Below are 144,179 nucleotides of genomic sequence, written 5' to 3' on the forward strand. Positions count from 1 at the left end.
TAGTTCCAGAACAGAACATCCAAACTAGTTCCAGAACAGAACATCCAAACTAGCCCCAGAACAGAACAGAACATCAAAACTAGCCACAGAACAAAACATCAAAATTAGCCATAGAACAGAAAATCAAAACTACCCCCAGAACAGAAAATCAAAACTACCCCCAGAACAGAAAATCAAAACTACCCCCAGAACAGAAAATCAAAACTATCCCCAGAACAGAACATCAAAGCTAGCCCCAGAACAGAACATCAAAGCTAGCCCCAGAACAGAACATCAAAACTAGCCCCAGAACAGAACATCAAAACTAGTTCCAGAACAGAACATCTAAACTAGTTCCAGAACAGAACATCCAAACTAGTTCCAGAACAGAACATCCAAACTAGTTCCAGAACAGAACATCCAAACTAGCCCCAGAACAGAACAGAACATCAAAACTAGCCACAGAACAAAACATCAAAATTAGCCATAGAACAGAAAATCAAAACTACCCCCAGAACAGAAATTCAAAACTACCCCCAGAACAGAAAATCAAAACTATCCCCAGAACAGAACATCAAAGCTAGCCCCAGAACAGAACATCAAAACTAGCCCCAGAACAGAACATCAAAACTAGCCCCTGAACAGAACATCAAAACTAACAACGGAACAGAACATCAAAACTAACAACGGAACAGAACATCAAAACTAACAACGGAACAGAACATCAAAACTAGCCCCTGAACAGAACATCAAAACTAACAACGGAACAGAACATCAAAACTAACAACGGAACAGAAAATCAAAACTAGTTCCAGAACAGAACATCAAAACTAATCCCAGAACAGAACATCAAAACTAGTTCCAGAACAGAACATCAAAACTAGCCACAGAACAAAACATCAAAACTAGCCACAGAACAAAACATCAAAACTAGCCACAGAACAAAACATCAAAACTAGCCACAGAACAAAACATCAAAATTAGCCATAGAACAGAAAATCAAAACTACCCCCAGAACAGAAAATCAAAATTACCCCCAGAAGAGAAAATCAAAGCCATCCCTACAACAGAACATCAAAACTAGTCACAGAACAAAACATCAAAATTAGCCATAGAACAGAAAATCAAAACTACCCCCAGAACAGAAAATCAAAATTACCCCCAGAAGAGAAAATCAAAGCCATCCCTACAACAGAACATCAAAACTAGTCACAGAACAAAACATCAAAATTAGCCATAGAACAGAAAATCAAAACTACCCCCAGAACAGAAAATCAAAACTACCCCCAGAACAGAACATCAAAACTAGCAACAGCACAGAACATCAAAACTAGCAACAGAACAGAACATTAAAACCACCCCAAGAACAAAACATCAAAACTAACCCCCAGAACAGAACAGCAAAACTATCGCCAGAACAGAACATCAAAACTATCGCCAGAACAGAACATCAAAACTAGCAACAGAACAGAACATCAAAACTAGCCCCAGAAAAGAAAATCAAAACTAGCCCCAGAACAGAAAATTAAAACTAACAACGGAACAGAACATCAAAACTAACAAAGGAACAGAACATCAAAACTAGCCCCAGAAAGAAAATCAAAACTATCCCCGGAACAGAACAACAAAACTAATCCCAGAACAGAACATCAAAACTATTTCCAGAACATAACATCCAAACTAGCCCCAGAACAGAACAGAACATCAAAACTAGCCACAGAACAAAACATCAAAATTAGCCAAAGAACAGAAAATCAAAACTACCCCCAGAACAGAAAATCAAAACTACCCCCAGAACAGAAAATCAAAACTACCCATACAACAGAACATCAAAACTAGCCACAGAACAAAACATCAAAATAAGCCATAGAACAGAAAATCAAAACCACCCCCAGAACAGAAAATCAATACTACCACAAGAACAGAACATCAAAACTAGCAACAGAACAGAACATCAAAACTAGCCCCAGAACAGAACATAAAACTAGCCCCAGAACAGAACATCAAAACTATCCCCAGAACAAAACATCAAAACTATCGCCAGAACAGAACATCAAAACTATCGCCAGAACAAAACATCAAAACTATCGCCAGAACAGAACATCAAAACTATCGCCAGAACAGAACATCAAAACTATCGCCAGAACAGAACATCAAAACTAGCCCCAGAACAGAACATCAAAACTAGCCCCAGAAAAGAACATCAAAACTAGCCCCAGAACAGAAAATCAAAACTAGCCCCAGAACAGAAAATCAAAACTAGTCCCAGAACAGACCGCAAAACTATCCCCAGAACAGAACATCAAAGCTAGACCCAGAACAGAACATCAAAACTAGCCCCAGAACAGAACATCAAAACTAACAACGGAACAGAACATCAAAACTAGCCCCAGAACAGAAAATCAAAACTATCCCCGGAACAGAACAACAAAACTAATCCCAGAACAGAACATCAAAACTAGTTCCAGAACAGAACATCCAAACTAGCCCCAGAACAGAACAGAACATCAAAACTAGCCACAGAAAAAAACATCAAAATTAGCCATAGAACAGAAAATCAAAACTACCCCCAGAACAGAAAATCAAAACTATCCCCAGAACAGAACATCAAAGCTAGCCCCAGAACAGAACATCAAAACTAACCCCAGAACAGAACATCAAAACTAGTTCCAGAACAGAACATCCAAACTAGCCCCAGAACAGAACAGAACATCAAAACTAGCCACAGAACAAAACATCAAAATTAGCCATAGAAAAGAAAGTCAAAACTACCCCCAGAACAGAAAATCAAAACTACCCCAGAACAGAACATCAAAACTAGCAACAGAATAGAACATCAAAACTAGCAACAGAACAGAACATTAAAACCAGCCCAAGAACAGAACATCAAAACTAACCCTCAGAACAGAACATCAAAACTATCCCCTGAACAGAACATCAAAACTAGCCCCAGAACAGAACAGCAAAACTAGCCCCAGAACAGAACATCAAAACTAGCCACAGAACAAAACATCAAAACTAGCCACAGAACAAAACATCAAAACTAGCCACAGAACAAAACATCAAAATTAGCCATAGAACAGAAAATCAAAACTACCCCCAGAACAGAAAATCAAAACTACTCCCAGACCAGAAAATCAAAACTACCCTTACAACAGAACATCAAAACTAGCCACAGAACAAAACATCAAAATTAGCCATAGGACAGAAAATCAAAACTACCCCCAGAACAGAAAATCAAAACTACCCCCAAAACAGAACATCAAAACTAGCAAAAGAACAGAACATCAAAACTAGCAACAGAACAGAACATTAAAACCACCCCAAGAACAGAACATCAAAACTAACCCTCAGAACAGAACATCAAAACTAGCCCCAGAACAGAACATCAAAACTAGCCCCAGAACAGAACATCAAAACTAACAACGGAACAGAACATCAAAACTAGCCCCAGAACAGAACAGCAAAACTAGCCCCAGAACAGAACATCAAAACTAACAACGGAACAGAACATCAAAACTAGCCCCAGAACAGAACAGCAAAACTAGCCCCAGAACAGAACATCAAAACTAACAACGGAACAGAACATCAAAACTAGCCCCAGAACAGAAAATCAAAACTATCCCCGGAACAGAACAACAAAACTAATCCCAGAACAGAACATCAAAACTAGTTCCAGAACAGAACATCCAAACTAGCCCCAGAACAGAACAGAACATCAAACCTAGCCACAGAAAAAAACATCAAAATTAGCCATAGAACAGAAAATCAAAACTACCCCCAGAACAGAAAATCAAAACTACCCTCAGAACAGAACATCAAAACTAGCCCCAGAACAGAACATCAAAACTAGCCCCAGAACAGAACATCAAAACTAACAACGGAACAGAACATCAAAACTAGCCCCAGAACAGAACAGCAAAACTAGCCCCAGAACAGAACATCAAAACTAACAACGGAACAGAACATCAAAACTAGCCCCAGAACAGAACATCAAAACTAACAACGGAACAGAACATCAAAACTAGCCCCAGAACAGAACAGCAAAACTAGCCCCAGAACAGAACATCAAAACTAACAACGGAACAGAACATCAAAACTAGCCCCAGAACAGAACAGCAAAACTAGCCCCAGAACAGAACATCAAAACTAACAACGGAACAGAACTGCAAAACTAGCCCCAGAACAGAACAGAACATCAAAACTAGCCACAGAAAAAAACATCAAAATTAGCCATAGAACAGAAAATCAAAACTACCCCCAGAACAGAAAATCAAAACTAACCCCAGAACAGAACATCAAAGCTAGCCCCAGAACAGAACATCAAAACTAGCCCCAGAACAGAACATCAAAACTAGCCCCAGAACAGAACATCAAAACTAGCCCCAGAACAGAAAATCAAAACTAGCCCCTGAACAGAACATCAAAACTAACAACGGAACAGAAAATCAAAACTAGCCCCAGAACAGAAAATCAAAGCTATCCCCGGAACAGAACAACAAAACTAATCCCAGAACAGAACATCAAAAATAGTTCCAGAACAGAACATCAAAACTAGCCACAGAACAAAACATCAAAATTAGCCATAGAACAGAAAATCAAAGCTACCCCCAGAACAGAAAATCAATACTACCCCCAGAACAGAACATCAAAACTAGCAACAGAACAGAACATCAAAACTAGCAACAGAACAGAACATTAAAACCACCCCAAGAACAAAACATCAAAACTAACCCCCAGAACAGAACATCAAAACTATTTCCAGAACATAACATCCAAACAAGCCCCTGAACAGAACAGAACATCAAAACTAGCCACAGAACAAAACATCAAAATTAGCCATAGAACAGAAAATCAAAACTACCCCCAGAACAGAAAATCAAAACTACCCCCAGAACAGAAAATCAAAACTACCCATACAACAGAACATCAAAACTAGCCACAGAACAAAACATCAAAATTAGCCATAGAACAGAAAATCAAAACCACCCCCAGAACAGAAAATCAATACTACCCCCAGAACAGAACATCAAAACTAGCAACAGAACAGAACATCAAAACTAGCAACAAAACAGAACATTAAAACCACCCCAAGACCAGAACATCAAAACTAACCCCCAGAACAGAACATCAAAACTAGCCCCAGAACAGAACATCAAAACTAGCCCCGGAACAGAACTGCAAAACTAGCCCCGGAACAGAACTGCAAAACTAGCCCCGGAACAGAACTGCAAAACTAGCCCCGGAACAGAACTGCAAAACTAGCCCCGGAACAGAACTGCAAAACTAGCCCCGGAACAGAACTGCAAAACTAGCCCCTTAACAGAACTGCAAAACTAGCCCCGGAACAGAACTGCAAAACTAGCCCCGGAACAGAACTGCAAAACTAGCCCCGGAACAGAACTGCAAAACTAGCCCCGGAACAGAACTGCAAAACTAGCCCCGGAACAGAACTGCAAAACTAGCCCCGGAACAGAACTGCAAAACTAGCCCCGCAACAGAACTGCAAAACTAGCCCCGGAACAGAACTGCAAAACTAGCCCCGGAACAGAACTGCAAAACTAGCCCCGGAACAGAACTGCAAAACTAGCCCCGGAACAGAACTGCAAAACTAGCCCCGGAACAGAACTGCAAAACTAGCCCCGGAACAGAACTGCAAAACTAGCCCCGGAACAGAACTGCAAAACTAGCCCCGGAACAGAACTGCAAAACTAGCCCCGGAACAGAACTGCAAAACTAGCCCCGGAACAGAACTGCAAAACTAGCCCCGGAACAGAACTGCAAAACTAGCCCCGGAACAGAACTGCAAAACTAGCCCCGGAACAGAACTGCAAAACTAGCCCCGGAACAGAACTGCAAAACTAGCCCCGGAACAGAACTGCAAAACTAGCCCCGGAACAGAACTGCAAAACTAGCCCCGGAACAGAACTGCAAAACTAGCCCCGGAACAGAACTGCAAAACTAGCCCCGGAACAGAACTGCAAAACTAGCCCCGGAACAGAACTGCAAAACTAGCCCCGGAACAGAACTGCAAAACTAGCCCCGGAACAGAACTGCAAAACTAGCCCCGGAACAGAACTGCAAAAATAGCCCCGGAACAGAACTGCAAAACTAGCCCCGGAACAGAACTGCAAAACTAGCCCCGGAACAGAACTGCAAAACTAGCCCCGGAACAGAACTGCAAAACTAGCCCCGGAACAGAACTGCAAAACTAGCCCCGGAACAGAACTGCAAAACTAGCCACAGAACAGAACAGAACATCAAAACTAGCCACAGAACAGAAAATCAAAACTACCCCCAGAACAGAAATTCAAAACTACCCCCAGAACAGAAAATCAAAACTATCCCCAGAACAGAACATCAAAGCTAGCCCCAGAACAGAACATCAAAACTATCCCCAGAACAGAACATCAAAACTATCCACAGAACAGAACATCAAAACTATCCCCAGAACAGAACATCAAAACTATCCCCAGAACAGAACATCCAAACTAGTTCCAGAACAGAACATCAAAACTAGTTCCAGAACAGAACATCCAAACTAGTTCCAGAACAGAACATCCAAACTAGCCCCAGAACAGAACAGAACATCAAAACTAGCCACAGAACAGAAAATCAAAACTACACCCAGAACAGAAAATCAAAACTACCCCCAGAACAGAAAATCAAAACTACCCCCAGAACAGAAAATCAAAACTATCCCCAGAACAGAACATCAAAGCTAGCCCCAGAACAGAACATCAAAGCTAGCCCCAGAACAGAACATCAAAACTAGCCCCAGAACAGAACATCAAAACTAGTTCCAGAACAGAACATCTAAACTAGTTCCAGAACAGAACATCCAAACTAGTTCCAGAACAGAACATCCAAACTAGTTCCAGAACAGAACATCCAAAGTAGCCCCAGAACAGAACAGAACATCAAAACTAGCCACAGAACAAAACATCAAAATTAGCCATAGAACAGAAAATCAAAACTACCCCCAGAACAGAAATTCAAAACTACCCCCAGAACAGAACATCAAAACTATCCCCAGAACAGAACATCAAAGCTAGCCCCAGAACAGAACATCAAAACTAGCCCCAGAACAGAACATCAAAACTAGCCCCTGAACAGAACATCAAAACTAACAACGGAACAGAACATCAAAACTAACAACGGAACAGAACATCAAAACTAACAACGGAACAGAACATCAAAACTAGCCCCTGAACAGAACATCAAAACTAACAACGGAACAGAACATCAAAACTAACAACGGAACAGAAAATCAAAACTAGTTCCAGAACAGAACATCAAAACTAATCCCAGAACAGAACATCAAAACTAGTTCCAGAACAGAACATCAAAACTAGCCACAGAACAAAACATCAAAACTAGCCACAGAACAAAACATCAAAACTAGCCACAGAACAAAATATCAAAACTAGCCACAGAACAAAACATCAAAATTAGCCATAGAACAGAAAATCAAAACTACCCCCAGAACAGAAAATCAAAATTACCCCCAGAAGAGAAAATCAAAGCTACCCCTACAACAGAACATCAAAACTAGTCACAGAACAAAACATCAAAATTAGCCATAGAACAGAAAATCAAAACTACCCCCAGAACAGAAAATCAAAACTACCCCCAGAACAGAACATCAAAACTAGCAACAGCACAGAACATCAAAACTAGCAACAGAAGAGAACATTAAAACCACCCCAAGAACAAAACATCAAAACTAACCCCCAGAACAGAACATCAAAACTAGCCCCAGAACAGAAAATCAAAACTAGCCCCTGAACAGAACATCAAAACTAACAACGGAACAGAAAATCAAAACTAGCCCCAGAACAGAAAATCAAAGCTATCCCCGGAACAGAACAACAAAACTAATCCCAGAACAGAACATCAAAAATAGTTCCAGAACAGAACATCAAAACTAGCCACAGAACAAAACATCAAAATTAGCCATAGAACAGAAAATCAAAGCTACCCCCAGAACAGAAAATCAATACTACCCCCAGAACAGAACATCAAAACTAGCAACAGAACAGAACATCAAAACTAGCAACAGAACAGAACATTAAAACCACCCCAAGAACAAAACATCAAAACTAACCCCCAGAACAGAACATCAAAACTATTTCCAGAACATAACATCCAAACAAGCCCCTGAACAGAACAGAACATCAAAACTAGCCACAGAACAAAACATCAAAATTAGCCATAGAACAGAAAATCAAAACTACCCCCAGAACAGAAAATCAAAACTACCCCCAGAACAGAAAATCAAAACTACCCATACAACAGAACATCAAAACTAGCCACAGAACAAAACATCAAAATTAGCCATAGAACAGAAAATCAAAACCACCCCCAGAACAGAAAATCAATACTACCCCCAGAACAGAACATCAAAACTAGCAACAGAACAGAACATCAAAACTAGCAACAAAACAGAACATTAAAACCACCCCAAGACCAGAACATCAAAACTAACCCCCAGAACAGAACATCAAAACTAGCCCCAGAACAGAACATCAAAACTAGCCCCGGAACAGAACTGCAAAACTAGCCCCGGAACAGAACTGCAAAACTAGCCCCGGAACAGAACTGCAAAACTAGCCCCGGAACAGAACTGCAAAACTAGCCCCGGAACAGAACTGCAAAACTAGCCCCGGAACAGAACTGCAAAACTAGCCCCTTAACAGAACTGCAAAACTAGCCCCGGAACAGAACTGCAAAACTAGCCCCGGAACAGAACTGCAAAACTAGCCCCGGAACAGAACTGCAAAACTAGCCCCGGAACAGAACTGCAAAACTAGCCCCGGAACAGAACTGCAAAACTAGCCCCGGAACAGAACTGCAAAACTAGCCCCGCAACAGAACTGCAAAACTAGCCCCGGAACAGAACTGCAAAACTAGCCCCGGAACAGAACTGCAAAACTAGCCCCGGAACAGAACTGCAAAACTAGCCCCGGAACAGAACTGCAAAACTAGCCCCGGAACAGAACTGCAAAACTAGCCCCGGAACAGAACTGCAAAACTAGCCCCGGAACAGAACTGCAAAACTAGCCCCGGAACAGAACTGCAAAACTAGCCCCGGAACAGAACTGCAAAACTAGCCCCGGAACAGAACTGCAAAACTAGCCCCGGAACAGAACTGCAAAACTAGCCCCGGAACAGAACTGCAAAACTAGCCCCGGAACAGAACTGCAAAACTAGCCCCGGAACAGAACTGCAAAACTAGCCCCGGAACAGAACTGCAAAACTAGCCCCGGAACAGAACTGCAAAACTAGCCCCGGAACAGAACTGCAAAACTAGCCCCGGAACAGAACTGCAAAACTAGCCCCGGAACAGAACTGCAAAACTAGCCCCGGAACAGAACTGCAAAACTAGCCCCGGAACAGAACTGCAAAACTAGCCCCGGAACAGAACTGCAAAACTAGCCCCGGAACAGAACTGCAAAAATAGCCCCGGAACAGAACTGCAAAACTAGCCCCGGAACAGAACTGCAAAACTAGCCCCGGAACAGAACTGCAAAACTAGCCCCGGAACAGAACTGCAAAACTAGCCCCGGAACAGAACTGCAAAACTAGCCCCGGAACAGAACTGCAAAACTAGCCACAGAACAGAACAGAACATCAAAACTAGCCACAGAACAGAAAATCAAAACTACCCCCAGAACAGAAATTCAAAACTACCCCCAGAACAGAAAATCAAAACTATCCCCAGAACAGAACATCAAAGCTAGCCCCAGAACAGAACATCAAAACTATCCCCAGAACAGAACATCAAAACTATCCACAGAACAGAACATCAAAACTATCCCCAGAACAGAACATCAAAACTATCCCCAGAACAGAACATCCAAACTAGTTCCAGAACAGAACATCAAAACTAGTTCCAGAACAGAACATCCAAACTAGTTCCAGAACAGAACATCCAAACTAGCCCCAGAACAGAACAGAACATCAAAACTAGCCACAGAACAGAAAATCAAAACTACACCCAGAACAGAAAATCAAAACTACCCCCAGAACAGAAAATCAAAACTACCCCCAGAACAGAAAATCAAAACTATCCCCAGAACAGAACATCAAAGCTAGCCCCAGAACAGAACATCAAAGCTAGCCCCAGAACAGAACATCAAAACTAGCCCCAGAACAGAACATCAAAACTAGTTCCAGAACAGAACATCTAAACTAGTTCCAGAACAGAACATCCAAACTAGTTCCAGAACAGAACATCCAAACTAGTTCCAGAACAGAACATCCAAACTAGCCCCAGAACAGAACAGAACATCAAAACTAGCCACAGAACAAAACATCAAAATTAGCCATAGAACAGAAAATCAAAACTACCCCCAGAACAGAAATTCAAAACTACCCCCAGAACAGAACATCAAAACTATCCCCAGAACAGAACATCAAAGCTAGCCCCAGAACAGAACATCAAAACTAGCCCCAGAACAGAACATCAAAACTAGCCCCTGAACAGAACATCAAAACTAACAACGGAACAGAACATCAAAACTAACAACGGAACAGAACATCAAAACTAACAACGGAACAGAACATCAAAACTAGCCCCTGAACAGAACATCAAAACTAACAACGGAACAGAACATCAAAACTAACAACGGAACAGAAAATCAAAACTAGTTCCAGAACAGAACATCAAAACTAATCCCAGAACAGAACATCAAAACTAGTTCCAGAACAGAACATCAAAACTAGCCACAGAACAAAACATCAAAACTTGCCACAGAACAAAACATCAAAACTAGCCACAGAACAAAATATCAAAACTAGCCACAGAACAAAACATCAAAATTAGCCATAGAACAGAAAATCAAAACTACCCCCAGAACAGAAAATCAAAATTACCCCCAGAAGAGAAAATCAAAGCTACCCCTACAACAGAACATCAAAACTAGTCACAGAACAAAACATCAAAATTAGCCATAGAACAGAAAATCAAAACTACCCCCAGAACAGAAAATCAAAACTACCCCCAGAACAGAACATCAAAACTAGCAACAGCACAGAACATCAAAACTAGCAACAGAAGAGAACATTAAAACCACCCCAAGAACAAAACATCAAAACTAACCCCCAGAACAGAACATCAAAACTATCGCCAGAACAGAACATCAAAACTATCGCCAGAACAGAACATCAAAACTAGCAACAGAACAGAACATCAAAACTAGCCCCAGAAAAGAAAATCAAAACTAGCCCCAGAACAGAAAATTAAAACTAACAACGGAACAGAACATCAAAACTAACAAAGGAACAGAACATCAAAACTAGCCCCAGACAGAAAATCAAAACTATCCCCGGAACAGAACAACAAAACTAATCCCAGAACAGAACATCAAAACTATTTCCAGAACATAACATCCAAACTAGCCCCAGAACAGAACAGAACATCAAAACTAGCCACAGAACAAAACATCAAAATTAGCCAAAGAACAGAAAATCAAAACTACCCCCAGAACAGAAAATCAAAACTACCCCCAGAACAGAAAATCAAAACTACCCATACAACAGAACATCAAAACTAGCCACAGAACAAAACATCAAAATAAGCCATAGAACAGAAAATCAAAACCACCCCCAGAACAGAAAATCAATACTACCACAAGAACAGAACATCAAAACTAGCAACAGAACAGAACATCAAAACTAGCCCCAGAACAGAACATAAAACTAGCCCCAGAACAGAACATCAAAACTATCCCCAGAACAAAACATCAAAACTATCGCCAGAACAGAACATCAAAACTATCGCCAGAACAAAACATCAAAACTATCGCCAGAACAGAACATCAAAACTATCGTCAGAACAGAACATCAAAACTATCGCCAGAACAGAACATCAAAACTAGCCCCAGAACAGAACATCAAAACTAGCCCCAGAAAAGAACATGAAAACTAGCCCCAGAACAGAAAATCAAAACTAGCCCCAGAACAGAAAATCAAAACTAGTCCCAGAACAGACCGCAAAACTATCCCCAGAACAGAACATCAAAGCTAGACCCAGAACAGAACATCAAAACTAGCCCCAGAACAGAACATCAAAACTAACAACGGAACAGAACATCAAAACTAGCCCCAGAACAGAAAATCAAAACTATCCCCGGAACAGAACAACAAAACTAATCCCAGAACAGAACATCAAAACTAGTTCCAGAACAGAACATCCAAACTAGCCCCAGAACAGAACAGAACATCAAAACTAGCAACAGAACAGAACATTAAAACCACCCCAAGAACAGAACATCAAAACTAACCCTCAGAACAGAACATCAAAACTAGCCCCAGAACAGAACATCAAAACTAGCCCCAGAACAGAACATCAAAACTAACAACGGAACAGAACATCAAAACTAGCCCCAGAACAGAACAGCAAAACTAGCCCCAGAACAGAACATCAAAACTAACAACGGAACAGACCATCAAAACTAGCCCCAGAACAGAACAGCAAAACTAGCCCCAGAACAGAACATCAAAACTAACAACGGAACAGAACATCAAAACTAGCCCCAGAACAGAAAATCAAAACTATCCCCGGAACAGAACAACAAAACTAATCCCAGAACAGAACATCAAAACTAGTTCCAGAACAGAACATCCAAACTAGCCCCAGAACAGAACAGAACATCAAAACTAGCCACAGAAAAAAACATCAAAATTAGCCATAGAACAGAAAATCAAATCTACCCCCAGAACAGAAAATCAAAACTATCCCCAGAACAGAACATCAAAGCTAGCCCCAGAACAGAACATCAAAACTAGCCCCAGAACAGAACATCAAAACTAGCCCCAGAACAGAACATCAAAACGAGCCCCAGAACAGAAAATCAAAACTAGCCCCTGAACAGAACATCAAAACTAACAACGGAACAGAAAATCAAAACTAGCCCCAGAACAGAAAATCAAAGCTATCCCCGGAACAGAACAACAAAACTAATCCCAGAACAGAACATCAAAAATAGTTCCAGAACAGAACATCAAAACAAGCCACAGAACAAAACATCAAAATTAGACATAGAACAGAAAATCAAAGCTACCCCCAGAACAGAAAATCAATACTACCCCCAGAACAGAACATCAAAACTAGCAACAGAACAGAACATCAAAACTAGCAACAGAACAGAACATTAAAACCACCCCAAGAACAAAACATCAAAACTAACCCCCAGAACAGAACATCAAAACTATTTGCAGAACATAACATCCAAACTAGCCCCTGAACAGAACAGAACATCAAAACTAGCCACAGAGCAAAACATCAAAATTAGCCATAGAACAGAAAATCAAAACTACCCACAGAACAGAAAATCAAAACTACCCCCAGAACAGAAAATCAAAACTACCCATACAACAGAACATCAAAACTAGCCACAGAACAAAACATCAAAATTAGCCATAGAACAGAAAATCAAAACCACCCCCAGAACAGAAAATCAATACTACCCCCAGAACAGAACATCAAAACTAGCAACAGAACAGAACATCAAAACTAGCAACAAAACAGAACATTAAAACCACCCCAAGACCAGAACATCAAAACTAACCCCCAGAACAGAACATCAAAACTAGCCCCAGAACAGAACATCAAAACTAGCCCCGGAACAGAACTGCAAAACTAGCCCCGGAACAGAACTGCAAAACTAGCCCCTTAACAGAACTGCAAAACTAGCCCCGGAACAGAACTGCAAAACTAGCCCCGGAACAGAACTGCAAAACTAGCCCCGGAACAGAACTGCAAAACTAGCCCCGGAACAGAACTGCAAAACTAGCCCCGGAACAGAACTGCAAAACTAGCCCCGGAACAGAACTGCAAAACTAGCCCCGCAACAGAACTGCAAAACTAGCCCCGGAACAGAACTGCAAAACTAGCCCCGGAACAGAACTGCAAAACTAGCCCCGGAACAGAACTGCAAAACTAGCCCCGGAACAGAACTGCAAAACTAGCCCCGGAACAGAACTGCAAAACTAGCCCCGGAACAGAACTGCAAAACTAGCCCCGGAACAGAACTGCAAAACTAGCCCCGGAACAGAACTGCAAAACTAGCCCCGGAACAGAACTGCAAAACTAGCCCCGGAACAGAACTGCAAAACTAGCCCCGGAACAGAACTGCAAAACTAGCCCCGGAACAGAACTGCAAAACTAGCCCCGGAACAGAACTGCAAAACTAGCCCCGCAACAGAACTGCAAAACTAGCCCCGGAACAGAACTGCAAAACTAGCCCCGGAACAGAACTGCAAAACTAGCCCCGGAACAGAACTGCAAAACTAGCCCCGGAACAGAACTGCAAAACTAGCCACAGAACAGAACAGAACATCAAAACTAGCCACAGAACAGAAAATCAAATCTACCCCCAGAACAGAAATTCAAAACTACCCCAGAACAGAAAATCAAAACTATCCCCAGAACAGAACATCAAAGCTAGCCCCAGAACAGAACATCAAAACTATCCCCAGAACAGAACATCAAAACTATCCCCAGAACAGAACATCAAAACTATCCCCAGAACAGAACATCAAAACTATCCCCAGAACAGAACATCAAAACTAGTTCCAGAACAGAACATCAAAACTAGTTCCAGAACAGAACATCCAAACTAGTTCCAGAACAGAACATCCAAACTAGCCCCAGAACAGAACAGAACATCAAAACTAGCCACAGAACAGAAAATCAAAACTACCCCCAGAACAGAAAATCAAAACTACCCCCAGAACAGAAAATCAAAACTACCCCCAGAACAGAAAATCAAAACTATCCCCAGAACAGAACATCAAAGCTAGCCCCAGAACAGAACATCAAAGCTAGCCCCAGAACAGAACATCAAAACTATCAGCAGAACAAAACATCAAAACTATCCCCAGAACAGAACATCAAAGCTAGCCCCAGAACAGAACATCAAAACTAGCCCCAGAACAGAACATCAAAACTAGTTCCAGAACAGAACATCTAAACTAGTTCCAGAACAGAACATCCAAACTAGTTCCAGAACAGAACATCCAAACTAGTTCCAGAACAGAACATCCAAACTAGCCCCAGAACAGAACAGAACATCAAAACTAGCCACAGAACAAAACATCAAAATTAGCCATAGAACAGAAAATCAAAACTACCCCCAGAACAGAAATTCAAAACTACCCCCAGAACAGAACATCAAAACTATCCCCAGAACAGAACATCAAAGCTAGCCCCAGAACAGAACATCAAAACTAGCCCCAGAACAGAACATCAAAACTAGCCCCTGAACAGAACATCAAAACTAACAACGGAACAGAACATCAAAACTAACAACGGAACAGAACATCAAAACTAACAACGGAACAGAACATCAAAACTAGCCCCTGAACAGAACATCAAAACTAACAACGGAACAGAACATCAAAACTAACAACGGAACAGAAAATCAAAACTAGTTCCAGAACAGAACATCAAAACTAATCCCAGAACAGAACATCAAAACTAGTTCCAGAACAGAACATCAAAACTAGCCACAGAACAAAACATCAAAACTAGCCACAGAACAAAACATCAAAACTAGCCACAGAACAAAACATCAAAACTAGCCACAGAACAAAACATCAAAATTAGCCATAGAACAGAAAATCAAAACTACCCCCAGAACAGAAAATCAAAATTACCCCCAGAAGAGAAAATCAAAGCTACCCCTACAACAGAACATCAAAACTAGTCACAGAACAAAACATCAAAATTAGCCATAGAACAGAAAATCAAAACTACCCCCAGAACAGAAAATCAAAACTAGCCCCAGACAGAAAATCAAAACTATCCCCGGAACAGAACAACAAAACTAATCCCAGAACAGAACATCAAAACTATTTCCAGAACATAACATCCAAACTAGCCCCAGAACAGAACATCAAAACTATCGCCAGAACAGAACATCAAAACTATCGCCAGAACAGAACATCAAAACTAGCAACAGAACAGAACATCAAAACTAGCCCCAGAAAAGAAAATCAAAACTAGCCCCAGAACAGAAAATTAAAACTAACAACGGAACAGAACATCAAAACTAACAAAGGAACAGAACATCAAAACTAGCCCCAGACAGAAAATCAAAACTATCCCCGGAACAGAACAACAAAACTAATCCCAGAACAGAACATCAAAACTATTTCCAGAACATAACATCCAAACTAGCCCCAGAACAGAACAGAACATCAAAACTAGCCACAGAACAAAACATCAAAATTAGCCAAAGAACAGAAAATCAAAACTACCCCCAGAACAGAAAATCAAAACTACCCCCAGAACAGAAAATCAAAACTACCCATACAACAGAACATCAAAACTAGCCACAGAACAAAACATCAAAATAAGCCATAGAACAGAAAATCAAAACCACCCCCAGAACAGAAAATCAATACTACCACAAGAACAGAACATCAAAACTAGCAACAGAACAGAACATCAAAACTAGCCCCAGAACAGAACATAAAACTAGCCCCAGAACAGAACATCAAAACTATCCCCAGAACAAAACATCAAAACTATCGCCAGAACAGAACATCAAAACTATCGCCAGAACAAAACATCAAAACTATCGCCAGAACAGAACATCAAAACTATCGCCAGAACAGAACATCAAAACTATCGCCAGAACAGAACATCAAAACTAGCCCCAGAACAGAACATCAAAACTAGCCCCAGAACAGAAAATCAAAACTACCCCCAGAACAGAAAATCAAAACTATCCCCAGAACAGAACATCAAAGCTAGCCCCAGAACAGAACATCAAAGCTAGCCCCAGAACAGAACATCAAAACTAGCCCCAGAACAGAACATCAAAACTAGTTCCAGAACAGAACATCTAAACTAGTTCCAGAACAGAACATCCAAACTAGTTCCAGAACAGAACATCCAAACTAGTTCCAGAACAGAACATCCAAACTAGCCCCAGAACAGAACAGAACATCAAAACTAGCCACAGAACAAAACATCAAAATTAGCCATAGAACAGAAAATCAAAACTACCCCCAGAACAGAAATTCAAAACTACCCCCAGAACAGAACATCAAAACTATCCCCAGAACAGAACATCAAAGCTAGCCCCAGAACAGAACATCAAAACTAGCCCCAGAACAGAACATCAAAACTAGCCCCTGAACAGAACATCAAAACTAACAACGGAACAGAACATCAAAACTAACAACGGAACAGAACATCAAAACTAACAACGGAACAGAACATCAAAACTAGCCCCTGAACAGAACATCAAAACTAACAACGGAACAGAACATCAAAACTAAAAACGGAACAGAAAATCAAAACTAGTTCCAGAACAGAACATCAAAACTAATCCCAGAACAGAACATCAAAACTAGTTCCAGAACAGAACATCAAAACTAGCCACAGAACAAAACATCAAAACTAGCCACAGAACAAAACATCAAAACTAGCCACAGAACAAAACATCAAAACTAGCCACAGAACAAAACATCAAAATTAGCCATAGAACAGAAAATCAAAACTACCCCCAGAACAGAAAATCAAAATTACCCCCAGAAGAGAAAATCAAAGCTACCCCTACAACAGAACATCAAAACTAGTCACAGAACAAAACATCAAAATTAGCCATAGAACAGAAAATCAAAACTACCCCCAGAACAGAAAATCAAAACTACCCCCAGAACAGAACATCAAAACTAGCAACAGCACAGAACATCAAAACTAGCAACAGAACAGAACATTAAAACCACCCCAAGAACAAAACATCAAAACTAACCCCCAGAACAGAACATCAAAACTATCGCCAGAACAGAACATCAAAACTATCGCCAGAACAGAACATCAAAACTAGCAACAGAACAGAACATCAAAACTAGCCCCAGAAAAGAAAATCAAAACTAGCCCCAGAACAGAAAATTAAAACTAACAACGGAACAGAACATCAAAACTAACAAAGGAACAGAACATCAAAACTAGCCCCAGACAGAAAATCAAAACTATCCCCGGAACAGAACAACAAAACTAATCCCAGAACAGAACATCAAAACTATTTCCAGAACATAACATCCAAACTAGCCCCAGAACAGAACAGAACATCAAAACTAGCCACAGAACAAAACATCAAAATTAGCCAAAGAACAGAAAATCAAAACTACCCCCAGAACAGAAAATCAAAACTACCCCCAGAACAGAAAATCAAAACTACCCATACAACAGAACATCAAAACTAGCCACAGAACAAAACATCAAAATAAGCCATAGAACAGAAAATCAAAACCACCCCCAGAACAGAAAATCAATACTACCACAAGAACAGAACATCAAAACTAGCAACAGAACAGAACATCAAAACTAGCCCCAGAACAGAACATAAAACTAGCCCCAGAACAGAACATCAAAACTATCCCCAGAACAAAACATCAAAACTATCGCCAGAACAGAACATCAAAACTATCGCCAGAACAAAACATCAAAACTATCGCCAGAACAGAACATCAAAACTATCGTCAGAACAGAACATCAAAACTATCGCCAGAACAGAACATCAAAACTAGCCCCAGAACAGAACATCAAAACTAGCCCCAGAAAAGAACATCAAAACTAGCCCCAGAACAGAAAATCAAAACTAGCCCCAGAACAGAAAATCAAAACTAGTCCCAGAACAGACCGCAAAACTATCCCCAGAACAGAACATCAAAGCTAGACCCAGAACAGAACATCAAAACTAGCCCCAGAACAGAACATCAAAACTAACAACGGAACAGAACATCAAAACTAGCCCCAGAACAGAAAATCAAAACTATCCCCGGAACAGAACAACAAAACTAATCCCAGAACAGAACATCAAAACTAGTTCCAGAACAGAACATCCAAACTAGCCCCAGAACAGAACAGAACATCAAAACTAGCCACAGAAAAAAACATCAAAATTAGCCATAGAACAGAAAATCAAAACTACCCCCAGAACAGAAAATCAAAACTATCCCCAGAACAGAACATCAAAGCTAGCCCCAGAACAGAACATCAAAACTAGCCCCAGAACAGAACATCAAAACTAGTTCCAGAACAGAACATCCAAACTAGCCCCAGAACAGAACAGAACATCAAAACTAGCCACAGAACAAAACATCAAAATTAGCCATAGAAAAGAAAATCAAAACTACCCCCAGAACAGAAAATCAAAACTACCCCAGAACAGAACATCAAAACTAGCAACAGAATAGAACATCAAAACTAGCAACAGAACAGAACATTAAAACCAGCCCAAGAACAGAACATCAAAACTAACCCTCAGAACAGAACATCAAAAATATCCCCTGAACAGAACATCAAAACTAGCCCCAGAACAGAACAGCAAAACTAGCCCCAGAACAAAACATCAAAACTAGCCACAGAACAAAACATCAAAACTAGCCACAGAACAAAACATCAAAACTAGCCACAGAACAAAACATCAAAATTAGCCATAGAACAGAAAATCAAAACTACCCCCAGAACAGAAAATCAAAACTACCCCCAGAAGAGAAAATGAAAGCTACCCCTACAACAGAACATCAAAACTAGCCACAGAACAAAACATCAAAATTAGCCCCAGAACAGAACATCAAAACTAGCCCCAGAACAGAAAATAAAAACTAACAACGGAACAGAACATCAAAACTAACAACGGAACAGAACATCAATACTAGCCCCAGACAGAAAATCAAAACTATCCCCGGAACAGAACAACAAAACTAATCCCAGAACAGAACATCAAAACTATTTCCAGAACATAACATCCAAACTAGCCCCAGAACAGAACAGAACATCAAAACTAGCCACAGAACAAAACATCAAAATTAGCCATAGAACAGAAAATCAAAACTACCCCCAGAACAGAAAATCAAAACTACCCCCAGAACAGAAAATCAAAACTACCCCCAGAACAGAAAATCAAAACTACCCATACAACAGAACATCAAAACTAGCCACAGAACAAAACATCAAAATAAGCCATAGAACAGAAAATCAAAACCACCCCCAGAACAGAAAATCAATACTACCACAAGAACAGAACATCAAAACTAGCAACAGAACAGAACATCAAAACTAGCCCCAGAACAGAACATAAAACTAGCCCCAGAACAGAACATCAAAACTATCCCCAGAACAAAACATCAAAACTATCGCCAGAACAGAACATCAAAACTATCGCCAGAACAGAACATCAAAACTATCGCCAGAACAAAACATCAAAACTATCGCCAGAACAGAACATCAAAACTATCGCCAGAACAGAACATCAAAACTATCACCAGAACAGAACATCAAAACTAGCCCCAGAACAGAACATCAAAACTAGCCCCAGAAAAGAACATCAAAACTAGCCCCAGAACAGAAAATCAAAACTAGCCCCAGAACAGAAAATCAAAACTAGTCCCAGAACAGACCGCAAAACTATCCCCAGAACAGAACATCAAAGCTAGACCCAGAACAGAACATCAAAACTAGCCCCAGAACAGAACATCAAAACTAACAACGGAACAGAACATCAAAACTAGCCCCAGAACAGAAAATCAAAACTATCCCCGGAACAGAACAACAAAACTAATCCCAGAACAGAACATCAAAACTAGTTCCAGAACAGAACATCCAAACTAGCCCCGGAACAGAACAGAACATCAAAACTAGCCACAGAAAAAAACATCAAAATTAGCCATAGAACAGAAAATCAAAACTACCCCAGAACAGAAAATCAAAACTATCCCCAGAACAGAACATCAAAGCTAGCCCCAGAACAGAACATCAAAACTAGCCCCAGAACAGAACATCAAAACTAGTTCCAGAACAGAACATCCAAACTAGCCCCAGAACAGAACAGAACATCAAAACTAGCCACAGAACAAAACATCAAAATTAGCCATAGAAAAGAAAATCAAAACTACCCCCAGAACAGAAAATCAAAACTACCCCAGAACAGAACATCAAAACTAGCAACAGAATAGAACATCAAAACTAGCAACAGAACAGAACATTAAAACCAGCCCAAGAACAGAACATCAAAACTAACCCTCAGAACAGAACATCAAAACTATCCCCTGAACAGAATATCAAAACAAGCCCCAGAACAGAAATCAAAACTACCCCCAGAACAGAAAATCAAAACTATCCCCAGAACAGAACATCAAAGCTAGCCCCAGAACAGAACATCAAAACTAGCCCCAGAACAGAACATCAAAACTAGCCCCAGAACAGAAAATCAAAACTAGCCCCTGAACAGAAAATCAAAACTAGTTCCAGAACAGAACATCAAAACTAATCCCAGAACAGAACATCAAAACTAGTTCCAGAACAGAAAATCAAAACTAGTTCCAGAACAGAACATCAAAACTAATGCCAGAACAGAACATCAAAACTAGTTCCAGAACAGAACATCAAAACTAGCCACAGAACAAAACATCAAAACTAGCCACAGAACAAAACATCAAAACTAGCCACAGAACAAAACATCAAAATTAGCCATAGAACAGAAAATCAAAACTACCCCCAGAACAGAAAATCAAAACTAGCCCCAGAAGAGAAAATCAAAACTTCCCCTACAACAGAACATGAAAACTAGCCACAGAACAAAACATCAAAATTAGCCCCAGAACAGAACATCAAAACTAGCCCCAGAAAAGAAAATCAAAACTAGCCCCAGAACAGAAAATAAAAACTAACAACGGAACAGAACATCAAAACTAACAAAGGAAGAGAACATCAAAACTAGCCCCAGACAGAAAATCAAAACTATCCCCGGAACAGAACAACAAAACTAATCCCAGAACAGAACATCAAAACTATTTCCAGAACATAACATCCAAACTAGCCCCAGAACAGAACAGAACATCAAAACTAGCCACAGAACAAAACATCAAAATTAGCCAAAGAACAGAAAATCAAAACTACCCCCAGAACAGAAAATCAAAACTACCCCCAGAACAGAAAATCAAAACTACCCATACAACAGAACATCAAAACTAGCCACAGAACAAAACATCAAAATAAGCCATAGAACAGAAAATCAAAACCACCCCCAGAACAGAAAATCAATACTACCACAAGAACAGAACATCAAAACTAGCAACAGAACAGAACATCAAAACTAGCCCCAGAACAGAACATAAAACTAGCCCCAGAACAGAACATCAAAACTATCCCCAGAACAAAACATCAAAACTATCGCCAGAACAGAACATCAAAACTATCGCCAGAACAGAATATCAAAACTATCGCCAGAACAAAACATCAAAACTATCGCCAGAACAGAACATCAAAACTATCGCCAGAACAGAACATCAAAACTATCGCCAGAACAGAACATCAAAACTAGCCCCAGAACAGAACATCAAAACTAGCCCCAGAAAAGAACATCAAAACTAGCCCCAGAACAGAAAATCAAAACTAGCCCCAGAACAGAAAATCAAAACTAGTCCCAGAACAGACCGCAAAACTATCCCCAGAACAGAACATCAAAGCTAGACCCAGAACAGAACATCAAAACTAGCCCCAGAACAGAACATCAAAACTAACAACGGAACAGAACATCAAAACTAGCCGCAGAACAGAAAATCAAAACTATCCCCGGAACAGAACAACAAAACTAATCCCAGAACAGAACATCAAAACTAGTTCCAGAACAGAACATCCAAACTAGCCCCGGAACAGAACAGAACATCAAAACTAGCCACAGAAAAAAACATCAAAATTAGCCATAGAACAGAAAATCAAAACTACCCCCAGAACAGAAAATCAAAACTATCCCCAGAACAGATCATCAAAGCTAGCCCCAGAACAGAACATCAAAACTAGCCCCAGAACAGAACATCAAAACTAGTTCCAGAACAGAACATCCAAACTAGCCCCAGAACAGAACAGAACATCAAAACTAGCCACAGAACAAAACATCAAAATTAGCCATAGAAAAGAAAATCAAAACTACCCACAGAACAGAAAATCAAAACTACCCCCAGACCAGAAAATCAAAGCTACCCTTACAACAGAACATCAAAACTAGCCACAGAACAAAACATCAAAATTAGCCATAGGACAGAAAATCAAAACTACCCCCAGAACAGAAAATCAAAACTACCCCCAGAACAGAACATCAAAACTAGCAACAGAACAGAACATCAAAACTAGCAACAGAACAGAACATTAAAACCACCCCAAGAACAGAACATCAAAACTAACCCTCAAAACAGAACATCAAAACTAGCCCCAGAACAGAACATCAAAACTAGCCCCAGAACAGAACAGCAAAACTAGCCCCAGAACAGAACATCAAAACTAACAACGGAACAGAACATCAAAACTAGCCCCAGAACAGAACAGCAAAACTAGCCCCAGAACAGAAAATCAAAACTAACAACGGAACAGAACATCAAAACTAGCCCCAGAACAGAAAATCAAAACTATCCCCGGAACAGAACAACAAAACTAATCCCAGAACAGAACATCAAAGCTAGTTCCAGAACAGAACATCCAAACTAACCCCAGAACAGAACAGAACATCAAAACTAGACACAGAAAAAAACATCAAAATTAACCATAGAACAGAAAATCAAAACTACCCCCAGAACAGAAAATCAAAACTATCCCCAGAACAGAACATCAAAGCTAGCCCCAGAACAGAACATCAAAACTAGCCCCAGAACAGAACATCAAAACGAGCCCCAGAACAGAACATCAAAACTAGCCCCAGAAGAGAACATCAAAGCTAGACCCAGAACAGATCATCAAAACTAGCCCCCGAACAGAGCATCAAAACTAGCCCCAGAACAGAAAATCAAAACTAGCCCCAGAACAGAAAATCAAAACTAGCCCCAGAACAGAAAATCAAAACTAACAATGGAACAGAACATCAAAACTAACAACGGAACAGAACATCAAAACTAGCCCCAGAACAGAAAATCAAAACTATCCCCGGAACAGAACAACAAAATTAATCCCAGAACAGAACATCAAAACTAGTTCCAGAACAGAACATCCAAACTAGCCCCAGAACAGAACAGAACATCAAAACTAGCCACAGAACAAAACATCAAAATTAGCCATAGAAAAGAAAATCAAAACTACCCCCAGAACAGAAAATCAAAACTAGCCCCAGAACAGAACATCAAAACTAGCAACAGAACAGAACATCAAAACTAGCAACAGAACAGAACATTAAAACCACCCCAAGAACAGAACATCAAAACTAACCCTCAGAACAGAACATCAAAACTAGCCCCAGAACAGAACATCAAAACTATCCCCTGAACAGAACATCAAAACTAGCCCCAGAACAGAACAGCAAAACTAGACCCAGAACAGAACAGCAAAACTAGCCCCAGAACAGAACATCAAAACTAACAACAGAACACAACATCAAAACTAGCCCCAGAACAGAACAGCAAAACTAGCCCCTGAACAGAAAATCAAAACTAACAACGGAACAGAACATCAAAACTAGCCCCAGAACAGAAAATCAAAACTATCCCCGGAACAGAACAACAAAACTAATCCCAGAACAGAACATCAAAACTAGTTCCAGAACAGAACATCCAAACTAGCCCCAGAACAGAACAGAACATCAAAACTAGCCACAGAAAAAAACATCAAGATTAGCCATAGAACAGAAAATCAAAAGTACCCCCAGAACAGAAAATCAAAACTATCCCCAGAACAGAACATCAAAGCTAGCCCCAGAACAGAACATCAAAACTAGCCCCAGAACAGAACATCAAAACTAGCCCCAGAACAGAACATCAAAACTAGCCCCAGAACAGAAAATCAAAACTAGCCCCTGAACAGAACATCAAAACTAACAACGGAACAGAACATCAAAACTAGCCCCAGAACAGAAAATCAAAGCTATCCCCGGAACAGAACAACAAAACTAATCCCAGAACAGAACATCAAAACTAGCCACAGAACAAAACATCAAAACTAGCCACAGAACAAAACATCAAAACTAGCCCCAGAACAGAACATCAAAACTAGCCCCAGAACAGAAAATCAAAACTAGCCCCAGAACAGAAAATCAAAACTAACAACGGAACAGAACATCAAAACTAACAACGGAACAGAACATTAAAATCACCCGAAGAACAGAACATCAAAACTACCCCCCAGAACAGAACATCAAAACTAGCCCCAGAAAAGGACATCAAAACTATCCCCAGAACAAAACATCAAAACTATCACCAGAACAGAACATCAAAACTATCGCCAGAACAGAACATCAAAACTATCGCCAGAACAGATATCAAAACTAGCCGCAGAACAGAACATCAAAACTAGACCCAGAAAAGAACATCAAAACCACCCCCAGAACAGAAAATCAATACTACCAACAGAACAGAACATCAAAACTAGCAACAGAACAGAACATCAAAACTAGCAACAAAACAGAACATTAAAACCACCCCAAGACCAGAACATCAAAAGTAGCCCCAGAACAGAACATCAAAACTAGCCCCAGAACAGAACATCAAAACTAGCCCCAGAACAAAACATCAAAACTATCGCCAGAACAGAACATCAAAACTATCGCCAGAACAGAACATCAAAACTATCGCCAGAACAGAACATCAAAACTAGCTCCAGAACAGAACATCAAAACTAGCCCCAGAAAAGAACATCAAAACTAGCCCCAGAACAGAAAATCAAAACTAGCCCCAGAACAGAAAATCAAAACTAGTCCTAGAACAGAACATCAAAACTATTCCCAGAGCAGAACATCAAAGCTAGACCCAGAACAGAACATCAAAACTAGCCCCAGAACAGAACATCAAAACTAGCCCCAGAACAGAACATCAAAACTAGCCCCAGAACAGAACATCAAAACTAGCCCCAGAACAGAAAATCAAAACTAGCCCCAGAACAGAAAATCAAAACTAACAATGGAACAGAACATCAAAACTAACAACGGAACAGAACATCAAAACTAGCCCCAGAACAGAAAATCAAAACTATCCCCGGAACAGAACAACAAAATTAATCCCAGAACAGAACATCAAAACTAGTTCCAGAACAGAACATCCAAACTAGCCCCAGAACAGAACAGAACATCAAAACTAGCCACAGAACAAAACATCAAAATTAGCCATAGAAAAGAAAATCAAAACTACCCACAGAACAGAAAATCAAAACTACCCCCAGACCAGAAAATCAAAACTACCCTTACAACAGAACATCAAAACTAGCCACAGAACAAAACATCAAAATTAGCCATAGGACAGAAAATCAAAACTACCCCCAGAACAGAAAATCAAAACTAGCCCCAGAACAGAACATCAAAACTAGCAACAGAACAGAACATCAAAACTAGCAACAGAACAGAACATTAAAACCACCTGAAGAACAGAACATCAAAACTAACCCTCAGAACAGAACATCAAAACTAGCCCCAGAACAGAACAGCAAAACTAGCCCCAGAACAGAACAGCAAAACTAGCCCCAGAACAGAATATCAAAACTAACAACGGAACAGAACATCAAAACTAGCCCCAGAACAGAACAGCAAAACTAGCCCCAGAACAGAACATCAAAACTAACAACGGAACAGAACATCAAAACTAGCCCCAGAACAGACAATAAAAACTATCCCCGGAACAGAACAACAAAATTAATCCCAGAACAGAACATCAAAACTAGTTCCAGAACAGAACATCCAAACTAGCCCCAGAACAGAACAGAACATCAAAACTAGCCACAGAAAAAAACATCAAAATTAGCCATAGAACAGAAAATCAAAACTACCCCCAGAACAGAAAATCAAAACTATCCCCAGAACAGAACATCAAAGCTAGCCCCAGAACAGAACATCAAAACTAGCCCCAGAACAGAACATCAAAACTAGCCCCAGAACAGAACATCAAAACTAGCCCCCGAACAGAAAATCAAAACTAGCCCCAGAACAGAACATCAAAACTAACAACGGAACAGAACATCAAAACTAGCCCCAGAACAGACAATCAAAGCTATCCCCGGAACAGAACAACAAAACTAATCCCAGAACAGAACATCAAAACTAGTTCCAGAACAGAACATCAAAACTAGCCACAGAACAAAACATCAAAACTAGCCACAGAACAAAACATCAAAATTAGCCATAGAACAGAAAATCAAAACTACCCCCAGAACAGAAAATCAAAACTACCCCCAGAACAGAAAATCAAAGCTACCCCTACAACAGAACATCAAAACTAGCCACAGAACAAAACATCAAAATTAGCCCCAGAACAGAACATCAAAACTATCCCCAGAACAGAAAATAAAAACTAACAACGGAACAGAACATCAAAACTAACAAAGGAACATAACATCAAAACTAGCCCCAGACAGAAAATCAAAACTATCCCCGGAACAGAAAAACAAAACTAATCCCAGAACAGAACATCAAAACAATTTCCAGAACATAACATCCAAACTAGCCCCAGAACAGAACAGTACATCAAAACTAGCCACAGAACAAAACATCAAAATTAGCCATAGAACAGAAAATCAGAACTACCTCCAGAACAGAAAATCAAAACTACCCCCAGAACAGAAAATCAAAACTACCCATACAACAGAACATCAAAACTAGCCACAGAACAAAACATCAAAATTAGCCATAGAACAGAAAATCAAAACCACCCCCAGAACAGAAAATCAATACTACCACAAGAACAGAACATCAAAACTAGCAACAGAACAGAACATCAAAACTAGCAACAAAACAGAACATTAAAACAACCCCAAGACCAGAACATCAAAACTAGCCCCAGAACAGAACATCAAAACTAGCCCCAGAACAGAACATCAAAACTATCCCCAGAACAAAACATCAAAACTATCGCCAGAACAGAACATCAAAACTATCGCCAGAACAGAACATCAAAACTATCGCCAGAACAGAACATCAAAACTAGCCCCAGAACAGAACATCAAAACTAGCCCCAGAAAAGAACATCAAAACTAGCCCCAGAACAGAAAATCAAAACTATCCCCAGAACAGAAAATCAAAACTAGTCCCAGAACAGACCGCAAAACGATCCCCAGAACAGAGCATCAAAGCTAGACCCAGAACAGAACATCAAAATTAGGCATAGAACAGAAAATCAAAACTAGCCCCAGAACAGAACATCAAAACTAGCCCCAGAACAGAAAATCAAAACTAGCCCCAGAACAAAACATCAAAAGTAGCCCCAGAACAGAAAATCAAAACTAGCCCCAGAACAGAAAATCAAAACTAACAATGGAACAGAACATCAAAACTAACAACGGAACAGAACATCAAAACTAGCTCCAGAACAGAAAATCAAAACTATCCCCGGAACAGAAAATCAAAACTAGCCCCAGAACAGAAAATCAAAACTAACAATGGAACAAAACATCAAAACTAACAACGGAACAGAACATCAAAACTAGCCCCAGAACAGAAAATCAAAACTATCCCCGGAACAGAAAAACAAAATTAATCCCAGAACAGAACATCAAAACTAGTTCCAGAACAGAACATCGAAACTAGCCCCAGAACAGAACAGAACATCAAAACGAGCCACAGAACAAAACATCAAAATTAGCCATAGAACAGAAAATCAAAACTACCCCCAGAACAGAAAATCAAAACTATCCCCAGAACAGAACATCAAAGCTAGCCCCAGAACAGAACATCAAAGCTAGCCCCAGAACAGAACATCAAAACTAGTTCCAGAACAGAACATCCAAACTAGCCCCGGAACAGAACAGAACATCAAAACTAGCCACAGAACAAAACATCAAAATTAGCCATAGGACAGAAAATCAAAACTACCCCCAGAACAGAAAATCAAAACTACCCCCAAAACAGAACATCAAAACTAGCAAAAGAACAGAACATCAAAACTAGCAACAGAACAGAACATTAAAACCACCCCAAGAACAGAACATCAAAACTAACCCTCAGAACAGAACATCAATACTAGCCCCAGAACAGAACATCAAAACTAGCCCCAGAACAGAACATCAAAACTAACAACGGAACAGAACATCAAAACTAGCCCCAGAACAGAACAGCAAAACTAGCCCCAGAACAGAACATCTAAACTAACAACGGAACAGAACATCAAAACTAGCCCCAGAACAGAACAGCAAAACTAGCCCCAGAACAGAACATCAAAACTAACAACGGAACAGAACATCAAAACTAGCCCCAGAACAGAAAATCAAAACTATCCCCGGAACAGAACAACAAAACTAATCCCAGAACAGAACATCAAAACCAGTTCCAGAACAGAACATCCAAACTAGCCCCAGAACAGAACAGAACATCAAAACTAGCCACAGAAAAAAACATCAAAATTAGCCATAGAACAGAAAATCAAAACTACCCCCAGAACAGAAAATCAAAACTATCCCCAGAACAGAACATCAAAGCTAGCCCCAGAACAGAACATCAAAACTAGCCACAGAACAGAACATCAAAACTAGCCCCAGAACAGAACATCAAAACTAGCCCCAGAACAGAAAATCAAAACTAGCCCCTGAACAGAACATCAAAACTAACAACGGAACAGAAAATCAAAACTTGCCCCAGAACAGAAAATCAAAGCTATCCCCGGAACAGAACAACAAAACTAATCCCAGAACAGAACATCAAAACTAGTTCCAGAACAGAACATCAAAACTAGCCACAGAACAAAACATCAAAATTAGCCATAGAACAGAAAATCAAAGCTACCCCCAGAACAGAAAATCAAAACTACCCCCAGAACAGAACATCAAAACTAGCCACAGAACAGAACATCAAAACTAGCAACAGAACAGAACATTAAAACCACCCCAAGAACAAAACATCAAAACTAACCCCCAGAACAGAACATCAAAACTATTTCCAGAACATAACATCCAAACTAGCCCCTGAACAGAACAGAACATCAAAACTAGCCACAGAACAAAACATCAAAATTAGCCATAGAACAGAAAATCAAAACTACCCCCAGAACAGAAAATCAAAACTACCCCCAGAACAGAAAATCAAAACTACCCATACAACAGAACATCAAAACTAGCCACAGAACAAAACATCAAAATTAGCCATAGAACAGAAAATCAAAACCACCCCCAGAACAGAAAATCAATACTACCCCCAGAACAGAACATCAAAACTAGCAACAGAACAGAACATCAAAACTAGCAACAAAACAGAACATTAAAACCACCCCAAGACCAGAACATCAAAACTAACAACCAGAACAGAACATCAAAACTAGCCCCAGAACAGAACATCAAAACTATCGCCAGAACAGAACATCAAAACTAGCAACAGAACAGAACATCAAAACTAGCAACAGAACAGAACATTAAAACCACCCCAAGAACAGAACATCAAAACTAACCCCCAGAACAGAACATCAAAACAAGCCCCAGAACAGAACATCAAAACTAGCCCCAGAACAGAACATCAAAACTATCAGCAGAACAAAACATCAAAACTATCGCCAGAACAGAACATCAAAACTATCGCCAGAACAGAACATCAAAACTATCCCCAGAACAGATATCAAAACTAGCCGCAGAACAGAACATCAAAACTAGCCCCAGAAAAGAACATCAAAACTAGCCCCAGAACAGAAAATGAAAACTAGCCCCAGAACAGAAAATCAAAACTAATCCCAGAACAGAACATCAAAACTAGCCACAGAACAGAAAATCAAAACTAGCCCCAGAACAGAACATCAAAACTAGCCCCAGAACAGAAAATCAAAACTAGCCCCAGAACAGAAAATCAAAACTAGCCCCAGAACAGAAAATCAAAACTAACAACGGAACAGAACATCAAAACTAACAACGGAACAGAACATTAAAATCACCCGAAGAACAGAACATCAAAACTATCCCCCAGAACAGAACATCAAAACAAGCCCCAGAACAGAACATCAAAACTAGCCCCAGAAAAGAACATCAAAACTATCCCCAGAACAATACATCAAAACTATCACCAGAACAGAACATCAAAACTATCGCCAGAACAGAACATCAAAACTAGCCCCAGAACAGATATCAAAACTAGCCGCAGAACAGAACATCAAAACTAGACCCAGAAAAGAACATCAAAACTAGCCCCAGAACAGAAAATCAAAACTAGCCCCAGAACAGAAAATCAAAACTAGTCCCAGAACAGACCACAAAACTGTCCCCAGAACAGAACATCAAAGCTAGCCCCAGAACAGAACATCAAAACTAGCCCCAGAACAGAACATCAAAACTAGCCCCAGAACAGAACATCAAAACTCGCCCCAGAACAGAACATCAAAACTAGCCCCAGAACAGAAAATCAATACTAGCCCCAGAACAGAAAATAAAAACTAACAACGGAACAGAACATCAAAACTAACAACGGAACAGAACATCAATACTAGCCCCAGACAGAAAATCAAAACTATCCCCGGAACAGAACAACAAAACTAATCCCAGAACAGAACATCAAAACTATTTCCAGAACATAACATCCAAACTAGCCCCAGAACAGAACAGAACATCAAAACTAGCCACAGAACAAAACATCAAAATTAGCCATAGAACAGAAAATCAAAACTACCCCCAGAACAGAAAATCAAAACTACCCCCAGAACAGAAAATCAAAACTACCCATACAAAAGAACATCAAAACTAGCCACAGAACAAAACATCAAAATTAGCCATAGAACAGAAAATCAAAACCACACCCAGAACAGAAAATCAATACTACCAACAGAACAGAACATCAAAACTAGCAACAGAACAGAACATCAAAACTAGCAACAAAACAGAACATTAAAACCACCCCAAGACCAGAACATCAAAACTAGCCCCAGAACAGAACATCAAAACTAGCCCCAGAACAGAACATCAAAACTAGCCCCAGAACAAAACATCAAAACTATCGCCAGAACAGAACATCAAAACTATCGCCAGAACAGAACATCAAAACTATCGCCAAAACAGAACATCAAAACTAGCCTCAGAAAAGAACATCAAAACTAGCCCCAGAAAAGAAAATCAAAACTAGCCCCAGAACAGAAAATCAAAACTAGTCCTAGAACAGAACATCAAAACTATTCCCAGAACAGAACATCAAAGCTAGACCCAGAACAGAACATCAAAACTAGCCCCAGAACAGAACATCAAAACTAGCCCCAGAACAGAACATCAAAACTAGCCCCAGAACAGAACATCAAAACTAGCCCCAGAACAGAAAATCAAAACTAACAATGGAACAGAACATCAAAACTAACAACGGAACAGAACATCAAAACTAGCCCCAGAACAGAAAATCAAAACTATCCCCGGAACAGAACAACAAAATTAATCCCAGAACAGAACAACAAAACTAGTTCCAGAACAGAACATCCAAACTAGCCCCAGAACAGAACAGAACATCAAAACTAGCCACAGAACAAAACATCAAAATTAGCCATAGAAAAGAAAATCTAAACTACCCACAGAACAGAAAATCAAAACTACCCCCAGACCAGAAAATCAAAACTACCCTTACAACAGAACATCAAAACTAGCCACAGAACAAAACATCAAAATTAGCCATAGGACAGAAAATCAAAACTACCCCCAGAACAGAAAATCAAAACTAGCCCCAGAACAGAACATCAAAACTAGCAACAGAACAGAACATCAAAACTAGCAACAGAACAGAACATTAAAACCACCCCAAGAACAGAACATCAAAACTAACCCTCAGAACAGAACATCAAAACTAGCCCCAGAACAGAACATCAAAACTAGCCCCAGAACAGAACAGCAAAACTAGCCCCAGAACAGAACAGCAAAACTAGCCCCAGAACAGAACATCAAAACTAAAGACGGAACAGAACATCAAAACTAGCCCCAGAACAGAACAGCAAAACTAGCCCCAGAACAGAACATCAAAACTAACAACGGAACAGAACATCAAAACCAGCCCCAGAACAGAAAATCAAAACTCTCCCCGGAACAGAACAACAAAACTAATCCCAGAACAGAACATCAAAACTAGTTCCAGAACAGAACATCCAAAAAGCCCCAGAACAGAACAGAACATCAAAACTAGCCACAGAAAAAAAAAATCAAAATTAGCCATAGAACAGAAAATCAAAACTACCCCCAGAACAGAACATCAAAGCTAGACCCAGAACAGAACATCAAAACTAGCCCCAGAACAGAACATCAAAACTAGCCCCAGAACAGAACATCAAAACTAGCCCCAGAACAGAACATCAAAACTAGCCCCAGAACAGAAAATCAAAACTAGCCCCAGAACAGAAAATCAAAACTAACAATGGAACAGAACATCAAAACTAACAACGGAACAGAACATCAAAACTAGCCCCAGAACAGAAAATCAAAACTATCCCCGGAACAGAACAACAAAATTAATCCCAGAACAGAACATCAAAACTAGTTCCAGAACAGAACATCCAAACTAGCCCCAGAACAGAACAGAACATCAAAACTAGCCACAGAACAAAACATCAAAATTAGCCATAGAAAAGAAAATCAAAACTACCCACAGAACAGAAAATCAAAACTACCCCCAGACCAGAAAATCAAAACTACCCTTACAACAGAACATCAAAACTAGCCACAGAACAAAACATCAAAATTAGCCATAGGACAGAAAATCAAAACTACCCCCAGAACAGAAAATCAAAACTAGCCCCAGAACAGAACATCAAAACTAGCAACAGAACAGAACATCAAAACTAGCAACAGAACAGAACATTAAAACCACCCCAAGAACAGAACATCAAAACTAACCCTCAGAACAGAACATGAAAACTAGCCCCAGAACAGAACATCAAAACTAGCCCCAGAACAGAACAGCAAAACTAGCCCCAGAACAGAACAGCAAAACTAGCCCCAGAACAGAACATCAAAACTAACAACGGAACAGAACATCAAAACTAGCCCCAGAACAGAACAGCAAAACTAGCCCCAGAACAGAACATCAAAACTAACAACGGAACAGAACATCAAAACTAGCCCCAGAACAGAAAATCAAAACTATCCCCGGAACAGAACAACAAAACTAATCCCAGAACAGAACATCAAAACTAGTTCCAGAACAGAACATCCAAACTAGCCCCAGAACAGAACAGAAAATCAAAACTAGCCACAGAAAAAAACATCAAAATTAGCCATAGAACAGAAAATCAAAACTACACCCAGAACAGAAAATCAAAACTATCCCCAGAACAGAACATCAAAGCTAGCCCCAGAACAGAACATCAAAACTAGCCCCAGAACAGAACATCAAAACTAGCCCCAGAACAGAACATCAAAACTAGCCCCCGAACAGAAAATCAAAACTAGCCCCAGAAGAGAACATCAAAACTAACAACGGAACAGAACATCAAAACTAGCCCCAGAACAGAAAATCAAAGCTATCCCAGGAACAGAACAACAAAACTAATCCCAGAACAGAACATCAAAACTAGTTCCAGAACAGAACATCAAAACTAGCCACATAACAAAACATCAAAACTAGCCACAGAACAAAACATCAAAATTAGCCATAGAACAGAAAATCAAAACTACCCCCAGAACAGAAAATCAAAACTACCCCCAGAACAGAAAATCAAAGCTACCCCTACAACAGAACATCAAAACTAGCCACAGAACAAAACATCAAAATTAGCCCCAGAACAGAACATCAAAACTATCCCCAGAACAGAAAATAAAAACTAACAACAGAACAGAACATCAAAACTAACAAAGGAACAGAACATCAAAACTAGCCCCAGACAGAAAATCAAAACTATCCCCGGAACAGAACAACAAAACTAATCCCAGAACAGAACATCAAAACTATTTCCAGAACATAACATCCAAACTAGCCCCAGAACAGAACAGAACATCAAAACTAGCCACAGAACAAAACATCAAAATTAGCCATAGAACAGAAAATCAGAACTACCCCCAGAACAGAAAATCAAAACTACCCCCAGAACAGAAAATCAAAACTACCCATACAACAGAACATCAAAACTAGCCACAGAACAAAACATCAAAATTAGCCATAGAACAGAAAATCAAAACCACCCCCAGAACAGAAAATCAATACTACCACAAGAACAGAACATCAAAACTAGCAACAGAACAGAACATCAAAACTAGCAACAAAACAGAACATTAAAACCACCCCAAGACCAGAACATCAAAACTAGCCCCAGAACAGAACATCAAAACTAGCCGCAGAACAGAACATCAAAACTAGACCCAGAAAAGAACATCAAAACTAGCCCCAGAACAGAAAATCAAAACTAGCCCCAGAACAGAAAATCAAAACTAGTCCCAGAACAGGCCGCAAAACTGTCCCCAGAACAGAACATCAAAGCTAGCCCCAGAACAGAACATCAAAACTAGCCCCAGAACAGAACATCAAAACTAGCCCCAGAACAGAACATCAAAACTAGCCCCAGAACAGAACATCAAAACTAGCCCCAGAACAGAAAATCAATACTAGCCCCAGAACAGAAAAAAAAAACTAACAACGGAACAGAACATCAAAACTAACAACGGAACAGAACATCAATACTAGCCCCAGACAGAAAATCAAAACTATCCCCGGAACAGAACAACAAAACTAATCCCAGAACAGAACATCAAAACTATTTCCAGAACATAACATCCAAACTAGCCCCAGAACAGAACAGAACATCAAAACTAGCCACAGAACAAAACATCAAAATTAGCCATAGAACAGAAAATCAAAACTACCCCCAGAACAGAAAATCAAAACTACCCCCAGAACAGAAAATCAAAACTACCCATACAAAAGAACATCAAAACTAGCCACAGAACAAAACATCAAAATTAGCCATAGAACAGAAAATCAAAACCACCCCCAGAACAGAAAATCAATACTACCAACAGAACAGAAAATCAAAACTAGCAACAGAACAGAACATCAAAACTAGCAACAAAACAGAACATTAAAACCACCCCAAGACCAGAACATCAAAACTAGCCCCAGAACAGAACATCAAAACTAGCCCCAGAACAGAATATCAAAACTAGCCACAGAACAAAACATCAAAACTATCGCCAGAACAGAACATCAAAACTATCACCAGAACAGAACATCAAAACTATCGCCAAAACAGAACATCAAAACTAGCCCCAGAAAAGAACATCAAAACTAGCCCCAGAAAAGAAAATCAAAACTAGCCCCAGAACAGAAAATCAAAACTAGTCCTAGAACAGAACATCAAAACTATTCCCAGAACAGAGCATCAAAGCTAGACCCAGAACAGAACATCAAAACTAGCCCCAGAACAGAACATCAAAACTAGCCCCAGAACAGAACATCAAAACTAGCCCCAGAACAGAACATCAAAACTAGCCCCAGAACAGAAAATCAAAACTAACAATGGAACAGAACATCAAAACTAACAACGGAACAGAACATCAAAACTAGCCCCAGAACAGAAAATCAAAACTATCCCCGGAACAGAACAACAAAATTAATCCCAGAACAGAACATCAAAACTAGTTCCAGAACAGAACATCCAAACTAGCCCCAGAACAGAACAGAACATCAAAACTAGCCACAGAACAAAACATCAAAATTAGCCATAGAAAAGAAAATCAAAACTACCCACAGAACAGAAAATCAAAACTACCCCCAGACCAGAAAATCAAAACTACCCTTACAACAGAACATCAAAACTAGCCACAGAACAAAACATCAAAATTAGCCATAGGACAGAAAATCAAAACTACCCCCAGAACAGAAAATCAAAACTAGCCCCAGAACAGAACATCAAAACTAGCAACAGAACAGAACATCAAAACTAGCAACAGAACAGAACATTAAAACCACCCCAAGAACAGAACATCAAAACTAACCCTCAGAACAGAACATCAAAACTAGCCCCAGAACAGAACATCAAAACTAGCCCCAGAACAGAACAGCAAAACTAGCCCCAGAACAGAACAGCAAAACTAGCCCCAGAACAGAACATCAAAACTAACAACGGAACAGAACATCAAAACTAGCCCCAGAACAGAACAGCAAAACTAGCTCCAGAACAGAACATCAAAACTAACAACGGAACAGAACATCAAAACTAGCCCCAGAACAGAAAATCAAAACTATCCCCGGAACAGAACAACAAAACTAATCCCAGAACAGAACATCAAAACTAGTTCCAGAACAGAACATCCAAACTAGCCCCAGAACAGAACAGAAAATCAAAACTAGCCACAGAAAAAAACATCAAAATTAGCCATAGAACAGAAAATCAAAACTACCCCCAGAACAGAAAATCAAAACTATCCCCAGAACAGAACATCAAAGCTAGCCCCAGAACAGAACATCAAAACTAGCCCCAGAACAGAACATCAAAACTAGCCCCAGAACAGAACATCAAAACTAGCCCCCGAACAGAAAATCAAAACTAGCCCCAGAACAGAACATCAAAACTAACAACGGAACAGAACATCAAAACTAGCCCCAGAACAGAAAATCAAAGCTATCCCAGGAACAGAACAACAAAACTAATCCCAGAACAGAACATCAAAACTAGTTCCAGAACAGAACATCAAAACTAGCCACATAACAAAACATCAAAACTAGCCACAGAACAAAACATCAAAATTAGACATAGAACAGAAAATCAAAACTACCCCCAGAACAGAAAATCAAAACTACCCCCAGAAGAGAAAATCAAAGCTACCCCTACAACAGAACATCAAAACTAGCCACAGAACAAAACATCAAAATTAGCCCCAGAACAGAACATCAAAACTATCCCCAGAACAGAAAATAAAAACTAACAACAGAACAGAACATCAAAACTAACAAAGGAACAGAACATCAAAACTAGCCCCAGACAGAAAATCAAAACTATCCCCGGAACAGAACAACAAAACTAATCCCAGAACAGAACATCAAAACTATTTCCAGAACATAACATCCAAACTAACCCCAGAACAGAACAGAACATCAAAACTAGCCACAGAACAAAACATCAAAATTAGCCATAGAACAGAAAATCAGAACTACCCCCAGAACAGAAAATCAAAACTACCCCCAGAACAGAAAATCAAAACTACCCATACAACAGAACATCAAAACTAGCCACAGAACAAAACATCAAAATTAGCCATAGAACAGAAAATCAAAACCACCCCCAGAACAGAAAATCAATACTACCACAAGAACAGAACATCAAAACTAGCAACAGAACAGAACATCAAAACTAGCAACAAAACAGAACATTAAAACCACCCCAAGACCAGAACATCAAAACTAGCCCCAGAACAGAACATCAAAACTAGCCCCAGAACAGAACATCAAAACTATCCCCAGAACAAAACATCAAAACTATCGCCAGAACAGAACATCAAAACTATCGCCAGAACAGAACATCAAAACTATTGCCAGAACAGAACATCAAAACTAGCCGCAGAACAGAACATCAAAACTAGCCCCAGAAAAGAACATCAAAACTAGCCCCAGAACAGAAAATCAAAACTATCCCCAGAACAGAAAATCAAAACTAGTCCCAGAACAGACCGCAAAACTATCCCCAGAACAGAACATCAAAGCTAGACCCAGAACAGAACATCAAAATTAGGCATAGAACAGAAAATCAAAACTAGCCCCAGAACAGAACATCAAAACTAGCCCCAGAACAGAAAATCAAAACTAGCCCCAGAACAAAACATCAAAACTAGCCCCAGAACAGAAAATCAAAACTAGCCCCAGAACAGAAAATCAAAACTAACAATGGAACAGAACATCAAAACTAACAACGGAACAGAACATCAAAACTAGCCCCAGAACAGAAAATCAAAACTATCCCCGGAACTGAACATCAAAGCTAGACCCAGAACAGAAAATCAAAACAAGCCCCAGAACAGAACATCAAAACTAGCCCCAGAACAGAAAATCAAAACTAGCCCCAGAACAGAAAATCAAAACTAACAATGGAACAGAACATCAAAACTAACAACAGAACAGAACATCAAAACTAGCCCCAGAACAGAAAATCAAAACTATCCCAGGAACAGAACAACAAAATTAATCCCAGAACAGAACATCAAAACTAGTTCCAGAACAGAACATCGAAACTAGCCCCAGAACAGAACAGAATATCAAAACTAGCCACAGAACAAAACATCAAAATTAGCCATAGAAAAGAAAATCAAAACTACCCACAGAACAGAAAATCAAAACTACCCCCAGACCAGAAAATCAAAACTACCCTTGCAACAGAACATCAAAACTAGCCACAGAACAAAACATCAAAATTAGCCATAGGACAGAAAATCAAAACTACCCCCAGAACAGAAAATCAAAACTACCCCCAGAACAGAACATCAAAACTAGCAACAGAACAGAACATCAAAACTAGCAACAGAACAGAACATTAAAACCACCCCAAGAACAGCACATCAAAACTAACCCTCAGAACAGAACATCAAAACTAGCCCCAGAACAGAACATCAAAAGTATCCCCTGAACAGAACATCAAAACTAGCCCCAGAACAGAACAGCAAAACTAGCCCCAGAACAGAACATCAAAACTAACAACGGAACAGAACATCAAAACTAGCCCCAGAACAGAAAATCAAAACTATCCCCGGAACAGAACAACAAAACTAATCCCAGAACAGAACATCAAAACTAGTTCCAGAACAGAACATCCAAACTAGCCCCAGAACAGAACAGAACATCAAAACTAGCCACAGAAAAAAACATCAAAATTAGCCATAGAACAGAAAATCAAAACTACCCCCAGAACAGAAAATAAAAACTATCCCCAGAACAGAACATCAAAGCTAGCCCCAGAACAGAACATCAAAACTAGCCCCAGAACAGAACATCAAAACTAGCCCCAGAAGAGAACATCAAAACTAGTTCCAGAACAGAACATCCAAACTAGCCCCGGAACAGAACAGAACATCAAAACTAGCCACAGAACAAAACATCAAAATTAGCCATAGAAAAGAAAATCAAAACTACCCACAGAACAGAAAATCAAAACTACCCCCAGACCAGAAAATCAAAACTACCCTTACAACAGAACATCAAAACTAGCCACAGAACAAAACATCAAAATTAGCCATAGGACAGAAAATCAAAACTACCCCCAGAACAGAAAATCAAAACTACCCCCAAAACAGAACATCAAAACTAGCAAAAGAACAGAACATCAAAACTAGCAACAGAACAGAACATTAAAACCACCCCAAGAACAGAACATCAAAACTAACCCTCAGAACAGAACATCAAAACTAGCCCCAGAACAGAACATCAAAACTAGACCCAGAACAGAACATCAAAACTAACAACGGAACAGAACATCAAAACTAGCCCCAGAACAGAACAGCAAAACTAGCCCCAGAACAGAACATCAAAACTAACAACGGAACAGAACATCAAAACTAGCCCCAGAACAGAACAGCAAAACTAGCCCCAGAACAGAACGTCAAAACTAACAACGGAACAGAACATCAAAACTAGCCCCAGAACAGAAAATCAAAACTATCCCCGGAACAGAACAACAAAACTAATCCCAGAACAGAACATCAAAACTAGTTCCAGAACAGAACATCCAAACTAGCCCCAGAACAGAACAGAACATCAAAACTAGCCACAGAAAAAAACATCAAAATTAGCCATAGAACAGAAAATCAAAACTACCCCCAGAACAGAAAATCAAAACTATCCCCAGAACAGAACATCATAGCTAGCCCCAGAACAGAACATCAAAACTAGCCCCAGAACAGAACATCAAAACTAGCCCCAGAACAGAACATCAAAACTAGCCCCAGAACAGAAAATCAAAACTAGCCCCTGAACAGAACATCAAAACTAACAACGGAACAGAAAATCAAAACTAGCCCCATAACAGAAAATCAAAGCTATCCCCGGAACAGAACAACAAAACTAATCCCAGAACAGAACATCAAAACTAGTTCCAGAACAGAACATCAAAACTAGCCACAGAACAAAACATCAAAATTAGCCATAGAACAGAAAATCAAAACTACCCCCAGAACAGAAAATCAAAACTACCCCCAGAACAGAACATCAAAACTAGCAACAGAACAGAACATCAAAACTAGCAACAGAACAGAACATTAAAACCACCCCAAGAACAAAACATCAAAACTAACCCCCAGAACAGAACATCTAAACTAGCCCCAGAACAGAACATCAAAACTATCGCCAGAACAGAATGTCAAAACTATCACCAGAACAGAACATCAAAACTAGCAACAGAACAGAACATCAAAACTAGCCCCAGAACAGAACATCAAAACAAGCCCCAGAACAGAACATCAAAACTAGCCCCAGAACAGAACATCAAAACTATCCCCAGAACAAAACATCAAAACTATCGCCAGAACAGAACATCAAAACTATCGCCAGAACAGAACATCAAAACTATCCCCAGAACAGATATCAAAACTAGCCGCAGAACAGAACATCAAAACTAGCCCCAGAAAAACATCAAAACTAGCCCCAGAACAGAAAATCAAAACTAGCCCCAGAACAGAAAATCAAAACTAATCCCAGAACAGAACATCAAAACTAGCCACAGAACAGAAAATCAAAACTAGCCCCAGAACAGAACATCAAAACTAGCCCCAGAACTGAACATCAAAACTAGCCCAAGAACAGAAAATCAAAACTAGCCCCAGAACAGAAAATCAAAACTAACAACGGAACAGAACATCAAAACTAACAACGGAACAGAACATTAAAATCACCCGAAGAACAGAACATCAAAACTACCCCCCAGAACAGAACATCAAAACAAGCCCCAGAACAGAACATCAAAACTAGCCCCAGAACAGAACATCAAAACTAGCCCCAGAAAAGAACATCAAAACTATCCCCAGAACAAAACATCAAAACTATCGCCAGAACAGAACATCAAAACTATCGCCAGAACAGAACATCAAAACTATCGCCAGAACAGAACATCAAAACTATCGCCAGAACAGAACATCAAAACTAGCCGCAGAACAGAACATCAAAACTAGACCCAGAAAAGAACATCAAAACTAGCCCCAGAACAGAAAATCAAAACTAGCCCCAGAACAGAAAATCAAAACTAGTCCCAGAACAGACCGCAAAACTGTCCCCAGAACAGAACATCAAAGCTAGCCCCAGAACAGAACATCAAAACTAGCCCCAGAACAGAACATTAAAACTAGCCCCAGAACAGAACATCAAAACTAGCCCCAGAACAGAACATCAAAACTAGCCCCAGAACAGAAAATCAAAACTAGCCCCAGAACAGAAAATAAAAACAAACAACGGAACAGAACATCAAAACTAACAAAAGAACAGAACATCAATACTAGCCCCAGACAGAAAATCAAAACTATCCCCGGAACAGAACAACAAAACTAATCCCAGAACAGAACATCAAAACTATTTCCAGAACATAACATCCAAACTAGCCCCAGAACAGAACAGAACATCAAAACTAGCCACAGAACAAAACATCAAAATTAGCCATAGAACAGAAAATCAAAACTACCCCCAGAACAGAAAATCAAAACTACCCCCAGAACAGAAAATCAAAACTACCAATACAACAGAACATCAAAACTAGCCACAGAACAAAACATCAAAATTAGCCATAGAACAGAAAATCAAAACCACCCCCAGAACAAAAAATCACTACCCCCAGAACAGAACATCAAAACTAGCAACATAACAGAACATCAAAACTAGCAACAAAACAGAACATTAAAACCACCCCAAGACCAGAACATCAAAACTAACCCCCAGAACAGAACATCAAAACTAGCCCCAGAACAGAACATCAAAACTAGCCCCAGAACAGAACATCAAAACTATCGCCAGAACAAAACATCAAAACTATCGCCAGAACAGAACATCAAAACTAGCCGCAGAACAGAACATCAAAACGAGACCCAGAAAGGAACATCAAAACTAGCCCCAGAACAGAAAATCAAAACTAGCCCCAGAACAGAAAATCAAAACTAGTCCCAGAACAGACCGCAAAACTGTCCCCAGAACAGAACATCAAAGCTAGCCCCAGAACAGAACATCAAAACTAGCCCCAGAACAGAACATCAAAACTAGCCCCAGAACAGAACATCAAAACTAGCCCCAGAAAGGAAAATCAAAACTAGCCCCAGAACAGAAAATAAAAACTAACAACGGAACAGAACATCAAAACTAACAAAGGAACAGAACATCAAAACTAGCCCCAGAGAGAAAATCAAAACTATCCCCGAAACAGAACAACAAAACTAATCCCAGAACAGAACATCAAAACTATTTCCAGAACATAACATCCAAACTAGCCCCAGAACAGAACAGAACATCAAAACTAGCCACAGAACAAAACATCAAAATTAGCCATAGAACAGAAAATCAAAACTACCCCCAGAACACAAAATCAAAACTACCCCCAGAACAGAAAATCAAAACTACCCATACAACAGAACATCAAAACTAGCCACAGAACAAAACATCAAAATTAGCCATAGAACAGAAAATCAAAACCACCCCCAGAACAGAAAATCAATACTACCAACAGAACAGAACATCAAAACTAGCAACAGAACAGAACATCAAAACTAGCAACAAAACAGAACATTAAAACCACCCCAAGACCAGAACATCAAAACTATCGCCAGAACAGAACATCAAAACTAGCCCCAGAACAGAACATCAAAACTAACCCCAGAACAAAACATTAAAACTATCGCCAGAACAGAACATCAAAACTATCGCCAGAACAGAACATCAAAACTATCGCCAGAACAGAACATCAAAACTAGCCCCAGAACAGAACATCAAAACTAGCCCCAGAAAAGAACATCAAAACTAGCCCCAGAACAGAAAATCAAAACTAGCCCCAGAACAGAAAATCAAAACTAGTCCTAGAACAGAACATCAAAACTATCCCCAGAACAGAACATCAAAGCTAGATCCAGAACAGAACATCAAAACTAGCCCCAGAACAGAACATCAAAACTAGACCCAGAACAGAACATCAAAACTAACAACGGAACAGAACATCAAAACTAGCCCCAGAACAGAACTGCAAAACTAACCCTCAGAACAGAACATCAAAACTAGCCCCAGAACAGAACATCAAAACTAGACCCAGAACAGAACATCAAAACTAACAACGGAACAGAACATCAAAACTAGCCCCAGAACAGAACAGCAAAACTAGCCCCAGAACAGAACATCAAAACTAACAACGGAACAGAACATCAAAACTAGCCCCAGAACAGAACGTCAAAACTAACAACGGAACAGAACATCAAAACTAGCCCCAGAACAGAACATCAAAACTATCCCCAGAACAAAACATTAAAACTATCGCCAGAACAGAACATCAAAACTATCGCCAGAACAGAACATCAAAACTATCGCCAGAACAGAACATCAAAACTAGCCCCAGAACAGAACATCAAAACTAGCCCCAGAAAAGAACATCAAAACTAGCCCCAGAACAGAAAATCAAAACTAGCCCCAGAACAGAAAATCAAAACTAGTCCTAGAACAGAACATCAAAACTATCCCCAGAACAGAACATCAAAGCTAGATCCAGAACAGAACATCAAAACTTGCCCCAGAACAGAACATCAAAACTAGCCCCAGAACAGAACATCAAAACTAGCCCCAGAACAGAACATCAAAACTAGCCCCAGAACAGAAAATCAAAACTAGCCCCAGAACAGAAAATCAAAACTAACAATGGAACAGAACATCAAAACTAACAACGGAACAGAACATCAAAAATAACCCCAGAACAGAAAATCAAAACTATCCCAGGAACAGAACAACAAAATTAATCCCAGAACAGAACATCAAAACTAGTTCCAGGACAGAACATCCAAACTAGCCCCAGAACAGAACAGAACATCAAAACTAGCCACAGAACAAAACATCAAAATTAGCCATAGAAAAGAATATCAAAACTACCCACAGAACAGAAAATCAAAACTACCCCCAGACCAGAAAATCAAAACTACCCTTACAACAGAACATCAAAACTAGCCACAGAACAAAACAGCAAAATTAGCCATAGGACAGAAAATCAAAACTACCCCCAGAACAGAAAATCAAAACTACCCCCAGAACAGAACATCAAAACTAGCAACAGAACAGAACATCAAAACTAGCAACAGAACAGAACATTAAAACCACCCCAAGAACAGAACATCAAAACTAACCCCCAGAACAGAACATCAAAACTAGCCCCAGAACAGAACATCAAAACTAGCCCCAGAACAGAACATCAAAACTATCCCCAGAACAAAACATCAAAACTATCGCCAGAACAGAACATCAAAACTATCGCCAGAACAGAACATCATAACTATCGCCAGAACAGAACATCAAAACTAGCCCCAGAACATAACATCAAAACTAGCCCCAGAACAGAACATCAAAACTAGACCCAGATCAGAACATCAAAACTAGCCCCAGAACATCAAAAATAGCCACACCACAGAACATCCAAACTAGCCCGAGAAGAGATCTTCAAAATTATCCAAAGAACAGAACATCAAAACTATGCCCAGAACAGAACATCAAAACTAGAAGGAGAACAGAACATCAAAACTAGCAACAGAGCAGAACATTAAAACCACCCCAAGAACAGAACATCAAAACTACCCCCCAGAACAGAACATCAAAACAAGCCCCAGAACACAACATCAAAACTAGCCCCAGAACAGAACATCAAAACAATCGCCAGAACAGAACATCAAAACTATCCCCAGAACAAATATCAAAACTATCCGCAGAACAGAACATCAAAACTAGCCCCAGGAAAGAACATCAAAACTAGCCCCAGAACAGAAAATAAAAACTAGCCCCAGAACAGAAAATCAAAACTAGTCCCAGAACAGACCGCAAAACTATCCCCAGAACAGAACATCAAAGCTAGCCCCAGAACAGAACATCAAAACTAGCCCCAGAACAGAACATCAAAACTAGCCACAGAACAGAACATCAAAACTATCGCCAGAACAGAACATCAAAACTAGCCCCAGAACAGAACATCAAAACTAGCCCCAGAAAAGAACATCAAAACTAGCCCCAGAACAGAAAATCAAAACTAGCCCCAGAACAGAAAATCAAAACTAGTCCTAGAACAGAACATCAAAACTATCCCCAGAACAGAACATCAAAGCTAGTTCCAGAACAGAACATCAAAACTAGCCCCAGAACAGAACATCAAAACTAGCCCCAGAACAGAACATCAAAACTAGCCCCAGAACAGAACATCAAAACTAGCCCCAGAACAGAAAATCAAAACTAGCCCCAGAACAGAAAATCAAAACTAACAATGGAACAGAACATCAAAACTAACAACGGAACAGAACATCAAAACTAACCCCAGAACAGAAAATCAAAACTATTCCAGGAACAGAACAACAAAATTAATCCCAGAACAGAACATCAAAACTAGTTCCAGGACAGAACATCCAAACTAGCCCCAGAACAGAACAGAACATCAAAACTAGCCACAGAACAAAACATCAAAATTAGCCATAGAAAAGAATATCAAAACTACCCACAGAACAGAAAATCAAAACTACCCCCAGACCAGAAAATCAAAACTACCCTTACAACAGAACATCAAAACTAGCCACAGAACAAAACATCAAAATTAGCCATAGGACAGAAAATCAAAACTATCCCCAGAACAGAAAATCAAAACTACCCCCAGAACAGAACATCAAAACTAGCAACAGAACAGAACATCAAAACTAGCAACAGAACAGAACATTAAAACCACCCCAAGAACAGAACATCAAAACTAACCCCCAGAACAGAACATCAAAACTAGCCCCAGAACAGAACATCAAAACTAGCCCCAGAACAGAACATCAAAACTATCCCCAGAACAAAACATCAAAACTATCGCCTGAACAGAACATCAAAACTATCGCCAGAACAGAACATCAAAACTATCGCCAGAACAGAACATCAAAACTAGCCCCAGAACAGAACATCAAAACTAGCCCCAGAACAGAACATCAAAACTAGCCCCAGATCAGAACATCAAAACTAGCCCCAGAACATCAAAAATAGCCACACCACAGAACATCCAAACTAGCCACACCACAGAACATCCAAACTAGCCCCAGAAGAGATCTTCAAAATTATCCAAAGAACAGAACATCAAAACTATCCCCAGAACAGAACATCCAAACTATCCCCAGAACAGATATCAAAACCAGCCCCAGAACAGATATCAAAACTAGCCCCAGAACAGAACATCAAAACTAGCCCCAGAACAGAACATCAAAACGCTCCCCAGAAAAGCACATCAAAACTATCCCCAGAACAGAACATCAAAACTAACAACGGAACAGAACATCAAAACTATCCCCGAAACTGAACAACAAAACTAATCCCAGAACAGAACATCAAAACTAGTTCCAGAACAGAACATCCAAACTAGCCCAAGAACAGAACAGAACATCAAAACTAGCCACAGAACAAAACATCAAAATTAGCCATAGAACAGAAAATCAAAACTAGCCCAAAACAGAAAATCAAAACTACACCCAGAACAGAAAATCAAAACTACCCCTAAAACAGAACATCAAAACTACCCCCAGAACAGAACATCAAAACTAGTCCCAGAACAGAACATCAAAACAAGCAACAGAACAGAACATCAAAACTACCACCAGAACAGAACAGCAAAACTACCCCAAGAACAGAACATCAAAACTATCCCCAGAGCAGAGCATGAAAACTAGCCACAGAACAGAACATCAAAACTAGCCCCAGAACAGAACATCAAAACTATCCCCAGAACAGAACATCAAAACTATCGCCAGAACAGAACATCAAAACTATCGCCAGAACAGAACATCAAAACTATCGCCAGAACAGAACATCAAAACTAGCAACAGAACAGAATATCAAAACTAGCAACAGAACAGAACAGTAAAACAACCCCAAGAACAGAACATCAAAACTACCCCCCAGAACAGAACATCAAAACAAGCCCCAGAACAGAACATCAAAACTATCCCCAGAACAAAACATCAAAACTATCGCCAGAACAGAACATCAAAACTATCGCCAGAACAGAACATCAAAACTATCCCCAGAACAGATATCAAAACTAGCCGCAGAACAGAACATCAAAACTAGCCCAAGAAAAGAACATCAAAACTAGCCCCAGAACAGAAAATCAAAACTAGCCCCAGAACAGAAAATCAAAACTTGTCCCAGAACAGACCGCAAAACTATCCCCAGAACAGAACATCAAAGCTAGCCCCAGAACAGAACATCAAAACTAGCCCCAGAACAGAACATCAAAACTAGCCCCAGAACAGAACATCAAAACTAGCCCCAGAACAGAACATCAAAACTAGCCCCAGAACAGAAAATCAAAACTAGCCCCAGAACAGAAAATCAAAACTAGCCCCAGAACAGAAAATCAAAACTAGCCCCAGAACAGAAGATCAAAACTAGCCCCAGAACAGAACATCAGAAATAGCCACACCACAGAACATCCAAACTAGCCGCAGCACAGAACATCCAAACTAGCCTCAGAAGAGATCTTCAAAATTATCCAAAGAACAGAACATCAAAACTATGCCCAGAACAGATCATCAAAACTCTCCCCAGAACAGAACATCAAAACTCTCACCAAAACAGCACATAAAAACTCTCCCCAGAACAGCACATCAAAACTCTCCCCAGAACAGAACATCAAAACTATTCCCAGAACAGAACATCAAAACTAGTCCCAGAACAGAACTTCAAAAGTAACACCAGAGCAGAACATCCAAACTAGCAACAGAACAGAACATCAAAACCAGCATCAGAAAGGAACATCATAGCTAGCAACAGAACAGAACATCAAAACTAGCAAGAGAACAAAACATCAAAACAAGTCCCAGAACAGAACACCAAAACTCTCCCCAGAACAGAACATCAAAACTCTCCCCAGAACAGAACATCAAAACTCTCAAAAGAACAGAACATCAAAACTCTCCCCAGAACAGCACATCAAAACTCTCCCCAGAACAGCACATCAAAACTCTCCCCAGAACAGCACATCAAAACAATCCCCAAAACAGAACATCAAAACTAGAAGGAGAACAGAACATCAAAAATAGCCACAGAACAGAACATCCAAACTATCCCCAGAACAGAGCATCCAAACTATCCCCAGAACAGAACATCCAAACTACCCCCGGAACAGAACATCCAAACTATCTCCAGAACAGAACCTCCAAACTATCCCCAGAAGAGTACATCAAAACTATCACCAGAACAGAACATTAAAACTGCCCCCAGAGCATAACCTCAAAACTAGACCCAGAGCAGAACATCAAAACTCGCACCCGAACAGAAAATCAAAACTAGCCCCAGAAAAGAACATCAAAACTAGCCCCAGAAAAGAACATCAAAACAAGCCCCAGAACAGAACATCAATACTAGCCCCAGAACAGAACATCAAAACCAGCCCCAGAACAGAACATCAAAACCAGCCCCAGAACAGAACATCAAAACTAGCAACAGAACAGAACATCAAAACTAGTCCCAGAACAGAACGTCAAAACTCTCACCAGAACAGCACATCAAAACTCACCCCAGAACAGCACATCAAAACTCACCCCAGAACAGCACATCAAAACTCTCCCCAGAACAGAACATCAAAACTAGAAGGAGAACAGAAGATCAAAACTAGCCACAGAACAGAACATCCAAACTATCCCCAGAACAGGGCATCCAAACTATCCCCAGAACAGAACATCCAAACTATCCCCAGAACAGATATCAAAACCAGCCCCAGAACAGATATCAAAACTAGCCCCAGAACCGAACATCAAAACTGTCCCCAGAAAAGATCATCAAAACTATCCACAGAAAAGATCATCAAAACTAGCCCCAGAACAGAACATCAAAACTAGCAACGGAACAGAACATCACAACTACCCCAGAACAGAACCACAAAACTATCCCCAGAAAAGAACAGCAAAACTATTCCCAGAACAGAACATCAAAACTAGCAACGGAACAGAACATCAAAACAAGCAAGTGAACAGAACATCAAAATTGCCCCAGAACAGAACAGCAAAACTAGCCCCAGAACAGAACAGCTAAACTAGCCCCAGAACAGAACATCAAAACTCTCCCCAGAACAGCACATCAAAACAATCCCCAGAACAGATCATCAAAACTAGCAACGGAACAGAACATCAAAACTAGTCCCAGAACAGACCGCAAAACTATCCCCAGAACAGAACATCAAAGCTAGCCCCAGAACAGAACATCAAAACTAGCCCCAGAACAGAACATCAAAACTAGCCCCAGAACAGAACATCAAAACTAGCCCCAGAACAGAACAGCAAAACTATTCCCAGAACAGAACATCAAAACTAGCAACGGAACAGAACATCAAAACAAGCAAGTGAACAGAACATCAAAATTGCCCCAGAACAGAACAGCAAAACTAGCCCCAGAACAGAACAGCTAAACTAGCCCCAGAACAGAACATCAAAACTCTCCCCAGAACAGCACATCAAAACAATCCCCAGAACAGATCATCAAAACTAGCAACGGAACAGAACATCAAAACTAGCAACGGAACAGAACATCAAAACTAGCAACGGAACAGAACATCAAAACTTGCCCCGGAAAGAACATAAAAACTATCCCCAGAAAAGATCATCAAAACTATCCCCCGAACAGATCAACAAAACTATCCCCAGAACAGAACATCAAAACTATCCCCAGAACAGAACAGCAAAACTATCCCCAGAACAGAACATCCAAACTACCCACAGAACAAAACATCAAAATTAGCCATAGAACAGAAAATCAAAACTAACCCCAGAACAGAAAATCAAAACTACCCCTACAAGAGAACATCAAAACTACCCCCAGAACAGAACATCAAAACTAGCAACAGAACAGAACATCAAAACTAGCAACAGAACAGAACATCAAAACTAGCCCCAGAACAGAACATCAAAACTAGCAACAGAACAGAACATCAAAACTAGCAACAGAACAGAACATTAAAACCACCCCAAGAACAGAACATCAAAACTAACCCCCAGAACAGAACATCAAAACTAGCCCCAGAACAGAACATCAAAACTAGCCCCAGAACAGAACATCAAAACTATCCCCAGAACAAAACATCAAAACTATCGCCAGAACAGAACATCAAAACTATCGCCAGAATAGAACATCAAAACTATCGCCAGAACAGAACATCAAAACTAGCCCCAGAACAGAATATCAAAACTAGCCCCAGAACAGAACATCAAAACTAGCCCCAGATCAGAACATCAAAACTAGCCCCAGAACATCAAAAATAGCCACACCAAAGAACATCCAAACTAGCCACACCACAGAACATCCAAACTAGCCCCAGAAGAGATCTTCAAAATTATCCAAAGAAGAGAACATCAAAGCTATGCCCAGAACAGATAATCAAAACTCTCCCCAGAACAGAACATCAAAACTATAAGGAGAACAGAACATCAAAACTAGCAACAGAACAGAACATTAAAACCACCCCAAGAACAGAACATCAAAACTACCCCCCAGAACAGAACATCAAAACAAGCCCCAGAACACAACATCAAAACTAGCCCCAGAACAGAACATCAAAACAATCGCCAGAACAGAACATCAAAACTATCCCCAGAACAAATATCAAAATTATCCGCAGAACAGAACATCAAAACTAGCCCCAGGAAAGAACATCAAAACTAGCCCCAGGACAGAAAATCAAAACTAGCCCCAGAACAGAAAATCAAAACTAGTCCCAGAACAGACCGCAAAACTATCCCCAGAACAGAACATCAAAGCTAGCCCCAGAACAGAACATCAAAACTAGCCCCAGAACAGAACATCAAAACTAGCCCCAGAACAGAACATCAAAACTAGCCCCAGAACAGAACATCAAAACTAGCCCCAGAACCGAACATCAAAACTAGCCCCAGAACAGAAAATCAAAACTAGCCCCAGAACAGAAAATCAAAACTAGCCCCAGAACAGAAAATCAAAACTAGCCCCAGAACAGAAAATCAAAACTAGCCCCAGAACAGAACATCAAAACTAGCCCCAGAACAGAACATCGAAAATAGCCACACCACAGAACATCCAAACTAGCCCCAGAAGAGATCTTCAAAATTATCCAAAGAACAGAACATCAAAACTATTCCCAGAACAGATCATCAAAACTCTCCCCAGAGCAGAACATCAAAACTCTCACCAAAACTGCACATCAAAACTCTCCCCAGAACAGCACATCAAAACTCTCCCCAGAACAGAACATCAAAACTATTCCAGAACAGAATATCAAAACTAGTCCCAGAACAGAACTTCAAAACTATCACCAGAACAGAACATCGAAACTAGCAACAGAACAGAACATCAAAACCAGCATCAGAAAGGAACATCAAAGCTAGGAACAGAACAGAACATCAAAACTAGCAACAGAACAGAACATCAAAACTAGCCCCAGAACAGAAAATAAAAACTAACAACAGAACAGGACATCAAAACTAACAACGGAACAGAACATCAAAAATAGCCCCAGACAGAAAATCAAAACTATCCCCGGAACAGAACAACAAAACTAATCCAAGAACAGAACATCAAAACTATTTCCAGAACATAACATCCAAACTAGCCCCAGAACAGAACAGAACATCAAAACTAGCCACAGAACAAAACATCAAAATTAGCCATAGAACAGAAAATCAAAACTACCCCCAGAACAGAAAATCAAAACTACCCCCAGAACAGAACATCAAAACTAGCAACAGAACAGAACATCAATTTTAGCCATAGAACAGAAAATCAAAACCACCCCCAGAACAGAAAATCAATACTACCACCAGAACAGAACATCAAAACTAGCAACAGAACAGAACATCAAAACTAGCAACAAAACAGAACATTAAAACCACCCCAAGACCAGAACATCAAAACTAACCCCCAGAACAGAACATCAAAACTAGCCCCAGAACAGAACATCAAAACTAGCCCCAGAACAGAACATCAAAACTATCCCCAGAACAAAACATCAAAACTATCGCCAGAACAGAACATCAAAAGTATCGCCAGAACAGAAAATCAAAACTAGCCACAGAACAGAAAATCAAAATTATCCCAGAACAGACCGCAAAACTATCCCCAGAAAAGAACATCAAAGCTAGCCCCAGAACAGAACATCAAAACTAGCCCCAGAACACAACATCAAAACTAGCCCCAGAACAGAACATCAAAACTAGCCCCAGAACAGAACATCAAAACTAGCCCCAGAACAGAAAATCAAAACTAGCCCCAGAACAGAAAATCAAAACTAACAATGGAACAGAACATCAAAACTAACAACGGAACAGAACATCAAAACTAGCCCCAGAACAGAAAATCAAAACTATCCCCGGAACAGAACAACAAAATTAATCCCAGAACAGAACATCAAAACTAGTTCCAGAACAGAACATCCAAACTAGCCCCAGAACAGAACAGAACATCAAAACTAGCCACAGAACAAAACATCAAAATTAGCCATAGGACAGAAAATCAAAACTACCCCCAGAACAGAAAATCAAAACTACCCCCAGAACAGAACATCAAAACTAGCAACAGAACAGAACATCAAAACTAGCAACAGAACAGAACATTAAAACCACCCCAAGAACAGAACATCAAAACTAACCCCCAGAACAGAACATCAAAACTAGCCCCAGAACAGAACATCAAAACTAGCCCCAGAACAGAACATCAAAACTATCCCCAGAACAAAACATCAAAACTATCGCCAGAACAGAACATCAAAACTATCGCCAGAACAGAACATCAAAACTATCGCCAGAACAGAACATCAAAACTAGCCCCAGAACAGAACATCAAAACTAGCCCCAGAACAGAACATCAAAACTAGCCCCAGAACATCAAAAATAGCCACACCACAGAACATCCAAACTAGCCACACCACAGAACATCCAAACTAGCCCCAGAAAAGATCTTCAAAATTATCCAAAGAACAGAACATCAAAACTATGCCCAGAACAGAACATCAAAACTAGAAGGAGAACAGAACATCAAAACTAGCAACAGAACAGAACATTAAAACCACCCCAAGAACAGAACATCAAAACTACCCCCCAGAACAGAACATCAAAACAAGCCCCAGAACACAACATCAAAACTAGCCCCAGAACAGAACATCAAAACTATCGCCAGAACAGAACATCAAAACTAGCCCCAGAACAGAACATCAAAACTATCCCAGAACAAAACATCAAAAACTATCGCCAGAACAGAACATCAAAACTATCGCCAGAATAGAACATCAAAACTATCGCCAGAACAGAACATCAAAACTAGCCCCAGAACAGAATATCAAAACTAGCCCCAGAACAGAACATCAAAACTAGCCCCAGATCAGAACATCAAAACTAGCCCCAGAACATCAAAAATAGCCACACCAAAGAACATCCAAACTAGCCACACCACAGAACATCCAAACTAGCCCCAGAAGAGATCTTCAAAATTATCCAAAGAAGAGAACATCAAAGCTATGCCCAGAACAGATAATCAAAACTCTCCCCAGAACAGAACATCAAAACTAGAAGGAGAACAGAACATCAAAACTAGCAACAGAACAGAACATTAAAACCACCCCAAGAACAGAACATCAAAACTACCCCCCAGAACAGAACATCAAAACAAGCCCCAGAACACAACATCAAAACTAGCCCCAGAACAGAACATCAAAACAATCGCCAGAACAGAACATCAAAACTATCCCCAGAACAAATATCAAAATTATCCGCAGAACAGAACATCAAAACTAGCCCCAGGAAAGAACATCAAAACTAGCCCCAGGACAGAAAATCAAAACTAGCCCCAGAACAGAAAATCAAAACTAGTCCCAGAACAGACCGCAAAACTATCCCCAGAACAGAACATCAAAGCTAGCCCCAGAACAGAACATCAAAACTAGCCCCAGAACAGAACATCAAAACTAGCCCCAGAACAGAACATCAAAACTAGCCCCAGAACAGAACATCAAAACTAGCCCCAGAACCGAACATCAAAACTAGCCCCAGAACAGAAAATCAAAACTAGCCCCAGAACAGAAAATCAAAACTAGCCCCAGAACAGAAAATCAAAACTAGCCCAGAACAGAAAATCAAAACTAGCCCCAGAACAGAACATCAAACTAGCCCCAGAACAGAACATCGAAAAATAGCCACACCACTAGAACATCCAAACTAGCCCCAGAAGAGATCTTCAAGATTATCCAAAGAACAGAACATCTAAACTAGTCCAGAACAGATCATCAAAACTCTCCCAGAGCAGAACATCAAAACTCTCACCACAAAACTGCACATCAAAACTCTTCCCCCAGAAACAGCACATCAAAACCTCTCCCCAGAACAGAACATCAAAACTATTCCAGAACAGAATATCAAAACTAGTCCCAGAACAGAACCTTCAAAACTATCACCAGAACAGAACATCGAAACTAGCAACAGAACCAGAACATCAAAACCAGCATCAGAAGGAACATCAAAGCTAGGAACAGAACAGAACATCAAAACTAGCAACAGAACAGAACATCAAAACTAGCCCCAGAACAGAAAATAAAAACTAACAACAGAACAGACATCAAAACTAACAACGAACAGAACATCAAAAATAGCCCCAGACAGAAAATCAAAACTATCCCGAACAGAACATCAAAAACTAATCCAAGAACAGAACATCAAAACTATTTCCAGAACATAACATCCAAACTAGCCCCAGAACAGAACAGAACATCAAAACTAGCGCACAGAACAAAACATCAAAATTAGCCATAGAACAGAAAATCAAAACTACCCCAGAACAGAAAATCAAAACTACCCCCAGAACAGAACATCAAAACTAGCAACAGAACAGAACATCAATTTTAGCCATAGAACAGAAAATCAAAACCACCCCCAGAACAGAAAATCAATACTACCACCAGAACAGAACATCAAAACTAGCAACAGAACAGAACATCAAAACTAGCAACAAAACAGAACATTAAAACCACCCCAAGACCAGAACATCAAAACTAACCCCCAGAACAGAACATCAAAACTAGCCCCAGAACAGAACATCAAAACTAGCCCCAGAACAGAACATCAAAACTATCCCCAGAACAAAACATCAAAACTATCGCCAGAACAGAACATCAAAAGTATCGCCAGAACAGAAATCAAAACTAGCCACAGAACAGAAAATCAAAATTATCCCAGAACAGACCGCAAAACTATCCCCAGAACAGAACATCAAAGCTAGCCCCAGAACAGAACATCAAAACTAGCCCCAGAACAGAACATCAAAACTAGCCCAGAACAGAACATCAAAACTAGCCCCAGAACAGAACATCAAAACTAGCCCCAGAACAGAAAATCAAAACTAGCCCCAGAACAGAAATCAAAACTAACAATGGAACAGAACATCAAAACTAACAACGGAACAGAACATCAAAACTAGCCCCAGAACAGAAAATCAAAACTATCCCCGGAACAGAACAACAAAATTAATCCCAGAACAGAACATCAAAACTAGTTCCAGAACAGAACATCCAAACTAGCCCCAGAACAGAACAGAACATCAAAACTAGCCACAGAACAAAACATCAAAATTAGCCATAGGACAGAAAATCAAAACTACCCCCAGAACAGAAAATCAAAACTAACCCCAGAACAGAACATCAAAACTAGCAACAGAACAGAACATCAAACTAGCAACAGAACAGAACATTAAAACCACCCCAAGAACAGAACATCAAAACTAACCCCCAGAACAGAACATCAAAACTAGCCCCAGAACAGAACATCAAAACTAGCCCCAGAACAGAACATCAAAACTATCCCCAGAACAAAACATCAAAACTATCGCCAGAACAGAACATCAAAACTATCGCCAGAACAGAACATCAAAACTATCGCCAGAACAGAACATCAAAACTAGCCCCAGAACAGAACATCAAAACTAGCCCCAGAACAGAACATCAAAACTAGCCCCAGAACATCAAAAATAGCCACACCACAGAACATCCAAACTAGCCCCAGAAAAGATCTTCAAAATTATCCAAAGAACAGAACATCAAAACTATGCCCAGAACAGAACATCAAAACTAGAAGGAGAACAGAACATCAAAACTAGCAACAGAACAGAACATTAAAACCACCCCAAGAACAGAACATCAAAACTACCCCCCAGAACAGAACATCAAAACAAGCCCCAGAACACAACATCAAAACTAGCCCCAGAACAGAACATCAAAACTATCGCCAGAACAGAACATCAAAACTATCACCAGAACAAATATCAAAACTATCCGCAGAACAGAACATCAAAACTAGCCCCAGAAAAGAACATCAAAACTAGCCCCAGAACAGAAAATCAAAACTAGCCCCAGAACAGAAAATCAAAACTAGTCCCAGAACAGACCGCAAAACTATCCCCAGAACAGAACATCAAAGCTAGCCCCAGAACAGAACATCAAAACTAGCCCCAGAACAGAACATCAAAACTAGCCCCAGAACAGAACATCAAAACTAGCCCCAGAACAGAACATCAAAACTAGCCCCAGAACAGAAAATCAAAACTAGCCCCAGAACAGAAAATCAAAACTAGCCCCAGAACAGAAAATCAAAACTAGCCCCAGAACAGAAAATCAAAACTACCCACAGAACAGAAGATCAAAACTAGCCCCAGAACAGAACATCAAAAATATCCACACCACAGAACATCCAAACTTGCCCCAGATGAGATCTTCAAAATTATCCAAAGAACAGAACATCAAAACTATGCCAACAGATCATCAAAACTCTCCCCAGAACAGAACATCAAAACTCTCACCAAAACAGCACATCAAAACTCTCCCCAGAACAGCACATCAAAACTCTCCCCAGAACAGAACATCAAAACTATTCCAGAACAGAATATCAAAACTAGTCCCAGAACAGAACTTCAAAACTATCACCAGAACAGAACATCCAAACTAGCAACAGAACAGAACATCAAAACCAGCATCAGAAAGGAACATCAAAGCAAGCAACAGAACAGAACATCAAAACTAGCAACAGAACAGAACATCAAAACTACTCCCAGAACAGAACATCAAAACTAGTCCCAGAACAGAACACCAAAACTCTCCCCAGAACAGAACATCAAAACTCTCAAAAGAACAGCACATCAAAACTCTCCCCAGAACAGCACATCAAAACTCTACCCAGAACAGCACATCAAAACTCTCCCCAGAACAGAACATCAAAACTTTCCCCAAAACAGAACATCAAAACTAGAAGGAGAACAGAACATCAAAACTAGCCACAGAACAGAACATCCAAACTATCCCCAGAACAGAGCATCCAAACTATCCCCAGAACAGAACATCCAAACTATCCCCAGAAGAGTACATCAAAACTATCACCAGAACAGAACATCAAAACTGCCCCCAGAGCAGAACCTCAAAACTAGACCCAGAGCAGAACATCAAAACTCGCACCCAAACAGAACATCAAAACTAGCAACGGAACAGAACATCAAAACTATTCCCAGAACAGAACATCAAAACTATTCCCAGAACAGAACATCAAAACTAGCCCCAGAATAGAACATCAAAACTAGCCCCAGAACAGAAAAGCAAAACTAGCCCCAGAACAGAACAGCAAAACTAGCCCCAGAACAGAACAGCAAAACTAGCCCCAGAACAGAACAGCAAAACTAGCCCCAGAACAGAACAGCAAAACTATCCCCAGAACAGAACATCAAAACTAGCCCCAGAACAGAACATCTAAACTAGCCCCAGAACAGAAAATCAAAACTAGCCCCAGAACAGAAAATCAAAACTAACAATGGAACAGAACATCAAAACTAGCAACGGAACAGAACATCAAAACTATTCCCAGAGCAGAACATCAAAACTATTCCCAGAACAGAACATCAAAACTAGCCCCAGAATAGAACATCAAAACTAGCCCCAGAACAGAAAAGCAAAACTAGCCCCAGAACAGAACAGCAAAACTAGCCCCAGAACAGAACAGCAAAACTAGCCCCAGAACAGAACAGCAAAACTAGCCCCAGAACAGAACAGCAAAACTATCCCCAGAACAGAACATCAAAACTAGCCCCAGAACAGAACATCAAAAGTAGCCCCAGAACAGAACAGCAAAACGCTCCCCAGAAAAGCACATCAAAACTATCCCCAGAACAGAACATCAAAACTAACAACGGAACAGAACATCAAAACTAGCCCCAGAACAGAACATCAAAACTATCCCCGGAACAGAACAACAAAACTAATCCCAGAACAGAACATCAAAACTAGTTCCAGAACAGAACATCCAAACTAGCCCAAGAACAGAACAGAACATCAAAACTAGCCACAGAACAAAACATCAAAATTAGCCATAGAACAGAAAATCAAAACTAGCCCAAAACAGAAAATCAAAACTACACCCAGAACAGAAAATCAAAACTACCCCTAAAACAGAACATCAAAACTACCCCCAGAACAGAACATCAAAACTAGTCCCAGAACAGAACATCAAAACAAGCAACAGAACAGAACATCAAAACTACCACCAGAACAGAACAGCAAAACTACCCCAAGAACAGAACATCAAAACTATCCCCAGAGCAGAGCATGAAAACTAGCCACAGAACAGAACATCAAAACTATCGCCAGAACAGAACATCAAAACTAGCAACAGAACAGAATATCAAAACTAGCAACAGAACAGAACATTAAAACAACCCCAAGAACAGAACATCAAAACTACCCCCCAGAACAGAACATCAAAACAAGCCCCAGAACAGAACATCAAAACTATCCCCAGAACAAAACATCAAAACTATCGCCAGAACAGAACATCAAAACTATCGCCAGAACAGAACATCAAAACTATCCCCAGAACAGATATCAAAACTAGCCGCAGAACAGAACATCAAAACTAGCCCAAGAAAAGAACATCAAAACTAGCCCCAGAACAGAAAATCAAAACTAGCCCCAGAACAGAAAATCAAAACTAGTCCCAGAACAGACCGCAAAACTATCCCCAGAACAGAACATCAAAGCTAGCCCCAGAACAGAACATCAAAACTAGCCCCAGAACAGAACATCAAAACTAGCCCCAGAACAGAACATCAAAACTAGCCCCAGAACAGAACATCAAAACTAGCCCCAGAACAGAAAATCAAAACTAGCCCCAGAACAGAAAATCAAAACTAGCCCCAGAACAGAAAATCAAAACTAGCCCCAGAACAGAAGATCAAAACTAGCCCCAGAACAGAACATCAGAAATAGCCACACCACAGAACATCCAAACTAGCCGCAGCACAGAACATCCAAACTAGCCTCAGAAGAGATCTTCAAAATTATCCAAAGAACAGAACATCAAAACTATGCCCAGAACAGATCATCAAAACTCTCCCCAGAACAGAACATCAAAACTCTCACCAAAACAGCACATAAAAACTCTCCCCAGAACAGCACATCAAAACTCTCCCCAGAACAGAACATCAAAACTATTCCCAGAACAGAACATCAAAACTAGTCCCAGAACAGAACTTCAAAACTAACACCAGAACAGAACATCCAAACTAGCAACAGAACAGAACATCAAAACCAGCATCAGAAAGGAACATCATAGCTAGCAACAGAACAGAACATCAAAACTAGCAAGAGAACAAAACATCAAAACTAGTCCCAGAACAGAACACCAAAACTCTCCCCAGAACAGAACATCAAAACTCTCCCCAGAACAGAACATCAAAACTCTCAAAAGAACAGCACATCAAAACTCTCCCCAGAACAGCACATCAAAACTCTCCCCAGAACAGCACATCAAAACAATCCCCAAAACAGAACATCAAAACTAGAAGGAGAACAGAACATCAAAAATAGCCACAGAACAGAACATCCAAACTATCCCCAGAACAGAGCATCCAAACTATCCCCAGAACAGAACATCCAAACTATCCCCAGAACAGAACATCCAAACTATCTCCAGAACAGAACCTCCAAACTATCCCCAGAAGAGTACATCAAAACTATCACCAGAACAGAACATTAAAACTGCCCCCAGAGCATAACCTCAAAACTAGACCCAGAGCAGAACATCAAAACTCGCACCCGAACAGAAAATCAAAACTAGCCCCAGAAAAGAACATCAAAACTAGCCCCAGAAAAGAACATCAAAACAAGCCCCAGAACAGAACATCAATACTAGCCCCAGAACAGAACATCAAAACCAGCCCCAGAACAGAACATCAAAACCAGCCCCAGAACAGAACATCAAAACTAGCAACAGAACAGAACATCAAAACTAGTCCCAGAACAGAACATCAAAACTCTCCCCAGAACAGAACGTCAAAACTCTCACCAGAACAGCACATCAAAACTCACCCCAGAACAGCACATCAAAACTCACCCCAGAACAGCACATCAAAACTCTCCCCAGAACAGAACATCAAAACTAGAAGGAGAACAGAAGATCAAAACTAGCCACAGAACAGAACATCCAAACTATCCCCAGAACAGGGCATCCAAACTATCCCCAGAACAGAACATCCAAACTATCCCCAGAACAGATATCAAAACCAGCCCCAGAACAGATATCAAAACTAGCCCCAGAACAGAACATCAAAACTAGCCCCAGAACAGAACATCAAAACGCTCCCCAGAAAAGCACATCAAAACTATCCCCAGAACAGAACATCAAAACTAACAACGGAACAGAACATCAAAACTATCCCCGAAACTGAACAACAAAACTAATCCCAGAACAGAACATCAAAACTAGTTCCAGAACAGAACATCCAAACTAGCCCAAGAACAGAACAGAACATCAAAACTAGCCACAGAACAAAACATCAAAATTAGCCATAGAACAGAAAATCAAAACTAGCCCAAAACAGAAAATCAAAACTACACCCAGAACAGAAAATCAAAACTACCCCTAAAACAGAACATCAAAACTACCCCCAGAACAGAACATCAAAACTAGTCCCAGAACAGAACATCAAAACAAGCAACAGAACAGAACATCAAAACTACCACCAGAACAGAACAGCAAAACTACCCCAAGAACAGAACATCAAAACTATCCCCAGAGCAGAGCATGAAAACTAGCCACAGAACAGAACATCAAAACTAGCCCCAGAACAGAACATCAAAACTATCCCCAGAACAGAACATCAAAACTATCGCCAGAACAGAACATCAAAACTATCGCCAGAACAGAACATCAAAACTATCGCCAGAACAGAACATCAAAACTAGCAACAGAACAGAATATCAAAACTAGCAACAGAACAGAACATTAAAACAACCCCAAGAACAGAACATCAAAACTACCCCCCAGAACAGAACATCAAAACAAGCCCCAGAACAGAACATCAAAACTATCCCCAGAACAAAACATCAAAACTATCGCCAGAACAGAACATCAAAACTATCACCAGAACAGAACATCAAAACTATCCCCAGAACAGATATCAAAACTAGCCGCAGAACAGAACATCAAAACTAGCCCAAGAAAAGAACATCAAAACTAGCCCCAGAACAGAAAATCAAAACTAGCCCCAGAACAGAAAATCAAAACTTGTCCCAGAACAGACCGCAAAACTATCCCCAGAACAGAACATCAAAGCTAGCCCCAGAACAGAACATCAAAACTAGCCCCAGAACAGAACATCAAAACTAGCCCCAGAACAGAACATCAAAACTAGCCCCAGAACAGAACATCAAAACTAGCCCCAGAACAGAAAATCAAAACTAGCCCCAGAACAGAAAATCAAAACTAGCCCCAGAACAGAAAATCAAAACTAGCCCCAGAACAGAAGATCAAAACTAGCCCCAGAACAGAACATCAGAAATAGCCACACCACAGAACATCCAAACTAGCCGCAGCACAGAACATCCAAACTAGCCTCAGAAGAGATCTTCAAAATTATCCAAAGAACAGAACATCAAAACTATGCCCAGAACAGATCATCAAAACTCTCCCCAGAACAGAACATCAAAACTCTCACCAAAACAGCACATAAAAACTCTCCCCAGAACAGCACATCAAAACTCTCCCCAGAACAGAACATCAAAACTATTCCCAGAACAGAACATCAAAACTAGTCCCAGAACAGAACTTCAAAAGTAACACCAGAGCAGAACATCCAAACTAGCAACAGAACAGAACATCAAAACCAGCATCAGAAAGGAACATCATAGCTAGCAACAGAACAGAACATCAAAACTAGCAAGAGAACAAAACATCAAAACAAGTCCCAGAACAGAACACCAAAACTCTCCCCAGAACAGAACATCAAAACTCTCCCCAGAACAGAACATCAAAACTCTCAAAAGAACAGAACATCAAAACTCTCCCCAGAACAGCACATCAAAACTCTCCCCAGAACAGCACATCAAAACTCTCCCCAGAACAGCACATCAAAACAATCCCCAAAACAGAACATCAAAACTAGAAGGAGAACAGAACATCAAAAATAGCCACAGAACAGAACATCCAAACTATCCCCAGAACAGAGCATCCAAACTATCCCCAGAACAGAACATCCAAACTACCCCCGGAACAGAACATCCAAACTATCTCCAGAACAGAACCTCCAAACTATCCCCAGAAGAGTACATCAAAACTATCACCAGAACAGAACATTAAAACTGCCCCCAGAGCATAACCTCAAAACTAGACCCAGAGCAGAACATCAAAACTCGCACCCGAACAGAAAATCAAAACTAGCCCCAGAAAAGAACATCAAAACTAGCCCCAGAAAAGAACATCAAAACAAGCCCCAGAACAGAACATCAATACTAGCCCCAGAACAGAACATCAAAACCAGCCCCAGAACAGAACATCAAAACCAGCCCCAGAACAGAACATCAAAACTAGCAACAGAACAGAACATCAAAACTAGTCCCAGAACAGAACGTCAAAACTCTCACCAGAACAGCACATCAAAACTCACCCCAGAACAGCACATCAAAACTCACCCCAGAACAGCACATCAAAACTCTCCCCAGAACAGAACATCAAAACTAGAAGGAGAACAGAAGATCAAAACTAGCCACAGAACAGAACATCCAAACTATCCCCAGAACAGGGCATCCAAACTATCCCCAGAACAGAACATCCAAACTATCCCCAGAACAGATATCAAAACCAGCCCCAGAACAGATATCAAAACTAGCCCCAGAACCGAACATCAAAACTATCCCCAGAAAAGATCATCAAAACTATCCACAGAAAAGATCATCAAAACTAGCCCCAGAACAGAACATCAAAACTAGCAACGGAACAGAACATCACAACTACCCCAGAACAGAACCACAAAACTATCCCCAGAAAAGAACAGCAAAACTATTCCCAGAACAGAACATCAAAACTAGCAACGGAACAGAACATCAAAACAAGCAAGTGAACAGAACATCAAAATTGCCCCAGAACAGAACAGCAAAACTAGCCCCAGAACAGAACAGCTAAACTAGCCCCAGAACAGAACATCAAAACTCTCCCCAGAACAGCACATCAAAACAATCCCCAGAACAGATCATCAAAACTAGCAACGGAACAGAACATCAAAACTAGCAACGGAACAGAACATCAAAACTAGCAACGGAACAGAACATCAAAACTTGCCCCGGAAAGAACATAAAAACTATCCCCAGAAAAGATCATCAAAACTATCCCCCGAACAGATCAACAAAACTATCCCCAGAACAGAACATCAAAACTATCCCCAGAACAGAACAGCAAAACTATCCCCAGAACAGAACATCCAAACTACCCACAGAACAAAACATCAAAATTAGCCATAGAACAGAAAATCAAAACTAACCCCAGAACAGAAAATCAAAACTACCCCTACAAGAGAACATCAAAACTACCCCCAGAACAGAACATCAAAACTAGCAACAGAACAGAACATCAAAACTAGCAACAGAACAGAACATCAAAACTAGCCCCAGAACAGAACATCAAAACTAGCAACAGAACAGAACATCAAAACTAGCAACAGAACAGAACATTAAAACCACCCCAAGAACAGAACATCAAAACTAACCCCCAGAACAGAACATCAAAACTAGCCCGAGAACAGAACATCAAAACTAGCCCCAGAACAGAACATCAAAACTATCCCCAGAACAAAACATCAAAACTATCGCCAGAACAGAACATCAAAACTATCGCCAGAACAGAACATCAAAACTATCGCCAGAACAGAACATCAAAACTAGCCCCAGAACAGAACATCAAAACTAGCCCCAGAACAGAACATCAAAACTAGCCCCAGATCAGAACATCAAAACTAGCCCCAGAACATCAAAAATAGCCACACCAAAGAACATCCAAACTAGCCACACCACAGAACATCCAAACTAGCCCCAGAAGAGATCTTCAAAATTATCCAAAGAAGAGAACATCAAAGCTATGCCCAGAACAGATAATCAAAACTCTCCCCAGAACAGAACATCAAAACTAGAAGGAGAACAGAACATCAAAACTAGCAACAGAACAGAACATTAAAACCACCCCAAGAACAGAACATCAAAACTACCCCCCAGAACAGAACATCAAAACAAGCCCCAGAACACAACATCAAAACTAGCCCCAGAACAGAACATCAAAACAATCGCCAGAACAGAACATCAAAACTATCCCCAGAACAAATATCAAAACTATCCGCAGAACAGAACATCAAAACTAGCCCCAGGAAAGAACATCAAAACTAGCCCCAGAACAGAAAATCAAAACTAGCCCCAGAACAGAAAATCAAAACTAGTCCCAGAACAGACCGCAAAACTATCCCCAGAACAGAACATCAAAGCTAGCCCCAGAACAGAACATCAAAACTAGCCCCAGAACAGAACATCAAAACTAGCCCCAGAACAGAACATCAAAACTAGCCCCAGAACCGAACATCAAAACTAGCCCCAGAACAGAAAATCAAAACTAGCCCCAGAACAGAAAATCAAAACTAGCCCCAGAACAGAAAATCAAAACTAGCCCCAGAACAGAAAATCAAAACTAGCCCCAGAACAGAACATCAAAACTAGCCCCAGAACAGAACATCGAAAATAGCCACACCACAGAACATCCAAACTAGCCCCAGAAGAGATCTTCAAAATTATCCAAAGAACAGAACATCAAAACTATTCCCAGAACAGATCATCAAAACTCTCCCCAGAGCAGAACATCAAAACTCTCACCAAAACTGCACATCAAAACTCTCCCCAGAACAGCACATCAAAACTCTCCCCAGAACAGAACATCAAAACTATTCCAGAACAGAATATCAAAACTAGTCCCAGAACAGAACTTCAAAACTATCACCAGAACAGAACATCGAAACTAGCAACAGAACAGAACATCAAAACCAGCATCAGAAAGGAACATCAAAGCTAGGAACAGAACAGAACATCAAAACTAGCAACAGAACAGAACATCAAAACTAGCCCCAGAACAGAAAATAAAAACTAACAACAGAACAGGACATCAAAACTAACAACGGAACAGAACATCAAAAATAGCCCCAGACAGAAAATCAAAACTATCCCCGGAACAGAACAACAAAACTAATCCCAGAACAGAACATCAAAACTATTTCCAGAACATAACATCCAAACTAGCCCCAGAACAGAACAGAACATCAAAACTAGCCACAGAACAAAACATCAAAATTAGCCATAGAACAGAAAATCAAAACTACCCCCAGAACAGAAAATCAAAACTACCCCCAGAACAGAAAATCAAAACTACCCCCAGAACAGAACATCAAAACTAGCAACAGAACAGAACATCAATTTTAGCCATAGAACAGAAAATCAAAACCACCCCCAGAACAGAAAATCAATACTACCACCAGAACAGAACATCAAAACTAGCAACAGAACAGAACATCAAAACTAGCAACAAAACAGAACATTAAAACCACCCCAAGACCAGAACATCAAAACTAACCCCCAGAACAGAACATCAAAACTAGCCCCAGAACAGAACATCAAAACTAGCCCCAGAACAGAACATCAAAACTATCCCCAGAACAAAACATCAAAACTATCGCCAGAACAGAACATCAAAAGTATCGCCAGAACAGAAAATCAAAACTAGCCACAGAACAGAAAATCAAAATTATCCCAGAACAGACCGCAAAACTATCCCCAGAAAAGAACATCAAAGCTAGCCCCAGAACAGAACATCAAAACTAGCCCCAGAACAGAACATCAAAACTAGCCCCAGAACAGAACATCAAAACTAGCCCCAGAACAGATCATCAAAACTAGCCCCAGAACAGAAAATCAAAACTAGCCCCAGAACAGAAAATCAAAACTAACAATGGAACAGAACATCAAAACTAACAACGGAACAGAACATCAAAACTAGCCCCAGAACAGAAAATCAAAACTATCCCCGGAACAGAACAACAAAATTAATCCCAGAACAGAACATCAAAACTAGTTCCAGAACAGAACATCCAAACTAGCCCCAGAACAGAACAGAACATCAAAACTAGCCACAGAACAAAACATCAAAATTAGCCATAGGACAGAAAATCAAAACTACCCCCAGAACAGAAAATCAAAACTACCCCCAGAACAGAACATCAAAACTAGCAACAGAACAGAACATCAAAACTAGCAACAGAACAGAACATTAAAACCACCCCAAGAACAGAACATCAAAACTAACCCCCAGAACAGAACATCAAAACTAGCCCCAGAACAGAACATCAAAACTAGCCCCAGAACAGAACATCAAAACTATCCCCAGAACAAAACATCAAAACTATCGCCAGAACAGAACATCAAAACTATCGCCAGAACAGAACATCAAAACTATCGCCAGAACAGAACATCAAAACTAGCCCCAGAACAGAACATCAAAACTAGCCCCAGAACAGAACATCAAAACTAGCCCCAGAACATCAAAAATAGCCACACCACAGAACATCCAAACTAGCCACACCACAGAACATCCAAACTAGCCCCAGAAAAGATCTTCAAAATTATCCAAAGAACAGAACATCAAAACTATGCCCAGAACAGAACATCAAAACTAGAAGGAGAACAGAACATCAAAACTAGCAACAGAACAGAACATTAAAACCACCCCAAGAACAGAACATCAAAACTACCCCCCAGAACAGAACATCAAAACAAGCCCCAGAACACAACATCAAAACTAGCCCCAGAACAGAACATCAAAACTATCGCCAGAACAGAACATCAAAACTATCACCAGAACAAATATCAAAACTATCCGCAGAACAGAACATCAAAACTAGCCCCAGAAAAGAACATCAAAACTATCCCCCGAACAGATCAACAAAACTATCCCCAGAACAGAACATCAAAACTATCCCCAGAACAGAACAGCAAAACTATCCCCAGAACAGAACATCCAAACTACCCACAGAACAAAACATCAAAATTAGCCATAGAACAGAAAATCAAAACTAACCCCAGAACAGAAAATCGAAACTACCCCTACAAGAGAACATCAAAACTACCCCCAGAACAGAACATCAAAACTAACAACAGAACAGAACATCAAAACTAGCAACAGAACAGAACATCAAAACTAGCCCCAGAACAGAACATCAAAACTAGCAACAGAACAGAACATCAAAACTAGCAACAGAACAGAACATTAAAACCACCCCAAGAACAGAACATCAAAACTAACCCCCAGAACAGAACATCAAAACTAGCCCCAGAACAGAACATCAAAACTAGCCCCAGAACAGAACATCAAAACTATCCCCAGAACAAAACATCAAAACTATCGCCAGAACAGAACATCAAAACTATCGCCAGAACAGAACATCAAAACTATCGCCAGAACAGAACATCAAAACTAGCCCCAGAACAGAACATCAAAACTAGCCCCAGAACAGAACATCAAAACTAGCCCCAGAACAGAACATCAAAACTAGCCCCAGATCAGAACATCAAAACTAGCCCCAGAACATCAAAAATAGCCACACCAAAGAACATCCAAACTAGCCACACCACAGAACATCCAAACTAGCCTCAGAAGAGATCTTCAAAATTATCCAAAGAACAGAACATCAAAGCTATGCCCAGAACAGATCATCAAAACTCTCCCCAGAACAGAACATCAAAACTAGAAGGAGAACAGAACATCAAAACTAGCAACAGAACAGAACATTAAAACCACCCCAAGAACAGGACATCAAAACTACCCCCCAGAACAGAACATCAAAACAAGCCCCAGAACACAACATCAAAACTAGCCCCAGAACAGAACATCAAAACAATCGCCAGAACAGAACATCAAAACTATCCCCAGAACAAATATCAAAACTATCCGCAGAACAGAACATCAAAACTAGCCCCAGGAAAGAACATCAAAACTAGCCCCAGAACAGAAAATCAAAACTAGCCCCAGAACAGAAAATCAAAACTAGTCCCAGAACAGACCGCAAAACTATCCCCAGAACAGAACATCAAAGCTAGCCCCAGAACAGAACATCAAAACTAGCCCCAGAACAGAACATCAAAACTAGCCCCAGAACAGAACATCAAAACTAGCCCCAGAACAGAACATCAAAACTAGCCCCAGAACAGAAAATCAAAACTAGCCCCAGAACAGAAAATCAAAACTAGCCCCAGAACAGAAAATCAAAACTAGCCCCAGAACAGAAAATCAAAACTAGCCCCAGAACAGAACATCAAAACTAGCCCCAGAACAGAACATCGAAAATAGCCACACCACAGAACATCCAAACTAGCCCCAGAAGAGATCTTCAAAATTATCCAAAGAACAGAACATCAAAACTATTCCCAGAACAGATCATCAAAACTCTCCCCAGAGCAGAACATCAAAACTCTCACCAAAACAGCACATCAAAACTCTCCCCAGAACAGCACATCAAAACTCTCCCCAGAACAGAACATCAAAACTATTCCAGAACAGAATATCAAAACTAGTCCCAGAACAGAACTTCAAAACTATCACCAGAACAGAACATCCAAACTAGCAACAGAACAGAACATCAAAACCAGCATCAGAAAGGAACATCAAAGCTAGGAACAGAACAGAACATCAAAACTAGCAACAGAACAGAACATCAAAACTAGCCCCAGAACAGAAAATAAAAACTAACAACAGAACAGGACATCAAAACTAACAACGGAACAGAACATCAAAAATAGCCCCAGACAGAAAATCAAAACTATCCCCGGAACAGAACAACAAAACTAATCCCAGAACAGAACATCAAAACTATTTCCAGAACATAACATCCAAACTAGCCCCAGAACAGAACAGAACATCAAAACTAGCCACAGAACAAAACATCAAAATTAGCCATAGAACAGAAAATCAAAACTACCCCCAGAACAGAAAATCAAAACTACCCCCAGAACAGAAAATCAAAACTACCCCCAGAACAGAACATCAAAACTAGCAACAGAACAGAACATCAAAATTAGCCATAGAACAGAAAATCAAAACCACCCCCAGAACAGAAAATCAATACTACCACCAGAACAGAACATCAAAACTAGCAACAGAACAGAACATCAAAACTAGCAACAAAACAGAACATTAAAACCACCCCAAGACCAGAACATCAAAACTAACCCCCAGAACAGAACATCAAAACTAGCCCCAGAACAGAACATCAAAACTAGCCCCAGAACAGAACATCAAAACTATCCCCAGAACAAAACATCAAAACTATCCCCAGAACAGAACATCAAAACTATCGCCAGAACAGAAAATCAAAACTAGCCCCAGAACAGAAAATCAAAATTATCCCAGAACAGACCGCAAAACTATCCCCAGAAAAGAACATCAAAGCTAGCCCCAGAACAGAACATCAAAACTAGCCCCAGAACAGAACATCAAAACTAGCCCCAGAACAGAACATCAAAACTAGCCCCAGAACAGATCATCAAAACTAGCCCCAGAACAGAAAATCAAAACTAGCCCCAGAACAGAAAATCAAAACTAACAATGGAACAGAACATCAAAACTAACAACGGAACAGAACATCAAAACAAGCCCCAGAACAGAAAATCAAAACTATCCCCGGAACAGAACAACAAAATTAATCCCAGAACAGAACATCAAAACTAGTTCCAGAACAGAACATCCAAAATAGCCCCAGAACAGAACAGAACATCAAAACTAGCCACAGAACAAAACATCAAAATTAGCCATAGGACAGAAAATCAAAACTACCCCCAGAACAGAAAATCAAAACTACCCCCAGAACAGAACATCAAAACTAGCAACAGAACAGAACATCAAAACTAGCAACAGAACAGAACATTAAAACCACCCCAAGAACAGAACATCAAAACTAACCCCAGAACAGAACATCAAAACTAGCCCCAGAACAGAACATCAAATCTAGCCCCAGAACAGAACATCAAAACTATCCCCAGAACAAAACATCAAAACTATCGCCAGAACAGAACATCAAAACTATCGCCAGAACAGAACATCAAAACTATCGCCAGAACAGAACATCAAAACTAGCCCCAGAACAGAACATCAAAACTAGCCCCAGAACAGAACATCAAAACTAGCCCCAGAACATCAAAAATAGCCACACCACAGAACATCCAAACTAGCCACACCACAGAACATCCAAACTAGCCCCAGAAAAGATCTTCAAAATTATCCAAAGAACAGAACATCAAAACTATGCCCAGAACAGAACATCAAAACTAGAAGGAGAACAGAACATCAAAACTAGCAACAGAACAGAACATTAAAACCACCCCAAGAACAGAACAACAAAACTAACCCCAGAACAGAACATCAAAACAAGCCCCAGAACACAACATCAAAACTAGCCCCAGAACAGAACATCAAAACTATCGCCAGAACAGAACATCAAAACTATCACCAGAACAAATATCAAAACTATCCGCAGAACAGAACATCAAAACTAGCCCCAGAAAAGAACATCAAAACTAGCCCCAGAACAGAAAATCAAAACTAGCCCCAGAACAGAAAATCAAAACTAGTCCCAGAACAGACCGCAAAACTATCCCCAGAACAGAACATCAAAGCTAGCCCCAGAACAGAACATCAAAACTAGCCCCAGAACAGAACATCAAAACTAGCCCCAGAACAGAACATCAAAACTAGCCCCAGAACAGAAAATCAAAACTAGCCCCAGAACAGAAAATCAAAACTAGCCCCAGAACAGAAAATCAAAACTAGCCCCAGAACAGAAAATCAAAACTACCCACAGAACAGAAGATCAAAACTAGCCCCAGAACAGAACATCAAAAATATCCACACCACAGAACATCCAAACTTGCCCCAGAAGAGATCTTCAAAATTATCCAAAGAACAGAACATCAAAACTATGCCAACAGATCATCAAAACTCTCCCCAGAACAGAACATCAAAACTCTCACCAAAACAGCACATCAAAACTCTCCCCAGAACAGCACATCAAAACTCTCCCCAGAACAGAACATCAAAACTATTCCAGAACAGAATATCAAAACTAGTCCCAGAACAGAACTTCAAAACTATCACCAGAACAGAACATCCAAACTAGCAACAGAACAGAACATCAAAACCAGCATCAGAAAGGAACATCAAAGCAAGCAACAGAACAGAACATCAAAACTAGCAACAGAACAGAACATCAAAACTACTCCCAGAACAGAACATCAAAACTAGTCCCAGAACAGAACACCAAAACTCTCCCCAGAACAGAACATCAAAACTCTCAAAAGAACAGCACATCAAAACTCTCCCCAGAACAGCACATCAAAACTCTCCCCAGAACAGAACATCAAAACTTTCCCCAAAACAGAACATCAAAACTAGAAGGAGAACAGAACATCAAAACTAGCCACAGAACAGAACATCCAAACTATCCCCAGAACAGAGCATCCAAACTATCCCCAGAACAGAACATCCAAACCATCTCCAGAACAGAACATCCAAACTATCTCCAGAACAGAACCTCCAAACTATCCCCAGAAGAGTACATCAAAACTATCACCAGAACAGAACATCAAAACTGCCCCCAGAGCAGAACCTCAAAACTAGACCCAGAGCAGAACATCAAAACTCGCACCCAAACAGAACATCAAAACTAGCAACGGAACAGAACATCAAAACTATTCCCAGAACAGAACATCAAAACTATTCCCAGAACAGAACATCAAAACTAGCCCCAGAATAGAACATCAAAACTAGCCCCAGAACAGAAAAGCAAAACTAGACCCAGAACAGAACAGCAAAACTAGCCCCAGAACAGAACAGCAAAACTAGCCCCAGAACAGAACAGCAAAACTATCCCCAGAACAGAACATCAAAACTAGCCCCAGAACAGAACATCTAAACTAGCCCCAGAACAGAAAATCAAAACTAGCCCCAGAACAGAAAATCAAAACTAACAATGGAACAGAACATCAAAACTAGCAACGGAACAGAACATCAAAACTATTCCCAGAACAGAACATCAAAACTAATCCCAGAACAGAACATCAAAACTAGCCCCAGAATAGAACATCAAAACTAGCCCCAGAACAGAAAAGCAAAACTAGCCCCAGAACAGAACAGCAAAACTAGCCCCAGAACAGAACAGCAAAACTAGCCCCAGAACAGAACAGCAAAACTAGCCCCAGAACAGAACAGCAAAACTATCCCCAGAACAGAACATCAAAACTAGCCCCAGAACAGAACATCAAAAGTAGCCCCAGAACAGAACAGCAAAACGCTCCCCAGAAAAGCACATCAAAACTATCCCCAGAACAGAACATCAAAACTAACAACGGAACAGAACATCAAAACTAGCCCCAGAACAGAACATCAAAACTATCCCCGGAACAGAACAACAAAACTAATCCCAGAACAGAACATCAAAACTAGTTCCAGAACAGAACATCCAAACTAGCCCCTGAACAGAACAGAACATCAAAACTAGCCACAGAACAAAACATCAAAATTAGCCTTAGAACAGAAAATCAAAACTACCCCCAGAACAGAAAATCAAAACTACCCCCAGAACAGAAAATCAAAACTACCCCTAAAACAAAACATCAAAACTACCCCCAGAACAGAACATCAAAACTAGTCCCAGAACAGAACATCAAAACAAGCAACAGAACAGAACATCAAAACTACCACCAGAACAGAACAGCAAAACTACCCCAAGAACAGAACATCAAAACTATCCCCAGAGCAGAGCATGAAAACTAGCCACAGAACAGAACATCAAAACTAGCCCCAGAACAGAACATCAAAACTATCCACAGAACAGAACATCAAAACTATCGCCAGAACAGAACATCAAAACTATCGCCAGAACAGAACATCAAAACTATCGCCAGAACAGAACATCAAAACTAGCAACAGAACAGAACATCAAAACTAGCAACAGAACAGAACATTAAAACCACCCCAAGAACAGAACATCAAAACTACCCCCCAGAACAGAACATCAAAACAAGCCCCAGAACAGAACATCAAAAACTATCCCCAGAACAGAACATCAAAACTATCGCCAGAACAGAACATCAAAACTATCGCCAGAACAGAACATCAAAACTATCCCCAGAACAGATATCAAAACTAGCCGCAGAACAGAACATCAAAACTAGCCCAAGAAAAGAACATCAAAACTAGCCCCAGAACAGAAAATCAAAACTAGCCCCAGAACAGAAAATCAAAACTAGTCCCAGAACAGACCGCAAAACTATCCCCAGAACAGAACATCAAAGCTAGCCCCAGAACAGAACATCAAAACTAGCCCCAGAACAGAACATCAAAACTAGCCCCAGAACAGAACATCAAAACTAGCCCCAGAACAGAACATCAAAACTAGCCCCAGAACAGAAAATCAAAACTAGCCCCAGAACAGAAAATCAAAACTAGCCCCAGAACAGAAAATCAAAACTAGCCCCAGAACAGAAGATCAAAACTAGCCCCAGAACAGAACATCAGAAATAGCCACACCACAGAACATCCAAACTAGCCACAGCACAGAACATCCAAACTAGCCTCAGAAGAGATCTTCAAAATTATCCAAAGAACAGAACATCAAAACTATGCCCAGAACAGATCATCAAAACTCTCCCCAGAACAGAACATCAAAACTCTCACCAAAACAGCACATAAAAACTCTCCCCAGAACAGCACATCAAAACTCTCCCCAGAACAGAACATCAAAACTATTCCCAGAACAGAACATCAAAACTAGTCCCAGAACAGAACTTCAAAACTAACACCAGAACAGAACATCCAAACTAGCAACAGAACAGAACATCAAAACCAGCATCAGAAAGGAACATCATAGCTAGCAACAGAACAGAACATCAAAACTAGCAAGAGAACAAAACATCAAAACTAGTCCCAGAACAGAACACCAAAACTCTCCCCAGAACAGAACATCAAAACTCTCCCCAGAACAGAACATCAAAACTCTCAAAAGAACAGCACATCAAAACTCTCCCCAGAACAGCACATCAAAACTCTCCCCAGAACAGCACATCAAAACAATCCCCAAAACAGAACATCAAAACTAGAAGGAGAACAGAACATCAAAAATAGCCACAGAACAGAACATCCAAACTATCCCCAGAACAGAGCATCCAAACTATCCCCAGAACAGAACATCCAAACTATCCCCAGAACAGAACATCCAAACTATCTCCAGAACAGAACCTCCAAACTATCCCCAGAAGAGTACATCAAAACTATCACCAGAACAGAACATTAAAACTGCCCCCAGAGCATAACCTCAAAACTAGACCCAGAGCAGAACATCAAAACTCGCACCCGAACAGAAAATCAAAACTAGCCCCAGAAAAGAACATCAAAACTAGCCCCAGAAAAGAACATCAAAACAAGCCCCAGAACAGAACATCAAAACCAGCCCCAGAACAGAACATCAAAACCAGCCCCAGAACAGAACATCAAAACTAGCAACAGAACAGAACATCAAAACTAGTCCCAGAACAGAACATCAAAACTCTCCCAAGAACAGAACGTCAAAACTCTCACCAGAACAGCACATCAAAACTCACCCCAGAACAGCACATCAAAACTCACCCCAGAACAGCACATCAAAACTCTCCCCAGAACAGAACATCAAAACTAGAAGGAGAACAGAAGATCAAAACTAGCCACAGAACAGAACATCCAAACTATCCCCAGAACAGGGCATCCAAACTATCCCCAGAACAGAACATCCAAACTATCCCCAGAACAGATATCAAAACCAGCCCCAGAACAGATATCAAAACTAGCCCCAGAACAGAACATCAAAACTATCGCCAGAACAGAACATCAAAACTATCGCCAGAACAGAACATCAAAACTATCCCCAGATCAGATATCAAAACTAGCCGCAGAACAGAACATCAAAACTAGCCCAAGAAAAGAACATCAAAACTAGCCCCAGAACAGAAAATCAAAACTAGCCCCAGAACAGAAAATCAAAACTAGTCCCAGAACAGACCGCAAAACTATCCCCAGAACAGAACATCAAAGCTAGCCCCAGAACAGAACATCAAAACTAGCCCCAGAACAGAACATCAAAACTAGCCCCAGAACAGAAAATCAAAACTAGCCCCAGAACAGAAAATCAAAACTAGCCCCAGAACAGAAAATCAAAACTAGCCCCAGAACAGAAGATCAAAACTAGCCCCAGAACAGAACATCAGAAATAGCCACACCACAGAACATCCAAACTAGCCGCAGCACAGAACATCCAAACTAGCCTCAGAAGAGATCTTCAAAATTATCCAAAGAACAGAACATCAAAACTATGCCCAGAACAGATCATCAAAACTCTCCCCAGAACAGAACATCAAAACTCTCACCAAAACAGCACATAAAAACTCTCCCCAGAACAGCACATCAAAACTCTCCCCAGAACAGAACATCAAAACTATTCCCAGAACAGAACATCAAAACTAGTCCCAGAACAGAACTTCAAAACTAACACCAGAACAGAACATCCAAACTAGCAACAGAACAGAACATCAAAACCAGCATCAGAAAGGAACATCATAGCTAGCAACAGAACAGAACATCAAAACTAGCAAGAGAACAAAACATCAAAACTAGTCCCAGAACAGAACACCAAAACTCTCCCCAGAACAGAACATCAAAACTCTCCCCAGAACAGAACATCAAAACTCTCAAAAGAACAGCACATCAAAACTCTCCCCAGAACAGCACATCAAAACTCTCCCCAGAACAGCACATCAAAACAATCCCCAAAACAGAACATCAAAACTAGAAGGAGAACAGAACATCAAAAATAGCCACAGAACAGAACATCCAAACTATCCCCAGAACAGAGCATCCAAACTATCCCCAGAACAGAACATCCAAACTACCCCCGGAACAGAACATCCAAACTATCTCCAGAACAGAACCTCCAAACTACCCCCAGAAGAGTACATCAAAACTATCACCAGAACAGAACATTAAAACTGCCCCCAGAGCATAACCTCAAAACTAGACCCAGAGCAGAACATCAAAACTCGCACCCGAAAAGAAAATCAAAACTAGCACCAGAAAAAAACATCAAAACAAGCCCCAGAACAGAAAATCAATACTAGCCCCAGAACAGAACATCAAAACCAGCCCCAGAACAGAACAGAACATCAAAACTAGCCACAGAACAAAACATCAAAATTAGCCATAGAACAGAAAATCAAAACTACCCCCAGAACAGAAAATCAAAACTACGCCCAGAACAGAAAATCAAAACTACCCCTACAACAGAACATCAAAACTACCCCCAGAACAGAACATCAAAACTAGCAACAGAACAGAACATCAAAACAAGCAACAGAACAGAACATCAAAACTACCCCCAGAACAGAACAGCAAAACTACCCCAAGAACAGAACATCAAAACTATCCCCAGAGCAGAGCATGAAAACTAGCCACAAAACAGAATATCAAAACTAGCCCCAGAACAGAACTTTAAAAAACTATCCCCAGAACAGAACATCAAAACTATCGCCAGAACAGAACATCAAAACTACCACAGAACAGAAAATTAAAACCACCCCAAGAACAGAACATCAAAACTACCCCCCAGAACAGAACATCAAAACAAGCCCCAGAACAGAACATCAAAACTAGCCCCAGAACAGAACATCAAAACTATCCCCAGAACAAAACATCAAAACTATCCCCAGAACAGAACATCAAAACAAGCCCCAGAACAGAACATCAAAACTAGCCCCAGAACAGAACATCAAAACTATCCCCGAACAAAACATCAAAACTATCGCCAGAACAGAACATCAAAACTATCCCCAGAACAAAACATCAAAACTATCGCCAGAACAGAACATCAAAACTATCCCCAGAACAGATATCAAAACTAGCCGCAGAACAGAACATCAAAACTAGCCCCAGAAAAGAACATCAAAACTAGCCCCAGAACAGAAAATCAAAACTAGCCCCAGAACAGAAAATCAAAACTAGTCCCAGAACAGACCGCAAAACTATCCCCAGAACAGAACATCAAAGCTAGCCCCAGAACAGAACATCAAAACTAGCCCCAGAACAGAACATCAAAACTAGCCCCAGAACAGAACATCAAAACTCGCCCGGGAACAGAACATCAAAACTAGCCACAGAACAGAAAATCAAAACTAGCCCCAGAACAGAAGATCAAAACTAGCCCCAGAACAGAACATCAGAAATAGCCACACCACAGAACATCCAAACTAGCCGCAGCACAGAACATCCAAACTAGCCTCAGAAGAGATCTTCAAAATTATCCAAAGAACAGAACATCAAAACTATGCCCAGAACAGATCATCAAAACTCTCCCCAGAACAGAACATCAAAACTCTCACCAAAACAGCACATAAAAACTCTCCCCAGAACAGCAGATCAAAACTATTCCCAGAACAGAACATCAAAACAAGCAAGTGAACAGAACATCAAAATTGCCCCAGAACAGAACAGCAAAACTAGCCCCAGAACAGAACAGCAAAACTAGCCCCAGAACAGAACATCAAAACTCTCCCAAGAACAGCACTTCAAAACTATCCCCAGAACAGATCATCAAAACTAGCAACGGAACAAAACATCAAAAGTAGCAACGGAACAGAACATCAAAACTAGCAATGGAACAGAACATCAAAACTTGCCCTGGAAAGAACATAAAAACTATCCCCAGAAAAGATCATCAAAACTATCCCCCGAACAGATCAACAAAACTATCCCCAGAACAGAACATCAAAACTATCCCCAGAACAGAACAGCAAAACTATCCCCAGAACAGAACATCCAAACTACCCACAGAACAAAACATCAAAATTAGCCATAGAACAGAAAATCAAAACTAACCCCAGAACAAAAATCAAAACTACCCCTACAAGAGAACATTACTACTACCCCCAGAACAGAACATCAAAACTAGCAACAGAACAGAACATCAAAACTAGCAACAGAACAGAACATCAAAACTACCCCCAGAACAGAACATCAAAACAAGCCCCAGAACAGAACATCAAAACTAGCCCCAGAACAGAACATCAAAACTAGCCCCAGAAAAGAACATCAAAACTATCCCCAGAACAGAACATCAAAACTAGCCCCAGAACAGAACATCAAAACTAGCCGCAGAACAGAACATCAAAACGCTCCCCAGAAAAGCTCATCAAAACTATCCCCAGAACAGAACATCAAAACTAACAACGGAACAGAATATCAAAGCTAGCTCCAGAACAGAACATCAAAACTATCCCCGGAACAGAACAACAAAACTAATCCCAGAACAGAACATCAAAACTAGTTCCAGAACAGAACATCCAAACTAGCCCCTGAACAGAACAGAACATCAAAACTAGCCACAGAACAAAACATCAAAACTAGCAACGGAACAGAACATCAAAACAAGCAAGTGAACAGAACATCAAAATTGCCCCAGAACAGAACAGCAAAACTAGCCCCAGAACAGAACAGCAAAACTAGCCCCAGAACAGAACATCAAAACTCTCCCCAGAACAGCACATCAAAACTATCCCCAGAACAGATCATCAAAACTAGCAACGGAACAGAACATCAAAACTAGCAACGGAACAGAACATCAAAACTAGCAACGGAACAGAACATCAAAACTTGCCCCGGAAAGAACATAAAAACTATCCCCAGAAAAGATCATCAAAACTATCCCCCGAACAGATCAACAAAACTATCCCCAGAACAGAACATCAAAACTATCCCCAGAACAGAACAGCAAAACTATCCCCAGAACAGAACATCCAAACTACCCACAGAACAAAACATCAAAATTAGCAATAGAACAGAAAATCAAAACTAACCCCAGAACAGAAAATCAAAACTACCCCTAGAAGAGAACATCAAAACTACCCCCAGAACAGAACATCAAAACTAGCAACAGAACAGAACATCAAAACTAGCAACAGAACAGAACATCAAAAATAGCCCCAGAACAGAACATCAAAACTAGCCCCAGAACAGAACATCAAAACTGTCCCCAGAACAGAACATCAAAACTATCCCCAGAACAGAACAACAAAACTAATCCCAGAACAGAACATCAAAACTAGTTCCAGAACAAAACATCCAAACTAGCCCCTGAACAGAACAGAACATCAAAACTAGCCACAGAACAAAACATCAAAATTAGCCATAGAACAGAAAATCAAAACTACCCCCAGAACAGAAAATCAAAACTACGCCCAGAACAGAAAATCAAAACTACCCCTACAACAGAACATCAAAACTACCCCCAGAACAGAACATCAAAACTAGCAACAGAACAGAACATCAAAACAAGCAACAGAACAGAACATCAAAACTACCCCCAGAACAGAACAGCAAAACTACCCCAAGAACAGAACATCAAAACTATCCCCAGAGCAGAGCATGAAAACTAGCCACAAAACAGAATATCAAAACTAGCCCCAGAACAGAACTTTAAAAAACTATCCCCAGAACAGAACATCAAAACTATCGCCAGAACAGAACATCAAAACTACCACAGAACAGAAAATTAAAACCACCCCAAGAACAGAACATCAAAACTACCCCCCAGAACAGAACATCAAAACAAGCCCCAGAACAGAACATCAAAACTAGCCCCAGAACAGAACATCAAAACTATCCCCAGAACAAAACATCAAAACTATCCCCAGAACAGAACATCAAAACAAGCCCCAGAACAGAACATCAAAACTAGCCCCAGAACAGAACATCAAAACTATCCCCGAACAAAACATCAAAACTATCGCCAGAACAGAACATCAAAACTATCCCCAGAACAAAACATCAAAACTATCGCCAGAACAGAACATCAAAACTATCCCCAGAACAGATATCAAAACTAGCCGCAGAACAGAACATCAAAACTAGCCCCAGAAAAGAACATCAAAACTAGCCCCAGAACAGAAAATCAAAACTAGCCCCAGAACAGAAAATCAAAACTAGTCCCAGAACAGACCGCAAAACTATCCCCAGAACAGAACATCAAAACTCGCCCGGGAACAGAACATCAAAACTAGCCCCAGAACAGAAAATCAAAACTAGCCCCAGAACAGAAGATCAAAACTAGCCCCAGAACAGAACATCAGAAATAGCCACACCACAGAACATCCAAACTAGCCGCAGCACAGAACATCCAAACTAGCCTCAGAAGAGATCTTCAAAATTATCCAAAGAACAGAACATCAAAACTATGCCCAGAACAGATCATCAAAACTCTCCCCAGAACAGAACATCAAAACTCTCACCAAAACAGCACATAAAAACTCTCCCCAGAACAGCAGATCAAAACTATTCCCAGAACAGAACATCAAAACAAGCAAGTGAACAGAACATCAAAATTGCCCCAGAACAGAACAGCAAAACTAGCCCCAGAACAGAACAGCAAAACTAGCCCCAGAACAGAACATCAAAACTCTCCCAAGAACAGCACTTCAAAACTATCCCCAGAACAGATCATCAAAACTAGCAACGGAACAAAACATCAAAAGTAGCAACGGAACAGAACATCAAAACTAGCAATGGAACAGAACATCAAAACTTGCCCTGGAAAGAACATAAAAACTATCCCCAGAAAAGATCATCAAAACTATCCCCCGAACAGATCAACAAAACTATCCCCAGAACAGAACATCAAAACTATCCCCAGAACAGAACAGCAAAACTATCCCCAGAACAGAACATCCAAACTACCCACAGAACAAAACATCAAAATTAGCCATAGAACAGAAAATCAAAACTAACCCCAGAACAAAAATCAAAACTACCCCTACAAGAGAACATTACTACTACCCCCAGAACAGAACATCAAAACTAGCAACAGAACAGAACATCAAAACTAGCAACAGAACAGAACATCAAAACTACCCCCAGAACAGAACATCAAAACAAGCCCCAGAACAGAACATCAAAACTAGCCCCAGAACAGAACATCAAAACTAGCCCCAGAAAAGAACATCAAAACTATCCCCAGAACAGAACATCAAAACTAGCCCCAGAACAGAACATCAAAACTAGCCGCAGAACAGAACATCAAAACGCTCCCCAGAAAAGCTCATCAAAACTATCCCCAGAACAGAACATCAAAACTAACAACGGAACAGAATATCAAAGCTAGCTCCAGAACAGAACATCAAAACTATCCCCGGAACAGAACAACAAAACTAATCCCAGAACAGAACATCAAAACTAGTTCCAGAACAGAACATCCAAACTAGCCCCTGAACAGAACAGAACATCAAAACTAGCCACAGAACAAAACATCAAAATTAGCCATAGAACAGAAAATCAAAAGTACCCCCAGAACAGAAAATCAAAGCTACCCCCAGAACAGAAAATCAAAACTACCCCTACAACAGAACATCAAAACTACCCCCAGAACAGAACATCAAAACTAGCAACAGAACAGAACATCAAAACAAGCAACAGAACAGAACATCAAAACTACCCCCAGAACAGAACAGCAAAACTACCCCAAGAACAGAACATCAAAACTATCCCCAGAGCAGAGCATGAAAACTAGCCACAGAACAGAATATCAAAACTAGCCCCAGAACAGAACATCAAAACTATCCCCAGAAGAGAACAACAAAACTATCGCCAGAACAGAACATCAAAACTATCGCCAGAACAGAACATCAAAACTAGCAACAGAACAGAACATCAAAACTAGCAACAGAACAGAACATTAAAACCACCCCAGGAACAGAACATCAAAACTACCCCCCAGAACAGAACATCAAAACAAGCCCCAGAACAGAACATCAAAACTAGCCCCAGAACAGAACATCAAAACTATCCCCAGAACAAAACATCAAAACTATCGCCAGAACAGAACATCAAAACTATCGCCAGAACAGAACATCAAAAATATCCGCAGAACAGATATCAAAACTAGCCGCAGAACAGAACATCAAAACTAGCCCCAGGAAAGAACATCAAAACTAGCCCCAGAACAGAAAATCAAAACTAGCCCCAGAACAGAAAATCATAACTAGTCCCAGAACAGACCGCAAAACTATCCCCAGAACAGAACATCAAAGCTAGCCCCAGAACAGAACATGAAAACTAGCCATAGAACAGAAAATCAAAACCACCCCCAGAACAGAAAATCAATACTACCACCAGAACAGAACATCAAAACTAGCAACAGAACAGAACATCAAAACTAGCAACAAAACAGAACATTAAAACCACCCCAAGACCAGAACATCAAAACTAACCCCCAGAACAGAACATCAAAACTAGCCCCAGAACAGAACATCAAAACTAGCCCCAGAACAGAACATCAAAACTATCCCCAGAACAAAACATCAAAACTATCGCCAGAACAGAAAATCAAAACTAGCCCCAGAACAGAAAATCAAAACTATCCCAGAACAGACCGCAAAACTATCCCCAGAAAAGAACATCAAAGCTAGCCCCAGAACAGAACATCAAAACTAGCCCCAGAACAGAACATCAAAACTAGCCCCAGAACAGAACATCAAAACTAGCCCCAGAACAGAACATCAAAACTAGCCCCAGAACAGAAAATCAAAACTAGCCCCAGAACAGAAAATCAAAACTAACAATGGAACAGAACATCAAAACTAACAACGGAACAGAACATCAAAACTAGCCCCAGAACAGAAAATCAAAACTATCCCCGGAACAGAACAACAAAATTAATCCCAGAACAGAACATCAAAACTAGTTCCAGAACAGAACATCCAAACTAACCCCAGAACAGAACAGAACATCAAAACTAGCCACAGAACAAAACATCAAAATTAGCCATAGAAAAGAAAATCAAAACTACCCACAGAACAGAAAATCAAAACTACCCCCAGACCAGAAAATCAAAACTACCCTTACAACAGAACATCAAAACTAGCCACAGAACAAAACATCAAAATTAGCCATAGGACAGAAAATCAAAACTACCCCCAGAACAGAAAATCAAAACCACCCCCAGAACAGAACATCAAAACTAGCAACAGAACAGAACATCAAAACTAGCAACAGAACAGAACATTAAAACCACCCCAAGAACAGAACATCAAAACTAACCCCCAGAACAGAACATCAAAACTAGCCCCAGAACAGAACATCAAAACTAGCCCCAGAACAGAACATCAAAACTATCCCCAGAACAAAACATCAAAACTATCGCCAGAACAGAACATCAAAACTATCGCCAGAACAGAACATCAAAACTATCGCCAAAACAGAACATCAAAACTAGCCCCAGAACAGAACATCAAACCTAGCCCCAGAACAGAACATCAAAACTAGCCCCAGAACATCAAAAATAGCCACACCACAGAACATCCAAACTAGCCACACCACAGAACATCCAAACTAGCCCCAGAAAAGATCTTCAAAATTATCCAAAGAACAGAACATCAAAACTATGCCCAGAACAGAACATCAAAACTAGAAGGAGAACAGAACATCAAAACTAGCAACAGAACAGAACATTAAAACCACCCCAAGAACAGAACATCAAAACTACCCCCCAGAACAGAACATCAAAACAAGCCCCAGAACACAACATCAAAACTAGCCCCAGAACAGAACATCAAAACTATCGCCAGAACAGAACATCAAAACTATCACCAGAACAAATATCAAAACTATCCGCAGAACAGAACATCAAAACTAGCGCCAGAAAAGAACATCAAAACTAGCCCCAGAACAGAAAATCAAAACTAGCCCCAGAACAGAAAATCAAAACTAGTCCCAGAACAGACCGCAAAACTATCCCCAGAACAGAACATCAAAGCTAGCCCCAGAACAGAACATCAAAACTAGCCCCAGAACAGAACATCAAAACTAGCCCCAGAACAGAACATCAAAACTAGCCCCAGAACAGAAAATCAAAACTAGCCCCAGAACAGAAAATCAAAACTAGCCCCAGAACAGAAAATCAAAACTAGCCCCAGAACAGAAAATCAAAACTACCCACAGAACAGAAGATCAAAACTAGCCCCAGAACAGAACATCAAAAATATCCACACCACAGAACATCCAAACTTGCCCCAGAAGAGATCTTCAAAATTATCCAAAGAACAGAACATCAAAACTATGCCAACAGATCATCAAAACTCTCCCCAGAACAGAACATCAAAACTCTCACCAAAACAGCACATCAAAACTCTCCCCAGAACAGCACATCAAAACTCTCCCCAGAACAGAACATCAAAACTATTCCAGAACAGAATATCAAAACTAGTCCCAGAACAGAACTTCAAAACTATCACCAGAACAGAACATCCAAACTAGCAACAGAACAGAACATCAAAACCAGCATCAGAAAGGAACATCAAAGCAAGCAACAGAACAGAACATCAAAACTAGCAACAGAACAGAACATCAAAACTACTCCCAGAACAGAACATCAAAACTAGTCCCAGAACAGAACACCAAAACTCTCCCCAGAACAGAACATCAAAACTCTCAAAAGAACAGCACATCAAAACTCTCCCCAGAACAGCACATCAAAACTCTCCCCAGAACAGCACATCAAAACTCTCCCCAGAACAGAACATCAAAACTTTCCCCAAAACAGAACATCAAAACTAGAAGGAGAACAGAACATCAAAACTAGCCACAGAACAGAACATCCAAACTATCCCCAGAACAGAGCATCCAAACTATCCCCAGAACAGAACATCCAAACTATCTCCAGAACAGAACATCCAAACTATCTCCAGAACAGAACCTCCAAACTATCCCCAGAAGAGTACATCAAAACTATCACGAGAACAGAACATCAAAACTGCCCCCAGAGCAGAACCTCAAAACTAGACCCAGAGCAGAACATCAAAACTCGCACCCAAACAGAACATCAAAACTAGCAACGGAACAGAACATCAAAACTATTCCCAGAACAGAACATCAAAACTATTCCCAGAACAGAACATCAAAACTAGCCCCAGAATAGAACATCAAAACTAGCCCCAGAACAGAAAAGCAAAACTAGCCCCAGAACAGAACAGCAAAACTAGCCCCAGAACAGAACAGCAAAACTAGCCCCAGAACAGAACAGCAAAACTAGCCCCAGAACAGAACAGCAAAACTATCCCCAGAACAGAACATCAAAACTAGCCCCAGAACAGAACATCAAAACCAGCCTCAGAACAGAACATCAAAACTAGCCCCAGAACAGAAAATCAAAACTAACAATGGAACAGAACATCAAAACTAGCAACGGAACAGAACATCAAAACTATTCCCAGAACAGAACATCAAAACTATTCCCAGAACAGAGCATCAAAACTAGCCCCAGAATAGAACATCAAAACTAGCCCCAGAACAGAAAAGCAAAACTAGCCCCAGAACAGAACAGCAAAACTAGCCCCAGAACAGAACAGCAAAACTAGCCCCAGAACAGAACAGCAAAACTAGCCCCAGAACAGAACAGCAAAACTAGCCCCAGAACAGAACAGCAAAACTATCCCCAGAACAGAACATCAAAAGTAGCCCCAGAACAGAAAAGCAAAACGCTCCCCAGAAAAGCACATCAAAACTATCCCCAGAACAGAACATCAAAACTAACAACGGAACAGAACATCAAAACTAGCCCCAGAACAGAACATCAAAACTATCCCCGGAACAGAACAACAAAACTAATCCCAGAACAGAACATCAAAACTAGTTCCAGAACAGAACATCCAAACTAGCCCCTGAACAGAACAGAACATCAAAACTAGCCACAGAACAAAACATCAAAATTAGCCATAGAACAGAAAATCAGAACTACCCCCAGAACAGAAAATCCAAACAACCCCCAGAACAGAAAATCCAAACTACCCCTAAAACAGAACATCAAAACTACCCCCAGAACAGAACATCAAAACTAGTCCCAGAACAGAACATCAAAACAAGCAACAGAACAGAACATCAAAACTACCACCAGAACAGAACAGCAAAACTACCCCAAGAACAGAACATCAAAACTATCCCCAGAGCAGAGCATGAAAACTAGCCACAGAACAGAACATCAAAACTAGCCCCAGAACAGAACATCAAAACTATCCCCAGAACAGAACATCAAAACTATCGCCAGAACAGAACATCAAAACTATCGCCAGAACAGAACATCAAAACTATCGCCAGAACAGAACATCAAAACTAGCAACAGAACAGAACATCAAAACTAGCAACAGAACAGAACATTAAAACCACCCCAAGAACAGAACATCAAAACTACCCCCCAGAACAGAACATCAAAACAAGCCCCAGAACAGAACATCAAAAACTATCCCCAGAACAAAACATCAAAACTATCGCCAGAACAGAACATCAAAACTATCGCCAGAACAGAACATCAAAACTATCCCCAGAACAGATATCAAAACTAGCCGCAGAACAGAACATCAAAACTAGCCCAAGAAAAGAACATCAAAACTAGCCCCAGAACAGAAAATCAAAACTAGCCCCAGAACAGAAAATCAAAACTAGTCCCAGAACAGACCGCAAAACTATCCCCAGAACAGAACATCAAAGCTAGCCCCAGAATAGAACATCAAAACTAGCCCCAGAACAGAACATCAAAACTAGCCCCAGAACAGAACATCAAAACTAGCCCCAGAACAGAACATCAAAACTAGCCCCAGAACAGAAAATCAAAACTAGCCCCAGAACAGAAAATCAAAACTAGCCCCAGAACAGAAAATCAAAACTAGCCCCAGAACAGAAGATCAAAACTAGCCCCAGAACAGAACATCAGAAATAGCCACACCACAGAACATCCAAACTAGCCGCAGCACAGAACATCCAAACTAGCCTCAGAAGAGATCTTCAAAATTATCCAAAGAACAGAACATCAAAGCTATGCCCAGAACAGATCATCAAAACTCTCCCCAGAACAGAACATCAAAACTCTCACCAAAACAGCACATAAAAACTCTCCCCAGAACAGCACATCAAAACTCTCCCCAGAACAGAACATCAAAACTATTCCCAGAACAGAACATCAAAACTAGTCCCAGAACAGAACTTCAAAACTAACACCAGAACAGAACATCCAAACTAGCAACAGAACAGAACATCAAAACCAGCATCAGAAAGGAACATCATAGCTAGCAACAGAACAGAACATCAAAACTAGCAAGAGAACAAAACATCAAAACTAGTCCCAGAACAGAACACCAAAACTCTCCCCAGAACAGAACATCAAAACTCTCCCCAGAACAGAACATCAAAACTCTCAAAAGAACAGCACATCAAAACTCTCCCCAGAACAGCACATCAAAACTCTCCCCAGAACAGCACATCAAAACAATCCCCAAAACAGAACATCAAAACTAGAAGGAGAACAGAACATCAAAAATAGCCACAGAACAGAACATCCAAACTATCCCCAGAACAGAGCATCCAAACTATCCCCAGAACAGAACATCCAAACTATCCCCAGAACAGAACATCCAAACTATCTCCAGAACAGAACCTCCAAACTATCCCCAGAAGAGTACATCAAAACTACCACCAGAACAGAACATTAAAACTGCCCCCAGAGCATAACCTCAAAACTAGACCCAGAGCAGAACTTCAAAACTCGCACCCGAACAGAAAATCAAAACTAGCCCCAGAAAAGAACATCAAAACTAGCCCCAGAAAAGAACATCAAAACAAGCCCCAGAACAGAACATCAATACTAGCCCCAGAACAGAACATCAAAACCAGCCCCAGAACAGAACATCAAAACCAGCCCCAGAACAGAACATCAAAACTAGCAACAGAACAGAACATCAAAACTAGTCCCAGAACAGAACATCAAAACTCTCCCCAGAACAGAACGTCAAAACTCTCACCAGAACAGCACATCAAAACTCACCCCAGAACAGCACATCAAAACTCACCCCAGAACAGCACATCAAAACTAGCCACAGAACAGAACATCCAAACTATCCCCAGAACAGGGCTTCCAAACTATCCCCAGAACAGAACATCCAAACTATCCCCAGAACAGATATCAAAACCAGCCCCAGAACAGATATCAAAACTAGCCCCCAGAACAGAACATCAAAACTATCGCCAGAACAGAACATCAAAACTATCGCCAGAACAGAACATCAAAACTATCCCCAGAACAGATATCAAAACTAGCCGCAGAACAGAACATCAAAACTAGCCCAAGAAAAGAACATCAAAACTAGCCCCAGAACAGAAAATCAAAACTAGCCCCAGAACAGAAAATCAAAACTAGTCCCAGAACAGACCGCAAAACTATCCCCAGAACAGAACATCAAAGCTAGCCCCAGAACAGAACATCAAAACTAGTTCCAGAACAGAACATCCAAACTAGCCCCAGAACAGAACAGAACATCAAAACTAGCCACAGAACAAAACATCAAAATTAGCCATAGAAAAGAAAATCAAAACTACCCACAGAACAGAAAATCAAAACTACCCCCAGACCAGAAAATCAAAACTACCCTTACAACAGAACATCAAAACTAGCCACAGAACAAAACATCAAAATTAGCCATAGGACAGAAAATCAAAACTACCCCCAGAACAGAAAATCAAAACTACCCCCAGAACAGAACATCAAAACTAGCAACAGAACAGAACATCAAAACTAGCAACAGAACAGAACATTAAAACCACCCCAAGAACAGAACATCAAAACTAACCCCCAGAACAGAACATCAAAACTAGCCCCAGAACAGAACATCAAAACTAGCCCCAGAACAGAACATCAAAACTAGCCCCAGAACAGAACAGCAAAACTAGCCCCAGAACAGAACATCAAAACTAGCCCCAGAACAGAACATCAAAGCTAGACCCAGAACAGAACATCAAAACTAGCCCCAGAACAGAACATCAAAACTAGCCCCAGAACAGAACATCAAAACTAGCCCCAGAACAGAAAATCAAAACTAGCCCCAGAACAGAAAATCAAAACTAGCCCCAGAACAGAAAATCAAAACTAGCCCCAGAACAGAACATCAGAAATAGCCACACCACAGAACATCCAAACTAGCCGCAGCACAGAACATCCAAACTAGCCTCAGAAGAGATCTTCAAAATTATCCAAAGAACAGAACATCAAAGCTATGCCCAGAACAGATCATCAAAACTCTCCCCAGAACAGAACATCAAAACTCTCACCAAAACAGCACATAAAAACTCTCCCCAGAACAGCACATCAAAACTCTCCCCAGAACAGAACATCAAAACTATTCCCAGAACAGAACATCAAAACTAGTCCCAGAACAGAACTTCAAAACTAACACCAGAACAGAACATCCAAACTAGCAACAGAACAGAACATCAAAACCAGCATCAGAAAGGAACATCATAGCTAGCAACAGAACAGAACATCAAAACTAGCAAGAGAACAAAACATCAAAACTAGTCCCAGAACAGAACACCAAAACTCTCCCCAGAACAGAACATCAAAACTCTCCCCAGAACAGAACATCAAAACTCTCAAAAGAACAGCACATCAAAACTCTCCCCAGAACAGCACATCAAAACTCTCCCCAGAACAGCACATCAAAACAATCCCCAAAACAGAACATCAAAACTAGAAGGAGAACAGAACATCAAAAATAGCCACAGAACAGAACATCCAAACTATCCCCAGAACAGAGCATCCAAACTATCCCCAGAACAGAACATCCAAACTATCCCCAGAACAGAACATCCAAACTATCTCCAGAACAGAACCTCCAAACTATCCCCAGAAGAGTACATCAAAACTACCACCAGAACAGAACATTAAAACTGCCCCCAGAGCATAACCTCAAAACTAGACCCAGAGCAGAACATCAAAACTCGCACCCGAACAGAAAATCAAAACTAGCCCCAGAAAAGAACATCAAAACTAGCCCCAGAAAAGAACATCAAAACAAGCCCCAGAACAGAACATCAATACTAGCCCCAGAACAGAACATCAAAACCAGCCCCAGAACAGAACATCAAAACCAGCCCCAGAACAGAACATCAAAACTAGCAACAGAACAGAACATCAAAACTAGTCCCAGAACAGAACATCAAAACTCTCCCCAGAACAGAACGTCAAAACTCTCACCAGAACAGCACATCAAAACTCACCCCAGAACAGCACATCAAAACTCACCCCAGAACAGCACATCAAAACTAGCCACAGAACAGAACATCCAAACTATCCCCAGAACAGGGCTTCCAAACTATCCCCAGAACAGAACATCCAAACTATCCCCAGAACAGATATCAAAACCAGCCCCAGAACAGATATCAAAACTAGCCCCCAGAACAGAACATCAAAACTATCGCCAGAACAGAACATCAAAACTATCGCCAGAACAGAACATCAAAACTATCCCCAGAACAGATATCAAAACTAGCCGCAGAACAGAACATCAAAACTAGCCCAAGAAAAGAACATCAAAACTAGCCCCAGAACAGAAAATCAAAACTAGCCCCAGAACAGAAAATCAAAACTAGTCCCAGAACAGACCGCAAAACTATCCCCAGAACAGAACATCAAAGCTAGCCCCAGAACAGAACATCAAAACTAGTTCCAGAACAGAACATCCAAACTAGCCCCAGAACAGAACAGAACATCAAAACTAGCCACAGAACAAAACATCAAAATTAGCCATAGAAAAGAAAATCAAAACTACCCACAGAACAGAAAATCAAAACTACCCCCAGACCAGAAAATCAAAACTACCCTTACAACAGAACATCAAAACTAGCCACAGAACAAAACATCAAAATTAGCCATAGGACAGAAAATCAAAACTACCCCCAGAACAGAAAATCAAAACTACCCCCAGAACAGAACATCAAAACTAGCAACAGAACAGAACATCAAAACTAGCAACAGAACAGAACATTAAAACCACCCCAAGAACAGAACATCAAAACTAACCCCCAGAACAGAACATCAAAACTAGCCCCAGAACAGAACATCAAAACTAGCCCCAGAACAGAACATCAAAACTATCCCCAGAACAAAACATCAAAACTATCGCCAGAACAGAACATCAAAACTATCGCCAGAACAGAACATCAAAACTATCGCCAAAACAGAACATCAAAACTAGCCCCAGAACAGAACATCAAACCTAGCCCCAGAACAGAACATCAAAACTAGCCCCAGAACATCAAAAATAGCCACACCACAGAACATCCAAACTAGCCACACCACAGAACATCCAAACTAGCCCCAGAAAAGATCTTCAAAATTATCCAAAGAACAGAACATCAAAACTATGCCCAGAACAGAACATCAAAACTAGAAGGATAACAGAACATCAAAACTAGCAACAGAACAGAACATTAAAACCACCCCAAGAACAGAACATCAAAACTACCCCCCCGAACAGAACATCAAAACAAGCCCCAGAACACAACATCAAAACTAGCCCCAGAACAGAACATCAAAACTATCGCCAGAACAGAACATCAAAACTATCACCAGAACAAATATCAAAACTATCCGCAGAACAGAACATCAAAACTAGCGCCAGAAAAGAACATCAAAACTAGCCCCAGAACAGAAAATCAAAACTAGCCCCAGAACAGAAAATCAAAACTAGTCCCAGAACAGACCGCAAAACTATCCCCAGAACAGAACATCAAAGCTAGCCCCAGAACAGAGCATCAAAACTAGCCCCAGAACAGAACATCAAAACTAGCCCCAGAACAGAACATCAAAACTAGCCCCAGAACAGATCATCAAAACTAGCCCCAGAACAGAAAATCAAAACTAGCCCCAGAACAGAAAATCAAAACTAGCCCCAGAACAGAAAATCAAAACTAGCCCCAGAACAGAAGATCAAAACTAGCCCCAGAACAGAACATCAGAAATAGCCACACCACAGAACATCCAAACTAGCCGCAGCACAGAACATCCAAACTAGCCTCAGAAGAGATCTTCAAAATTATCCAAAGAACAGAACATCAAAGCTATGCCCAGAACAGATCATCAAAACTCTCCCCAGAACAGAACATCAAAACTCTCACCAAAACAGCACATAAAAACTCTCCCCAGAACAGCACATCAAAACTCTCCCCAGAACAGAACATCAAAACTATTCCCAGAACAGAACATCAAAACTAGTCCCAGAACAGAACTTCAAAACTAACACCAGAACAGAACATCCAAACTAGCAACAGAACAGAACATCAAAACCAGCATCAGAAAGGAACATCATAGCTAGCAACAGAACAGAACATCAAAACTAGCAAGAGAACAAAACATCAAAACTAGTCCCAGAACAGAACACCAAAACTCTCCCCAGAACAGAACATCAAAACTCTCCCCAGAACAGAACATCAAAACTCTCAAAAGAACAGCACATCAAAACTCTCCCCAGAACAGCACATCAAAACTCTCCCCAGAACAGCACATGAAAACAATCCCCAAAACAGAACATCAAAACTAGAAGGAGAACAGAACATCAAAAATAGCCACAGAACAGAACATCCAAACTATCCCCAGAACAGAGCATCCAAACTATCCCCAGAACAGAACATCCAAACTATCCCCAGAACAGAACATCCAAACTATCTCCAGAACAGAACCTCCAAACTATCCCCAGAAGAGTACATCAAAACTACCACCAGAACAGAACATTAAAACTGCCCCCAGAGCATAACCTCAAAACTAGACCCAGAGCAGAACATCAAAACTCGCACCCGAACAGAAAATCAAAACTAGCCCCAGAAAAGAACATCAAAACTAGCCCCAGAAAAGAACATCAAAACAAGCCCCAGAACAGAACATCAATACTAGCCCCAGAACAGAACATCAAAACCAGCCCCAGAACAGAACATCAAAACCAGCCCCAGAACAGAACATCAAAACTAGCAACAGAACAGAACATCAAAACTAGTCCCAGAACAGAACATCAAAACTCTCCCCAGAACAGAACGTCAAAACTCTCACCAGAACAGCACATCAAAACTCACCCCAGAACAGCACATCAAAACTCACCCCAGAACAGCACATCAAAACTAGCCACAGAACAGAACATCCAAACTATCCCCAGAACAGGGCTTCCAAACTATCCCCAGAACAGAACATCCAAACTATCCCCAGAACAGATATCAAAACCAGCCCCAGAACAGATATCAAAACTAGCCCCCAGAACAGAACATCAAAACTATCGCCAGAACAGAACATCAAAACTATCGCCAGAACAGAACATCAAAACTATCCCCAGAACAGATATCAAAACTAGCCGCAGAACAGAACATCAAAACTAGCCCAAGAAAAGAACATCAAAACTAGCCCCAGAACAGAAAATCAAAACTAGCCCCAGAACAGAAAATCAAAACTAGTCCCAGAACAGACCGCAAAACTATCCCCAGAACAGAACATCAAAGCTTGCCCCAGAACAGAACATCAAAACTAGTTCCAGAACAGAACATCCAAACTAGCCCCAGAACAGAACAGAACATCAAAACTAGCCACAGAACAAAACATCAAAATTAGCCATAGAAAAGAAAATCAAAACTACCCACAGAACAGAAAATCAAAACTACCCCCAGACCAGAAAATCAAAACTACCCTTACAACAGAACATCAAAACTAGCCACAGAACAAAACATCAAAATTAGCCATAGGACAGAAAATCAAAACTACCCCCAGAACAGAAAATCAAAACTACCCCCAGAACAGAACATCAAAACTAGCAACAGAACAGAACATCAAAACTAGCAACAGAACAGAACATTAAAACCACCCCAAGAACAGAACATCAAAACTAACCCCCAGAACAGAACATCAAAACTAGCCCCAGAACAGAACATCAAAACTAGCCCCAGAACAGAACATCAAAACTATCCCCAGAACAAAACATCAAAACTATCGCCAGAACAGAACATCAAAACTATCGCCAGAACAGAACATCAAAACTATCGCCAAAACAGAACATCAAAACTAGCCCCAGAACAGAACATCAAACCTAGCCCCAGAACAGAACATCAAAACTAGCCCCAGAACATCAAAAATAGCCACACCACAGAACATCCAAACTAGCCACACCACAGAACATCCAAACTAGCCCCAGAAAAGATCTTCAAAATTATCCAAAGAACAGAACATCAAAACTATGCCCAGAACAGAACATCAAAACTAGAAGGAGAACAGAACATCAAAACTAGCAACAGAACAGAACATTAAAACCACCCCAAGAACAGAACATCAAAACTACCCCCCCGAACAGAACATCAAAACAAGCCCCAGAACACAACATCAAAACTAGCCCCAGAACAGAACATCAAAACTATCGCCAGAACAGAACATCAAAACTATCACCAGAACAAATATCAAAACTATCCGCAGAACAGAACATCAAAACTAGCGCCAGAAAAGAACATCAAAACTAGCCCCAGAACAGAAAATCAAAACTAGCCCCAGAACAGAAAATCAAAACTAGTCCCAGAACAGACCGCAAAACTATCCCCAGAACAGAACATCAAAGCTAGCCCCAGAACAGAGCATCAAAACTAGCCCCAGAACAGAACATCAAAACTAGCCCCAGAACAGAACATCAAAACTAGTCCCAGAACAGAACATCAAAACTAGCCCCAGAACAGAAAATCAAAACTAGCCCCAGAACAGAAAATCAAAACTAGCCCCAGAACAGAAAATCAAAACTAGCCCCAGAACAGAAAATCAAAACTACCCACAGAACAGAAGATCAAAACTAGCCCCAGAACAGAACATCAAAAATATCCACACCACAGAACATCCAAACTTGCCCCAGAAGAGATCTTCAAAATTATCCAAAGAACAGAACATCAAAACTATGCCAACAGATCATCAAAACTCTCCCCAGAACAGAACATCAAAACTCTCACCAAAACAGCACATCAAAACTCTCCCCAGAACAGCACATCAAAACTCTCCCCAGAACAGAACATCAAAACTATTCCAGAACAGAATATCAAAACTAGTCCCAGAACAGAACTTCAAAACTATCACCAGAACAGAACATCCAAACTAGCAACAGAACAGAACATCAAAACCAGCATCAGAAAGGAACATCAAAGCAAGCAACAGAACAGAACATCAAAACTAGCAACAGAACAGAACATCAAAACTACTCCCAGAACAGAACATCAAAACTAGTCCCAGAACAGAACACCAAAACTCTCCCCAGAACAGAACATCAAAACTCTCAAAAGAACAGCACATCAAAACTCTCCCCAGAACAGCACATCAAAACTCTCCCCAGAACAGCACATCAAAACTCTCCCCAGAACAGAACATCAAAACTTTCCCCAAAACAGAACATCAAAACTAGAAGGAGAACAGAACATCAAAACTAGCCACAGAACAGAACATCCAAACTATCCCCAGAACAGAGCATCCAAACTATCCCCAGAACAGAACATCCAAACTATCTCCAGAACAGAACATCCAAACTATCTCCAGAACAGAACCTCCAAACTATCCCCAGAAGAGTACATCAAAACTATCACGAGAACAGAACATCAAAACTGCCCCCAGAGCAGAACCTCAAAACTAGACCCAGAGCAGAACATCAAAACTCGCACCCAAACAGAACATCAAAACTAGCAACGGAACAGAAAATCAAAACTACCCTTACAACAGAACATCAAAACTAGCCACAGAACAAAACATCAAAATTAGCCATAGGACAGAAAATCAAAACTACCCCCAGAACAGAAAATCAAAACTACCCCCAGAACAGAACATCAAAACTAGCAACAGAACAGAACATCAAAACTAGCAACAGAACAGAACATTAAAACCACCCCAAGAACAGAACATCAAAACTAACCCCCAGAACAGAACATCAAAACTAGCCCCAGAACAGAACATCAAAACTAGCCCCAGAACAGAACATCAAAACTATCCCCAGAACAAAACATCAAAACTATCGCCAGAACAGAACATCAAAACTATCGCCAGAACAGAACATCAAAACTATCGCCAAAACAGAACATCAAAACTAGCCCCAGAACAGAACATCAAACCTAGCCCCAGAACAGAACATCAAAACTAGCCCCAGAACATCAAAAATAGCCACACCACAGAACATCCAAACTAGCCACACCACAGAACATCCAAACTAGCCCCAGAAAAGATCTTCAAAATTATCCAAAGAACAGAACATCAAAACTATGCCCAGAACAGAACATCAAAACTAGAAGGAGAACAGAACATCAAAACTAGCAACAGAACAGAACATTAAAACCACCCCAAGAACAGAACATCAAAACTACCCCCCCGAACAGAACATCAAAACAAGCCCCAGAACACAACATCAAAACTAGCCCCAGAACAGAACATCAAAACTATCGCCAGAACAGAACATCAAAACTATCACCAGAACAAATATCAAAACTATCCGCAGAACAGAACATCAAAACTAGCGCGAGAAAAGAACATCAAAACTAGCCCCAGAACAGAAAATCAAAACTAGCCCCAGAACAGAAAATCAAAACTAGTCCCAGAACAGACCGCAAAACTATCCCCAGAACAGAACATCAAAGCTAGCCCCAGAACAGAGCATCAAAACTAGCCCCAGAACAGAACATCAAAACTAGCCCCAGAACAGAACATCAAAACTAGTCCCAGAACAGAACATCAAAACTAGCCCCAGAACAGAAAATCAAAACTAGCCCCAGAACAGAAAATCAAAACTAGCCCCAGAACAGAAAATCAAAACTAGCCCCAGAACAGAAAATCAAAACTACCCACAGAACAGAAGATCAAAACTAGCCCCAGAACAGAACATCAAAAATATCCACACCACAGAACATCCAAACTTGCCCCAGAAGAGATCTTCAAAATTATCCAAAGAACAGAACATCAAAACTATGCCAACAGATCATCAAAACTCTCCCCAGAACAGAACATCAAAACTCTCACCAAAACAGCACATCAAAACTCTCCCCAGAACAGCACATCAAAACTCTCCCCAGAACAGAACATCAAAACTATTCCAGAACAGAATATCAAAACTAGTCCCAGAACAGAACTTCAAAACTATCACCAGAACAGAACATCCAAACTAGCAACAGAACAGAACATCAAAACCAGCATCAGAAAGGAACATCAAAGCAAGCAACAGAACAGAACATCAAAACTAGCAACAGAACAGAACATCAAAACTACTCCCAGAACAGAACATCAAAACTAGTCCCAGAACAGAACACCAAAACTCTCCCCAGAACAGAACATCAAAACTCTCAAAAGAACAGCACATCAAAACTCTCCCCAGAACAGCACATCAAAACTCTCCCCAGAACAGCACATCAAAACTCTCCCCAGAACAGAACATCAAAACTTTCCCCAAAACAGAACATCAAAACTAGAAGGAGAACAGAACATCAAAACTAGCCACAGAACAGAACATCCAAACTATCCCCAGAACAGAGCATCCAAACTATCCCCAGAACAGAACATCCAAACTATCTCCAGAACAGAACATCCAAACTATCTCCAGAACAGAACCTCCAAACTATCCCCAGAAGAGTACATCAAAACTATCACGAGAACAGAACATCAAAACTGCCCCCAGAGCAGAACCTCAAAACTAGACCCAGAGCAGAACATCAAAACTCGCACCCAAACAGAACATCAAAACTAGCAACGGAACAGAACATCAAAACTATTCCCAGAACAGAACATCAAAACTATTCCCAGAACAGAACATCAAAACTAGCCCCAGAATAGAACATCAAAACTAGCCCCAGAACAGAAAAGCAAAACTAGCCCCAGAACAGAACAGCAAAACTAGCCCCAGAACAGAACAGCAAAACTAGCCCCAGAACAGAACAGCAAAACTAGCCCCAGAACAGAACAGCAAAACTATCCCCAGAACAGAACATCAAAACTAGCCCCAGAACAGAACATCAAAACTAGCCTCAGAACAGAACATCAAAACTAGCCCCAGAACAGAAAATCAAAACTAACAATGGAACAGAACATCAAAATTAGCAACGGAACAGAACATCAAAACTATTCCCAGAACAGAACATCAAAACTATTCCCAGAACAGAGCATCAAAACTAGCCCCAGAATAGAACATCAAAACTAGCCCCAGAACAGAAAAGCAAAACTAGCCCCAGAACAGAACAGCAAAACTAGCCCCAGAACAGAACAGCAAAACTAGCCCCAGAACAGAACAGCAAAACTAGCCCCAGAACAGAACAGCAAAACTAGCCCCAGAACAGAACATCAAAAGTAGCCCCAGAACAGAAAAGCAAAACGCTCCCCAGAAAAGCACATCAAAACTATCCCCAGAACAGAACATCAAAACTAACAACGGAACAAAACATCAAAACTAGCCCCAGAACAGAACATCAAAACTATCCCCGGAACAGAACAACAAAACTAATCCCAGAACAGAACATCAAAACTAGTTCCAGAACAGAACATCCAAACTAGCCCCTGAACAGAACAGAACATCAAAACTAGCCACAGAACAAAACATCAAAATTAGCCATAGAACAGAAAATCAAAACTACCCCCAGAACAGAAAATCAAAACTACCCCCAGAACAGAAAATCCAAACTACCCCTAAAACAGAACATCAAAACTACCCCCAGAACAGAACATCAAAACTAGTCCCAGAACAGAACATCAAAACAAGCAACAGAACAGAACATCAAAACTACCACCAGAACAGAACAGCAAAACTACCCCAAGAACAGAACATCAAAACTATCCCCAGAGCAGAGCATGAAAACTAGCCACAGAACAGAACATCAAAACTAGCCCCAGAACAGAACATCAAAACTATCCCCAGAACAGAACATCAAAACTATCGCCAGAACAGAACATCAAAACTATCGCCAGAACAGAACATCAAAACTATCGCCAGAACAGAACATCAAAACTAGCAACAGAACAGAACATCAAAACTAGCAACAGAACAGAACATTAAAACCACCCCAAGAACAGAACATCAAAACTACCCCCCAGAACAGAACATCAAAACAAGCCCCAGAACAGAACATCAAAAACTATCCCCAGAACAAAACATCAAAACTATCGCCAGAACAGAACATCAAAACTATCGCCAGAACAGAACATCAAAACTATTCCCAGAACAGATATCAAAACTAGCCGCAGAACAGAACATCAAAACTAGCCCAAGAAAAGAACATCAAAACTAGCCCCAGAACAGAAAATCAAAACTAGCCCCAGAACAGAAAATCAAAACTAGTCCCAGAACAGACCGCAAAACTATCCCCAGAACAGAACATCAAAGCTAGCCCCAGAACAGAACATCAAAACTAGCCCCAGAACAGAACATCAAAACTAGCCCCAGAACAGAACATCAAAACTAGCCCCAGAACAGAACATCAAAACTAGCCCCAGAACAGAAAATCAAAACTAGCCCCAGAACAGAAAATCAAAACTAGCCCCAGAACAGAAAATCAAAACTAGCCCCAGAACAGAAGATCAAAACTAGCCCCAGAACAGAACATCAGAAATAGCCACACCACAGAACATCCAAACTAGCCGCAGCACAGAACATCCAAACTAGCCTCAGAAGAGATCTTCAAAATTATCCAAAGAACAGAACATCAAAACTATGCCCAGAACAGATCATCAAAACTCTCCCCAGAACAGAACATCAAAACTCTCACCAAAACAGCACATAAAAACTCTCCCCAGAACAGCACATCAAAACTCTCCCCAGAACAGAACATCAAAACTATTCCCAGAACAGAACATCAAAACTAGTCCCAGAACAGAACTTCAAAACTAACACCAGAACAGAACATCCAAACTAGCAACAGAACAGAACATCAAAACCAGCATCAGAAAGGAACATCATAGCTAGCAACAGAACAGAACATCAAAACTAGCAAGAGAACAAAACATCAAAACTAGTCCCAGAACAGAACACCAAAACTCTCCCCAGAACAGAACATCAAAACTCTCCCCAGAACAGAACATCAAAACTCTCAAAAGAACAGCACATCAAAACTCTCCCCAGAACAGCACATCAAAACTCTCCCCAGAACAGCACATCAAAACAATCCCCAAAACAGAACATCAAAACTAGAAGGAGAACAGAACATCAAAAATAGCCACAGAACAGAACATCCAAACTATCCCCAGAACAGAGCATCCAAACTATCCCCAGAACAGAACATCCAAACTATCCCCAGAACAGAACATCCAAACTATCTCCAGAACAGAACCTCCAAACTATCCCCAGAAGAGTACATCAAAACTACCACCAGAACAGAACATTAAAACTGCCCCCAGAGCATAACCTCAAAACTAGACCCAGAGCAGAACATCAAAACTCGCACCCGAACAGAAAATCAAAACTAGCCCCAGAAAAGAACATCAAAACTAGCCCCAGAAAAGAACATCAAAACAAGCCCCAGAACAGAACATCAATACTAGCCCCAGAACAGAACATCAAAACCAGCCCCAGAACAGAACATCAAAACCAGCCCCAGAACAGAACATCAAAACTAGCAACAGAACAGAACATCAAAACTAGTCCCAGAACAGAACATCAAAACTCTCCCCAGAACAGAACGTCAAAACTCTCACCAGAACAGCACATCAAAACTCACCCCAGAACAGCACATCAAAACTCACCCCAGAACAGCACATCAAAACTAGCCACAGAACAGAACATCCAAACTATCCCCAGAACAGGGCTTCCAAACTATCCCCAGAACAGAACATCCAAACTATCCCCAGAACAGATATCAAAACCAGCCCCAGAACAGATATCAAAACTAGCCCCCAGAACAGAACATCAAAACTATCGCCAGAACAGAACATCAAAACTATCGCCAGAACAGAACATCAAAACTATCCCCAGAACAGATATCAAAACTAGCCGCAGAACAGAACATCAAAACTAGCCCAAGAAAAGAACATCAAAACTAGCCCCAGAACAGAAAATCAAAACTAGCCCCAGAACAGAAAATCAAAACTAGTCCCAGAACAGACCGCAAAACTATCCCCAGAACAGAACATCAAAGCTAGCCCCAGAACAGAACATCAAAACTAGTTCCAGAACAGAACATCCAAACTAGCCCCAGAACAGAACAGAACATCAAAACTAGCCACAGAACAAAACATCAAAATTAGCCATAGAAAAGAAAATCAAAACTACCCACAGAACAGAAAATCAAAACTACCCCCAGACCAGAAAATCAAAACTACCCTTACAACAGAACATCAAAACTAGCCACAGAAAAAAACATCAAAATTAGCCATAGGACAGAAAATCAAAACTACCCCCAGAACAGAAAATCAAAACTACCCCCAGAACAGAACATCAAAACTAGCAACAGAACAGAACATCAAAACTAGCAACAGAACAGAACATTAAAACCACCCCAAGAACAGAACATCAAAACTAACCCCCAGAACAGAACATCAAAACTAGCCCCAGAACAGAACATCAAAACTAGCCCCAGAACAGAACATCAAAACTAGCCCCAGAACAGAACAGCAAAACTAGCCCCAGAACAGAACATCAAAACTAGCCCCAGAACAGAACATCAAAGCTAGACCCAGAACAGAACATCAAAACTAGCCCCAGAACAGAACATCAAAACTAGCCCCAGAACAGAACATCAAAACTAGCCCCAGAACAGAAAATCAAAACTAGCCCCAGAACAGAAAATCAAAACTAGCCCCAGAACAGAAAATCAAAACTAGCCCCAGAACAGAACATCAGAAATAGCCACACCACAGAACATCCAAACTAGCCGCAGCACAGAACATCCAAACTAGCCTCAGAAGAGATCTTCAAAATTATCCAAAGAACAGAACATCAAAGCTATGCCCAGAACAGATCATCAAAACTCTCCCCAGAACAGAACATCAAAACTCTCACCAAAACAGCACATAAAAACTCTCCCCAGAACAGCACATCAAAACTCTCCCCAGAACAGAACATCAAAACTATTCCCAGAACAGAACATCAAAACTAGTCCCAGAACAGAACTTCAAAACTAACACCAGAACAGAACATCCAAACTAGCAACAGAACAGAACATCAAAACCAGCATCAGAAAGGAACATCATAGCTAGCAACAGAACAGAACATCAAAACTAGCAAGAGAACAAAACATCAAAACTAGTCCCAGAACAGAACACCAAAACTCTCCCCAGAACAGAACATCAAAACTCTCCCCAGAACAGAACATCAAAACTCTCAAAAGAACAGCACATCAAAACTCTCCCCAGAACAGCACATCAAAACTCTCCCCAGAACAGCACATCAAAACAATCCCCAAAACAGAACATCAAAACTAGAAGGAGAACAGAACATCAAAAATAGCCACAGAACAGAACATCCAAACTATCCCCAGAACAGAGCATCCAAACTATCCCCAGAACAGAACATCCAAACCATCCCCAGAACAGAACATCCAAACTATCTCCAGAACAGAACCTCCAAACTATCCCCAGAAGAGTACATCAAAACTACCACCAGAACAGAACATTAAAACTGCCCCCAGAGCATAACCTCAAAACTAGACCCAGAGCAGAACATCAAAACTCGCACCCGAACAGAAAATCAAAACTAGCCCCAGAAAAGAACATCAAAACTAGCCCCAGAAAAGAACATCAAAACAAGCCCCAGAACAGAACATCAATACTAGCCCCAGAACAGAACATCAAAACCAGCCCCAGAACAGAACATCAAAACCAGCCCCAGAACAGAACATCAAAACTAGCAACAGAACAGAACATCAAAACTAGTCCCAGAACAGAACATCAAAACTCTCCCCAGAACAGAACGTCAAAACTCTCACCAGAACAGCACATCAAAACTCACCCCAGAACAGCACATCAAAACTCACCCCAGAACAGCACATCAAAACTAGCCACAGAACAGAACATCCAAACTATCCCCAGAACAGGGCTTCCAAACTATCCCCAGAACAGAACATCCAAACTATCCCCAGAACAGATATCAAAACCAGCCCCAGAACAGATATCAAAACTAGCCCCCAGAACAGAACATCAAAACTATCGCCAGAACAGAACATCAAAACTATCGCCAGAACAGAACATCAAAACTATCCCCAGAACAGATATCAAAACTAGCCGCAGAACAGAACATCAAAACTAGCCCAAGAAAAGAACATCAAAACTAGCCCCAGAACAGAAAATCAAAACTAGCCCCAGAACAGAAAATCAAAACTAGTCCCAGAACAGACCGCAAAACTATCCCCAGAACAGAACATCAAAGCTAGCCCCAGAACAGAACATCAAAACTAGTTCCAGAACAGAACATCCAAACTAGCCCCAGAACAGAACAGAACATCAAAACTAGCCACAGAACAAAACATCAAAATTAGCCATAGAAAAGAAAATCAAAACTACCCACAGAACAGAAAATCAAAACTACCCCCAGACCAGAAAATCAAAACTACCCTTACAACAGAACATCAAAACTAGCCACAGAACAAAACATCAAAATTAGCCATAGGACAGAAAATCAAAACTACCCCCAGAACAGAAAATCAAAACTACCCCCAGAACAGAACATCAAAACTAGCAACAGAACAGAACATCAAAACTAGCAACAGAACAGAACATTAAAACCACCCCAAGAACAGAACATCAAAACTAACCCCCAGAACAGAACATCAAAACTAGCCCCAGAACAGAACATCAAAACTAGCCCCAGAACAGAACATCAAAACTATCCCCAGAACAAAACATCAAAACTATCGCCAGAACAGAACATCAAAACTATCGCCAGAACAGAACATCAAAACTATCGCCAAAACAGAACATCAAAACTAGCCCCAGAACAGAACATCAAACCTAGCCCCAGAACAGAACATCAAAACTAGCCCCAGAACATCAAAAATAGCCACACCACAGAACATCCAAACTAGCCACACCACAGAACATCCAAACTAGCCCCAGAAAAGATCTTCAAAATTATCCAAAGAACAGAACATCAAAACTATGCCCAGAACAGAACATCAAAACTAGAAGGAGAACAGAACATCAAAACTAGCAACAGAACAGAACATTAAAACCACCCCAAGAACAGAACATCAAAACTACCCCCCCGAACAGAACATCAAAACAAGCCCCAGAACACAACATCAAAACTAGCCCCAGAACAGAACATCAAAACTATCGCCAGAACAGAACATCAAAACTATCACCAGAACAAATATCAAAACTATCCGCAGAACAGAACATCAAAACTAGCGCCAGAAAAGAACATCAAAACTAGCCCCAGAACAGAAAATCAAAACTAGCCCCAGAACAGAAAATCAAAACTAGTCCCAGAACAGACCGCAAAACTATCCCCAGAACAGAACATCAAAGCTAGCCCCAGAACAGAGCATCAAAACTAGCCCCAGAACAGAACATCAAAACTAGCCCCAGAACAGAACATCAAAACTAGCCCCAGAACAGATCATCAAAACTAGCCCCAGAACAGAAAATCAAAACTAGCCCCAGAACAGAAAATCAAAACTAGCCCCAGAACAGAAAATCAAAACTAGCCCCAGAACAGAAGATCAAAACTAGCCCCAGAACAGAACATCAGAAATAGCCACACCACAGAACATCCAAACTAGCCGCAGCACAGAACATCCAAACTAGCCTCAGAAGAGATCTTCAAAATTATCCAAAGAACAGAACATCAAAGCTATGCCCAGAACAGATCATCAAAACTCTCCCCAGAACAGAACATCAAAACTCTCACCAAAACAGCACATAAAAACTCTCCCCAGAACAGCACATCAAAACTCTCCCCAGAACAGAACATCAAAACTATTCCCAGAACAGAACATCAAAACTAGTCCCAGAACAGAACTTCAAAACTAACACCAGAACAGAACATCCAAACTAGCAACAGAACAGAACATCAAAACCAGCATCAGAAAGGAACATCATAGCTAGCAACAGAACAGAACATCAAAACTAGCAAGAGAACAAAACATCAAAACTAGTCCCAGAACAGAACACCAAAACTCTCCCCAGAACAGAACATCAAAACTCTCCCCAGAACAGAACATCAAAACTCTCAAAAGAACAGCACATCAAAACTCTCCCCAGAACAGCACATCAAAACTCTCCCCAGAACAGCACATGAAAACAATCCCCAAAACAGAACATCAAAACTAGAAGGAGAACAGAACATCAAAAATAGCCACAGAACAGAACATCCAAACTATCCCCAGAACAGAGCATCCAAACTATCCCCAGAACAGAACATCCAAACTATCCCCAGAACAGAACATCCAAACTATCTCCAGAACAGAACCTCCAAACTATCCCCAGAAGAGTACATCAAAACTACCACCAGAACAGAACATTAAAACTGCCCCCAGAGCATAACCTCAAAACTAGACCCAGAGCAGAACATCAAAACTCGCACCCGAACAGAAAATCAAAACTAGCCCCAGAAAAGAACATCAAAACTAGCCCCAGAAAAGAACATCAAAACAAGCCCCAGAACAGAACATCAATACTAGCCCCAGAACAGAACATCAAAACCAGCCCCAGAACAGAACATCAAAACCAGCCCCAGAACAGAACATCAAAACTAGCAACAGAACAGAACATCAAAACTAGTCCCAGAACAGAACATCAAAACTCTCCCCAGAACAGAACGTCAAAACTCTCACCAGAACAGCACATCAAAACTCACCCCAGAACAGCACATCAAAACTCACCCCAGAACAGCACATCAAAACTAGCCACAGAACAGAACATCCAAACTATCCCCAGAACAGGGCTTCCAAACTATCCCCAGAACAGAACATCCAAACTATCCCCAGAACAGATATCAAAACCAGCCCCAGAACAGATATCAAAACTAGCCCCCAGAACAGAACATCAAAACTATCGCCAGAACAGAACATCAAAACTATCGCCAGAACAGAACATCAAAACTATCCCCAGAACAGATATCAAAACTAGCCGCAGAACAGAACATCAAAACTAGCCCAAGAAAAGAACATCAAAACTAGCCCCAGAACAGAAAATCAAAACTAGCCCCAGAACAGAAAATCAAAACTAGTCCCAGAACAGACCGCAAAACTATCCCCAGAACAGAACATCAAAGCTTGCCCCAGAACAGAACATCAAAACTAGTTCCAGAACAGAACATCCAAACTAGCCCCAGAACAGAACAGAACATCAAAACTAGCCACAGAACAAAACATCAAAATTAGCCATAGAAAAGAAAATCAAAACTACCCACAGAACAGAAAATCAAAACTACCCCCAGACCAGAAAATCAAAACTACCCTTACAACAGAACATCAAAACTAGCCACAGAACAAAACATCAAAATTAGCCATAGGACAGAAAATCAAAACTACCCCCAGAACAGAAAATCAAAACTACCCCCAGAACAGAACATCAAAACTAGCAACAGAACAGAACATCAAAACTAGCAACAGAACAGAACATTAAAACCACCCCAAGAACAGAACATCAAAACTAACCCCCAGAACAGAACATCAAAACTAGCCCCAGAACAGAACATCAAAACTAGCCCCAGAACAGAACATCAAAACTATCCCCAGAACAAAACATCAAAACTATCGCCAGAACAGAACATCAAAACTATCGCCAGAACAGAACATCAAAACTATCGCCAAAACAGAACATCAAAACTAGCCCCAGAACAGAACATCAAACCTAGCCCCAGAACAGAACATCAAAACTAGCCCCAGAACATCAAAAATAGCCACACCACAGAACATCCAAACTAGCCACACCACAGAACATCCAAACTAGCCCCAGAAAAGATCTTCAAAATTATCCAAAGAACAGAACATCAAAACTATGCCCAGAACAGAACATCAAAACTAGAAGGAGAACAGAACATCAAAACTAGCAACAGAACAGAACATTAAAACCACCCCAAGAACAGAACATCAAAACTACCCCCCCGAACAGAACATCAAAACAAGCCCCAGAACACAACATCAAAACTAGCCCCAGAACAGAACATCAAAACTATCGCCAGAACAGAACATCAAAACTATCACCAGAACAAATATCAAAACTATCCGCAGAACAGAACATCAAAACTAGCGCCAGAAAAGAACATCAAAACTAGCCCCAGAACAGAAAATCAAAACTAGCCCCAGAACAGAAAATCAAAACTAGTCCCAGAACAGACCGCAAAACTATCCCCAGAACAGAACATCAAAGCTAGCCCCAGAACAGAGCATCAAAACTAGCCCCAGAACAGAACATCAAAACTAGCCCCAGAACAGAACATCAAAACTAGTCCCAGAACAGAACATCAAAACTAGCCCCAGAACAGAAAATCAAAACTAGCCCCAGAACAGAAAATCAAAACTAGCCCCAGAACAGAAAATCAAAACTAGCCCCAGAACAGAAAATCAAAACTACCCACAGAACAGAAGATCAAAACTAGCCCCAGAACAGAACATCAAAAATATCCACACCACAGAACATCCAAACTTGCCCCAGAAGAGATCTTCAAAATTATCCAAAGAACAGAACATCAAAACTATGCCAACAGATCATCAAAACTCTCCCCAGAACAGAACATCAAAACTCTCACCAAAACAGCACATCAAAACTCTCCCCAGAACAGCACATCAAAACTCTCCCCAGAACAGAACATCAAAACTATTCCAGAACAGAATATCAAAACTAGTCCCAGAACAGAACTTCAAAACTATCACCAGAACAGAACATCCAAACTAGCAACAGAACAGAACATCAAAACCAGCATCAGAAAGGAACATCAAAGCAAGCAACAGAACAGAACATCAAAACTAGCAACAGAACAGAACATCAAAACTACTCCCAGAACAGAACATCAAAACTAGTCCCAGAACAGAACACCAAAACTCTCCCCAGAACAGAACATCAAAACTCTCAAAAGAACAGCACATCAAAACTCTCCCCAGAACAGCACATCAAAACTCTCCCCAGAACAGCACATCAAAACTCTCCCCAGAACAGAACATCAAAACTTTCCCCAAAACAGAACATCAAAACTAGAAGGAGAACAGAACATCAAAACTAGCCACAGAACAGAACATCCAAACTATCCCCAGAACAGAGCATCCAAACTATCCCCAGAACAGAACATCCAAACTATCTCCAGAACAGAACATCCAAACTATCTCCAGAACAGAACCTCCAAACTATCCCCAGAAGAGTACATCAAAACTATCACGAGAACAGAACATCAAAACTGCCCCCAGAGCAGAACCTCAAAACTAGACCCAGAGCAGAACATCAAAACTCGCACCCAAACAGAACATCAAAACTAGCAACGGAACAGAACATCAAAACTATTCCCAGAACAGAACATCAAAACTATTCCCAGAACAGAACATCAAAACTAGCCCCAGAATAGAACATCAAAACTAGCCCCAGAACAGAAAAGCAAAACTAGCCCCAGAACAGAACAGCAAAACTAGCCCCAGAACAGAACAGCAAAACTAGCCCCAGAACAGAACAGCAAAACTAGCCCCAGAACAGAACAGCAAAACTATCCCCAGAACAGAACATCAAAACTAGCCCCAGAACAGAACATCAAAACTAGCCTCAGAACAGAACATCAAAACTAGCCCCAGAACAGAAAATCAAAACTAACAATGGAACAGAACATCAAAATTAGCAACGGAACAGAACATCAAAACTATTCCCAGAACAGAACATCAAAACTATTCCCAGAACAGAGCATCAAAACTAGCCCCAGAATAGAACATCAAAACTAGCCCCAGAACAGAAAAGCAAAACTAGCCCCAGAACAGAACAGCAAAACTAGCCCCAGAACAGAACAGCAAAACTAGCCCCAGAACAGAACAGCAAAACTAGCCCCAGAACAGAACAGCAAAACTAGCCCCAGAACAGAACATCAAAAGTAGCCCCAGAACAGAAAAGCAAAACGCTCCCCAGAAAAGCACATCAAAACTATCCCCAGAACAGAACATCAAAACTAACAACGGAACAGAACATCAAAACTAGCCCCAGAACAGAACATCAAAACTATCCCCGGAACAGAACAACAAAACTAATCCCAGAACAGAACATCAAAACTAGTTCCAGAACAGAACATCCAAACTAGCCCCTGAACAGAACAGAACATCAAAACTAGCCACAGAACAAAACATCAAAATTAGCCATAGAACAGAAAATCAAAACTACCCCCAGAACAGAAAATCAAAACTACCCCCAGAACAGAAAATCCAAACTACCCCTAAAACAGAACATCAAAACTACCCCCAGAACAGAACATCAAAACTAGTCCCAGAACAGAACATCAAAACAAGCAACAGAACAGAACATCAAAACTACCACCAGAACAGAACAGCAAAACTACCCCAAGAACAGAACATCAAAACTATCCCCAGAGCAGAGCATGAAAACTAGCCACAGAACAGAACATCAAAACTAGCCCCAGAACAGAACATCAAAACTATCCCCAGAACAGAACATCAAAACTATCGCCAGAACAGAACATCAAAACTATCGCCAGAACAGAACATCAAAACTATCGCCAGAACAGAACATCAAAACTAGCAACAGAACAGAACATCAAAACTAGCAACAGAACAGAACATTAAAACCACCCCAAGAACAGAACATCAAAACTACCCCCCAGAACAGAACATCAAAACAAGCCCCAGAACAGAACATCAAAAACTATCCCCAGAACAAAACATCAAAACTATCGCCAGAACAGAACATCAAAACTATCGCCAGAACAGAACATCAAAACTATCCCCAGAACAGATATCAAAACTAGCCGCAGAACAGAACATCAAAACTAGCCCAAGAAAAGAACATCAAAACTAGCCCCAGAACAGAAAATCAAAACTAGCCCCAGAACAGAAAATCAAAACTAGTCCCAGAACAGACCGCAAAACTATCCCCAGAACAGAACATCAAAGCTAGCCCCAGAACAGAACATCAAAACTAGCCCCAGAACAGAACATCAAAACTAGCCCCAGAACAGAACATCAAAACTAGCCCCAGAACAGAACATCAAAACTAGCCCCAGAACAGAAAATCAAAACTAGCCCCAGAACAGAAAATCAAAACTAGCCCCAGAACAGAAAATCAAAACTAGCCCCAGAACAGAAGATCAAAACTAGCCCCAGAACAGAACATCAGAAATAGCCACACCACAGAACATCCAAACTAGCCGCAGCACAGAATATCCAAACTAGCCTCAGAAGAGATCTTCAAAATTATCCAAAGAACAGAACATCAAAACTATGCCCAGAACAGATCATCATAACTCTCCCCAGAACAGAACATCAAAACTCTCACCAAAACAGCACATAAAAACTCTCCCCAGAACAGCACATCAAAACTCTCCCCAGAACAGAACATCAAAACTATTCCCAGAACAGAACATCAAAACTAGTCCCAGAACAGAACTTCAAAACTAACACCAGAACAGAACATCCAAACTAGCAACAGAACAGAACATCAAAACCAGCATCAGAAAGGAACATCATAGCTAGCAACAGAACAGAACATCAAAACTAGCAAGAGAACAAAACATCAAAACTAGTCCCAGAACAGAACACCAAAACTCTCCCCAGAACAGAACATCAAAACTCTCCCCAGAACAGAACATCAAAACTCTCAAAAGAACAGCACATCAAAACTCTCCCCAGAACAGCACATCAAAACTCTCCCCAGAACAGCACATCAAAACAATCCCCAAAACAGAACATCAAAACTAGAAGGAGAACAGAACATCAAAAATAGCCACAGAACAGAACATCCAAACTATCCCCAGAACAGAGCATCCAAACTATCCCCAGAACAGAACATCCAAACTATCCCCAGAACAGAACATCCAAACTATCTCCAGAACAGAACCTCCAAACTATCCCCAGAAGAGTACATCAAAACTACCACCAGAACAGAACATTAAAACTGCCCCCAGAGCATAACCTCAAAACTAGACCCAGAGCAGAACATCAAAACTCGCACCCGAACAGAAAATCAAAACTAGCCCCAGAAAAGAACATCAAAACTAGCCCCAGAAAAGAACATCAAAACAAGCCCCAGAACAGAACATCAATACTAGCCCCAGAACAGAACATCAAAACCAGCCCCAGAACAGAACATCAAAACCAGCCCCAGAACAGAACATCAAAACTAGCAACAGAACAGAACATCAAAACTAGTCCCAGAACAGAACATCAAAACTCTCCCCAGAACAGAACGTCAAAACTCTCACCAGAACAGCACATCAAAACTCACCCCAGAACAGCACATCAAAACTCACCCCAGAACAGCACATCAAAACTAGCCACAGAACAGAACATCCAAACTATCCCCAGAACAGGGCTTCCAAACTATCCCCAGAACAGAACATCCAAACTATCCCCAGAACAGATATCAAAACCAGCCCCAGAACAGATATCAAAACTAGCCCCAGAACAGAACATCAAAACTATCGCCAGAACAGAACATCAAAACTATCGCCAGAACAGAACATCAAAACTATCCCCAGAACAGATATCAAAACTAGCCGCAGAACAGAACATCAAAACTAGCCCAAGAAAAGAACATCAAAACTAGCCCCAGAACAGAAAATCAAAACTAGCCCCAGAACAGAAAATCAAAACTAGTCCCAGAACAGACCGCAAAACTATCCCCAGAACAGAACATCAAAGCTAGCCCCAGAACAGAACATCAAAACTAGCCCCAGAACAGAACATCAAAACTAGCCCCAGAACAGAACATCAAAACTAGCCCCAGAACAGAACATCAAAACTAGCCCCAGAACAGAAAATCAAAACCAGCCCCAGAACAGAAAATCAAAACTAGCCCCAGAACAGAAAATCAAAACTAGCCCCAGAACAGAAGATCAAAACTAGCCCCAGAACAGAACATCAGAAATAGCCACACCACAGAACATCCAAACTATTCGCAGCACAGAACATCCAAACTAGCCTCAGAAGAGATCTTCAAAATTATCCAAAGAACAGAACATCAAAACTATGCCCAGAACAGATCATCAAAACTCTCCCCAGAACAGAACATCAAAACTCTCACCAAAACAGCACATAAAAACTCTCCCCAGAACAGCACATCAAAACTCTCCCCAGAACAGAACATCAAAACTATTCCCAGAACAGAACATCAAAACTAGTCCCAGAACAGAACTTCAAAACTAACACCAGAACAGAACATCCAAACTAGCAACAGAACAGAACATCAAAACCAGCATCAGAAAGGAACATCATAGCTAGCAACAAAACAGAACATCAAAACTAGCAAGAGAACAAAACATCAAAACTAGTCCCAGAACAGAACACCAAAACTCTCCCCAGAACAGAACATCAAAACTCTCCCCAGAACAGAACGTCAAAACTCTCAAAAGAACAGCACATCAAAACTCTCCCCAGAACAGCACATCAAAACTCTCCCCAGAACAGCACATCAAAACAATCCCCAAAACAGAACATCAAAACTAGAAGGAGAACAGAACATCAAAAATAGCCACAGAACAGAACATCCAAACTATCCCCAGAACAGAGCATCCAAACTATCCCCAGAACAGAACATCCAAACTACCCCCGGAACAGAACATCCAAACTATCTCCAGAACAGAACCTCCAAACTATCCCCAGAAGAGTACATCAAAACTATCACCAGAACAGAACATTAAAACTGCCCCCAGAGCATAACCTCAAAACTAGACCCAGAGCAGAACATCAAAACTCGCACCCGAACAGAAAATCAAAACTAGCCGCAGAAAAGAACATCAAAACTAGCCCCAGAAAAGTACATCAAAACAAGCCCCAGAACAGAACATCAATACTAGCCCCAGAACAGAACATCAAAACCAGCCCCAGAACAGATCATCAAAACCAGCCCCAGAACAGAACATCAAAACTAGCAACAGAACAGAACATCAAAACTAGTCCCAGAACAGAACATCAAAACTCTACCCAGAACAGAACGTCAAAACTCTCACCAGAACAGCACATCAAAACTCACCCCAGAACAGCACATCAAAACTCACCCCAGAACAGCACATCAAAACTCTCCCCAGAACAGAACATCAAAACTAGAAGGAGAACAGAAGATCAAAACTAGCCACAGAACAGAACATCCAAACTATCCCCAGAACAGGGCATCCAAACTATCCCCAGAACAGAACATCCAAACTATCCCCAGAACAGATATCAAAACCAGCCCCAGAACAGATATCAAAACTAGCCCCAGAACAGAACATCAAAACTATTCCCAGAACAGAACATCAAAACTAGTCCCAGAACAGAACTTCAAAACTAACACCAGAACAGAACATCCAAACTAGCAACAGAACAGAACATCAAAACCAGCATCAGAAAGGAACATCATAGCTAGCAACAGAACAGAACATCAGAACTAGCAAGAGAACAAAACATCAAAACTAGTCCCAGAACAGAACACCAAAACTCTCCCCAGAACAGAACATCAAAACTCTCCCCAGAACAGAACATCAAAACTCTCAAAAGAACAGCACATCTAAACTCTCCCCAGAACAGCACATAAAAACTCTCCCCAGAACAGCACATCAAAACAATCCCCAAAACAGAACATCAAAACTAGAAGGAGAACAGAACATCAAAAATAGCCACAGAACAGAACATCCAAACTATCCCCAGAACAGAGTATCCAAACTATCCCCAGAACAGAACATCCAAACTATCCCCAGAACAGAACATCCAAACTATCTCCAGAACAGAACCTCCAAACTATCCCCAGAAGAGTACATCAAAACTATCACCAGAACAGAACATTAAAACTGCCCCCAGAGCATAACCTCAAAACTAGACCCAGAGCAGAACATCAAAACTCGCACCCGAACAGAAAATCAAAACTAGCCCCAGAAAAGAACATCAAAACTAGCCCCAGAAAAGAACATCAAAACAAGCCCCAGAACAGAACATCAATACTAGCCCCAGAACAGAACATCAAAACCAGCCCCAGAACAGAACATCAAAACCAGCCCCAGAACAGAACATCAAAACTAGCAACAGAACAGAACATCAAAACTAGTCCCAGAACAGAACATCAAAACTAGTCCCAGAACAGAACACCAAAACTCTCCCCAGAACAGAACATCAAAACTCTCAAAAGAACAGCACATCAAAACTCTCCCCAGAACAGCACATCAAAACTCTCCCCAGAACAGCACATCAAAACTCTCCCCAGAACAGAACATCAAAACTTTCCCCAAAACAGAACATCAAAACTAGAAGGAGAACAGAACATCAAAACTAGCCACAGAACAGAACATCCAAACTATCCCCAGAACAGAGCATCCAAACTATCCCCAGAACAGAACATCCAAACTATCTCCAGAACAGAACCTCCAAACTATCCCCAGAAGAGTACATCAAAACTATCACCAGAACAGAACATCAAAACTGCCCCCAGAGCAGAACCTCAAAACTAGACCCAGAGCAGAACATCAAAAGTCGCACCCAAACAGAACTTCAAAACTAGCAACGGAACAGAACATCAAAACTATTCCCAGAACAGAACATCAAAACTATTCCCAGAACAGAACATCAAAACTAGCCCCAGAATAGAACATCAAAACTAGCCCCAGAACAGAAAAGCAAAACTAGCCCCAGAACAGAACAGCAAAACTAGCCCCAGAACAGAACAGCAAAACTAGCCCCAGAACAGAACAGCAAAACTAGCCCCAGAACAGAGCAGCAAAACTATCCCCAGAACAGAACATCAAAACTAGCCCCAGAACAGAACATCAAAACTAGCCCCAGAACAGAAAATCAAAACTAGCCCCAGAACAGAAAATCAAAACTAACAATGGAACAGAACATCAAAACTAGCAACGGAACAGAACATCAAAACTATTCCCAGAACAGAACATCAAAACTATTCCCAGAACAGAACATCAAAACTAGCCCCAGAATAGAACATCAAAACTAGCCCCAGAACAGAAAAGCAAAACTAGCCCCAGAACAGAACAGCAAAACTAGCCCCAGAACAGAACAGCAAAACTAGCCCCAGAACAGAACAGCAAAACTAGCCCCAGAACAGAACAGCAAAACTATCCCCAGAACAGAACATCAAAACTAGCCCCAGAACAGAACATCAAAAGTAGCCCCAGAACAGAACAGCAAAACGCTCCCCAGAAAAGCACATCAAAACTATCCCCAGAACAGAACATCAAAACTAACAACGGAACAGAACATCAAAACTAGCCCCAGAACAGAACATCAAAACTATCCCCGGAACAGAACAACAAAACTAATCCCAGAACAGAACATCAAAACTAGTTCCAGAACAGAACATCCAAACTAGCCCCTGAACAGAACAGAACATCAAAACTAGCCACAGAACAAAACATCAAAATTAGCCATAGAACAGAAAATCAAAACTACCCCCAGAACAGAAAATCAAAACTACCCCCAGAACAGAAAATCAAAACTACCCCTAAAACAGAACATCAAAACTACCCCCAGAACAGAACAACAAAACTAGTCCCAGAACAGAACATCAAAACAAGCAACAGAACAGAACATCAAAACTACCACCAGAACAGAACAGCAAAACTACCCCAAGAACAGAACATCAAAACTATCCCCAGAGCAGAGCATGAAAACTAGCACAAGAACAGAACATCAAAACTAGCCCCAGAACAGAACATCAAAACTATCCCCAGAACAGAACATCAAAACTATCGCCAGAACAGAACATCAAAACTATCGCCAGAACAGAACATCAAAACTATCGCCAGAACAGAACATCAAAAGTAGCAACAGAACAGAACATCAAAACTAGCAACAGAACAGAACATTAAAACCACCCCAGGAACAGAACATCAAAACTACCCCCCAGAACAGAACATCAAAACAAGCCCCAGAACAGAACATCAAAAACTATCCCCAGAACAAAACATCAAAACTATCGCCAGAACAGAACATCAAAACTATCGCCAGAACAGAACATCAAATCTATCCCCAGAACAGATATCAAAACTAGCCGCAGAACAGAACATCAAAACTAGCCCAAGAAAAGAACATCAAAACTAGCCCCAGAACAGAAAATCAAAACTAGCCCCAGAACAGAAAATCAAAACTAGTCCCAGAACAGACCGCAAAACTATCCCCAGAACAGAACATCAAAGCTAGCCCCAGAACAGAACATCAAAACTAGCCCCAGAACAGAACATCAAAACTAGCCCCAGAACAGAACATCAAAACTAGCCCCAGAACAGAACATCAAAACTAGCCCCAGAACAGAAAATCAAAACTAGCCCCAGAACAGAAAATCAAAACTAGCCCCAGAACAGAAAATCAAAACTAGCCCCAGAACAGAACATCAGAAATAGCCACACCACAGAACATCCAAACTAGCCGCAGCACAGAACATCCAAACTAGCCTCAGAAGAGATCTTCAAAATTATCCAAAGAACAGAACATCAAAACTATGCCCAGAACAGATCATCAAAACTCTCCCCAGAACAGAACATCAAAACTCTCACCAAAACAGCACATAAAAACTCTCCCCAGAACAGCACATCAAAACTCTCCCCAGAACAGAACATCAAAACTATTCCCAGAACAGAACATCAAAACTAGTCCCAGAACAGAACTTCAAAACTAACACCAGAACAGAACATCCAAACTAGCAACAGAACAGAACATCAAAACCAGCATCAGAAAGGAACATCATAGCTAGCAACAGAACAGAACATCAAAACTAGCAAGAGAACAAAACATCAAAACTAGTCCCAGAACAGAACACCAAAACTCTCCCCAGAACAGAACATCAAAACTCTCCCCAGAACAGCACATCAAAACAATCCCCAGAACAGAACATCAAAACTAGAAGGAGAACAGAACATCAAAAATAGCCACAGAACAGAACATCCAAACTATCCCCAGAACAGAGCATCCAAACTATCCCCAGAACAGAACATCCAAGCTATCCCCAGAACAGAACATCCAAACTATCTCCAGAACAGAACCTCCAAACTATCCCCAGAAGAGTACATCAAAACTACCACCAGAACAGAACATTAAAACTGCCCCCAGAGCATAACCTCAAAACTAGACCCAGAGCAGAACATCAAAACTCGCACCCGAACAGAAAATCAAAACTAGCCCCAGAAAAGAACATCAAAACTAGACCCAGAAAAGTACATCAAAACAAGCCCCAGAACAGAACATCAATACTAGCCCCAGAACAGAACATCAAAACCAGCCCCAGAACAGAACATCAAAACCAGCCCCAGAACAGAACATCAAAACTAGCAACAGAACAGAACATCAAAACTAGTCCCAGAACAGAACATCAAAACTCTCCCCAGAACAGAACGTCAAAACTCTCACCAGAACAGCACATCAAAACTCACTCCAGAACAGCACATCAAAACTCACCCCAGAACAGCACATCAAAACTCTCCCCAGAACAGAACATCAAAACTAGAAGGAGAACAGAAGATCAAAACTAGCCACAGAACAGAACATCCAAACTATCCCCAGAACAGGGCATCCAAACTATCCCCAGAACAGAACATCCAAACTATCCCCAGAACAGATATCAAAACCAGCCCCAGAACAGATATCAAAACTAGCCCCAGAACAGAACATCAAAACTATTCCCAGAACAGAACATCAAAACTAGTCCCAGAACAGAACTTCAAAACTAACACCAGAACAGAACATCCAAACTAGCAACAGAACAGAACATCAAAACCAGCATCAGAAAGGAACATCATAGCTAGCAACAGAACAGAACATCAGAACTAGCAAGAGAACAAAACATCAAAACTAGTCCCAGAACAGAACACCAAAACTCTCCCCAGAACAGAACATCAAAACTCTCCCCAGAACAGAACATCAAAACTCTCAAAAGAGCAGCACATCAAAACTCTCCCCAGAACAGCACATCAAAACTCTCCCCAGAACAGCACATCAAAACAATCCCCAAAACAGAACATCAAAACTAGAAGGAGAACAGAACATCAAAAATAGCCACAGAACAGAACATCCAAACTATCCCCAGAACAGAGCATCCAAACTATCCCCAGAACAGAACATCCAAACTATCCCCAGAACAGAACATCCAAACTATCTCCAGAACAGAACCTCCAAACTATCCCCAGAAGAGTACATCAAAACTATCACCAGAACAGAACATTAAAACTGCCCCCAGAGCATAACCTCAAAACTAGACCCAGAGCAGAACATCAAAACTCGCACCCGAACAGAAAATCAAAACTAGCCCCAGAAAAGAACATCAAAACTAGCCCCAGAAAAGAACATCAAAACAAGCCCCAGAACAGAACATCAATACTAGCCCCAGAACAGAACATCAAAACCAGCCCCAGAACAGAACATCAAAACCAGCCCCAGAACAGAACATCAAAACTAGCAACAGAACAGAACATCAAAACTAGTCCCAGAACAGAACATCAAAACTAGTCCCAGAACAGAACACCAAAACTCTCCCCAGAACAGAACATCAAAACTCTCAAAAGAACAGCACATCAAAACTCTCCCCAGAACAGCACATCAAAACTCTCCCCAGAACAGCACATCAAAACTCTCCCCAGAACAGAACATCAAAACTTTCCCCAAAACAGAACATCAAAACTAGAAGGAGAACAGAACATCAAAACTAGCCACAGAACAGAACATCCAAACTATCCCCAGAACAGAGCATCCAAACTATCCCCAGAACAGAACATCCAAACTATCTCCAGAACAGAACCTCCAAACTATCCCCAGAAGAGTACATCAAAACTATCACCAGAACAGAACATCAAAACTGCCCCCAGAGCAGAACCTCAAAACTAGACCCAGAGCAGAACATCAAAAGTCGCACCCAAACAGAACATCAAAACTAGCAACGGAACAGAACATCAAAACTATTCCCAGAACAGAACATCAAAACTATTCCCAGAACAGAACATCAAAACTAGCCCCAGAATAGAACATCAAAACTAGCCCCAGAACAGAAAAGCAAAACTAGCCCCAGAACAGAACAGCAAAACTAGCCCCAGAACAGAACAGCAAAACTAGCCCCAGAACAGAACAGCAAAACTAGCCCCAGAACAGAGCAGCAAAACTATCCCCAGAACAGAACATCAAAACTAGCCCCAGAACAGAACATCAAAACTAGCCCCAGAACAGAAAATCAAAACTAGCCCCAGAACAGAAAATCAAAACTAACAATGGAACAGAACATCAAAACTAGCAACGGAACAGAACATCAAAACTATTCCCAGAACAGAACATCAAAACTATTCCCAGAACAGAACATCAAAACTAGCCCCAGAATAGAACATCAAAACTAGCCCCAGAACAGAAAAGCAAAACTAGCCCCAGAACAGAACAGCAAAACTAGCCCCAGAACAGAACAGCAAAACTAGCCCCAGAACAGAACAGCAAAACTAGCCCCAGAACAGAACAGCAAAACTATCCCCAGAACAGAACATCAAAACTAGCCCCAGAACAGAACATCAAAAGTAGCCCCAGAACAGAACAGCAAAACGCTCCCCAGAAAAGCACATCAAAACTATCCCCAGAACAGAACATCAAAACTAACAACGGAACAGAACATCAAAACTAGCCCCAGAACAGAACATCAAAACTATCCCCGGAACAGAACAACAAAACTAATCCCAGAACAGAACATCAAAACTAGTTCCAGAACAGAACATCCAAACTAGCCCCTGAACAGAACAGAACATCAAAACTAGCCACAGAACAAAACATCAAAATTAGCCATAGAACAGAAAATCAAAACTACCCCCAGAACAGAAAATCAAAACTACCCCCAGAACAGAAAATCAAAACTACCCCTAAAACAGAACATCAAAACTACCCCCAGAACAGAACATCAAAACTAGTCCCAGAACAGAACATCAAAACAAGCAACAGAACAGAACATCAAAACTACCACCAGAACAGAACAGCAAAACTACCCCAAGAACAGAACATCAAAACTATCCCCAGAGCAGAGCATGAAAACTAGCACAAGAACAGAACATCAAAACTAGCCCCAGAACAGAACATCAAAACTATCCCCAGAACAGAACATCAAAACTATCGCCAGAACAGAACATCAAAACTATCGCCAGAACAGAACATCAAAAGTAGCAACAGAACAGAACATCAAAACTAGCAACAGAACAGAACATTAAAACCACCCCAGGAACAGAACATCAAAACTACCCCCCAGAACAGAACATCAAAACAAGCCCCAGAACAGAACATCAAAAACTATCCCCAGAACAAAACATCAAAACTATCGCCAGAACAGAACATCAAAACTATCGCCAGAACAGAACATCAAATCTATCCCCAGAACAGATATCAAAACTAGCCGCAGAACAGAACATCAAAACTAGCCCAAGAAAAGAACATCAAAACTAGCCCAAGAACAGAAAATCAAAACTAGCCCCAGAACAGAAAATCAAAACTAGTCCCAGAACAGACCGCAAAACTATCCCCAGAACAGAACATCAAAGCTAGCCCCAGAACAGAACATCAAAACTAGCCCCAGAACAGAACATCAAAACTAGCCCCAGAACAGAACATCAAAACTAGCCCCAGAACAGAACATCAAAACTAGCCCCAGAACAGAAAATCAAAACTAGCCCCAGAACAGAAAATCAAAACTAGCCCCAGAACAGAAAATCAAAACTAGCCCCAGAACAGAACATCAGAAATAGCCACACCACAGAACATCCAAACTAGCCGCAGCACAGAACATCCAAACTAGCCTCAGAAGAGATCTTCAAAATTATCCAAAGAACAGAACATCAAAACTATGCCCAGAACAGATCATCAAAACTCTCCCCAGAACAGAACATCAAAACTCTCACCAAAACAGCACATAAAAACTCTCCCCAGAACAGCACATCAAAACTCTCCCCAGAACAGAACATCAAAACTATTCCCAGAACAGAACATCAAAACTAGTCCCAGAACAGAACTTCAAAACTAACACCAGAACAGAACATCCAAACTAGCAACAGAACAGAACATCAAAACCAGCATCAGAAAGGAACATCATAGCTAGCAACAGAACAGAACATCAAAACTAGCAAGAGAACAAAACATCAAAACTAGTCCCAGAACAGAACACCAAAACTCTCCCCAGAACAGAACATCAAAACTCTCCCCAGAACAGAACATCAAAACTCTCAAAAGAACAGCACATCAAAACTCTCCCCAGAACAGCACATCAAAACAATCCCCAGAACAGAACATCAAAACTAGAAGGAGAACAGAACATCAAAAATAGCCACAGAACAGAACATCCAAACTATCCCCAGAACAGAGCATCCAAACTATCCCCAGAACAGAACATCCAAGCTATCCCCAGAACAGAACATCCAAACTATCTCCAGAACAGAACATCCAAACTATCCCCAGAAGAGTACATCAAAACTACCACCAGAACAGAACATTAAAACTGCCCCCAGAGCATAACCTCAAAACTAGACCCAGAGCAGAACATCAAAACTCGCACCCGAACAGAAAATCAAAACTAGCCCCAGAAAAGAACATCAAAACTAGCCCCAGAAAAGAACATCAAAACAAGCCCCAGAACAGAACATCAATACTAGCCCCAGAACAGAACATCAAAACCAGCCCCAGAACAGAACATCAAAACCAGCCCCAGAACAGAACATCAAAACTAGCAACAGAACAGAACATCAAAACTAGTCCCAGAACAGAACATCAAAACTCTCCCCAGAACAGAACGTCAAAACTCTCACCAGAACAGCACATCAAAACTCACCCCAGAACAGCACATCAAAACTCACCCCAGAACAGCACATCAAAACTCTCCCCAGAACAGAACATCAAAACTAGAAGGAGAACAGAAGATCAAAACTAGCCACAGAACAGAACATCCAAACTATCCCCAGAACAGGGCTTCCAAACTATCCCCAGAACAGAACATCCAAACTATCCCCAGAACAGATGTCAAAACCAGCCCCAGAACAGATATCAAAACTAGCCCCAGAACAGAACATCAAAACTATCGCCAGAACAGAACATCAAAACTATCGCCAGAACAGAACATCAAAACTATCCCCAGAACAGATATCAAAACTAGCCGCAGAACAGAACATCAAAACTAGCCCAAGAAAAGAACATCAAAACTAGCCCCAGAACAGAAAATCAAAACTAGCCCCAGAACAGAAAATCAAAACTAGTCCCAGAACAGACCGCAAAACTATCCCCAGAACAGAACATCAAAGCTAGCCCCAGAACAGATCATCAAAACTAGCCCCAGAACAGAATATCAAAACTAGCCCCAGAACAGAACATCAAAACTAGCTCCAGAACAGAACATCAAAACTAGCCCCAGAACAGAAAATCAAAACCAGCCCCAGAACAGAAAATCAAAACTAGCCCCAGAACAGAAAATCAAAACTAGCCCCAGAACAGAAGATCAAAACTAGCCCCAGAACAGAACATCAGAAATAGCCACACCACAGAACATCCAAACTAGCCGCAGCACAGAACATCCAAACTAGCCTCAGAAGAGATCTTCAAAATTATCCAAAGAACAGAACATCAAAACTATGCCCAGAACAGATCATCAAAACTCTCCCCAGAACAGAACATCAAAACTCTCACCAAAACAGCACATAAAAACTCTCCCCAGAACAGCACATCAAAACTCTCCCCAGAACAGAACATCAAAACTATTCCCAGAACAGAACATCAAAACTAGTCCCAGAACAGAACTTCAAAACTAACACCAGAACAGAACATCCAAACTAGCAACAGAACAGAACATCAAAACCAGCATCAGAAAGGAACATCATAGCTAGCAACAGAACAGAACATCAAAACTAGCAAGAGAACAAAAGATCAAAACTAGTCCCAGAACAGAACACCAAAACTCTCCCCAGAACAGAACATCAAAACTCTCCCCAGAACAGAACATCAAAACTCTCAAAAGAACAGCACATCAAAACTCTCCCCAGAACAGCACATCAAAACTCTCCCCAGAACAGCACATCAAAACAATCCCCAAAACAGAACATCAAAACTAGAAGGAGAACAGAACAGCAAAAATAGCCACAGAACAGAACATCCAAACTATCCCCAGAACAGAGCATCCAAACTATCCCCAGAACAGAACATCCAAACTACCCCCGGAACAGAACATCCAAACTATCTCCAGAACAGAACCTCCAAACTATCCCCAGAAGAGTACATCAAAACTATCACCAGAACAGAACATTAAAACTGCCCCCAGAGCATAACCTCAAAACTAGACCCAGAGCAGAACATCAAAACTCGCACCCGAACAGAAAATCAAAACTAGCCCCAGAAAAGAACATCAAAACTAGCCCCAGAAAAGTACATCAAAACAAGCCCCAGAACAGAACATCAATACTAGCCCCAGAACAGAACATCAAAACCAGCCCCAGAACAGAACATCAAAACCAGCCCTAGAACAGAACATCAAAACTAGCAACAGAACAGAACATCAAAACTAGTCCCAGAACAGAACATCAAAACTCTCCCCAGAACAGAACGTCAAAACTCTCACCAGGACAGCACATCAAAACTCACCCCAGAACAGCACATCAAAACTCACCCCAGAACAGCACATCAAAACTCTCCCCAGAACAGAACATCAAAACTAGAAGGAGAACAGAAGATCAAAACTAGCCACAGAACAGAATATCCAAACTATCCCCAGAACAGGATATCCAAACTATCCCCAGAACAGAACATCCAAAATATCCCCAGAACAGATATCAAAACCAGCCCCAGAACAGATATCAAAACTAGCCCCAGAACAGAACATCAAAACTATCGCCAGAACAGAACATCAAAACTATCGCCAGAACAGAACATCAAAACTATCCCCAGAACAGATATCAAAACTAGCCGCAGAACAGAACATCAAAACTAGCCCAAGAAAAGAACATCAAAACTAGCCCCAGAACAGAAAATCAAAACTAGCCCCAGAACAGAAAATCAAAACTAGTCCCAGAACAGACCGCAAAACTATCCCCAGAACAGAACATCAAAGCTAGCCCCAGAACAGAACATCAAAACTAGCCCCAGAACAGAACATCAAAACTAGCCCCAGAACAGAACATCAAAACTAGCCCCAGAACAGAACATCAAAACTAGCCCCAGAACAGAACATCAAAACTAGCCCCAGAACAGAACATCAAAACTAGCCCCAGAACAGAAAATCAAAACTAGCCCCAGAACAGAAAATCAAAACTAGCCCCAGAACAGAAAATCAAAACTAGCCCCAGAACAGAAGATCAAAACTAGCCCCAGAACAGAACATCAGAAATAGCCACACCACAGAACATCCAAACTAGCCGCAGCACAGAACATCCAAACTAGCCTCAGAAGAGATCTTCAAAATTAACCAAAGAACAGAACATCAAAACTATGCCCAGAACAGATCATCAAAACTCTCCCCAGAACAGCACATCAAAACTCTCCCCAGAACAGAACATCAAAACTATTCCCAGAACAGAACAACAAAACTAGTCCCAGAACAGAACTTCAAAACTAACACCAGAACAGAACATCCAAACTAGCAACAGAACAGAACATCAAAACCAGCATCAGAAAGGAACATCATAGCTAGCAACAGAACAGAACATCAAAACTAGCTAGAGAACAAAACAACAAAACTAGTCCCAGAACGGAACACCAAAACTCTCCGCAGAACAGAACATCAAAACTCTCCCCAGAACAGAACATCAAAACTCTCAAAAGAACAGCACATCAAAACTCTCCCCAGAACAGCACATCAAACTCTCCCCAGAACAGCACATCAAAACAATCCCCAAAACAGAACATCAAAACTAGAAGGAGAACAGAACATCAAAAATAGCCACAGAACAGAACATCCAAACTATCCCCAGAACAGAGCATCCAAACTATCCCCAGAACAGAACATCCAAACTACCCCCGGAACAGAACATCCAAACTATCTCCAGAACAGAACATCCAAACTATCCCCAGAAGAGTACATCAAAACTATCACCAGAACAGAACATTAAAACTGCCCCCAGAGCATAACCTCAAAACTAGACCCAGAGCAGAACATCAAAACTCGCACCCGAACAGAAAATCAAAACTAGCCCCAGAAAAGAACATCAAAACTAGCCCCAGAAAAGAACATCAAAACAAGCCCCAGAACAGAACATCAATACTAGCCCCAGAACAGAACATCAAAACCAGCCCCAGAACAGAACATCAAAACTAGCAACAGAACAGAACATCAAAACTAGTCCCAGAACAGAACATCAAAACTCTCCCCAGAACAGAACGTCAAAACTCTCACCAGAACAGCACATCAAAACTCACCCCAGAACAGCACATCAAAACTCACCCCAGAACAGCACATCAAAACTCTCCCCAGAACAGAACATCAAAACTAGAAGGAGAACAGAAGATCAAAACTAGCCACAGAACAGAACATCCAAACTATCCCCAGAACAGGGCATCCAAACTATCCCCAGAACAGAACATCCAAATTATCCCCAGAACAGATAGCAAAACCAGCCCCAGAACAGATATCAAAACTAGCCCCAGAACAGAACATCAAAACTAGCCCCAGAACAGAACATCAAAACTAGCCCCAGAACAGAACATCAAAACTAGCCCCAGAACAGATATCAAAACTAGCCCCAGAACAGAACATCAAAACTAGCCCCAGAACAGAACATCAAAACTAGCCCCAGAACAGAAAATCAAAACTAGCCCCAGAACAGAAAATCAAAACTAGCCCCAGAACAGAAAATCAAAACTAGCCCCAGAACAGAAGATCAAAACTAGCCCCAGAACAGAACATCAGAAATAGCCACACCACAGAACATCCAAACTAGCCGCAGCACAGAACATCCAAACTAGCCTCAGAAGAGATCTTCAAAATTAACCAAAGAACAGAACATCAAAACTATGCCCAGAACAGATCATCAAAACTCTCCCCAGAACAGCACATCAAAACTCTCCCCAGAACAGAACATCAAAACTATTCCCAGAACAGAACATCAAAACTATGCCCAGAACAGATCATCAAAACTCTCCCCAGAACAGAACATCAAAACTCTCACCAAAACAGCACATCAAAACTCTCCCCAGAACAGCACATCAAAACTATTCCCAGAACAGAACATCAAAACTAGTCCCAGAACAGAACTTCAAAACTAACACCAGAACAGAACATCCAAACTAGCAACAGAACAGAACATCAAAACCAGCATCAGAAAGGAACATCATAGCTAGCAACAGAACAGAACATCAAAACTAGCTAGAGAACAAAACAACAAAACTAGTCCCAGAACGGAACACCAAAACTCTCCGCAGAACAGAACATCAAAACTCTCCCCAGAACAGAACATCAAAACTCTCAAAAGAACAGCACATCAAAACTCTCCCCAGAACAGCACATCAAAACTCTCCCCAGAACAGCACATCAAAACAATCCCCAAAACAGAACATCAAAACTAGAAGGAGAACAGAACATCAAAAATAGCCACAGAACAGAACATCCAAACTATCCCCAGAACAGAGCATCCAAACTATCCCCAGAACAGAACATCCAAACTACCCCCGGAACAGAACATCCAAACTATCTCCAGAACAGAACCTCCAAACTATCCCCAGAAGAGTACATCAAAACTATCACCAGAACAGAACATTAAAACTGCCCCCAGAGCATAACCTCAAAACTAGACCCAGAGCAGAACATCAAAACTCGCACCCGAACAGAAAATCAAAACTAGCCCCAGAAAAGAACATCAAAACTAGCCCCAGAAAAGAACATCAAAACAAGCCCCAGAACAGAACATCAATACTAGCCCCAGAACAGAACATCAAAACCAGCCCCAGAACAGAACATCAAAACCAGCCCCAGAACAGAACATCAAAACTAGCAACAGAACAGAACATCAAAACTAGTCCCAGAACAGAACATCAAAACTCTCCCCAGAACAGAACGTCAAAACTCTCACCAGAACAGCACATCAAAACTCACCCCAGAACAGCACATCAAAACTCACCCCAGAACAGCACATCAAAACTCTCCCCAGAACAGAACATCAAAACTAGAAGGAGAAGAGAAGATCAAAACTAGCCACAGAACAGAACATCCAAACTATCCCCAGAACAGGGCATCCAAACTATCCCCAGAACAGAACATCCAAATTATCCAAAGAACAGATAGCAAAACCAGCCCCAGAACAGATATCAAAACTAGCCCCAGAACAGAACATCAAAACTATCCCCAGAAAAGATCATCAAAATTATCCACAGAAAAGATCATCAAAACTAGCCCCAGAACAGAACATCAAAACTAGCAACGGAACAGAACATCACAACTACCCCAGAACAGAACCACAAAACTATCCCCAGAAAAGAACAGCAAAACTATTCCCAGAACAGAACATCAAAACTAGCAACGGAACAGAACATCAAAACAAGCAAGTGAACAGAACATCAAAATTGCCCCAGAACAGAACAGCAAAACTAGCCCCAGAACAGAACAGCAAAACTAGCCCCAGAACAGAACATCAAAACTCTCCCCAGAACAGCACATCAAAACTATCCCCAGAACAGATCATCAAAACTAGCAACGGAACAGAACATCAAAACTAGCAACGGAACAGAACATCAAAACTAGCAATGGAACAGAACATCAAAACTTGCCCCGGAAAGAACATAAAAACTATCCCCAGAAAAGATCATCAAAACTATCCCCCGAACAGATCAACAATACTATCCCCAGAACAGAACATCAAAACTATCCCCAGAACAGAACAGCAAAACTATCCCCAGAACGGAACATCCAAACTACCCACAGAACAAAACATCAAAATTAGCCATAGAACAGAAAATCAAAACTAACCCCAGAACAGAAAAACAAAACTACCCCTAGAAGAGAACATCAAAACTACCCCCAGAACAGAACATCAAAACTAGCAACAGAACAGAACATCAAAACTAGCAACAGAACAGAACATCAAAACTAGCCCCAGAACAGAACATCAAAACTAGCCCCAGAACAGAACATCAAAACTATCCCCAGAACAGAACATCAAAACTATCCCCGGAACAGAACAACAAAACTAATCCCAGAACAGAACATCAAAACTAGTTCCAGAACAAAACATCCAAACTAGCCCCTGAACAGAACAGAACATCAAAACTAGCCACAGAACAAAACATCAAAATTAGCAATAGAACAGAAAATCAAAACTACCCCCAGAACAGAAAATCAAAACTACCCCCAGAACAGAAAATCAAAACTACCCCTACAACAGAACATCAAAACTACCCCCAGAACAGACATCAAAACTAGCAACAGAACAGAACATCAAAACAAGCAACAGAACAGAACATCAAAACTACCCCCAGAACAGAACAGCAAAACTACCCCAAGAACAGAACATCAAAACTATCCCCAGAGCAGAGCATGAAAACTAGCCACAAAACAGAATATCAAAACTAGCCCCAGAACAGAACTTCAAAACTATCCCCAGAACAGAACATCAAAACTATCGCCAGAACAGAACATCAAAACTACCACAGAACAGAACATTAAAACCACCCCAAGAACAGAACATCAAAACTACCCCCCAGAACAGAACATCAAAACAAGCCCCAGAACAGAACATCAAAACTAGCCCCAGAACAGAACATCAAAACTATCCCCGAACAAAACATCAAAACTATCGCCAGAACAGAACATCAAAACTATCCCCAGAACAAAACATCAAAACTATCGCCAGAACAGAACATCAAAACTATCCCCAGAACAGATATCAAAACTAGCCGCAGAACAGAACATCAAAACTAGCCCCAGAAAAGAACATCAAAACTAGCCCCAGAACAGAAAATCAAAACTAGCCCCAGAACAGAAGATCAAAACTAGCCCCAGAACAGAACATCAGAAATAGCCACACCAGAGAACATCCAAACTAGCCTCAGAAGAGAACTTCAAAATTATCCAAAGAACAGAACATCAAAACTATGCCCTGAACAGATCATCAAAACTCTCCCGAGAACAGAACATCAAAAATCTCACCAAAACAGAACATCAAAACTCTCCCCATTACAGGACATCAAAACTCTCCCCAGAACAGCAGATCAAAACTATTCCCAGAACAGAACATCAAAACTAGTCCCAGAACAGAACTTCAAAACTAACACCAGAACAGAACATCCAAACTAGCAACAGAACAGAACATCAAAACCAGCATTAGAAAGGAACATCAAAGCTAGCAACAGAACAGAACATCAAAACTAGAAACAGAACAAAACATCAAAACTAGTCCCAGAACAGAACATCAAAACTAGTCCCAGAACAGAACACCAAAACTCTCCCCAGAACAGAACATCAAAACTCTCAAAAGAACAGCACATCAAAACTCTCCCCAGAACAGCACATCAAAACTCTCCCCAGAACAGCACATCAAAACTATCCCCAAAACAGAACATCAAAACTAGAAGGAGAACAGAACATCAAAACTAGCCACAGAACAGAACATCCAAACTATCCCCAGAACAGAGCATCCAAACTATCCCCAGAACAGAACATCCAAACTATCCCCAGAACAGAACATGCAAGCTATCTCCAGAACAGAACCTCCAAACTATCCCCAGAAGAGTACATCAAAACTATCACCAGAACAGAACATCAAAACTGCCCCCAGAGCATAACCTCAAAACTAGACCCAGAGCAGAACATCAAAACTCGCACCCGAACAGAACATCAAAACTAGCCCCAGAAAAGAACATCAAAACAAGCCCCAGAACAGAACATCAATACTAGCCCCGGAACAGAACATCAAAACCAGCCCCAGAACAGAACATCAAAACCAGCCCCAGAACAGAACATCAAAACCAGCCCCAGAACAGAACATCAAAACCAGCCCCAGAACAGAACATCAAAACCAGCCCCAGAACAGAACATCAAAACCAGCCCCAGAACAGAACATCAAAACTAGCAACAGAACAGAACATCAAAACTAGTCCCAGGACAGAACATCAAAACTCTCCCCAGAACAGAACGTCAAAACTCTCACCAGAACAGCACATCAAAACTCACCCCAGAAAAGCACATCAAAACTCGCCCCAGAACAGAACATCAAAACTAGAAGGAGAACAGAAGATCAAAACTAGCCACAGAACAGAACATCCAAACTATCCCCAGAACAGGGCATCCAAACTATCCCCAGAACAGAACATCCAAACTATCCCCAGAACAGATATCAAAACCAGCCCCAGAACAGATATCAAAACTAGCCCCAGAACAGAACATCAAAACTATCCCCAGAAAAGATCATCAAAACTATCCACAGAAAAGATCATCAAAACTAGCCCCAGAACAGAACATCAAAATTAGCAACGGAACAGAACATCACAACTACCCCAGAACAGAACCACAAATCTATACAAAGAAAAGAACAGCAAAACTATTCCCAGAACAGAACATCAAAACAAGCAAGTGAACAGAACATCAAAATTGCCCCAGAACAGAACACCAAAACTAGCCCAAGAACAGAACATCAAAACTATCCCCAAAACAGATCATCAAAACTAGCAAAGGAACAGAACATCAAAACAAGCAAGTTAACAGAACATCAAAATTGCCCCAGAACAGAACAGCAAAACTAGCCCCAGAACAGAACAGCTAAACTAGCCCCAGAACAGAACATCAAAACTCTCCCAAGAACAGCAATTCAAAACTATCCCCAGAACAGATCATCAAAACTAGCAACGGAACAGAACATCAAAACTAGCAACGGAACAGAACATCAAAACTAGCAATGGAACAGAACATCAAAACTTGCCCTGGAAAGAACATAAAAACTATCCCCAGACAAGATCATCAAAACTATCCCCCGAACAGATCAACAAAACTATCCCCAGAACAGAACATCAAAACTATCCCCAGAACAGAACAGCAAAACTATCCCCAGAACAGAACATCCAAACTACCCACAGAACAAAACATCAAAATTAGCCATAGAACAGAAAATCAAAACTAAGCCCAGAACAAAAATCAAAACTACCCCTACAAGAGAACATTACTACTACCCCCAGAACAGAACATCAAAACTAGCAACAGAACAGAACATCAAAACTAGCAACAGAACAGAACATCAAAACTACCCCCAGAACAGAACATCAAAACAAGCCCCAGAACAGAACATCAAAACTAGCCCCAGAACAGAACATCAAAACAAGCCCCAGAACAGAACATCAAAACTAGCCCCAGAACAGAACATCAAAACTAGCCCCAGAAAAGATCATCAAAACTATCCCCAGAACAGAACATCAAAACTAGCCCCAGAACAGAACATCAAAACTAGCCCCAGAACAGAACATCAAAACGCTCCCCAGAAAAGCTCATCAAAACTATCCCCAGAACAGAACATCAAAACTAACAACGGAACAGAATATCAAAGCTAGCTCCAGAACAGAACATCAAAACTATCCCCGGAACGGAACAACAAATCTAATCCCAGAACAGAACATCAAAACTAGTTCCAGAACAGAACATCCAAACTAGCCCCTGAACAGAACAGAACATCAAAACTAGCCACAGAACAAAACATCAAAATTAGCCATAGAACAGAAAATCAAAAGTACCCCCTGAACAGAAAATCAAAGCTACCCCCAGAACAGAAAATCAAAACTATCCCTACAACAGAACATCAAAACTACCCCCAGAACAGAACATCAAAACTAGCAACAGAACAGAACATCAAAACTAGCCCCAGAACAGAACATCAAAACTAGCCCCAGAACAGAACATCAAAACTAACCCCAGAACAGAACATCAAAACTAGCCCCAGAACAGAAAATCAAAACTAGCCCCAGAACAGAAAATCAAAACGAGCCCCAGAACAGAAAATCAAAACTAGCCCCAGAACAGAAGATCAAAACTAGCCCCAGAACAGAACATCAGAAATAGCCACACCACAGAACATCCAAACTAGCCGCAGCACAGAACATCCAAACTAGCCTCAGAAGAGATCTTCAAAATTATCCAAAGAACAGAACATCAAAACTATGCCCAGAACAGATCATCAAAACTCTCCCCAGAACAGAACATCAAAACTCTCACCAAAACAGCACATAAAAACTCTCCCCAGAACAGCACATCAAAACTCTCCCCAGAACAGAACATCAAAACTATTCCCAGAACAGAACATCAAAACTAGTCCCAGAACAGAACTTCAAAACTAACACCAGAACAGAACATCCAAACTAGCAACAGAACAGAACATCAAAACCAGCATCAGAAAGGAACATCATAGCTAGCAACAGAACAGAACATCAAAACTAGCAAGAGAACAAAACATCAAAACTATTCCCAGAACAGAACACCAAAACTCTCCCCAGAACAGAACATCAAAACTCTCCCCAGAACAGAACATCAAAACTCTCAAAAGAACAGCACATCAAAACTCTCCCCAGAACAGCACATCAAAACTCTCCCCAGAACAGCACATCAAAACAATCCCCAAAACAGAACATCAAAACTAGAAGGAGAACAGAACATCAAAAATAGCCACAGAACAGAACATCCAAACTATCCCCAGAACAGAGCATCCAAACTATCCCCAGAACAGAACATCCAAACTATCCCCAGAACAGAACATCCAAACTATCTCCAGAACAGAACCTCCAAACTATCCCCAGAAGAGTACATCAAAACTATCACCAGAACAGAACATTAAAACTGCCCCCAGAGCATAACCTCAAAACTAGACCCAGAGCAGAACATCAAAACTCGCACCCGAACAGAAAATCAAAACTAGCCCCAGAAAAGAACATCAAAACTAGCCCCAGAAAAGAACATCAAAACAAGCCCCAGAACAGAACATCAATACTAGCCCCAGAACAGAACATCAAAACCAGCCCCAGAACAGAACATCAAAACCAGCCCCAGAACAGAACATCAAAACTAGCAACAGAACAGAACATCAAAACTAGTCCCAGAACAGAACATCAAAACTAGTCCCAGAACAGAACACCAAAACTCTCCCCAGAACAGAACATCAAAACTCTCAAAAGAACAGCACATCAAAACTCTCCCCAGAACAGCACATCAAAACTCTCCCCAGAACAGCACATCAAAACTCTCCCCAGAACAGAACATCAAAACTTTCCCCAAAACAGAACATCAAAACTAGAAGGAGAACAGAACATCAAAACTAGCCACAGAACAGAACATCCAAACTATCCCCAGAACAGAGCATCCAAACTATCCCCAGAACAGAACATCCAAACTATCTCCAGAACAGAACATCAAAACTATCTCCAGAACAGAACCTCCAAACTATCCCCAGAAGAGTACATCAAAACTATCACCAGAACAGAACCTCAAAACTGCCCCCAGAGCAGAACCTCAAAACTAGACCCAGAGCAGAACATCAAAACTCGCACCCAAACAGAACATCAAAACTAGCAACGGAACAGAACATCAAAACTAGTCCCAGAACAGAACATCAAAACAATTCCCAGAACAGAACATCAAAACTAGCCCCAGAATAGAACATCAAAACTAGCCCCAGAACAGAAAAGCAAAACTAGCCCCAGAACAGAACAGCAAAACTAGCCCCAGAACAGAACAGCAAAACTAGCCCCAGAACAGAACAGCAAAACTATCCCCAGAACAGAACATCAAAACTAGCCCCAGAACAGAACATCAAAACTAGCCCCAGAACAGAAAATCAAAACTAGCCCCAGAACAGAAAATCAAAACTAACAATGGAACAGAACATCAAAACTAGCAACGGAACAGAACATCAAAACTATTCCCAGAACAGAACATCAAAACTATTCCCAGAACAGAACATCAAAACTAGCCCCAGAATAGAACATCAAAACTAGCCCCAGAACAGAAAAGCAAAACTAGCCCCAGAACAGAACAGCAAAACTAGCCCCAGAACAGAACAGCAAAACTAGCCCCAGAACAGAACAGCAAAACTAGCCCCAGAACAGAACAGCAAAACTATCCCCAGAACAGAACATCAAAACTAGCCACAGAACAGAACATCAAAAGTAGCCCCAGAACAGAACAGCAAAACGCTCCCCAGAAAAGCACATCAAAACTATCCCCAGAACAGAACATCAAAACTAACAACGGAACAGAACATCAAAACTAGCCCCAGAACAGAACATCAAAACTATCCCCGGAACAGAACAACAAAACTAATCCCAGAACAGAACATCAAAACTAGTTCCAGAACAGAACATCCAAACTAGCCCCTGAACAGAACAGAACATCAAAACTAGCCACAGAACAAAACATCAAAATTAGCCATAGAACAGAAAATCAAAACTACCCCCAGAACAGAAAATCAAAACTACCCCCAGAACAGAAAATCAAAACTACCCCTAAAACAGAACATCAAAACTACCCCCAGAACAGAACATCAAAACTAGTCCCAGAACAGAACATCAAAACAAGCAACAGAACAGAACATCAAAACTACCACCAGAACAGAACAGCAAAACTACCCCAAGAACAGAACATCAAAACTATCCCCAGAGCAGAGCATGAAAACTAGCCACAGAACAGAACATCAAAACTAGCCCCAGAACAGAACATCAAAACTATCCCCAGAACAGAACATCAAAACTATCGCCAGAACAGAACATCAAAACTATCGCCAGAACAGAACATCAAAACTATCGCCAGAACAGAACATCAAAACTAGCAACAGAACAGAACATCAAAACTAGCAACAGAACAGAACATTAAAACCACCCCAAGAACAGAACATCAAAACTACCCCCCAGAACAGAACATCAAAACAAGCCCCAGAACAGAACATCAAAAACTATCCCCAGAACAAAACATCAAAACTATCGCCAGAACAGAACATCAAAACTATCGCCAGAACAGAACATCAAAACTATCCCCAGAACAGATATCAAAACTAGCCGCAAAACAGAACATCAAAACTAGCCCAAGAAAAGAACATCAAAACTAGCCCCAGAACAGAACATCAAAACTAGCCCCAGAACAGAACATCAAAACTAGCCCCAGAACAGAAAATCAAAACTAGCCCCAGAACAGAAAATCAAAACTAGCCCCAGAACAGAAAATCAAAACTAGCCCCAGAACAGAAGATCAAAACTAGCCCCAGAACAGAACATCAGAAATAGCCACACCACAGAACATCCAAACTAGCCGCAGCACAGAACATCCAAACTAGCCTCAGAAGAGATCTTCAAAATTATCCAAAGAACAGAACATCAAAACTATGCCCAAAACAGCACATAAAAACTCTCCCCAGAACAGCACATCAAAACTCTCCCCAGAACAGAACATCAAAACTATTCCCAGAACAGAACATCAAAACTAGTCCCAGAACAGAACTTCAAAACTAACACCAGAACAGAACATCCAAACTAGCAACAGAACAGAACATCAAAACCAGCATCAGAAAGGAACATCATAGCTAGCAACAGAACAGAACATCAAAACTAGCAAGAGAACAAAACATCAAAACTAGTCCCAGAACGGAACACCAAAACTCTCCCCAGAACAGAACATCAAAACTCTCCCCAGAACAGAACATCAAAACTCTCAAAAGAACAGCACATCAAAACTCTCCCCAGAACAGCACATCAAAACTCTCCCCAGAACAGCACATCAAAACAATCCCCAAAACAGAACATCAAAACTAGAAGGAGAACAGAAGATCAAAACTAGCCACAGAACAGAACATCCAAACTATCCCCAGAACAGGATATCCAAACTATCCCCAGAACAGAACATCCAAACTATCCCCAGAACAGATATCAAAACCAGCCCCAGAACAGATATCAAAACTAGCCCCAGAACAGAACATCAAAACTATCGCCAGAACAGAACATCAAAACTATCGCCAGAACAGAACATCAAAACTATCCCCAGAACAGATATCAAAACTAGCCGCAGAACAGAACATCAAAACTAGCCCAAGAAAAGAACATCAAAACTAGCCCCAGAACAGAAAATCAAAACTAGCCCCAAAACAGAAAATCAAAACTAGTCCCAGAACAGACCGCAAAACTATCCCCAGAACAGAACATCAAAGCTAGCCCCAGAACAGAACATCAAAACTAGCCCCAGAACAGAACATCAAAACTAGCCCCAGAACAGAACATCAAAACTAGCCCCAGAACAGAACATCAAAACTAGCCCCAGAACAGAACATCAAAACTAGCCCCAGAACAGAACATCAAAACTAGCCCCAGAACAGAAAATCAAAACTAGCCCCAGAACAGAAAATCAAAACTAGCCCCAGAACAGAAAATCAAAACTAGCCCCAGAACAGAAGATCAAAACTAGCCCCAGAACAGAACATCAGAAATAGCCACACCACAGAACATCCAAACTAGCCGCAGCACAGAACATCCAAACTAGCCTCAGAAGAGATCTTCAAAATTAACCAAAGAACAGAACATCAAAACTATGCCCAGAACAGATCATCAAAACTCTCCCCAGAACAGCACATCAAAACTCTCCCCAGAACAGAACATCAAAACTATTCCCAGAACAGAACATCAAAACTAGTCCCAGAAGAGAACTTCAAAACTAACACCAGAACAGAACATCCAAACTAGCAACAGAACAGAACATCAAAACCAGCATCAGAAAGGAACATCATAGCTAGCAACAGAACAGAACATCAAAACTAGCTAGAGAACAAAACAACAAAACTAGTCCCAGAACGGAACACCAAAACTCTCCGCAGAACAGAACATCAAAACTCTCCCCAGAACAGAACATCAAAACTCTCAAAAGAACAGCACATCAAAACTCTCCCCAGAACAGCACATCAAAACTCGCCCCAGAACAGCACATCAAAACAATCCCCAAAACAGAACATCAAAACTAGAAGGAGAACAGAACATCAAAAATAGCCACAGAACAGAACATCCAAACTATCCCCAGAACAGAGCATCCAAACTATCCCCAGAACAGAACATCCAAACTACCCCCGGAACAGAACATCCAAACTATCTCCAGAACAGAACCTCCAAACTATCCCCAGAAGAGTACATCAAAACTATCACCAGAACAGAACATTAAAACTGCCCCCAGAGCATAACCTCAAAACTAGACCCAGAGCAGAACATCAAAACTCGCACTCGAACAGAAAATCAAAACTAGCCCCAGAAAAGAACATCAAAACTAGCCCCAGAAAAGAACATCAAAACAAGCCCCAGAACAGAACATCAATACTAGCCCCAGAACAGAACATCAAAACCAGCCCCAGAACAGAACATCAAAACCAGCCCCAGAACAGAACATCAAAACTAGCAACAGAACAGAACATCAAAACTAGTCCCAGAACAGAACATCAAAACTCGCACCCGAACAGAAAATCAAAACTAGCCCCAGAAAAGAACATCAAAACTAGCCCCAGAAAAGAACATCAAAACAAGCCCCAGAACAGAACATCAATACTAGCCCCAGAACAGAACATCAAATCCAGCCCCAGAACAGAACATCAAAACCAGCCCCAGAACAGAACATCAAAACTAGCAACAGAACAGAACATCAAAACTAGTCCCAGAACAGAACATCAAAACTCTCCCCAGAACAGAACGTCAAAACTCTCACCAGAACAGCACATCAAAACTCACCCCAGAACAGCACATCAAAACTCACCCCAGAACAGCACATCAAAACTCTCCCCAGAACAGAACATCAAAACTAGAAGGAGAACAGAAGATCAAAACTAGCCACAGAACAGAACATCCAAACTATCCCCAGAACAGGGCATCCAAACTATCCCCAGAACAGAACATACAAACTATCCCCAGAACAGATATCAAAACCAGCCCCAGAACAGATATCAAAACTAGCCCCAGAACAGAACATCAAAACTATCCCCAGAAAAGATCATCAAAATTATCCACAGAAAAGATCATCAAAACTAGCCCCAGAACAGAACATCAAAACTAGCAACGGAACAGAACATCACAACTACCCCAGAACAGAACCACAAAACTATCCCCAGAAAAGAACAGCAAAACTATTCCCAGAACAGAACATCAAAACTAGCAACGGAACAGAACATCAAAACAAGCAAGTGAACAGAACATCAAAATTGCCCCAGAACAGAACAGCAAAACTAGCCCCAGAACAGAACAGCAAAACTAGCCCCAGAACAGAACATCAAAACTCTCCCCAGAACAGCACATCAAAACTATCCCCAGAACAGATCATCAAAACTAGCAACGGAACAGAACATCAAAACTAGCAACGGAACAGAACATCAAAACTAGCAACGGAACAGAACATCAAAACTTGCCCCGGAAAGAACATAAAAACTATCCCCAGAAAAGATCATCAAAACTATCCCCCGAACAGATCAACAAAACTATCCCCAGAACAGAACATCAAAACTATCCCCAGAACAGAACAGCAAAACTATCCCCAGAACAGAACATCCAAACTACCCACAGAACAAAACATCAAAATTAGCCATAGAACAGAAAATCAAAACTAACCCCAGAACAGAAAATCGAAACTACCCCTAGAAGAGAACATCAAAACTACCCCCAGAACAGAACATCAAAACTAGCAACAGAACAGAACATCAAAACTAGCAACAGAACAGAACATCAAAACTAGCCCCAGAACAGAACATCAAAACTAGCCCCAGAACAGAACATCAAAACTATCCCCAGAACAGAACATCAAAACTATCCCCGGAACAGAACAACAAAACTAATCCCAGAACAGAACATCAAAACTAGTTCCAGAACAAAACATCCAAACTAGCCCCTGAACAGAACAGAACATCAAAACTAGCCACAGAACAAAACATCAAAATTAGCCATAGAACAGAAAATCAAAACTACCCCCAGAACAGAAAATCAAAACTACCCCCAGAACAGAAAAACTACCCCTACAACAATCATCAAACCCCCAGAACAGAACATCAAAACTAGCAACAGAACAGAACATCAAAACAAGCAACAGAACAGAACATCAAAACTACCCCCAGAACAGAACAGCAAAACTACCCCAAGAACAGAACATCAAAACTATCCCCAGAGCAGAGCATGAAAACTAGCCACAAAACAGAATATCAAAACTATCCCCGAACAAAACATCAAAACTATCGCCAGAACAGAACATCAAAACTATCCCCAGAACAAAACATCAAAACTATCGCCAGAACAGAACATCAAAACTATCCCCAGAACAGATATCAAAACTAGCCGCAGAACAGAACATCAAAACTAGCCCCAGAACAGAACATCAAAACTAGCCCCAGAACAGAACATCAAAACTATCCCCGAACAAAAAATCAAAACTATCGCCAGAACAGAACATCAAAACTATCCCCAGAACAAAACATCAAAACTATCGCCAGAACAGAACATCAAAACTATCCCCAGAAAAGATATCAAAACTAGCCGCAGAACAGAACATCAAAACTAGCCCCAGAAAAGAACATCAAAACTAGCCCCAGAACAGAAAATCAAAACTAGCCCCAGAACAGAAAATCAAAACTAGTCCCAGAACAGACCGCAAAACTATCCCCAGAACAGAACATCAAAGCTAGCCCCAGGACAGAACATCAAAACTAGCCCCAGAACAGAACATCAAAACTAGCCCCAGAACAGAACATCAAAACTAGCCCCAGAACAGAAAATCAAAACTAGCCCCAGAACAGAAGATCAAAACTAGCCCCAGAACAGAACATCAGAAATAGCCACACCACAGAACATCCAAACTAGCCTCAGAAGAGAACTTCAAAATTATCCAAAGAACAGAACATCAAAACTATGCCCTGAACAGATCATCAAAACTCTCCCGAGAACAGAACATCAAAAATCTCACCAAAACAGAACATCAAAACTCTCCCCAGAACAGGACATCAAAACTCTCCCCAGAACAGCAGATCAAAACTATTCCCAGAACAGAACATCAAAACTAGTCCCAGAACAGAACTTCAAAACTAACACCAGAACAGAACATCCAAACTAGCAACAGAACAGAACATCAAAACCAGCATCAGAAAGGAACATCAAAGCTAGCAACAGAACAGAACATCAAAACTAGAAACAGAACAAAACATCAAAACTAGTCCCAGAACAGGACATCAAAACTAGTCCCAGAACAGAACACCAAAACTCTCCCCAGAACAGAACATCAAAACTCTCAAAAGAACAGCACATCAAAACTCTCCCCAGAACAGCACATCAAAACTATCCCCAAAACAGAACATCAAAACTAGAAGGAGAACAGAACATCAAAACTAGCCACAGAACAGAACATCCAAACTATCCCCAGAACAGAGCATCCAAACTATCCCCAGAACAGAACATCCAAACTATCCCCAGAACAGAACATGCAAGCTATCTCCAGAACAGAACCTCCAAACTATCCCCAGAAGAGTACATCAAAACTATCACCAGAACAGAACATTAAAACTGCCCCCAGAGCATAACCTCAAAACTAGACCCAGAGCAGAACATCAAAACTCGCACCCGAACAGAACATCAAAACTAGCCCCGGAAAAGAACATCAAAACAAGCCCCAGAACAGAACATCAATACTAGCCCCGGAACAGAACATCAAAACCAGCCCCAGAACAGAACATCAAAACCAGCCCTAGAACAGAACATCAAAACCAGCCCCAGAACAGAACATCAAAACCAGCCCCAGAACAGAACATCAAAACCAGCCCCAGAACAGAACATCAAAACCAGCCCCAGAACAGAACATCAAAACTAGCAACAGAACAGAACATCAAAACTAGTCCCAGAACAGAACATCAAAACTCTCCCCAGAACAGAACGTCAAAACTCTCACCAGAACAGCACATCAAAACTCACCCCAGAAAAGCACATCAAAACTCTCCCCAGAACAGAACATCAAAACTAGAAGGAGAACAGAAGATCAAAACTAGCCACAGAACAGAACATCCAAACTATCCCCAGAACAGGGCATCCAAACTATCCCCAGAACAGAACATCAGAAATAGCCACACCACAGAACATCCAAACTAGCCGCAGCACAGAACATCCAAACTAGCCTCAGAAGAGATCTTCAAAATTATCCAAAGAACAGAACATCAAAACTATGCCCAGAACAAATCATCAAAACTCTCCCCAGAACAGAACATCAAAACTCTCACCAAAACAGCACATAAAAACTCTCCCCAGAACAGCACATCAAAACTCTCCCCAGAACAGAACATCAAAACTATTCCCAGAACAGAACATCAAAACTAGTCCCAGAACAGAACTTCAAAACTAACACCAGAACAGAACATCCAAACTAGCAACAGAACAGAACATCAAAACCAGCATCAGAAAGGAACATCATAGCTAGCAACAGAACAGAACATCAAAACTAGCAAGAGAACAAAACATCAAAACTAGTCCCAGAACAGAACACCAAAACTCTCCCCAGAACAGAACATCAAAACTCTCCCAAGAACAGAACATCAAAACTCTCAAAAGAACAGCACATCAAAACTCTCCCCAGAACAGCACATCAAAACTCTCCCCAGAACAGCACATCAAAACAATCCCCAAAACAGAACATCAAAACTAGAAGGAGAACAGAACATCAAAAATAGCCACAGAACAGCACATCAAAACTCTCCCCAGAACAGCACATCAAAACTCTCCCCAGAACAGCACATCAAAACAATCCCCAAAACAGAACATCAAAACTAGAAGGAGAACAGAACATCAAAAATAGCCACAGAACAGAACATCCAAACTATCCCCAGAACAGAGCATCCAAACTATCCCCAGAACAGAACATCCAAACTATCCCCAGAACAGAACATCCAAACTATCTCCAGAACAGAACCTCCAAACTATCCCCAGAAGAGTACATCAAAACTATCACCAGAACAGAACATTAAAACTGCCCCCAGAGCATAACCTCAAAACTAGACCCAGAGCAGAACATCAAAACTCGCACCCGAACAGAAAATCAAAACTAGCCCCAGAAAAGAACATCAAAACTAGCCCCAGAAAAGAACATCAAAACAAGCCCCAGAACAGAACATCAATACTAGCCCCAGAACAGAACATCAAAACCAGCCCCAGAACAGAACATCAAAACCAGCCCCAGAACAGAACATCAAAACTAGCAACAGAACAGAACATCAAAACTAGTCCCAGAACAGAACATCAAAACTCTCCCCAGAACAGAACGTCAAAACTCTCACCAGAACAGCACATCAAAACTCACCCCAGAACAGCACATCAAAACTCACCCCAGAACAGCACATCAAAACTCTCCCCAGAACAGAACATCAAAACTAGAAGGAGAACAGAAGATCAAAACTAGCCACAGAACAGAACATCCAAACTATCCCCAGAACAGGGCATCCAAACTATCCCCAGAACAGAACATCCAAACTATCCCCAGAACAGATATCAAAACCAGCCCCAGAACAGATATCAAAACTAGCCCCAGAACAGAACATCAAAACTATCGCCAGAACAGAACATCAAAACTATCGCCAGAACAGAACATCAAAACTATCCCCAGAACAGATATCAAAACTAGCCGCAGAACAGAACATCAAAACTAGCCCAAGAAAAGAACATCAAAACTAGCCCCAGAACAGAAAATCAAAACTAGCCCCAGAACAGAAAATCAAAACTAGTCCCTGAACAGACCGCAAAACTATCCCCAGAACAGAACATCAAAGCTAGCCCCAGAACAGAACATCAAAACTAGCCCCAGAACAGAACATCAAAACTAGCCCCAGAACAGAACATCAAAACGCTCCCCAGA

Source organism: Carcharodon carcharias, chromosome 27 (assembly GCF_017639515.1).
Source record: "Carcharodon carcharias isolate sCarCar2 chromosome 27, sCarCar2.pri, whole genome shotgun sequence".
NCBI classification, from domain to species: domain Eukaryota; kingdom Metazoa; phylum Chordata; class Chondrichthyes; order Lamniformes; family Lamnidae; genus Carcharodon; species Carcharodon carcharias.